Source organism: Toxorhynchites rutilus, chromosome 2, assembly GCF_029784135.1.
Source record: "Toxorhynchites rutilus septentrionalis strain SRP chromosome 2, ASM2978413v1, whole genome shotgun sequence".
Lineage (NCBI taxonomy): Eukaryota > Metazoa > Arthropoda > Insecta > Diptera > Culicidae > Toxorhynchites > Toxorhynchites rutilus.
In genome coordinates, this window is record NC_073745.1 from 251,715,370 (window position 1) to 251,859,548 (window position 144,179).

Below are 144,179 nucleotides of genomic sequence, written 5' to 3' on the forward strand. Positions count from 1 at the left end.
AGTGCTCACAATGAGAAGATTACAAATGGAGCAATTCCATGCCGAATCATCCGAAAAACAACCGATTTTAACGCAACCATCCGATCGTTTAAATAATTTTATTCAAAAATTTTACTTATTATTTAAAATGTTTATAACTCAAAACATGGCCCCTTTGACTGTTTCTAAAATATTTTTATTTAGAAACTTTTTCAGTTTAACAAAGTTTAACGTATAGTCGTGCCATGTCCTACTAACCAAAATGTAGATGTGATTTTTTTTTAATTTTGTGATATTTCAATACTTTGCAAAATCTCAACTGTTTAGGAAATGTAATGAAAAAAAAAATGAATTCAACATTTCAACAACATTTTATTCTAGGACTAACTGTTCACGAGATATAATAGCTATATAACTTTTCGTTACACGACATGGAAAGAACGAAGATTTCGAATGTGTTTTCCTCGTCCATGAGGAAGTTTTTTGTGCTGCGCGTTATAGAAGTTGTGCTGGGCGAGGATTAAGAAATCGTTACCCATCGTTGCTGTGGTTTTTATTGCTGTGAGGATGACTTTTGTCTGCACTGGCTCAGACCAATGTTGTACATGTCGAGGTGGAGCAGAGGGCGAAGTATACTTGTATTGGCAAGCAAAATATCGTGTCGTAATTATTTGCATCCACTATGAAATGTATATTGAAGAAACAAAACAATGTTGAAAGTACTTACGGTTGCATGATAATTTGAGTCAAAATACTCATGAAATCATTCAATTGTTTGTTTTTTAACAGATCACAACTGTATCGTGGCTTATTTCGATTATTCATGTGGTAAAAAGGTCCAGAGAGCAGTCATATGCTTAGTTCTCGAAAGCAGTAACATTTTCGGTGAAATTTTGAATATTTGGCGATTATTCTCTCACATCATACACACCGACACTGAGAGCTTTCGAAACATCGACTTCATAACGTTAAAATAATGAAACTTTGTTTGTTAGTATGAACGTGGGGGAGTGAAAATGACACATGGAAATATCACTTTCATCCGTCTTTTTCGACGTGATTTCACAAATATTCATTGCACGCTATCACATTAGCCTTATATTCAGCGAGAACTCTAAAAAATGTACGTTTTTAATTGATAAATTACTTCCTGAATATAGCATTTTGACATGGATGTGGTGAGCAATCAAAGATAATCACAATATTTGATAAATAGTTATGGCAGCGCATGCTATGTCGCTCGAAACTCTACCATCTTCTTTACCTTTTTTCCAGTACATTGGGCTCTGACCCTTCTCCTTTGTTTTTATCTATCCATTATAAATTCTTATAGAAATAATAAGAAATAATAAGATTTTTTTCCGAATACCGTGGACAAAGTGATGTACGAAAAGACTTTCCAGATTGAAGATGTTTCCAGATTGGAAAATTTCTTTACACGCCTTGGGATGATTTATGGACCTGAAGTATCGACCAGAATTAGGCTGATTGTCTTTTCCCATTCTTTTTCGATGTCCGGAAGTTATGAAAGCATCTGGCTAACAATAAACGCATACAAAATAATTGCTAGTAACGTAATCGAAGTCCTAGAGAAAAAAAAACCTTTGAAACCTTCAATTGTCATCAGTTTTAAGTAACTTGAAAACGACGTTATTTTTCTACAAAAAATCGATTTATTATCGACGGTATCATCCTGTACTTCGCTGAAGATTTGTAAGCACGTATGTATCCCAACAATTATAAACTAAAAATGATGAACCAAAAGTGTTTACCAATGTTTAACGGGAACTTATAAATAAATATTATTCTAGGAAAACTTCGAATGGCTCTTCTCCGTTTACTGTCTTTGACCAACGAAATAAGCCGAAACATATAACTAACTGCCAAATGTGTTCTCATTAACATCTCATATTTACACAATTTGTTTGGCAAATTTCATTCCACTATCAGGTATAATTACTAGCTAGCTTCTTCGGGGAGCTTTTTTGGTTCCCTGCTCCTATTTGATAACATCACAATTGCAATCCCCGTCCAGTTTCTCGTAGCTTTGGTTCATATTTTTCCGCGTCAATCTTCTACTCTGGGCCAGTGGTATCTGACGCTGTGTTTGTTCCTGTCAAATGGTTCCATTGATAATGGCATTGTCGTCGTCGTCATCATCATCATCATCATTATCTCCTTCAAGGCTTCGGCCTGGTTTTGGCATCGAATCATCCACCAAAACGTCGGTTAGATTGTCGTATCTGAAAAAAAAGCAAGGAAAATTGAATTAAAATTTAATTATTGCATAGGAGTAAATTGTTTTTATTTCTTATGCTTCTCAATAATATAATATAATGCATGATTTGATATTGAATATTGAATATTTTTTGATATTGAAGCAATTCCGAATGAAATCGACAAATGACAAAACATGAGTATTTTTGATTCGAATGAAAGCTTGTATTCCGTTTGAGTTGGACAAAATATGAGTTTTCCACAGCATTTGAGAATTTTTTGACTCGAATGTGACTTTTGGTAAGGGCGTATCGATTTTAGTAAGAGGAATCTTTGATAATTGATGTCTCCAAAACTATGAGTCGTACCGAAAGAGTGTCTTAGAAAGAGTTATAGAGTATTGATGTTTAAATGTGAAAAAAGTATACACTGAGAAAAAAAATTACTACTCTTTTTTTATTCATAAAAAAAAACTTTAATTTGCAATATCTAAAATATGTATTTTTTATATAGAATAGAAGTCATGTAGAAATTTTAAAAGATCAGTCCAAGATGGTAAAACTATTTTTGACAAACTTTGTGGAACATCGAATTTTTGTATGTTAACAATAATTTTCAGGCACAAGTTATGAATCCTGATGTTAAAAGCTCATTATCAATCTTCTTCTAATTGCAGCCATTCTCGAGATAATTGAAAAAATATTTCTAATTCATTGTATTTTTTATAGTAAATTGGGCCCTTTTAATATGTTTGTCGTGTTATACCGTCTTGTTGATGAACATTTTTGAATTTGATTATAATTTCCAACAAATTTTCCAAATACATCATTATGGTAAAAATATATGTTTAGGGGTTACGATGAAAAGCATTTGAAGCCATGTAGGTTAATACAAAACGTAGTGATATTAAACCATATTTTTTTTATCTCAATACAAACTTTTAACATATTACTCGTGTTGCAACGTGTTCTTGCCGTTTTTCAGAAACGGTCTACAACACGATACAATTTTGTTGCCGTCCAGTGTGGTATATTGTTATTCACTCTAGCAAAACCCATCCGCAAGCCCATAGCAACAGAGTCAGGATAAACAACATGCGGCCGCTTACCGCTGAATCGCGTACAAAATGAATCGGACCACACGATTGTGGGTCGCAGTAATATCCGACCACAGCAGGAACTGCCAGTCAGCAGAACGCAGTTAATAAAAAAGGAGCTTAGAATAGATTTCCAACAATCAGTCCTTAATTGATGTTCGTAGTACCAAGTAATAAATACTTGTCGTGAAATTAAATAAAGTATTTTTATTGCTACTACCCGACATAATTTACATATACAGAGGTTCACTAAAGATACCTGACTCCAGGTACAATCTAGGCTTAACGAAAACAAGTTAATTATTTTTTTACTCATAACGTCCGGATGAATCAACGGATGAGTATTTGTGTTGTTGGGATCTCAATTCTACTTTAAAAACTGTTTGTGTTTTGTGACACAACTTGAGGTGCAACTTGCATAACCGCAGCAGCGTTGGGAACTGGGAGAGGAATTTTTGAAGTTAAACCATCGGTAATATTCTTCTTCTATCTCTGCTCTCAATTTTGTGTTTTCGACTATAAACTCGGCTGTGTCATCGTAAGTCTCGTATTCGGTTTGCACCTCTTCGAAGGCTTCATCAATTTATCCAATCTCTCAAGTCGTATTTTCACTTCGTTTATCTGCTGGTCAGTGTAATTACGCAAAAACTCTTTGATCCGGTATATAGAATCCACTAAATTATTACGATGTAGTTCCTTTTTCTTCATCTTTTTATCGGCCATCTTGTAATTTTTAATCAATTGGAAACTCGAACCTTATTTCAGCGAACAGCACATAATTTCAGCGATGGCAGCAATCGTGTGGTATCCTAGCAGCAACAACAGTAGTGAAGACTCGATCTGTGGAATTCCAAAGAACACGAGGGAAGCACCTTTCAAAGGAAAATCATTGGATTGGACAGGTACTCACATGTACTTGACCAATTGAAGGCCTTGTATTATATAAAAATTAAATTCCAAATCTCCTCTGGGTTGGGTTGGTACAGGTTAGGGAACAGTCCGAATTCCTATGTCGATTCTAGCACCCGGATCCTGGTCACGGCACCATATGATTCGTCTGGGATAGGTTGTAGGTGTAGAAACGGCTTCTGGCTGGGATTAACCTTCTTTCCAAATGAGGACACGATAATTGGGATGTTGCTGTCTCCAATGCTCTGTACGTGTGCCCGACACGGGATACTTCCTATTGGGATGCAGCTGACCTTTAATCAGCAACGCCCCCCTAGTATGTACCCTATATCTAGCGTGGTGCGTCTTCTCGACTCGAGGAATCCAGGATAGAATGGTCACTAGCCGGCGCAATCATCAGCTCGTGTAGAGTTGTCATGAGCGGTACAACCTTTGGCTCTTGTTGAATCATCAGTGGACTGCACAACCTTTGGCCCGTGTATCTGTAAAGAGTGTGTGTATGTATTGCCGCGACTAAGTAAAAGTTTATAGATCGGATAGGAGGGATATGAAACAGGGACACAACGAAGGAAACATCATTAAACGTTGACATCGGCGTTTCTGAGGAACAGGTATAGATGAAGCAAAAGATCAGGATTACGGCTACCTAACGGCCTTTTGCTCTCAGTGCTCTAGAGAGCTGAGAGCGAGCAGCATGGAACCGGATACACGACCAGACAATATGCTCGATGTCGTGGTAGCCATCGCCACAATCACAAAGATTGTTTGCTGCGAGCCCAATGCGATAGAGATGCGCGTTTAGGTTGTAGTGATTGGACATGAGCCGAGATATCACGCGAATGAAATCACGACCTACATTCAAACCCTTAAACCAAGCACTCGTCGAAACCTTAGAGATAATCGTGTGTAACCAACGACCGAACTCATCTTCACTCCACATGCGCTGCCAACTAACGAGTGTGTCCTGACGAGGAATGTGAAAATATTCATTATAGGCAATTTGCCTTTCAAAAAGTGTGCCTTCTGAAGCGTCCACCTTAGCTAGCGAGTCCGCTTTCTCATTCCCCGGAATCGAGCAATGAGAGGGAACCCATGCTAAGGTAATCTTGATTAATTTTTCGACCAAAACACTCAATAGTTGTCTTATTCTTGTTAGGAAATAAGATGAGCGTTTATCAACTTTCATTGAGCGGATTGCCTCTATTGAGCTGAGACTGTCTGAAAAAATAAAATAATGGTCGATGGGCAATGTTTCAATGATCCCTAGTGCGTAGTATATCGCATCCATTTCTGCGACATACACGGAACAAGGATCTTTGAGTTTGAAAGAGGCATTGGAATTTTCATTGAAGATGCCGAAGCCAGTGGACCCGTTTATGTATGAACAGGTCAGTAAAGAACATTTTATCAGATCCAACTTTCCCATATTTTTCCGAAAATATCGACGTAATAACATTGGAGCGTAGGTGATCTGGTATTCCATGGATTTTTTTGTCGCATGGACAGATCAAAAATGACAGAGGAATTGCAAAAGTATGGGAAGCAAACTTGGTTGGAGATGCCTGGTGAAGGGTGCACGTCGTGGGTAAGGTACTCATGGTATAAAGACATAAAACTTGACTGAGGAGTCAGTTGTAGTAGATTTTCGAAGCTATCAATCACCAATGGATTCATGATCTTGCAACGGATGAGAAATCTGTAGGATAATTCTGTGAACCGAAGAGTAAGCGGGGGTACTCCTGCCAAAACTTTGAGACTCATCGTATGTGTCGAATGCAAACACCCCATGGCTATACGCAAGGAACGATATCGTATCCTCTCCAGCTTGAGAATATGAATCCTGGCAGCTGATCGGAAGCAAAAACAGCCATATTCTAACACTGACAATTTCGTTGTTTTGTACAACTGAATGAGGTCTCCTGGATGGGCACCCCACCATTTCACCAAAATTGATTCTTTGCTGGCATTTCTGTTTCAAATACGCAATGTGTCTCCCCCAGGTACATTTAGAATCAAAATATACACCCAGGTATTTGAAAAACATAGAGTGTTGGATCGTTTTGCCGGATAGGTAAAGCTGGAATTGGGCGGGTTCGTGCTTCCTAGAAAAAACGACCATTTCAGTTTTCTTCGTAGAGAATTCGATAGCCAGCCTGAGGGCCCACGTGAACAGATTGTTCATGGTATCTTGCAACGACTTTTGCAGAGTGACGGGATTAGTACCCGTGATGGAAATAACTCCATCGTCTGCAAGTTGTCTCAGCGTGCAGTCTCTAGTTAGACAATCATCCATATCATTGACGTAAAAACTGTACAAGAGGGGGCTTAGGCAGGAGCCTTGCGGTAGGCCCATAAAATTGTAACGAGAAGATTTTGAGTTGCCATGAGAGAAATTCATGTGCTTTTCTGATAGTAAATTGTACAGGAATTAATTAACATAACATGATTGTTAACATACAAAAATTGGAAGTTTCGAAAATTCATTAAAATTCGATGTTCCACAAAGTTCGTCAAAAAAGTTTTACCATCTTGTACCCATTTTTTAAATTTCCTACATGACTTCTATTTTATATGAAAAAAATACATATTTTAGATATTGCAAATTATAGTTTTTTTGTGAATAAAAACAGAGTACTATTTTTTCTCAGTGTATATTTTTTCACGTTTAAACATCAATATTCTATAACTCTTTTGAAGACACTATTTCGGTACGGCTCATAGTTTTAGAGATATCAATTATCAAAGATTTCTCTTACTAAAATCGATACGCCCCTTTCAAAAGTTATACTTTAGTAAAAAATTGACAATTGCTGTGGAAAACTCATATTTCCTCCAACTCAAACGGAATAAAAGCTTTCATTCGAATCAAAAATACATCTTCTTAAAATCTGCATTTTTAGGACGATTTCATTTGGAATCGTCCATTGATTCATCCAAACAACAATTGTACGCTCACGGAAACGTTTTAGTACATCATACACGGTCGATTTGGCCACTTAAAGCGATTTCGCGATTTTAGTACCTGACCATGCCGGATTTTTAATGTGGGTGTTTAAAGTCATTTTGACGTAGGACTACGTCTTTCATTTCTGTACCGGGGTGTAAGTTCAAAGTTTCGAAAACGAGAGAGTGACGCTGGAGTGCAAGGTTTTGCACGTTAATACCTTTTTGCCGGCAGAATGGCGCGGTATAATAATCACTTCACCCGAAAGATAAAATGTCAATGAGTTATATGATTGTCACTTATTGGTCCAAAAAATCGTTTCAATAGCTTAAAAATTGCTTTGAAAGCAAGCTATTGAAATCATCATTGCTCATTGATGATGATAGGTGATCGCAATGTGTTTTCGAACACGGACGCAAAATCTAGGCACCTGGAGAAACCGTCATAGCGAATACATGCAAGCTGCGACTTCTTTTGCTTGCTTGCATTAGTGTTTGGGAAACCACAGCGGACACATGCAAGGCATGAGTACTTTTACTTGCATCAGTAATCTACGGGATCATTTCTGTTCTACTTTCGCATGGAACAGTCATGAAAAATTGTTTACGAGTGAATGCGTCCAAGCGAACGAACATTCGCATTTACGCATTCGACTTGGTGTTCCCGTGCTGCAATCCAATTGACGAATTTACACAAAGCTGAATCAGCTCATGCGACACCTACATTAGAGTTCTGAACCATAAAAGTTATGATGTTTGCTCATTCTAGGCGCTGAAAAGCAAGATTCGGTCGTGATTATTCATTTTATTTTTATTTAGATTTATTTCAACCATTAAATGTCTTCAGTATATTGTAAGAAAGTTAGGGCTTTGTATATTTACGATGATTTCAACACGCGATTGGACCAAAGTTGTTGGTAATCTTAGAAAATTTTGAGTTTGATAATGCATATGGGTTATGAATACTGTGGATAATGGTGATGAAATCGATATCATATTAAGTTGGATTATATCATTGATAATGTAAGGGACGATACAAAAAGGATTTGCAGTATGTTTAGCGCAACACATGCTGCTCATCGTTTATCTAGTTGAAAAAAATTAAAGTTCTAGCACTTATACCAAGCCATTCCTCAAAATATACATACCACATTGTAAAATGGCGATTTTCTAACCTTTTTAGCGTAGAAAGAATACGTGAAACCGGGAAATTTGAAGATAAGTTCTGATTTTTCTAAAAAAATTGAACGACCAAAAAACAAAACATCATCATTTTATTCGCTGCGCCATCTGGTTGTAAATCTAATTCAAATTCGTCAATAGCATCAGTTTCTGTTCTCCTTTCGTATGGAACAATCATGAAAAATCGCCACATCACAATAAAAAGAAATGAATTTTTTGCAAGTTTATATAGACTTTATTTTGTTTTCAATCTTTCAAAATATTCATTCATTCATTCATTCATTCATTTAGAATTGATTCTGATGCAATTTAAAATAAATGATTACCGAGTCAACGGTAGTCCTACGTCTACCTTGCGGTTATATAACAGATATAACCCACTTCTTGTTTTTTCCCGACTTCCATCCTGCACAACTTTTTCAAAACAATGCGGATCAACGTGAATTTGTTACTGTCTGTTATGAGATACAGGTTTTCCACAAAACAAAACTGTCAAAAGCGTTCAGATACGCCTACTACGATCGATGCTATGAAATGATCAGTAATTCCGGATTCTAACTGAATAAAACCTTTTGACGCGACCGATTTTTTTGTTTTCCATTTTTTACCTTCCATATGTTTCCGAAAGAAGTAATCCTACGTCAAAATGCACTAAAACAAACTCATGCTAACAAGTGAAGCATCATTCGCTATCCAACTCTTGACGAGTAAAGTTCAGTGTCGGTATTGTGCGTTGCCACTTTTGCTATTGTGCTATTGGTACGAGTGAATCGTGTACGAGTGAAGGTCATTGCTGTCCGCTTTCGACCTGATCTTTTGTGAAGTGGAACGAAGGAACAAAGGAAGCAGCGCTCTTGCAGCGAGCCGGATTGCGGCTGTTGAACTGATTCGGCATAACGGGATCGCCATCGCGTGACTGTCGCAAACAGGATTCATCATCACGTGGCTGCGTAAGCTATTCTTGCGCTATTGTGTTGTCTCCGTAGCGCGTAGCCTCTGTCTCTCCCTGATTAGGGAAGTAGAGCGCATTATTGGAACAACTTATATATTAAGGTACACATATTTATTATTAATATTATTATTCAATTCATTTGTTCATTGTTTGATATTATTATCATAATTTTTTTTTTTGCTATTTTTTTTTAAGATTATTGTTAAAATCAAAAATAATTTAGAAATAAGACAGAAATTTTTGTAAAATGGAGAATAGTGGAGGATCTCCAGAGATGGAGATCTCCGATAATGAATCTCATACAAGATCTGGGAAAAAACATAAACGAGTCCCTCATAAGGAAGATAATTCTTCTGGGGACGAATCCGCTCATCCTACCAAGCCCCCCTCTAAGAAAATTGCAAGCCTCCCTTCTCAACCCACTGTTACTTCCACTCCCCCTCTCCCATCATCGATTTCGCTTCCCCCTTCTGATGCTTCCGATCCAACCCAATCCTCGTCCTCGTCCTCATCCTCATCCTCGTCCTCGTCCTCGTCCTCGTCCTCGTCTTCCCCCTCTGTTGTCTCCGCTCCACGTGTCAGAGTTTATCCAGAAGATGCACCTGGAACTGGCCCTTGGGTTGTTTTCCTCCGGCCAAAACCGAAAGGAAAAAACCTTAACGTGATTCAGATCATGAAAGATCTGGCCAGATACACTTCTGTATCTGAAATTCGCAGGGTTAGACCGAACAAATTGCGAGTTGTCGTGAATGAACGGAAACACGCAAACGAGATTGTTGCTGATCAACATTTCACTCTCGAATATCGAACATTTATACCCTCCCATAACGTAGAAATTGAGGGGGTGATAACTGAAACGGGTCTGACGAGGGAACAAATAAAAGCAGAAGGAAAAGGCAAGTTCAAGAAGCTCCCCTCAATGGAAGTGAAAATCTTGGACTGTCGCCAACTCGGGAAACTTTCCCATGATGGGGACCAAACTAAATTTACGCCGTCCGACTCGTTTCGAGTCACCTTTGCTGGTGCCGCCCTCCCTGACTACGTTATGGTGGACAAATTGAGACTACCTGTGCGACTCTTCGTGCCAAAGCCCATGACTTGCCAAAAATGCAAGTCAGTTGGTCACACTTCAGATTATTGTGCCAACAAGGAGCGCTGTGCCACTTGCGGAGAGCAACATGAGGGGAAATCCTGCAGTGCGACTGAGCATAAATGTCCATATTGCGGGGGATCCCCACACGAGCTCTCAGTTTGTGAAAATTACAAGAGTCGCTGGGAGAAACAGAAGCGCTCTTTGAAGGAACGCTCGAAACGCACTTTTGCGGATATTTTAAAGGGCGCTTCTCCACTGGCCCAACAACAACAACCAATCAACACACAAAATGTCTTCGCCACGTTGCCCGTTGACGAAATAGAAGCGGACACAGCTAACGGGGGCACACCGTTCATTTTCCAAGGGAATCCCCGGCGCAAAAATGTGACCACTCCCAAAGTTCAAGGACAAGCCCCTCCGGTGTTAGCATGCCTAAAAAATCGAGTGCAGCGGACAAGCAAAATCAGGTTCCTCCTGGTTTCCGTGGGAATAATTCACCTTCGAATGGCCCAGCACTCGAGGGGACATCAAAAACCCCAACTGTCCCTATTTTTCCGTCCAGTTCAACTTCCCAATCGGGATTTATAAAGTTGTCTGACCTTTTGGACCAAATCTTCAAGTGTTTTAATGTTTCCGACTCCATCAGAACCCTTGTCATCTCAATGCTTCCAGTATTAAAGACAATTTTGCAACAATTGATGCAAACATGGCCCCTCCTTGCAATGATTATCTCTCTTGATGTCTAATTCAAATAGAGAGGTCGGAGATATCACTGTTTTTCAGTGGAATTGTCGTAGTCTTATCCCTAAATTGGATACATTCAAAATTTTAATTCATAACTACAATTGTGATGTTTTTGCTCTGTCCGAAACTTGGCTTTCTTCGCGAGATGATATCTCTTTCCACGATTTTAATATTATACGCTTGGACCGTGATGATAGATACGGAGGGGTGCTTTTGGGGATCAATAAGTGCCACTCATTTTTTAGAATTGACCTTCCACCTATTGGAGGGATCGAAGCTGTTGCTTGTCATGCAAACATCAGAGGCAAAGACCTCTGTATTGTCAGCTTGTATTGGCCTCCGAGAGCTGCGGTTAGCCGCAAACAACTTGATGACATGTGCTCACTCCTTCCTGAGCCACGATTGATCTTGGGAGACTTCAACTCTCACGGAACTGCCTGGGGGGAACAGTACGACGACAATCGTTCATTGTTGATATATGACCTTTGTAACAGCTTCAATATGACCGTTTTGAACACTGGGGAAACAACACGTGTACCTAAACCTCCTGCTAACCCAAGTGCTCTTGACCTCTCGCTTTGCTCGAATTCACTATCGTTAGATTGCAAGTGGAATGTAATCCAGGACCCCAACGGTAGTGATCACTTGCCAATCAAAATTTCCATCACCATTGGGTCGAATTCTTCTGAATCTATAAACATGGCATATGACCTCACAAGACACATTGACTGGAAAAAATATGCGGACGCGATTGCTCTAGCCATCAATTCCAGAGATGGTTTACCTCCATTGGAGGAGTATAACTTCCTTTCTCGTTTGATCTATGACAGCGCGGTTCGCGTATTTAGCCCTTGAAGATCAATTTAAAAACTTAATCAAAGGGAAAAAACGTGCTTATTGGCGAAATTTCGTGGGAGGTTTGTCACGAGAAACGTCAATGAAAAAATTATGGAAAGTGGCTCGAAACATGAGAAATCGCTCTTCAACGAATGAAAGCGAAGAATATTCACATCGATGGATTTTTAATTTTGCACGGAAGGTTTGTCCTGATTCCGCTCCTGTGCAAAAAATTGTTCGAGATATACCACAAGATAGGTGCGATCTTGATTCCGAGTTTTCGATGGTAGAATTCTCTCTTGCTCTGCTCTCATGTAACAATTCTGCTCCGGGATCGGATAGAATTAAGTTCAACTTGCTGAAAAACCTCCCTGATGTGGCGAAACATCGCTTGTTGAATTTATTCAATCGGTTTCTGGAGAATAATATTGTTCCAGATGATTGGAGACAAGTACGAGTTATAGCTATTCAAAAACCCGGAAAACCCGCGTCCGACTTCAATTCGTACCGCCCAATAGCAATGCTGTCTTGTATACGGAAATTGTTGGAGAAAATGATCTTGTTTCGCCTTGATCGATGGGTTGAAACGAATGGCCTACTCTCAGATACACAATATGGGTTCCGCAGGGGCAAGGGGACGAATGATTGTCTTGCGTTGCTTTCTTCAGAAATTCAAATGGCTTACGCCGAAAAAAAACAAATGGCTTCAGTATTCTTGGACATAAAGGGGGCCTTCGATTCTGTTTCAATAGAGGTTTTGTCGGACAAATTACACTCTCGGGGTCTGCCGCCTCTATTGAATAATATGTTATATAACTTGCTTTGTGAGAAACATTTGAACTTTTCTCACGGAGATTCGGCAGTAAGTCGGGTCTCTTACATGGGCCTCCCCCAGGGCTCATGTTTAAGCCCCCTTTTGTACAACTTCTATGTAAGCGACATCGACAATTGCCTTACACAAAATTGCAGCCTAAGACAACTTGCAGATGATGGAGTGGTGTCTGTCGTAGGATCAAACGAATCCGACCTGCAAGGACCCTTACAAGATACTTTGAACAATTTTTCAGCCTGGGCCATTGGTCTAGGGATCGAATTCTCCACGGAGAAAACAGAGATGATGGTTTTTTCTAGGAAGCATAGACCAGCAAAACCAAAGCTTCAACTTTTGGGTAAACCGATCACTCATGCTATGTCATTCAAGTATCTTGGGGTCTGGTTCGACTCCAAATGTACTTGGGGGGCCCATATTAGGTATCTGAGTAAAAAATGCCAACAAAGAATAAACTTTCTCCGTACAATTACCGGCACATGGTGGGGAGCCCACCCAGAAGATCTTATAATGTTGTATCGAACAACTATTCTCTCAGTGATGGAGTATGGCAGTTTCTGTTTTCAATCAGCTGCCAAAACACACCTCATTAAACTCGAGCGAATTCAGTATCTTTGTCTCCGTATTGCGTTGGGATGTATGCCCTCAACGCATACCATGAGTCTCGAGGTTTTGGCAGGCCTACTCCCACTAAAAGATCGCTTCAATTTATTATCTCTTCGGTTCTTCATCCGGTGTAAGGTCATGAACCCATTGGTGATCGGAAATTTTGAGCAGCTGATCGAGCAAAATTTTCACTCCGGATTCATGAGTTCATATCATGAATTCATCTCCATGCAGGTTGATCCTTCTTCGTATATTCCCAACCGTGTTTGTTTCCCTGACTACATCAATTCCTCTGTGCATTTTGATCTGTCCATGAAGCAAGATATCCATGGATATTCAGATTACCAACGATCGAGGATCGCTCCAACGATCTTCGATGAAAAGTATGGGGGTATCAATTGTGATAATATGTACTTTACTGATGGGTCCACTATAAACGAGTCCACAGGATTTGGAGTGTTCAACGAATTTTTTAGCACCTCACACAGTCTTCAGAATCCTTGCTCAGTGTATATTGCTGAATTGGCAGCAATTCATTGGGCGCTGGACAGCGTCGCCTCACGACCTGTTGAACACTATTACATTGTAACGGATAGTCTTAGCTCTGTCGAAGCTATCCGTTCAGTGAGGCCGGAAAAGCACTCGCCGTACTTCCTTGAGAGAATACGAGAAATTTTGAGTGCTTTATCCAGACGCTGTTATGTCAATACCTTTATCTGGGTCCCTTCACATTGCTCCATTCCGGGTAATGAGAGGGCTGACTCATTAGCAAAGGTAGGTGCAATTGAAGGCGATATTTATCAGCGTCAAATCGCCTTCAATGAATTTTATTCTTTAGTCCGCAAAAATACCATCGCTAACTGGCAACGCAAGTGGAATGAAGATGAATTGGGCCGGTGGTTTCACTCGATTATCCCTAAGGTTAGCCTCAAACCGTGGTTCAAAAGTCTGGACTTGAGTCGGGACTTTATTCGCACCTTCTCCCGACTCATGTCCAATCACTGTTCGTTAGATGCACTAATCTTCCGTTTCAATCTTGCCAGCAGCAATCTCTGCGTTTGTGGCCAAGGTTATCACGACATCGAGCACATTGTTTGGTCGTGCGAGGTGTATCTGGTCGCCAGATCGAATTTAAAAAACTCCCTTCGGGCCCGAGGAAGACAGCCCAATGTGCCGGTGAGAGATGTGTTGGCTCGGTTAGACCTTGATTACATGTCCCATATATATGTTTTCCTTAAAGCTATAGATCTTCGTGTGTGATTGCCCCTACATCCTTATACCCTCCTTTCCTTCCTTTGCGGGTAATTCGTCCCCTTGCTATAAATAGTAGAATAAGTTGAAATGTAAATACACTATAGATATACGAATGGATTTATAAATTGATTGTTCATCAACATTGTTACAATTTCCTTATATCCCATCCTTCTCCTAAAAATATGTCACCCTCCTAAACTCGAGTACACCGCGAGTAATCGGTTTTCCACCTTACTAACCATAGATGTAAGAAAATTGTTTATATATATAGTTTTAAAATTATATTTAAGAATTCGGCTCCTTTAAACTTAAGTAACTGAGCCTGTAAAAATAAACGAATTAAAAAAAAAAAAACAAGTGAAGCATGGTCTGATATCATATATACAGTTGTTTATGGTATAGGATATATTGCTGTTCGATGAGTAAATAATAGCACTTTCACACTGAGCAATCGCCCCTGCTTAACCCAAAACATCAAATAGAAAGCACATCTATCAACTGCAAATAATCCTCAATTGTGTACTCACTTATCCACCGGTTCATCGAAGTGATAAAGAAGCTCCTCATCCTTCCGATTCTGTCGGAACTGGCACAGAGTGAGTAGTCGCAGTACTGCCAGGCCGATCAATAGTCCGCCTGCTACATGGCTGAGCCACAACCGGTGGGGCCAAATAATGAGAGCGATGCCTAAGGCCACGTACGGAAGCGAGAGTCGCCAGCTTCCACAAAATCGGCAAACGTTACAGCATTTGTGACATCCCGTTGAGTAATCGTTTCTGCAGAGGAAAAAACAGAGGGAACCAAAAGTTCAAATTGTCTGATTAATGGCGAGAGAAAACGGCCTCTTTCGTACAGATTGGCAATGATTGGATTCTGTTGCGAGCCTCAACGGTGCAGCCACCAGTAGCCACTAGACCTGGTGTTAGCGAAACAAAAGGCATTGTATTGTCGGGGCAAAATCTTTGGGAACGTATATGTGCATTATGGTTTTTTGTCTGGAAACGATAAATTTTCGGGATTCTATTTATTGCGCTCATGGAACTTTGCCAAAAACGAAATATGTGGTGAAAAGAACATATAATGAATTAAGTTTCCATCGTATTGTTCGTGATTATGGCCCCTACCAAGAACCACACAAGGATTCACATATAACTGAAACGAGCTGTCGAACATCATTAAAAATTGCAATTCTTAGGTCATCGTCATCATTCTTTGCTTGGTGGGTTATCTATAATCTTCTTGTTAACAGATGGTCATATCGAATGTTTTTTTTGTTTTTTTTAGCAGATTTTACATTGATTTCAAAGAGAAAGCAGAAAGCAGAAAGTAGAATGCTGCCATACAAATCAAACACAAATTTCTGCATTACTCAAGGTTTGATCATGCATATGAAACAAAATTTGGCATGTGGAGGTTTTAAGGGGGCAAGAAACATTTCTAAAGTGGTTCAACACTCCTCAGCCTTTCTGGGAGGGGAGGGTTCTGTCATAAAAATGAAACACAAACTTCTGCTTAACTCGAGAACTAATCATGCACAGTTTAGGATGTGTGGTTTTTTGGGTATGAGAAATGTTTATATGATGGTATGACACTCCTCCCTCCTCTGGAATGGAGAGGGGTCCGATAAAAATATTACACATATTTCAACCAAAAATATTCCAACCAAACATGACAATTGAAAATTTTCGGATAACTCTGAAGGAAAAAAGAAAAATTCGAAAATTAAATTCCCATATGTTCTACAATTACATAGTGACAAGTGCTGTTAGTCCATTTGATGTTTGCGGTAGCGAAATTGATCTTTGTTCGAAGCTGGAAATGGATTTCAATGTGATGAAACGCACTCCTATATCTTTTTCTATCTATACCAATAAAAAAGTATCACCGAATATGTTGATAAGAGCAGAACTCGAGGAAGGAATTGTCCGATTTAGGGCTGTCTTTATTCTATCATATTTTCTGTATAGAACATTTATTCCATGTAACGGAGAAACATGTTATTTGCAAGTGGTTGAAAAATCTCGAACGAGAATTGTGTCTGGAAATAATCTGATATTATAATGATGAGTTTTGTTAGAAATACTAGGAATTTTATAGTAAAAGGTAAATTCAACGGGGTCGATTAGAAGATCAATCAATGATAAGTTCTGCGATTGGACCCAAGAACATGCTCATAGTAAGAAAACGTGAATGTTTGAAGGTATTGATAACAAAAAACAATTGTTGGGCGGGACGAAGTTTGCCGGGTCAGCTAGTATGTTATATTTGTGAAAGGCAATGACGCTGCTGAGTTCTCTTATTTAAGACTGGTATGACTTTTTGATATGTGGACTATTTTAAACAACTGTCACTTGTTTCGTGCTCAATTTGATTCGCCATTTCATCATGAATAGACTCATACCCAAGCAATCCATTTGTCATGACAATTGTCATGCGTAAATGCGAAAACAGAATAGAAACATACGGTATGAGGCATGATGTCGACGCCAACCTCTCTCAGTTTCTATTCTGTTTTCGCATTTTCACATGACAATTGTCATGACAAATGGTTTGCTTGCTCATAACTAATATAATTTTAAATTTTGCAGATTTTTTACGAGAACATGTTTCAGTTTGAAAAATTGATCACGTCCCACATCCATTATGATTGACATAATCGTCCATCTTTAAAATTAATTCAAGGAATCATGAAAAACCTGCGCTCCACTTTAACTCTTCAGGATATCATGCATCAAAAATGATGTACATAATTTGTTACAAAAATCCGAAAAAATTGTACCTTTCCAGGTAAATTTGTACAGATGGCAACACTAGCTGTGGCTTCAACCAGACTGTGCTGAAAAAAAAAGATACAGAATTATCTTCTGCATAGAGCCGAATTCATGTGAATCAACATCTTCCATTTGTGTTTTATTTCAATTGAATATTCCATGCCTCTAAAAACACCTTGTATTTTCAAAACGCAAAAATTCGCCATCCAATGTAGTGCCATTAGTGCCATCTGATAGTATTCTTCACCGACTCTCAGAAGGTGAGTTTCACGATGGACGTATGCGATAGTGCTGTGAATGGGGGGTTTTTACACTTACCTTGTACATAGCAGGTTTATGAATAGTGAGAAAAGCCACTTGATTTCTAGAATGAATATAACCGCCGATGCAACTCTGAAAGAAGTGAAAGAAAACATTGAAAATGTGGAATGTGGGTAAAAGGATATCATACACTTTTATATCAATATAAGATGCTTCTCTCCAGACTCCCCTATAGCCATTTGCAATATGGAATGATGATGAACTTTGAAGAAAGTTTTTCTTTCTTTTTTTCCTAATATTTTTTCATGTGTTTGCCTATGCAAATTAACACCAGTTCCGGAAGGTGAGCCACCAGAATAGTGCCAGAGGCAGAATGCGATATCACGGAAGAGCTGCCGATTGAGCTATAATTCAAAGGAGTGAATTTTTATACTATCGGGCCACAAAGGTTGAGGCAGAAATGAGGGAAAGAAAACTTTTAAGTGAGAGAGTGAAGTCGCACAAACGTTTGGTAAATGGGGCGTTAAAGAGGGGTAATGACTCGTTGATAATGTCGTCATGGTTTCTCTCTTTTACGGATTTAATGAATGCCTTGGACGCTTGTTGTGATGGTTGGTTTTATGTGGAGATCGATATTGCAATGGTTTTGTGTGAACTAATACCAACGATTAACCATTATCCTGAGACTAAATACTTACATGATATAAATACCGGCATCGTAACCGTGAAACATTATGTCTACTCCAACACCGCTCACTACTGCAAAAAAGAAAGGAAAAGTCGATTATATGACAATACTTTGACAGGAAATACACCTTTCATAAGGTAAATTTCACATCACATTTTTTGTTGTTGTTGTATTGTGAATTAATCAAAAAAATTTACAAAAGAAGGATATGATGGATATCCACTACAGTTAAATCCCGACTGCAGTCTCATTCTCAATCTTATTTCACTGCTCCCTCGGAATACAAGTTTGTGAGGAATGATGAGACTCCTTTCATGGGTAATGAATGGCAGCCAAAACAATACAACGAGTCTCCCGTAAATGAAACAACATCAAATGTTAGATTATTTTTATGACTCGAAGTTTGTATTGTGGATGGCAATTAGTAGTCGTGGAATAAGCAAATCTGTGTTTTCCAAGAAGGTCCCAAGGGTTAAAGAGCAAACCTATGTGAAAAAATGCATGTCTATTCTTGTAAATTACATCCGGATATACTACATAAAAGATAATGTAGTATTTTAAACTGAATCAATCTGATCACATAACGCTAATGCAACCCTGGTGAATTTGCGCCAAAGTGACTCAAATTCAACCAGAAAAAACAGTAAGTGGGTTATATCTGTGGTATAACCGCAAGGGTGACGTAGGACTATCGTTTATTCAGTGATCATTTGTTTTTAGTTGCATCTGATTCAATTCTGAATGAATGAATAAACAAATATTCAGGGGACTTCGAAAACGAGAGCGATACGTTGAAGGCACAATATTTAGCAAAAGAACCAATCACACGAAAGTTGTAAAATACATAATACATTGCTTGTATTACCCACGACGTGCACCCTTCACCAGGCATCTCCAACCAAGTTTGCTTCCCATACTTTTGCAATTCCTCTGTCATTTTTTATCTGTCCATGCGACAAAAAATCCATGGAATACCAGATCACCTACGCTCCAATGTTATTCCGTCGATATTTTCGGAAAAAATATGGGAAAGTTGGATCTGATAAAATGTTCTTTACTGACGGTTCATACATAAACGGGTCCACTGGCTTCGGCATCTTCAATGAAAATTCCAGTGCCTCTTTCAAACTCAAAGATCCTTGTTCCGTGTATGTCGCAGAAATGGGTGCGATATACTATGCTCTAGGGATCATTGAAACACTGCCCATCGACCATTATTTTATTTTTTCAGACAGTCTCAGCTCAATAGAGGCAATCCGCTCAATGAAAGTTGATAAACGCTCATCTTATTTCCTAACAAGAATAAGACAACTATTGAGTGTTTTGGTCGAAAAATTATTCAAGATTACCTTAGCATGGGTTCCCTCTCATTGCTCGATTCCGGGGAATGAGAAAGCGGACTCGCTAGCTAAGGTGGGCGCTTTAGAAGGCACACTTTTTGAAAGGCAAATTGCTTATAATGAATTTTTCCACATTCCTCGTCAGTATACGCTCGTAAGTTGGCAGCGCATGTGGAGTGAAGATGAGTTCGGTCGTTGGTTACACACGATTATCCCTAAGGTCTCGACGAGTGCATGGTTCAAGGGATTGAATGTAGGTCGTGATTTCTTTCGCGTCATATCTCGGCTTATGTCCAATCACTACAACCTAAACGCGCATCTTTATCGCATTGGGCTCGCAGCAAACAATGTTTGTGATTGTGGCGATGGCTACCACGACATCGAGCATGTTGTCTGGTCGTGTATCCGGTTCCATGCTGCTCGCTCTCAGCTCTCTAGAGCACTGAGAGCACAAGGCAGACAATCGGATATTCCCGTCCGGGATATCTTAGGTAGCCGTGATCCTGATCTTCTGCTTCATTTATACCTGTTCCTCAGAAACGCCGATGTCAACGTTTAATGATGTTTCCTTCGTTGTGTCCCCGTTTCATATCCCTCCTATCCGATCGATAAACTTTTACTTAGTCGCGGTAATACATACACACACTCTTTACAGATGCACGGGCCGAAGGTTGTGCAGTCCACTGATCATTCAACAAGAGCCAAAGGTTGTACCGCTCATGACAACTCTACACGAGCTGATGATTGCGCCGGCTAGTGACCATTCTATCCTGGATTCCTCGAGTCGAGAAAGACGCACCACGCTAGATATGGGGTACAGACTAGGGAGCGTTGCTGATTAATGGTCAGCTGCATCCCAATAGGAAGTAGCCCGTGTCGGGCACACGTACAGAGCATCGAAGACTGCAACATACCAATTATGAGAACACTTGTAATACTAACCTCGAGCCAACCGCGAGTAATCGGTTACATATTACTAACATAGTTGTAAGACAAAAATTGTCAAAATATTGGCCCCGTCAGGCTAACGCCACATGTGCCTTAATAAAAAATATATTTTGGGAAAAAAAAAATTGCTTGTATTGTGATATGATTTGTGTTCCATTTCCAATAGACAAAATATCTGTTGCATCAAATCAGTCTACATAATTTTTGCGTTCGCTCATCCTTTCTCACAACACCCATTTCTCATTTGAGAAACTGTTGAGTAAACATCGTTTGTCAATGCGCGTAAAGCGGGAATTCCTTCTTAAGATTTATTGCACCTCTAATAAATTGCCGAAAGACGTGGTCTTACGTTGATCGCATTTGATTAAAAAATCACAAAACCAAATGTATTTGGTAGCAGTATTATATGGATAGAAAACATAATAAACTCTTTCGCTTGAATGTAATTTTCAATTCCAAGGGAACTGGCAGATTATTGTTCAGCAACGAAAACATCTTTCCAGATTCTCCTCGAAGCCCACCAGAGGTTAATGCTAATTCGATAACCTGTTCATTGCACTTGATTGAAAAATTACAAAACCATTTGTTGTATTTTGTTGCAGTGTTATTTGGATAGAAAACATTGAAATAAACTCTTTCGCATGAATGTATTTTTCAATTCCATGGGGAACTGGTAGATTATTTTTCAGCAACGATGACGTCTTTCCGGAATCTTCTCGATGCTGGATGGCAACCAAAGGAAAATAGTTCCGCGCTTGTATGTGTGTGTGTGTGGCGGCTGCTCCGATGTCTCAAGCGGAACCGTTTGTAGCATCACTCTCCTCCTGATGGATTCCCTTCTGGCCTAAGGTGCACAAACAGGCTCTTGGTGACACCGTTCATCAGCGCTTTCATGATGAACGAAGTTAGCTCCACCACAACAGCGACAACATGCTCCATTCGCTGTTCAATTATAACTGAGTGGATTTCCGAGCGGCGCTCGCTTATATACCGATTGGTGATTTCAATAGCCTGTTTTGAAAGCAATTTTAAGGCTATTGAAACAAGTTTTTGGATGAAAAAGTAACAAGTATATAACGCGTAGACATTTTATCTTTCTAATGAAGTGTTTATCATACCATTTCGTTCGGATGTTTAGGAGCTATTAACGCTCAAAATCTCGGTCTCCGGCGTAACGCTTTCGTTTTCGAAACTTTGATATTACACCCCGGTATAGAAATGAAAGACGTAGTCCTACGTCAAAATATAATCCTAAAAATATAATCTGCCAAACAAATGAAACACAAATTTCCGCATAACTCAAAAACTAATCAAGCAAATGAAAGCAAATTTGGTATATGGAAGTTTTAGGAGGCAATAAATGTTTCTATGGAAATTTGCTGATTTTTTACATAACATACCTCGATATCAGAGATGTGATTTTTTTTTGTTTTTGAGTTTTGATATTTTAAAGTTAACAGGGGGTCAATAAAAGGCTAGCTCATTGGCTTTAAATTGATATGTCGATCATTTAAGAACCGATTTAATAGTGGTTCAAAAGCTATGATTTTTTGAGAAAAAAGTCATTTTTGGGAAAAAGTGGAAAAAAATGTTTTTATCCGGACCACCCTAAAATGGAAATGGGCACCCAAATAAAAAAAAATACGGGTCTAATGTTTTGCAATAAAGAACAAAATTACCACTTTTGACGGAAATCACTATATCGGTTTGACATGGAATGGCTGTAAAACACAAATTTCTGCATGACTCGAGAACTAATCAAAAAAATGGAACCAAATTTGACATATGGAAGTTTTGGGAAGCAATAAACCATAGAAATATTTATATTGTATGGGCTGCCATACAAATGAAACAAAATATTTCTCCATAACTCAAGAACTATCAAGCAAATGGAACCAAATTTGATATATGGAGGTTTTAGAGGGCACGAAATGTTTCTATGGTGATTCGACACTCCTCTCCCCTCTCCAAGGGGAAGGGGGCTACCATACAATGAAACACAAACTTCTGCATAACTCTAAAACTAATCGAGCAAATGGAGTCAAATTTGGGATGTGAGGGTTTTTGGGAACGAGAAATGTTTCTATGACTCCCCTGACACCCTTGGACAGAGGGTCCCATAAAAATATGACACATACTTCAACAAAACATATTCCAACCAAACACGACAATTGAAAATTTTCGGAAAACTCTGAAGGAAAATGGGAATATTCGGAAAATTCAAATCTCATATGTTCTACTATTACATAGTGATAAGCGTTGTTAGTCCATTCGATGTTTACGCTAACGCAATTGATCTTTGTTCGAAAGCGGAAATGGATTTTAATGTGATGAAACGCACTACATCTTCTTCTATCTTCTATAAATAAAAATGGAATGAATAAGAGCAAAACTCGAGAAAGGAATTGTCTGATTTAGGGCTGTCTTTATTCTATCATATTTTCTGTATCAAACATTTATTCTATGTAACGGAGAAACATGTTATTTGCAAGTGGTTGGAACATCTTGAACGAGAATTGTATCAGAAAATAATCGGATATCATAATGATGAGTTTTGGTAGAAGTACAGGGTTTTCCAACTTTAAATTCCGAAAGTAAATTGAAATAAAACACACTCAGAATTCGAATTTCGATGAAACTTTTATTTCAAATTAAAGTTTGGTTTATGCCATTATGTGTGAAATACAACATCATTCAAATGTCCACCTAGGGCTTCCTCGCACACCTTGATCCGGAACAGGTAATTTTCGATGACTTTTCGGCACATATGGGGCGGTATCTCGGTCATAACTTCACGAATGTTGTCTTTCAAATGTTCAAGAGTTTGCGGAGAGTTGGCATAGACACGGTCTTTCGCATAACCCTACAAAAAAAAGTTTAGCGGGTTCAAATCGCATGATCTGGACGGCCAATTGGCATCACCAAAACGCGAAATTATGCGTCCCTCAAATTTCGTTCGCAATATGGCCATGTTCGGTCGTGTTGTGTGGCACGTGGCGCCGTTCTGCTGAAACCACAAATCATCCGTATCCATATCTTCAATTTGTGGCAAAAAAAATTGGTTAACATGCGGCCATAGCGCTCACCATTCACAGTTACCGTCTCGCCGTCCTCATTTTCAATGAAATACTGCCCGAAGACTCCACCAGACCACAATGCGCACCAAACAGTGACTTTTGGCGGATGCAATGGCCTCTCAACAATCACGAGTGGATTTTCTGAGCCCCATATACGGAAATTTTGGGTGTTCACATAGCCACCGAGCTCGAAATGTGCCTCATCGCTGAAGAAAACTTGATACGAAAATTCAGCATTTTGCTGCTGTTGTTCGTTCACCCAATCGACGTATGCCCAACGCATTCCATGGTCACCACGCTCTAATTTTTGTACCAGTTGGATTTTATATGGATGTAGGTGCAAGTCCAAATGCAAAATTCGCCACAATGATGTGTTTGACAAGCCCAATTGCTGAGCACGCCGTGGAATCGAAACATTCGGGTCATCCTCCACACTGGCAGCAACAGCAGCAATATTTTCGGCCGAACGCACATTACGATGATGCACAGGTTTCACAATATCCGCTACGGATCCAGTTTGTTCGAATTTACGCACTACATTAGCGATTGTGTGCTCTGTAGGCCGTCCATGACGACCAAAATCCGTCCGTAATGCTCGAAAAACATTTGCCGTCATCATTTTTATAGTATAATTTAACAAAACTAAAAAAAACGATACTAAAACGATCCATATTGTAAAATAGCAGACATTCAACTAACGATATGACGCTTGTAACTGGGCTCTGTTACGCCCTAGCAGCCCCAATGGACTCTCTGATCCTTCCCAGTGTCACAATCACTCAATCACAGCCTATACTAGGTTAACCCGAAAGAGGTTGGTACAATAGGGAAAACACACGTGTTTCTTCTGGTTTACGACGGCGATTTATTATGTGATTCCTGAATTTCCTGATTCCCTAGTTCCCTATTCCTTTTTACATTACTCACGGTGTTGGTGTGTTGAAGTGTCTGGGCCCGCCGTTGGATTTTCGTGCTGTCGTGGTATGGTTCCAGTCCACTGCTTCACTGTAGTTGGCTCTGTTTCAGGTAAACTGGTTCAGTCTGCAGGTGTTGGTTCGTCCTATTTCCGCTCCTTGACCGGTACACAGGAAACGGAAGTTTGGATACGACACGTGTAAATTACGAGTCAGCCTCAGTTGACACATCAATGGTTATTGCCGACGAAGCAGTAAAACTTTCGCTACGCGAACTTCCTCCGGAAACGGTATGGATTGTTCGGAAGGAACGGAAGGGAATCTTCACTTCAATATTCTGGGATTTAATGTTACCCTTTTCCGCGAACTGTATCGACTGTATCGTATAACGTCTTCAAGTTGGTGCGTCTTTGTCCGATGGTTTCGATAAAGTCCGCCTCGAGTATGGCGAAACTCTCTCAAACCCGCCAGGTCACATTCGGGTCGGGTTACACCGCCTCTGATACAATCTTGCCAACTGTTGTGATGTGAATTGTGTTGTGTAGTGTTGTCTTGGCTGTTTATACATTCTGGTTTGTGTGGTGTTAGCCCTGTGCCGTCATTTAAATCTATCTTCCTTCTTTTATTCATTTTAAATGGCTTTATAATCATTTTAAATTTTATTTTCTTTCAGTATATGTTTGTTTTCAAATATTCTAGCTAGCTTTATTCGTAGGAATATCCGTGTGTTCTCCCTCTATGTACCGTTAATATATAGATGTTAAGCACCGTAAAAGGGGACAGAGTTTTGAACCACCCGAACGCACAGTGGGACATGTCACACGCTTTGGTTGACAGCTATGTCAAACGGTTGTCAGCGCAGGGCTGTATACTTTCGGAAGCCCGAAATGGAAAACCCTGTACTAGGAATTTTATAGTAAAAGGTAATTTTAAAGGGTAGATTAGGATATCAATCAATGAACAGTTCTGCGATTGGACCCATGAACGTGGGCTTAGTAAGAAAACGTGAATGTGATAACGAAACATAAAGTTTGGGCTGGACGAAGTTTACAGGGTCAGCTAGTTTTTTATATTTATTTACTATTAATCGTCATTAGATATTAATAAAATACATAGTAGCTTCGCTTACGTTTCGTGGTTTCTCGAATATTCTACTCGGACCGTGAATTTGTATTAATGTTCTAAATTCTACTGAGCCTGTTTGTATTTAATTTATTATCAATTGAATATTTCTTTCAGATTATCTTCAATTATTTTACATTTCTTTCTTATCAAATTTTGTTTATTACTTTTATTTGTCATTTCAGATTCGCGATCCTGAGGCTGGATGTCCGGAACCTGGATAATCGAACTCAACTTCCTAGAACTAGCATTATTTAATAATCTAGTTTAGCTTCATAAACAAATAAATTCGTACCGTATCGTTCAATTCACAAAGTCTTTTTTGTTCAAATTCTTATTTTTGAGAATTGAATAACATTTATGAATATTAATTAATTTCAAACCAACTCTTCCGATCGATTTCTACCAGATTTTCCTTTTCCCCAGCGTTGACATTTCCCTGCCTACTGTAACTCCACTCCGTTAGTGATAGTTCTTTAATTATAGGTTTCCTGTTAATGTCGCGTAACTCTCCCAGATGTGTAGATGTTCAGCCAGATCTAGACAATCAGTGAATGTGAGCAGATGCACATTTGTTCTTCAAAATGTTTCAAAGTTCATTTTTCCACCCAGTGTCACATTCATCTCAATTATTGGGGACATCAAAATTGAATTTCTCTTATGTCAAATGAATATCAGCTGTCATTCGCGTTGACTGCATTGCGCTTCGTGTGTTCGATTTGTGGAGCGAAAATGATATTGGATTGGTGGAATAAACACTTTTTTAAAACCAAATCAGCCAATGAAAATTATTTTTTTCCTATCAAATATGTACTCTATGTATTGGAATAACACATTTTGTGCAAGTGCTAAAAAAACCTGACCGAAAATTGTGTATGATAATGATTTTATACTATAATTGTGTGATTTAGTGAAAATATCAGGAAATTTATATAGAAATGATTAAGTAACGCTCAGTACTATGTGCTTCAGTGAGTAAGTAATCACATAAGCATTAGCAATCCATTATCCTTGCGTTTTGAACATGTTTAAACTTTTGAAGAAAAAAGGTTTTGTTACTACTCAAAGAGCTTTCCGTGAAAAATATACAACAAAACAAACAAATAAAATTGCCAACAAAATATTATTGTCGGTATTGATGGTCTTCCCTTTCAACAAAATGGTACAACATGCCAAAGCTACGATGGATTTATGGCGCTGGCAGATCGGTGTTTCGATTATATCGCGAAACCGGGCATTGAATTATTTCCACTGGATTTATGTTGAGTCAGAGATTTATGCCACCAAAACTCTTGCTGAACTTGAAGTCAACATACATGTTATACATTTATTTCATATCAACGGGTAACAATTATAGCCCTAATTGGGTAAAAAACTAAACTAAATTTGACTAAATTTCACTTATGTTTACATACATTTTTATATTGAGAAGAAAGGAAATAAATAATTAATTGCGGAGGTGTAGCGTTTTTTGAGTAATACGTGAGACAACCCGAAATCGAAGGAACAACTGTAGGTATCGATAAAATTCGCGACACATGCTCAAAAAAGGTTCATTGTAGCCATAATTTGTATGACACTTAAGGTTTCTAATTTGTATGTTTAAATTGATTACCTGTTGAAGGTCTGGACAATCATTGTGACCCAATATCAAATCAGATACAAAAGAAGTTTTAGCAATTTTACGACGACCATCTAATGTATCTAATCTTATAAGTTTGCAGCGGTGTTCATAGCTAGGGAGACTATGGGGAGTAATGTCGCAAGGAAAACCTCAAGAACTTGCGCTGGACAGCCTCCACGCGTAAAATACCATTTTGGTAGCATGGTGCCCAAACTACAGACGCATTCTCGAGTATTGAGTGGACCAGGGCACAGTAAACAGCTTTCATACAGTAAATAATCACCATTGCTGTCATTCTAGCGGAAATGGTGATAGGAATAGAATAATTTCAAAAGAAATCGTCCAAAAAATGCAGATTTTAATAACATGTATTTTTGATTCGAATGAAAGTTTGTATTCCGTTTGGGTTGGAGGAAATATGAGTTTTCCACAGCAAATGGGGATGTTTTGACTCAAGCGTAACTTTTAAAAAGGGTGTGTCGATTTTAGTAAGAGAAATCTTTGATAATTTACATCTCAGAAACTGTAAGTCGTACCGAAATAGTGTCTTAGAAAGAGTTATGGAGTATTGAAGTTAAAATGTGAAAAAATATACACTGACAAAAAAAATTAGTTCTCTTTTTTTACAATTTTTTTTAATTTAAAAAAAATTACAAAAAACACTTTAATTTTCAATATCTAAAATATCTAATATTTAAAAATTTAAAAAAAAATTTCAAATAGAAGTCATGTAGAAATTTCAAAAAATGAGTCCAAAATGGTAAAACTATTTTTGACAAACTTTGTGGAACATCGAATTTTCGAAACTTGCTGATACTGCAACAGTAAAATACGTGCAATTCAATTTATTTTTAAAATAGTTTAATTTTTTTTAATTTTTTTTCTAATTTTTTTATAGTGCATTACACTAAATTCAGATCTTTACTGTCAACAAATGGACCGTTTGAAGCTAGCGATTGACCAGAAACATCCAAAATTGGCCAAAAGAGGAGGTGTTGTGTTCCATCAGGACAAAGCAAGGCCACACAATTCTGAGAGCTTGATTGGGATGTTTTAATGCATCCACCATATAGTCCGGGCCTGGTATCAATCGATTACCACCTTTTTGTCGCATTGTAAAATTTCCAGAGTGATAAGAAATTGGGATTAAGAGAAGACTGTAAAAATCTATTGCTAGAGTTTTTCGCCAATAAGAACTAAGACTTCTGTGATAGAGACATTATGGAGCTACCTTTAGAAAGGCAACAAATTTCGCAACAAAATAGTGCATATTTGACCCAAATCGAACAATCCCAAGCATATTAAAACTAGTCTTGAATTTCACCCAAAAATAATAGATTACTTTTTCCCCAACCTAATATATAAATTAAAAAAAAAAAATTAAAATTAAAAAAGACATTTTTTTAGAGCTTTTTTATTTTCAATCACATCAGGATTGATAATTTGTGGCTATTTTATTGTTAACATACAAAAATTCGGAGGTTCAAAAATTCATAAAAATTCGATGTTCTACAAAATTCGTCAAAAATAGTTTTACCATCATGGACTCTTTTTTCAAAATTTCTACATGACTTCTATTTTATATGAAAAAATAAAAAAAAATGAAAAATACATATTTTAGACATTGCAAATTGAAGTTTTTTTTTGTAAACAAAAAAAAAGAGTACTATTTTTTTCTTAGTGTATATTTTTTCACGTTTTAACATAAATATTCTATCACTGTTTCTAAGACACTATTTTGGTACGACTCATAGTTTTTGACATATAAATTGTCAAAGATTTCTCTTACTGAAATCGATACGCTCTTTTCAAAAGTTACGCTCGAGTCGAAAAATTCTTAATTGCTGTGGAAAACTCATATTACCTCCAACCCAAACGGAATACAAACTTTCAATCGAATTAAAAATTCTCATGTTTTGTCATTTGTCGATTTCATTTGGAGTTGCTCAATAGTAACATCATTTCAGGTCGAATTTTCCATGTTTTATTGGACCTCAAAATTCAGCTGTTGTTTTTGGAAAAATTGACGATTCCTTCGTGATCTGGGGCATCTTCATCGATTTCACTCCAGCTGTAGTTTTTTATTCCATACCAGTACATTGGTTCCCATCCTTTGAGCAAAAAAGAGAGTATTCTTGCAAGCACATTGAATGCGATTAATGTCACTAGAATGATGTACGACCAACTGTCACCGCCGTCATCAGTTCCAACACAATGAGCGACGGTACAATGTAGAATCGTTTTCTGGGCAACAGTGATAAAAAGTATGAATAATGCATGTTGATGACTTCTTTCGCTGCTCTCGCTCTCTGCTTGAAGTATACCGTACATGAAGCACTTAGGTACTAAAGGCGCAAAAAACTATCATTCGTTACAAACAATCTATCCGATCCACATCCTACTCCATCACAACAAGGCAATAAAATTATCGTAAATTATATTGCATTATCCTTTGGAGTGTTATAAAACTTCATACAAACACTTACGTCTTGAAGGAAAGGTAACCATCATTGTGTATTCCTGGCGCGGAACCGAACGGAATGTATGCGTGTCATAGGGGAAATCTGCTTGTTCGATAAACCAGGAACCGGACAGGTTTCACCCAAATTTGGATTGGCTTAGAAACGTGGTTTTCCCTGTCCCAAGACTGGTTGCGTCAATTTTTAACGATCTTCATCAGAAACGTGAAGTATTGGATGTAACTTTCATTTCAATTGTGACATAAACTTTCAATGTATTCATTATTGAATGTTTCGCCACAATGTTTCCACGCTAGAAAATTTTAAATGAGATGCAGATTTATACTGTACTATACGAGTGTTTATCGAGTGATTTTGATCGAATGTTTTCCATTCATTATTATGTTAATTAAATCTGAAACTTTTCACATATGAAATCACAGTTGGTGGAACGAAACTAAACAAGTGGCCTTATGAGTTTTTTTTCCATTTTTATTCTTGTGAAATGATATTTTGAGAATAATGTATTTCTCGTACTCCGAATCGAGGTTTATACTGGATTCCACTTTCATATATGTTTCAAACGCAGGGCGGCGTTGAGGCTTGTTTCATTTTTTTTCATCTCGTTAGCTCATCAATTTTTTCGTGATTTATTCTGCGAAAGTAGAGAAGCAATCGAACTTTACGACAAGTATAAACTAATTGTTGAAGCCCTGAAATCGTGCGATATCTACCCTAGAGTAAACACGCTATTAAAAATTCTTTGTCTCACGCAACAGCTCTTCATTCCTGTTTAGCTTGATTGGATGGATATTCGCAGTAAAGTATCCGTGATAAAAATCAGCATCATCTAGGTACTGCTGAAGGCTACGTTCAGCAAAAGAAGGCAAAGATATTAAATTTTTCCTCTCGCGGCGAAGAGAGTGCTCGTTATGGGGGCAGGTTAGCGGCGGTGAGTAACATTCCTAAACTTTTGCTAATACTCGTATTTTTCTAACATTGGCATAATGGTTTCTCGGAACAATGTGATCCGATATGAAAATTTTCCCAGCTGTGCCCACGTGACCCCGCATCTAATCTTTATGCTATTATTATATTTTTACTGGAATTTTTTGGGCCTCTTGCTTGCATTTTTCTATCGAGCGTGGCACAAAATTGAATAGTATGCATTTTTCAGTGAGAGTACTCTTTCGAATGTTGATACATTTGCATTGCCGACATGTTGTAGTACCACTCTGTTCCTAAAGTGATTTCGTTTCTGGTGAAACTGAAGAAAAAAGTATGTTCCTACAATGAATAATATATTCTTTTCTTTTAGAAATTTATTTAATTAATTTTGGTGTAAAAATACCATCCAAATGCTTGTCGTCGGACGATCCGTGAAAAAAAAACATAGATATGGAGCAGTTGTGAATGTCAATAGCGAAATATTCTCGATATGCCTAGATGTCTACAGTATTTCTCACCATTGAATTATTGTGGAGACGCAATGCATTCATTGATGGGGCTATGGTGGAGACGCATGATAATTATGATTTATGTGAGACATACCCCCTTACTTTGCGCAACGTTATCCAGAAGGTGACTATAGTTGTCGTTAGATGAAAGGGTGTGTCCTCTTCTGATATCGACTCGGCTATAAAATAGGAGTTGAAAATAAAGGTGATTTCCAGAATAGAGTTACTTTTGTTATTTAAAGTCACTCGCGATGCAGAACAAAAGAGATTTTATTGATTTTGTTGGCTCAGGGAAAAGCGAAAATATGTGGGACCATCATTATTTATTTAAAAAAACAAGGAACCTCTCTCTAGCTGAGATTCAGCTTATTAGAGATGGTGTAACATTTACCCGAATACCATTCACTCGAAACATGTTTACCCGTATGACATTCACCCGAATGTATCAAATTCGGACAATACTCACCCAAATGAGAATTTAACCGAATGTGACGAATACCCGAATGAAGAACAAAAAAAAATCCGACAAATCTGGTTGTGAGTTTTGTCGAATCTATTTGGATCTGCCATGAAAATGAAACACAAATTTCTGCATAACTCGAAAATTAATAGAGCGAATTGAACCAAAATTGGAATGTGAGGGTTTAAGAGTACAAGAAATGTAATGTAAATCCCATAAATATATAAATATAGGGTCCCATAAAAATATTGCACATATTTTAACCAACCATATAACCTACCAAACACGACAATTGAAAATTTTCGGAAAACTCTGAAGGAAAATAGGATAATTCGGAAAATTTAATTGTTCTTTAATTACATCTTGACGTTTTCAGACGTTTTTATCATCACTTTTAGTCCATTTGATGTTTGTGGTTTGGGATCTTTACCTTTTTGTACGTTGACAGCAGTCTTCAGAATGCAACCCGGTGCGGATGTGTAACAAGATTTTTGTACCCAGTTCAGTTCCCACTCATTGTGTACACATGCGCTCTGGCGAATGAGCACGCTTCGAAACACAGATGAAATGTTTGGTTGTCAGCGCCGTTTCTGCGCCCTGTTTTACGCTGAGTTTTGCGCTGTGAATTTTGCGCCGTGCTTGCGCCGTATTTCTATACTGCGCGCTTGAGTCTGGATTGCTCTCTCTGTTGAGATATTTTTCTTCACACTAGCGTGAACGGTTCGTATGGAGACGCGCTGTTGTTTTTATGCTTTGCTTAGAACGAGCGAAGACAAAGCGGGCGCTAGAATTTGATGTGTATGTGTGTGTTTGTGTGTGTGTGTGTAGGATGAGACGCATATCACACAAGTGAGAAAAAATGTTTAGTATCTGAATTCTGCGCCGGGTACATCCGGCGCTGTCGTGTTTATGAATTTTGTACACTTCGCACCAAGAGAGAATACGTGTTTGTTTTGAACTCTCGCTGATGAAAATTAAACTCAAGCGCAGTGCTGCGTATGTTTTCTGAAGACTTGTTGACAGCCCAGCTCTTTTCTTGGCGCGTAGTGTGGGACACTCCAACTTTATCTGCCACATCCCGGATCGATAAGTTTGGATTCCTCATGTATGTCCTCTTCACCACTTTGGTTATCTGTTCGACCGTCGGGATGCGGTTTCCTCCACTTCCAGGCTTCCGAGTTGTTTTCAACCTCTCCCCAATCACTCTAATCACTTTAGACACCTCGGTGCGCGTGCAGAATTTTTAAACGTCGTTCCTCTTGTCTTGAGGCCATTTTGACAACTGAAGAGCGTCATGCCATACAAATGAAACACAAATTTCTGCATTACTCGAGAATTAATCAAGCAAACGAAACCAAATTTTGGATATGGAGGTTTTAGGGATCGATAAACGTTTCTATGGTGGTTCAACACTTCTTCCACCTCTACCATACGAATGAACACAAATTTCGTCATAACTCGAGAACTAATCAAACAAATCGAACCAAATCTGACATATGGAGGTTTTAGGGGGGCAATAAATGTTTCTATGGTAGTTAGATACCCATTCCCTCCTCTCTAAGTGGGGGACTGTCATACAAACGAAAAAAAACTGTATAACTCATGAACTAATCAAGCAAATTTGGCACTCAGAATGAATTTCAATTCACGTAAATGTCTTTCGGGTAGCTGTCGTTCTGGCAACTGTTTTCCGGGTAAATGTTACAATCCTATCTAATAGTCCGAACACCATAATGTTGGCCATATGCTTTAGCATTACTGGGTTCTTATCTAATGAATGTTCAGATATGTAAGGAGGTATTCTAGTGTATAGACTCGAATTTCGGACGTTTTTTTGAGCTCCGTAAAAATAAAACGAATAATATCTTTACTATCTATTTATTCACTATATATTTGTTCATCTTTCTTTCAACAATAAAACAAAAAAATGAACGGAGAAAAAACATTCATAACTAGAATAGTTAAGAGCTGATTAAGTGAGAGGGTTAAAAAAAGTTGTGTCACGGCGTACATGACTTCAACCCTTCTGGTTGACTGAAACAAAAAAATCGAACAGGTTCTGAATCAGTAAAGATGCCACTATCGCATGAACCTCGGACAAGTCAAAAACATCTTTTTTGACAAGATGGTGGCCGTTTGAAGAACAAAATGCGGTTTAAAAGGTTTTTTCTTACGTTACCCGATGTTTTAAAAATAGTAAAATTAAAAAAGTATGATTTTTTAGAGGTTCATGCGATAGAGAGATGCCTGCAGATTGTACCCATATAGATTTTAAATGATGTGGAAGGTTCAACCCGATGTAGTATACAATTTCTATCACTTTGGGGCACTTGTGATATTATTCGGAATGAAAGAACTCAGGCACATTCCACTAATATAAATATCACTATATTCTTAGTTCCGTCCTCGCGTGCATTCGACACTTGTTAACTTGATTGGTTGGAAATGTAAAAGACCTCTTGCTTGCATTCGACATGTACTTTTTATAATGCTTAAACTAAAACTCTACACAAGGTAGCTTCTATTCTAGAGGAGGAGGAGCCAGCAAGGAAATATGTGAGCGCGTTCGATTGGTTCGAACGGGTCAATACGGGGAACAAAAGGGTAGTGGTTGTTTCTGTGTGTTGTCATTTCACACTTGGTTGAAGTGGGTTAGTTCTGCATAATGTTACGCTGCAAGGGTGAGTGGTTGTTATTTAATATTATCGTATGCAGCTGTGAGCTAGTGACATAAAAATGCATTTGGCCTACAAACATGTATGACGATAATTTATGGCGTGGGAATGAATTTGTGGGAATAGGATCGTTGGGATTTTATGACAAGTGGGAAAGGATAATGGTAATAGGTTATCCCGCTACACCATCCCTCTTTGGGAGAATGATGTAACCGGGTGGAATCATTTATTATTATTATATTCATTATTATTGGGTGTTATAGCTTCTCCTCTTACATATGGTTATCTAACTATATTTACAGGTTGTGATAAATTCGTAAATTTAATTATATAGTGTATTTAATTTATAATAGTTTTAATTTGTTCTGTGATGCTTATTGTATAATATTTGTATTTAATGATTGTCGATAATTATGATGATAATAACAGTGATGATTTTAATAATAATTATAATTGGGAAATAATTGAGTAAAAATGAACTTAATCTCTGATACGTACCAAATTTCTAATACCCCCTTCCCCCTAACGGAGGAGGGAATTATAAGTAATTAATCTATTTTTATGTACAGTATGAGTGTTTTGGGTTTTCTCATCTAATAATGTCGCGTTTGGGTGATTTATTGATATGACCTTGTATGGTCCTTGATATACCTTGTCTAGTTTTCTTCTGTTTTCGTTAGTCATCATAACTAAATCATTCTCATGTATTTGTATTGGGTTTGTATCTTTCTGCTGATCTTCACGACGCTTTTGTTTGATTCTGTCAATTATTTCTTTTGCTGATTTTGTTGCCGTTTTGAGTTTGAATTGTAATTCTTTATGATATTGCTCGATATTGTATACGGGTTCAATGTGTGATTTTAGGTTGTATGGCAGTGTTGCGTTTCTGCCGAAAACTAATTCAAAAGGTGTGTATGAAAAATCTGTATGCGGAGTGGTGTTGTAACAGAATGCGTAGTAAGGCAACCAATCATCCCAGTCGCTCTGCGATGGGTTGATGAATTGTCTCACGTATTCATTAAGACAACGATGGTTTCTTTCTAAACTTCCGATTGATTGCGGGTGATAGGGGGTAGAAAATTTTTGTTGAATTTGGAGTAATTTTGAAATATTGTCAAATAATTCATTCTTGTATTCGGTTCCTTGATCAGTTTGAACAATTGACGGAGTACCGTATACGAGAATGCAATTTTCTATAAATGCTCTCGCTATTGTGGATGCTTGTTTGTCTGGGGTTGGTTTTATTATTACGTATTTGGAGAGGTTACATTGGATAGTTAATGCATATCTATTTCCTGAATTAGATTTGTTAAAAGGTCCGATAGTGTCAATAGATACACAATCAAAAGGTTTTTCTGGGGTGGGTATTTTTATAAAGTTTTCCTTGGTCGGGGTTTTGTGTTTATTTTGTTTGCATTGTATACAATTTCTAACATATTCATAAATTTCTGATTTCATTTTGCTCCAGGAATAGAGTCTACTGAGCTTTTTATATAATCGATTGGCACCTATATGTCCTCCAATTGGTGCATCATGATAATTTTTCAGGATTTTTAATTTTTCTTCTTGGCTTTCTATCACACGCTTGGGTGTGTAGAGCACTATTTGCAAGTCTTTTAGCGAGTCGTTACAAGTCTTCTTGAAGAATTGAACGCTGCATAATTGGAATATCACGCTTGATAACGCTAGAGCTATCGCGCTTATTCTTAATTTTTTGGCCATATTTTCAACTTTCTGTAATAGATTCCCTAAGGTCTCTTTCGAGTTGCTTGCAATTTTTGTATTTGTCGACATTAATTCTTTGAATCCTGTTTTATTTTTAATTGCGCATTTCATATTATTAAATTCATTCTCGCTAGCGTTTTCATTATCTTCGAGTGCGCGTCCGCATTGAAGTTTGGGTAGTTTTTCCCATTCGGTTGGTTCAACTGCCTCGTATACTTTGAGTTGATCAGGCTCATTGACATCGAGTACAGTGTTATTATTCAAATGTTCGTATTCCGTCTGATTCATATTTTGTTCTTTTCTTGTCATTGCTCTCGTTTGAACGGCTAGGACGTTTATTGTTTTCAAAGTTTCAGAATCAATTGCTATTCGTGATAATGCGTCGGCAGTTACGTTTAGTTTTCCTTGTACATATTGTACGTCAAAATTAAATTCCTCTAAATCTAGTCTCATTCGTGTTAATTTGGAAGATGGATTCTTCATTGAAAAAAGGTAAACAAGCGGTCTGTGGTCTGTTTTTACCGTGAATTTTCTTCCGTATAAGTATGGTCTAAAGAATGTTATTGCCCAATGAATGGCAGTAAGTTCCTGTTCAATTGTTGATTTATTTGCTTCACCTTTGGTGAAGGCTTTACTTGCGTAAGCGATCGGTAATTCGATTCCATCGCAATCTTGGGCCAATACTGCGCCACAGGCAGTCTTTGATGCATCGGTTATTAGTGTGAATTCTTTTTTAAAATCGGGAAATTGTAAAATTGTGGGAGAAATCAGTGCTGATTTTAAAGAATTGAATGCTTGCTGACATTCAGAGCTCCAATCGAAGACTGCATTTTTTCGAAGGAGTTTGTTTAAGGGATGCGCAATTTGGGCAAAATTTTTAATAAATCTTCTATAATAGTTGCAAAAAGCAACGAATCGACGGACTTCATCCGATGTGTTTGGTGTAGGGTAATTTAATATGACTGAAAATTTTGATTTATCTGGTTGGATGCCAGATGCGGATATATTATGACCTAGGTATGTGACATCTGGTCTAAAGAATGAGCATTTTGCGGGGTTAAGTTTCAAATTATATTTTTGGAGTTGTTTAAAAACTTTTTCCAAATTACTTAAATGATGATTTATGGAACATCCGACTACTATAATGTCGTCAATGTAAAGGAAAGCACACTCTGGTGGTAAGCCGCTGAGTGCAATTGTCATCATTCTTTGGAAGCTGTTTGGGGAAATATTTAATCCGAAAGGTAGTCTATTGAATTCGAAATGACCGTTTGAAGTAGAGAATGCTGTTAGTTTTTTGGAATTTTCGTCAAGTTCTATTTGGTGGAAACCTGACATTAGGTCTAGAGTAGTAAAGTATTTGGCTCTTCCTAAATGATCGAGTATTTCATCTATTCTTGGAAGGGGAAATTTATCTGGTGTAATTTTTTTGTTGAGCTGGCGAAAGTCTACCACTAATCGCCACTTTTTATCTTGTGTATTAGATTTTTTTGGCACTAAAAGTATAGGGGAATTATATGGAGAGGTTGATGGTTGGATGATTCTATTTTCTAACATATTTGATATTTGTTTATTTATTTCTGTTATTTGGGCCTCTGGAGTTCGATAATTTTTTATGTAGACGGGGTTTTTGTCGTTGAGTTGAATGTTTTGTTTATAAAAGTTGTTGGTAGTTAAGAAGTCATCTTTTAAAGCGAATATTTCGTTATAGTTTCTGCAGAGATTTATCAGTTTGTGTTGGGCTTCACGGGGAGTGTTAGTTAGATTTAATTCTTCAGTTAATTTTGGTATACGATTAGGGTTGTTAGTTGTGTTGTGGTTGATTGTAAAATGTGTTAACGGTTGGGTTAGTGGCTTGAAATTTTTGGGTAGAAGTATTTCAGACGTATTGGTATTAATGATTTTAACGAATTGTGTTTTAGAGTTAACTATGGAATTTGCGCAAAATACTCCAGGTTTGATTTCTTGAGAAATTATGACAGTGTCTTCTTTTATATGTGGAATTTTTATTTCTTTGATAATCTGGCATCTGGGGGGGATGACTAGATGATCGTCCCATGTGTCATGGATCGGTACTTCTAGATTAGTCTCATTGAAGAAAAAGGATAGTAACCATGTCTTCAAACACAGATTACATTCATATTTTGTTAAAAAGTCTTTTCCTAGAATGCCGTCAGCTGTAATTGGGAATTGTTTATTCACCAAATGGAATTGGTGTGGAATTTTATTATTTTCTATAAGTAGACTAGTGTTGGTACTACCTATTGTTTCAAGTTTGCCTTCGGTCACGCCGTTTATTATGCATGTATTATTTTTGTTAATTTTCTGGGTACGTTTGATCAAATTTTCCTTTAGGATTGATATATCTGCCCCTGTATCAAGAATAAGAACGCATGGTTGTTCGCACATGCTTAATTTAACTATAATAAACATTGAACAAGTAATATTTAGGTTGAAAATATTTGATGTTGATTTCGGTTTTCCTCCTGTTCTTCGTCCGACAACGCGCGGAGGTTCGCAGCCGGGTTTTCGGAGTTTTCCGCAATTCTAATGAAATGTTGCGGTCTGTTGTAATAGTTTTGGCTGCCATTGCCCCTAAAGTTTCTGTTTTGGTTAGGGAAATTCTGTTGATGATATTGGCGATTTTGGTTAAAATTTTGGTTTTGTTGAGGTTGATTATTGAATCTACCACCTCTTCCTCTATAGTTATTAAAATTTCTACCACGATTGTTCTGGTTGAAACGGTTAGGATGCGGGTAGGGCGGTTGTCGCTGCCCGCGATTGTAAATAAGCACATTTGCTGATTTGGTTGTCAGCGATTTATATTTATTGACCTTCTCCACTGCGTCAGCTATGCTGGTGAAGGCTCCCGCACGTAATATAGTTTTTAATTCAGGGTTATCAATGCCTTCAATGAGGGCATCGATTCCTGCTTGGCAAGCGAGTTTTGCTGCTCGTTGCGGTGGTGTCTCTTCCTTGATGTGTAAGTCGATGAGTTGTTCGGTCAGCTCTTCAACTTCCTTACATAATTCGTCTGCTGACTGTTTTTTTTATAGACTTCAACTTCGCTAATATGCTGTCGGCGCTAGTCTTTGATATACATGTAGTTTTTAAATTTGTTAGCAGTGAAGGTATATCCACGCTATTATTAATTGCTCTTCGGGCCTTTTTGTCGAGTCTGGTCAGTAGGAATTGATATACCAACGCTTTGTTTGCGCTGGGGGAGATCTCATTTAGTAGTGTGGCTGCACTGATGAACATATCGAGTCCATCAGGTGAGCCGTCGTAGATTGGCACCATTGCGGCTGCCTCTTTGTAATCGAATTTGGACATTTTCGGTTTTTGTATTCCAACAACGAACAATATCGCAAGAGCTACTTCTTTGAAAGATTTTTGTTTAATGATAATGTTTATTTTATTTCTAATATCTTGATATATTAGATTAGCATTTTCGGCAAGCAATAACAATTCTTCAGCCTCTTTATTGTGTACGAGAGGGTCTACTATTGTTTTAATATCTTCAGCTAATTTTTCAGCTTCTGCGAGCTTGGTTCTCAATGTAGCTTTTCTTAACTTTTTAGTTTGCTCGGATCGCAGTGATTTTGCAATTACTTGTAATTTCTGTATTTTGTTTTCTATTAAACTTGCCATTAAATTAAAGGCGAAATTTTTTTTTTATTTCTGTTTTTGTTGATGTCTACAACAAGTAGTCTTACAGCTTAGCACATATTTTACATGAACATTTTGTGTTTTTTTTTTTTCATTAACAATTTTTACTTCAAAAATTTTTTTTTCATATTTTACATCTTATAATTGACTTACCATCTCTGTCGGCGGTATCCTACTACAGTATCAGTAAGGCTGAGCTTTGTGAAAGGTGTCACATAGATGGTTGCTCCATGGATGTCTTCAATTTTGATATTGAAACCTCTTTTCGGCTGCTTCGGGTGTTGCTTCCTATATTGCCGCCATCCGATTTTTTCCACTAATGCGATGTGTTCCGCTTGGGCCTCCGCCTGGGCCAAGATGTCCTTGATGTTCTCGTTCCACATGTTTAGTTTTTCCAATGGTCACTAGTTCGTGTAATGAGTTTCTATTGGTTCGTTCACATGGGTGGTTAGCACAGTTCCGTTTATTAGTTCACTTTGGTCTAGTTGGCACGTCTTCGTTGATTAGTTCACTTTGTTCAAATTTTGAAAAAAAAAATAGTTCACTTCTGCCCTTTATACCTGGTTGAGCTGTGCCGCTCTCACTGCTCGGGAGGCTACTCTCTCCGAGTGATTCTTATAAAACGTGTGCATTAACCGCACAACACCGTAACCTAACGCAGCACCAGCAAGGATGCATAAAGCAATCGTTTGCGGTGAACTCGACACTGGGGCGCTCGACACTATCTCGTCTGCCGAGAAAAAGCCCATTTTTGAACGTTCACTGTTTCGTCAAAACAAAAAAATTGTTTGGTTTCACTCATAGCCGAAGATTCAGGCTAAAGTCTCGGTCGCCATGTGGAAGGTTCAACCCGATGTAGTATACAATTTCTATCACTTTGGGGCACTTGTGATATTATTCGGAATGAAAGAACTCAGGCACATTCCACTAATATAAATATCACTATATTCTTAGTTCCGTCCTCGCGTGCATTCGACACTTGTTAACTTGATTGGTTGGAAATGTAAAAGACCTCTTGCTTGCATTCGACATGTACTTTTTATAATGCTTAAACTAAAACTCTACACAAGGTAGCTTCTATTCTAGAGGAGGAGGAGCCAGCAAGGAAATATGTGAGCGCGTTCGATTGGTTCGAACGGGTCAATACGGGGAACAAAAGGGTAGTGGTTGTTTCTGTGTGTTGTCATTTCACACTTGGTTGAAGTGGGTTAGTTCTGCATAATGTTACGCTGCAAGGGTGAGTGGTTGTTATTTAATATTATCGTATGCAGCTGTGAGCTAGTGACATAAAAATGCATTTGGCCTACAAACATGTATGACGATAATTTATGGCGTGGGAATGAATTTGTGGGAATAGGATCGTTGGGATTTTATGACAAGTGGGAAAGGATAATGGTAATAGGTTATCCCGCTACAATGAATCGGTTCAGTAGAACTTGAGATATCGTGTACACCAGTTTGAAAAAACTAGTTTCGAGAAAAACGCGTTTGAAGTTTGAAGAAACTACAGAAATATGAAGGAATTTTTTTTTTTGATTTTTTTCTAATTTCTAGACTAGAATACTCCCTTGAGCAAGGAACTCCTGCTTAGGTCGAAAAATAATGAATTTTTGTGTTTTTGTGTTCGGGTATTTTGGTTATTGTTTAAAGTAAATTTGAAGATGCATTTTCCATTTTTTAATTGTACGAATATAATAATTGCTCTGTTGATAGGTGGATGCGCAGATGCTGTCTGAAAATCGGTACATTGCTAGTGGTAGTGGTTCTGAAGCAACGAGGTGCCGCAGAACCAATTCTAATGAATATTTTGAATCTTTAGGGCAATACCTAAAGCGTTACATAGGGGTTTCTAAAAATTCGAAAAATTGCCAAAATGGCGTCCATTTTTGTTAAAAATAAGTTATTTTTCATGGAAACTGAAGCTTCATTATATAAAATTTATTATATTTCGAGAACGGTTAGGACTAGAATAAAACTTCATATATAGTTTTTCATTTAGAATCGCATGTAGATTCTATTATTGAAATTTAATAATTTTTCAAAAATTCATATCACCATATTGGTAAGACCGAAACGGCAACACTATACGTCAAACTTTGTTAAATTGAGTGGGCTTTCCAAATATACAAAAAAATACCGAAGGGTGGGTGTTTTGAGATATAAAACTTTTTAATATTAAATTCAATTTTTGGGCAAGATTTTTCAAAGAGTATTTCAAATTGAAATCAGATATCTAGATTCTGAGTTACATTTTTTTGAAAAAAAAAAGGACATTAAGTTTGAATACGTCCTTTTGAAAAATCAGTCGTAATTTGAATTGGTCATATTATAATGAGGATTGTTATTTTAGGTAGTTTCTATCATAGGTACCTAGTTTTAAAAAAATCGGAGAGGATCGGGTCAGCGGCCGGTCGATTTGGCGAGGAATTGGTCTATATCTCTTGAGGTGAATTCACACGTTTGTGTGTAACTTTCCAACGAAATCAAATATCGAAAAATCCTTTTAGGACCACATTTCCGAGGGAAAAAATATCTCTTGAGGTGAATTCACACTTTTGGCTGTAACTTTCCAACGAAATTAAATATCGAAAAATCCTTTTAGGACCACATTTCCGAGGGAAAAAATCGAAATTTCGAAATATAGCGCCATGAAAACAACAAAAAACAACTTCAATCAATAATCACGAAAATAAAATCCATGGTTTTTGCAAGTTCAATATTTCTAACAAAACTCATTGGCTTCAATTTGATATATCGATCATCTAAATCGGTTCAGTGATTCAAAAGTTATGAATTTTTGAAAAAAGTCATTTTTGGGAAAAAGTTGAAAAAAAATATTTTTCGGACCACTCCAAAATGGAAATGGTCACCCTAACGAAAAAATAAAAAAATACGGATCTAATATTTTACCATAAATATACTACCACTTTTCATGGAAATCTGAGAACCACTATATTGGTTTGACATGGAATGGCTGAAAAATACTCGAGACTAGATTCACAAGTGATATTTGATATGAAATGGGAATAACGTAAAAGGAATTTGGAAGAAAATAATGAGCTTCTTGAACAATGTTGAACAATCGAAGAATTTAAAACAAATCATTACTATCAATAAGATTATCATTTTTATCAATAAAACATGGGAAAGAAAATAGAAAAAAAACTTGAAATGAAGTTTAATGCGAAAAATGGAGTTTTTCTCATTTTTTTCCACAAACTGGTGTAATGTCCACGTAGACAACAGGGAGAGTAGTATAAGGAATGCCCACGCTTGTCCCGGGAGAGAGAGGGGGTGTCAATCATGCTTTTTCTGTTAGCTCCTAACAAAGACTATAGTTACACCAACGGGCCTCCGGGTTAGACTCTTGGTGAAACGATGGGGAGGGAAGAGTCTGTAGATATTGGTAAAGTGGGTCGAGATTGCTTTATTTGTTACTTGTTGGTATGTCTTGCGTTACTCAAGTTACTTGCGTTACTGTAGTTTGTGTACGGCACCTAATTTTGTTTCTGCGATTTCATGGAAACCAAATACCGTTCTAAATCATATTTCGGACAACATCATATTTCAGAAACTTTGTTCAAATATCTTGAAATTTTTAATACACTGATGATATAACTATAAAATTAATATCACAATTGCATCTTGAGAGTAATCCCTTGGTTTCACTATCATTTCATATAAGAACTACATTTGAATTTTAACATAGCCGGCAAAAATCTAACAACACTACTAATTATCGTGTTTGACGTTTCCTTAGCGTGAGCACGTAGAATTTTCCCGTCCATCAATACCGTTCTGAATCATATTTCGGACGCTTAAGGCATATGATGCAGAAAACAGATCTAAACTTTATGCACAGGTATTATTTGGTTGATATTTTTAATAAATTAGTCCAATATGCTTTAAAGCTTTCTTCTTTGGTACCTATTTGATTGAAAACATAAAAAAAAACATCGAATAAAATGCTTTTCAATGAAGCGAAAAAAAATCAAACTTCGGACACTAAATCAAATTTCGGACAGATTGAATTCAAATTTCGGACACTTTATTTTGTAATTTTTTGAACGAAAATTACATTACACTTGATTATATTTTATAGTCAACTGCGAAACACTTACCAAGCAATCACAGTGAACTGTTAACGATGATGAGAACATATATGCCTTAAGCGTTCGAAATATGATTCAGAACGGTATTACCAAGGGTGATATATGAATGATTTTAGATTGTAATATCCATTTTAAAAATTCTATATCCAAAAGTCCTGGACAAGAAATCATATCTTCGACAAAATGGTTAAACTACTAACCAACAACGATATGAAATGCCAATCGTAAACATTTCGTGGGGGTTTAACGATGCATTGATTACACTCATTGTCCATATACATTCCTGATCACAACATGTTCCTATTCGAAGTTGTTGCTAGCCCAGTAATTGGGTGTATTCGAACAACATTACGTCAATGTACGATTTCACGAAACTTATACGAACGAACGTTTTTTATTGCTTCGAATAATGGAGTAATGTTGTTTGCGTAATTTGCCAAAAAAAAGTATCAAGAAGGAGGCAAAACATCATGCATATGGTGCATGTTATTGTACTGGAAATGGAAACGAGAAAATTCGAAGCTCATTCATCGGGGAATCGACCAAATATTGCATTGGTATGAGTTTTGATTGATGGCTGGAACGGAGCCGAGCAAATAACCGATTACCAGAGTCTGGATGTTGGTAGAGTATAGACAAATAAATAATTTCTCGAAACATTAGCTTCTCACTTGAAACATAATGGTCGTTTTTAGTAAGATGGATACCAGCAAAGTTTTAACAAGCGAACGACTTACCAATCGCTGTGATAATTCCCCAGATCCGAATAAGTGGCCGGAGACAATAGCAGGGGCCGCCAAGTTGTCGCCGTCGATTTCTGCCATCCATTCTTACACTTGGAAGCGCGTAAACGCTCAGTTAATCGTGTTTTCAGAAGACAAATCCCAGCAGCCGTGACGGTTGCCAAGGATTTTTGACCGAAAAAGCACCGAAACTTTTTCCTCGCTTTTACAGCATCCACCAAAAGGATTTGTTTGCGTGTTGTACTTTCCACTGTGAATCTCTCCCCACCCCCTTTGGGATTCTCGCCTGTTTGTTCACTCTGTGTCTGCCGTTGAGACTTCTGTTCTATGACGCCGTGTGTAAGCGTTAATTCAATGATTTATATTTACATAACTTTTGTGTGTATTGTTCCTGCTGGGATAATTTATGTCCGTGTATTCGCTCGTCTGTGTGCGTATCGGGATGCTGCCTAGTGTGGCATTATGTTATGGTCGCCGATCGCCGATTCACAGCATCGTAAATCCAATTATGTACGCCTATCACAGCACTGGTTTCGTGATGTAACGTGAGCTAGTAGCGTGAGAAAATTAAGTTCATTTGCCACACGCACACTGTTTTTTTTTGCAAACATTATTACGAAATCAGCTGGAAGGTCCTGCGGGGGAAGCCGAGTTAATCCATTACGTTACTAAGCATGTTCAATTTCGGCTCGATGCTTTGGAGGAATCAATCCTTTCCAAGAATCGTTAACGTATGATCTCCCACCGTTCGGGTTCGTGTTGATACGCTTGAATTGACTAAATTAATTATCGGCACAATGTTAATGTTGTCTTCCTAGAAATAGAAAAAAAGAAAAACAATTGGACCGGTTATAATTGCTCATGTGAGTAATTGATTTGAGTATAATTTTATGCGTGACAAGTGCTTCGATGGATGGTTTGGATATTAATTTGAAATATGGTTCATATTTTTTCTGATGTAACCGACATTTTAAATTGGTTCAATATGTTGCATTCAATCAATGAAAATTACACTATTACACTATTACACTATTACACTACATAATAAAACTTAGCGGTTAGTCCTAGCGTATCGGGTTTGAAATCACCTGCCTATTGCAAGAATTATGCAAGGAAATTTAGTTTTAAATAATTCAACATTCTTGGAATCCAAAATAAATTCGTCTAAAGCTGCCACTGAGAAGGAACTAATTTGAAGAGTTCATTCAGTCAGCCCCTATCAATTGATGCGTTGAAAATCAAAACGAATAATTAGTTTATCAAACAAACGTTGCCCTCAGTACTATTTTTATTGTAAAAATGCAAAAAAAAACTTTCCAATATGCTCAAAATGTTACAACTAATTCCATTACAACCGTGCTAAACTAGCAAAAGCGTCGCCGGGATCTGAACTAATTTTGTTGAATTTATCAAACGCAAACATCCAATCGCTGTGTGGCCAGCAAGCTTATCTCTGGTTGTTTTAGCCCACCACGTGGAACGATTTCAATTACCATTTTCTGTTTTCCTTCATTTCTCCACTGCAGCACAGTCCACTGCTCGGACGGATACGACGAAACGTGTGTTTTCCCACACAATTGAAGTTTATTTCATGATTTTCATGATCGAATTTTCTCTCGTGCAATGAAGGTTAGATACCACAATCGATGGTAATCGATGAAATGTAGTACAAATGATTTGATAAGGAGATATTTTCCACAACATATAGAGTGCAGAACTGAAAAATCATTCACTGGGAGCTGAAAAATACGACTGTTTCAGCCGTTGAGCTTTCGTTAGAAACAAAATAAGGAGATAATAAAACAGTACAAAATGAGGAATAAAACATGGTTTGCTTTCGGATGCTTTGCGATATGTGACTACTTTCTAGTCGAATTTCTGACTATTTTCTCTTTATATAATAAATATCTTTGGGAGCGGAGACCGATTCTGATATTGTGCAAATGCTCCTCATGCGGACTAAGTGGAAAGCGCAGCAAGAAAAATTAGAGATTCAGCGTGTTAATATTTATGTACAATTTTTGAGAAAAATATATTATATAGCGAACACATTTTAAAATTAGAAAAAAAAATTATTAGAATCATTACAACATTTTTGGATTGATATTGTAACACAATATTCAATAAACTTGAGAAAAATTGTTGACGTAGGACTACGAACTTATTTTTCCATTTTTCTTGTTCATTAGAGCGTGGCTTCCGCATACCGTGAGCTCCCCAAAAATGCAATTGATACACACGGGAGCAGATCCACAACAGAACACCGAAAACCGCACTACTGAAAGCATTAGGGCATGATGATGAATGTTCAACAGGAATGATGTGGTGTCAGGGGTAAACAAAAATAAAAATATTTCGTTGTTTTGGTGCCTGATTCCGATGTCAGTATTTGGGGAAAATGGAGTAAAGCTAACAGCTGCATGAGTGAGATAAAAAATGACAATCTCACGAAGATTTGAAAAAAAAACCCGAAGGGTGGTGTCTAAGACACTAATGCATTGTTAACGTATAACTAGCAAGTTATTGCGGGCCAGATCGAACTTTATTGAAATTTAAGAATTAGCCGCACATCGAAATTTCTCATAGCTTGCATCGTCAGTGACGTCAGTTGGTGGCCGATCAATGAAAGAATGTGCAGATTGAGGATGAGAGGCCACTTCTTCAATATCAGCATTATCAACGTCCACAGCCCCCATCTAGCTAGCACCGATGACGATAAAGAAGAATTCTACGCGCAGCTAGAGCGTGAATACGATCGCTGCCCAAAACACGACATCAAAATCGTCATCGGTGATTTGAACGCTCAGGTCGGCCAGGAGGAGGAATTCAGACCGGTAATTGGTAGGTTCAGCGCCCATCAGCGAACCAACGAAAACGGCCTAAGACTTATCGACTTCGCTGCCTCCAAGAACATGGCCATACGTAGCACCTTCTTCCAGAACAGCCTCCAATACCGTTACACCTGGAGATCACCACAGCAAACAGAAACACAAATTGACCACGTTTTGATCGACGGTCGGCACTTCTCGGATATCATCGACGTCAGAACCTATCGTGGCGCTAATATCGATTCAGACCACTACCTGGCGATGGTCAAACAGCGTTCTAAACTGTCAGTCGTCAATAACATAAGACACCAGCGCTCACCACGGTACCACCTACGACGACTACAGGAGCCGAACGTTGCTGCAACAATCTCGCAGCGTCTTGAAGCTGCGTTACCGGGGGTAGACGAACTGGATCCTGTTCCCCTCGATGAATGCTGGAACTCCTTAAAATCAGCAATTAGCAGCACAGCAGAGACCGTCATCGGGTATGAACAACGAGGACAACGGAACGAATGGTTTGATGACGAGTGCCGAGCGTTCCTGAACGAGAAGGATGCAGCACGCGCAGCCATGCTGCAACGAGCGACTCGACAAAACGTGGAACGATACAGACTGAAACGAAGGCAGCAAACACATCTCTTTCGAGAAAAAAAGCGCCGCCTGGAAGAGAAAGAGTGTGAGGAGATGGAGCTGCTTTATCGTTCTCGAGAATCGCGGAAGTTCTTCAAGAAACTAAACGCCTCGCATAAAGGCTTTGTGCCGCGGGCCGAAATGTGCAGAAACAAGGAAGGAGGCATCTTGACGAACGAACGCGAGGTGATCGAAAGGTGGAGGCAGCACTACGATGAACACCTGAACAGCGCGCAGACAGGAGACCTAGACGGCGTTGAGGAGGACTACACCGGTGCAATGAACAACGACGACGTACTCAGCTCAAGAACCACAAAGCAGCTGGTAAGTATGGCCTCGTAGCGGAGCTCTTCAAGGGAGGTCCGAGAAAACTTGTAGAGTGTATGCACCGGTTGATAGTCAGGATCTGGGACACAGAACAGCTACCGGAGGAGTGGAAGGACGGGGTAATCTGCCCCATCTATAAAAAAGGCGACAAGTTGGATTGTGGGAACTATCGTGCCATCACAATCCTGAATGGTGCCTACAAAATTTTGTCTCAGATCCTCTTCCGCCGCCTATCGCCAATAGTAAGTAGATTTGTGGGAAGTTATCAGGCCGGATTCATGCCCGGTTGCTCGACGACGGACCAGATTTTTACACTGCGGCAGATCCTCCAAAAGTGCCGCGAGTATCAGGTCCCTACACACCACATCTTCGTCGACTTCAAGGCCGCATATGATACAATCGACCGACGACAGCTATGGAGGATCATGGACGAATACGGCTTTCCCCGAAAGCTGACAAGACTGATTCAGGCAACGATGAACGGTGTGCGGTGCAGTGTGCGGATCTCAGTTGAGCTGTCGGAATCATTTGAGACTCACAGGGGACTTCGACAAGGCGATGGAATCTCCTGTCTGCTCTTCAACGTGGCGCTGGAAGGTGTTATGCGGAGAGCGGGCTTCAACATGCGGGGCACGATTTTTAACAAGTCTAATCAGTTTATCTGCTTCGCCGACGACGTGGACATAATCGGAAGAACACATGCGACGGTAGCCGACTTGTATACCCGACTGAAACACGAAGCAGGGCTGATTGGGCTTGGGATCAATGCGTCTAAGTCTAAATACATGCTAGCTGGAGGGACTGATCGCAACAGAGTTCTTCTTGGTAGTAGTGTTGTGATCGACGGCGACGAGCTCGAGGTGGTAGAGGAATTTGTTTACCTTGGCTCGTTGATAACAACTGACAACAACAACAGCCGTGAAATTCGAAGACGCATTGTCAATGGAAGTCGTGCCTACTATGGGCTCCGCAAATCCTTGAGGTCCAACAAACTCCGACCCCGTACGAAGTGTACCATGTACAAATCCCTAATTCGACCGGTTGTTCTCTATGGGCACGAAGCATGAACGATGCTTGAAGAGGACTCACAAGCGCTTGGAGTTTTCGAACGCCGAGTGCTCAGAACAATATACGGTGGTGTACAGGAAAGCGGAGTATGGAGAAGGAGAATGAACCACGAACTGGCGCAACTCTACGGCGAACCCAGCATTCAGAAAGTCGCCAAGGCTGGACGAGTGCGATGGGCAGGGCATGTTGCAAGATTGCCGGACAGCAGCCCTGTAAAGATGGTGTTCGCATCGAATCCGGTAGGAACAAGAAGGAGAGGAGCCCAGCGAGCGAGGTGGTTGGACCAGGAGGATCAGGACTTGGCAAGAATCGGTGCAGCCGGGAGTTGAAGAACTGCAGCCATGGATCGGGACTATTGGCGAAAAATTGTGAAGAAGATCTAATCTCTCAATGGGATGTAGTATCATTATAAATAAATAAATAAATGGGTGCCACACACGTTGACGCAAAAAACATCTTTGACCGTATCCACGCATGTGAATCGCTGCTGAATCGCAACAAAATCGACCCGTTTCTGAAGCGGATGGTGACTGGCGATGAAAAGTGGGTCACTTACGACAACGTGAAGCGCAAACGGTCGTGGTCGAAGCCCGCTGAAAGGGCTCAGACGGTGGCCAAGCCATCATTAACGGCCAGGAAGGTTCTGCTGTGTGTTTGGTGGGATTGTCAAGGAATAATCTATTATGAGCTGCTTCCCTATGGCCAAACGCTCAATTCGGACCTGTACTGCCAACAACTGGACCGCTTGAAAATTGGCTATCCGAGTTTTTTGCCAATAAGTAAGCGAGCTTCTATAACAGGGGTATTATGAAGTTGGCATCTCGTCGGGAACAAGTCATCGAACAAAACGGCGCATATTTAACTTAAAACAGATGATTGTAACTAATTTTATGAACAAATGAAAATTCAAAAAAAAATACCGCAGGACTTTTTTGACAGCTTAATATATAAGCACCTTTCGCAGATAAAAGTGATATTCTAACGTGATATCCGAAATAATAAGAAAACTGATTTTTGTTTGCTGGAGGAGAGCTTGTGAGAATTTGGGAGGATCGATCATTAAATTTTCACGAATTCGTGTATTGTTTCCAGATTCCAAGTGGCGTCAATGTAAAACACATTGCATGCCGGATGGGAAGAATACATTTTTCAATAGTAGCGATAATAGCGAAAGGTTCTGCATTATAAAATTTGTGGATTATTTCTTTGGAAATTGCGACGAAATTGGATTTTGTTTTCGTAATTATTGGTTGTATTTGTTTTTTAAAGTTTGACAAAGTGGATAGAAAATTTATGATTTTGAAAAAATAATTTTAAATACACTGTTCAAAATCTTACTCAAAAATTGAATTTAATATTTGAAGCTTATATAGCTCAGAACGGGTGTCGAAATGCGATTTTTATGTATGTTACTATTGGAAAACCCTTTCTATTTAACAAAGCATGAAGTGCAGTGGAGACGTGGCAAACTCAGCAGAATGGAAAAATGAAATTTCAATACTTTGTGGAATCGCAACCATTTAATAAAAATAACATAAAAAAATGGAATCTACATGCGATTCAACATGGAAAGTTATAAAACGTTTTATCCTAGGACCACCGGTCGGATGAGGATCATCTTCCTTCACTTATCTATTTTTGTGTAAAGTGCTGTTTTAGTAGATTTTCCACCCTGGTAAGCAAATTCGAATTTGTTCGATGATCTCCAATTCAAATGAGGGGCTTGGAATGAAAGGGGTGTGAGTGATTTGATCGACTTCTCTTCATCAACTTTCTCTTTAGTTAATAACTCAACTGCAAAAACTTTCCAATTTGAGTTTGCTATAGAATCCGATAGATGAGGTTCTGACCTATCTTTCGCATTGTCAAATACAGCTGGGAATGAGTTTGCAGCTAAGTTATGATTAAAAGAGAGAGTCGATGTAGAGAAATCGATTATGTCACTTACACCCCTTTCATTTTGAGCCCCTCAAATATGATAATTTATATTGAGATCAGTGATTTGTTCCTCCATTTTTGAAAAGACAAAACTGAAACTAATGGGACTTTATGATTTGGAAGTTGTTCTGTTGCATTCTCTAGCCTTGGGAATAAATATAATTCGGACTTCTCGTCATTTACCAAGAATGTAGCCCAGTATCATGCTAGTTCTAAACATCTCTGTTTGAAAGGGAAAAGTGACATCATTGCAATTATGTAACATCACTGGATGAATCCCATATCGTCCTGAAAACTTGAAGGTCATTATGGAATCCACTGTCCTATTTGGAAGCGCGATTCGTATATTTTACCGTGGCCATTTATTCAGCTCTTATCTCTTCTCTGATTGCACAGCATTTTCAGGAGCTACTTTTACTGTTGTTACTCAGTTATTTCTTAATAGATTTACTAGTGATAAAATCCTTGTAACGCACTCGAAGAACTTCTTCGTTAGATTTGACGCTAGAGCCGACCAGACGCAAAAAGACTACTGTGAAGTGTATCAATGAACAGAGGAGATGGAATTCCACCGTACCGTTCAATCTATATTCTGGTAAAGAGGAGAAAAGTTCTCGTGGTATTAAAGAGGTTCTCGCGTTGACCACCGAAGTGTGGGTTCGGGCGGAACAATCCTCTATACAAATTCTGTGCTCTGCTGGACTAAAGGGCGACCACGAAATTATTGCGACACCGAAAATGTCATGCCAATTTTCTTATAATGTTTAGAATCAAACCAAAATTTTAGGGTAGTTTTATACATATATTTACTTCAAAAATCAAAAGAAAAGTTAATCGATGGAGCCTTGAGTGTACAATTGAACGCATTTTCGCTTGATGCCCTCCATCAAACTCTTTACAGTGTCATCCGGTACCAGTTTTTTCCATTTTCTTAACTTCTCGTCTTTGACTGTCTTCTTGCTCTTCCGAAGTTCCCGCCTCATTATTGCCCAGTACTGCTCCACCGGGCGCAGCTCCGGACAATTTGGCGGGTTCATGTCCTTTGGAACAAAATGGACAGAATTGGCCTCATACTCCAGGACACTTTTAGAATAGTGGCATGATGCCAAATTTGACCAAAATAGCGGAACTTCGTCGTGCTGCTGCAAGAACGGCAAAAGGCGCTTCTCGAGGCACTCAGATTTGTAGATCTCGCCATTTACTGTGCCCTTTGTCAAGAAAGGCTCACTCCTCAGTCCGCAAGAGCAGATGGCCTGCCAAACGAGATATTTGGAGGCGAACTTCGACATTTTCTTCTTCTTAAATTTGTCGTCCACATCGAACTTGCTCTTGCCGGTGAAAAACTTCAACCCCGGAATTTGCTTAAAATCGGCTTTTATATACGTTTCGTCGTCCATCACACAGCAGCCATATTTTGTCAGCATCTTCTCGTAGAGCTTCCGTGTCCGAGTTTTAGCCGTCGATTGTTGCCACTCATCGCGGTTTGGGAAGTTCTGTACCTTGTATGTATGTAGTCCAGCTCTCTTCTTTGCATTCTGGACGTAGCTCTGCGACATGCCGATCTTTTTAGCCAAATCACGGCTTGAGACGTTGGGATTTGCTTTAATCATCCGCTTCACCTTTCCCTCCGTCTTTTTGTTCTCCGGTCCCGGTTTTCTTCCAGCTCCTTTGCCGTGGTCCAACGTCAACCGCTCCTAGAACCGCTTCAACACTCTGGAGACGGTTGAATGGTGAATGTTCAACATTTTTCCCAACTGCCGGTGCGACAGGTCAGGAAATTCCAGGTGTTTGGAAAGAATTTGTTCTTTCGACTCGCGTTGGTTGACCTCCATTTTCGTTGAATCGAAAAACACGACTTCGAGTTTGACAGCATGTAGACAATACACATCAATGAGAAAGTGTGCAAAATTTGGTTGATTTTTACCCAATGGTAAAAAAGTTATGCCCTGTTGAATGTGTCGCAATAATTTCGTGTTCGCCTTTTAGAGTGGATTAGGATTGAAAACAATCATGGCATTGGTGGAAGACGACTTCTACAAAAATACCATTTTGTAGAACTGTTTATAAAGACCTAATAAATAGTCCCATTCACAGGCAACCTTCGCTTTAAGGTGCACAACGATGGCATGGAGAGCTTCGCTTTGGTTGTTGTTGGACCCAGCAATCCAAATGGGTCGAACATTCATGTGAGGCATGACATCACGTTCCGCTTGGTAAATCGGGAGGGGTAATTCAACCTTCAATACCAGCATATCGGCTGTTGATTACTAATGTAGGTTGAGAATGGTATGCCCATCTTGCATATAGCCGAGAAGATAACAGAAGATAACATTCTGACACTCCATGAAGTTAATATAAAATTGCTCTAGGGATTCCAATCGTATACTCACATCTATATACATTGCGAATCGCAATAAGTCACTTACGCTGGGTTTAGCGCTCAGTCAAATGATTTCCGGTGTTGCTAACATCGCTGATTTCATATTGACCATCAGCTATCGGTTGTCTCTGTTACTTTACTGAAGTGGTTTGGAATCAAGCTAAGAAGTAGTTTCACGAAAAGTACACTGCACATCATTCAGTTAGATATATCAATTTAGGCTTTAAAAATTACCGCGTATAACCTAAAGACGATTGGAGTTGGGAGATGTTGGAATTTGCATTTGATTGCAAATTTTCTCAAAATATGCGAAAAAATTGTTTTAGAAGAGATTTTAGACGTTTTAGATTTTAGGATTTCAGATGGCCGGAATTTCAACAATTTTTCGGTATTTTGCAGAAACCTTGAACAAACGCCTAGTTAGTGCAATGATGTTTGGATAACAAAGCATCAAAGAAAAATGAGAAGCTCAAACTTTGGAAGATTGTCTAGTACACGTTAATCGAGCTGCAAAAGTTTGGATAATCAATATATCTTCTCCTTTTCTGAACTATGTGGTATAATTAATTAATATTCAATGTGATATACCAGCCTGCGGTGCATAAACCAGTAGCCTGCATGTCATAATACAAACGAAAACATTTGAAAAGTTGAAAACTTCCTTCCGCACTTGTCGGAGAGGAGAGGCTTCTCCCGCATTTTTGGGCAGATTTGAACGCTACTATTAGGCACCTTTGGAGCACTTTTCCCGCCCAAAAGCACTTCAGAAGAGAAACTTCTCCCATAAATTGATATTAAAATTTCTCGTTATCCACCCCACTTAGGCAGACCACGGCACAGACAGCTGAAACCACATTAGCACTGTTTGGGTGCGCGTGGCTTCGAAGCCCCAGTAGTGTAGGTTGTCGAAAACGGAAAAATGAACAAAAACGAGTTTTTAGTGGTTTTTAGAAAATGCGGACCTACGGAAATCGCTTGCACAAATCTCAGTATGTTTCCATCGCACCGTTTGCTACCACCCACGCTTCGTAATTTGCCACCCCGCACCTGGGAAGCTCAACAAGAATTATTCACACAGCAGGGTACGCTTCAATTAACAAGCAATTTTCCCATTCACTGTGGGGACTCCGGGCTGGAGGGATCTCTACGTCTACCTCCCCATTCAGGCGAACCCAGAAAATCGAAGATTAAATTGCTCGCTCCGGTTATTTCTCATGGCGACAATCGGAAGTTTTACTTGTGCGAGAGTATGGAACGCGAAGTCGGAACCGTCTCCGCGTGTGTCGGTAATCGAAAGTGAAAGCACTAATCCATTTTTAAAAGCTGAGGTGTAGTAATTTCACAGTAATCCTACTCAGCAGATGAACCCGGGTAACAACGGGAATTTCTGAGGAACTGTGTGTTACGGTTCATCGTACTTTGTGTCTGAATTTCAGTAAGCAATGCACTAAGCAACGTTGTTCATGGATTAAGCAAACTGTAATTGCGAAAAATTGAATATAGGGAAATTTATATGAAAGCTCTTGGTATGATTTGTGTAATCAAACATCATATGACTATGATGAGCTATGATGAGATTAGTAGGATTTGATCTTCGATAAATTCGTGATTTTACGACAACCGATAAACCTCATTCAGCATTCTCAGTCACAAACATGATGATGAATGTATTGACTAAACACTTAAAATATGCCTTATTTCCGGAGTTAGGTAGCATTGGGGATAGTCGAATGGAAACAAACTGTTAACCAAGAGAAACACAAATAATCACTGGTACAGAGATGAACCAGCCTTCGTCTTAAAATCTCTTTAATAAAGAAAGAAAAATAAATCACTGGTCACGATCTCATAGAGATAAGAAGCTTGGGTTACTGGAAGTTTGGAAACGACTCTAAGGGTGCTATGAGTATTAACTCCCTTTTGTGTCAAGTTATTGTGTCTGTATTCAAAGTTCAATGAGGGGAATGACGTGTTTCTACCAATTATTGAAATGGATCAAACAAAAATGTTTAAAGTCTGATTGAAAGAACAAAAGAAAACATATTTCATCGACAATGTGAGTTGATGTTTGGTAACAGATAAAATTTCACGGTTCATCCCCAATCGAAAACAAAATCTCCGCAAGCAACTGCGCACCGAAGCAGCAGCGGCAGCACCAGATCACAAACATGCTGTTGGCGTTTTATTTCCTCGATGCTTCGAATCAATTTAAACTTCCTCAATTACGCACTTCCTGTGCGAAAGAAGCAGGGCGTAGAATGTAAACATTATACCCGTAAGGTTTCCACCTCAGCCCACGAAATACTTTTTCGTCTTGAAAATGCTTGGAGCTGGCTCAGACCGGTGGAGGTAAAGTTCAATAACAAACCCGAATAGATTGGTGCCTTCCCCGAAGATTTTTATCATTTTACATCGTTCTTCCTTGGTTTGAAGTTTACTTCGGTTATATTTCACCTTGAAGTTTTGAGTGTTCTTTGTTATTTCTATTATTTTCAAAAACGACGACTTTCTATGAAATATTTTACAAGACGTTCCCGAAAGTTTCAAACTATGAGATAATATCTAGAATGAAAAGCGACAAGACACTGTTGATTTTTACTTTGAAAATATGACCTGCTCAACGAACAACATCTAAAAATCCGAACACGAGAATCCTGTTGGTGCTTAAAAATGCGTTTTATTTTCCATAGTTCAATGTGCATCATCTTTTGCACGAGCCCTTCTCCCACTATTTTCGCTTCCTCTTCCAGTCAATTGAGGCATAAATTTCCTTCCCAGGAATTTGAACGAAAACTGCCAGGCAGTATATCTCGTCGTTCATTCTCACCCAATTATATTTTGTGAACAAATTTTCGTACACTCCCATCGTGCGCATCTTCGGCCCCAAATCGTGCTCTGGTACAATCAGGACCTTAAACTGTTTAAGCCAGCCTTCTTCATCGCATTTTGGACAATATGCTTATATGATTTTTCCGACGGTTCTCTCGAGGACAACTTCGTATCACGCCTGAAAAGATTCACTACTTTCCGTGTGTTTTAGGATCCGCTGGCTTTGCCGGTCTGCCACTTCCAGGTGTCCGGGTGATGGTCAGACTTTCTCGAACTATTTCAGAACCGTGGATTTTATATATTCTGAAAACCAAGCGTCTCTGGATGCTTCAACTCGAGAATCCACAGAGGAAACTTCGTTAGAAAATAGTTCTGGAAGGAACTGATTATTTACTACTTGATGAAACGGTAAAAGAAAAAAAAACACGCCGCGACAGGAGCGAAGCACAAACACTTGTGTTGTCCCTCATTTTATGTCGTCACAAGAAATTAAACACCCTTTTGTTGCTGCTGTCGTCGTTGTTTGTGATGTTGATTGCTGCTATTACTGAAGTTGCTACTACCTTGCCAATGCTGTTGCTTTTGCTTCTACTAATTTGGTGGTAACTGCTTCACGATTGGAAAACCAACCATCCACTTCACTTAATAAAGGGGTGGTCTTGCGATGCAGTTTTCGTTTCTTGCAATGCAAAAAGTTCTCCACCAGACGGCACAAAATCCGAATCATTTATTCAAATTCCACCAAATTACATTCCAATTCCATTGATGCTAACTGCTCGCTGGAAGGAGAAAGACTATGTCATGAAATATGAAAACTATCTGCTTTTACACTCCGGCCAGCGTTGCCAATGTTCCAATTTAACCTGGATTCTTCCAGTTTTTCAATTAATGGTGTATTTTTCCATTTTACATTACTACTAGTATTTATACACGAAGTTCCGAAGGACACTCTATTCCTCAAGCCCTGCGAATGGGTTAAAAAAAATCATTTCAGATAAATCAAAGCCGATTTTTTTTAAAAAAAACCGTTCTACAGGATCCACTTTTAATCCATTTTTTTAATAGCAGTTCTTCAATTTTTTTAAAATTATTATTGGCAACCATGACTACGACCGTTCCAATAAGTTCACATTGGGCGGGTATTAAATTGTAATATTTCCTCTCTCACTCAGTGTTCGTTCACATTGGCAGTGTATGTTCTCTGTGTATACATTTTGGGCGAACGATTTACGTGCGTCTGATTCACATTTGCTCATTTCTTCGCGGCACGGCTAGGTGAGCAAACGTCAAAAAAGACTCAATCCTCATTCTTGAAAACATTTCCCGTTGCCCGAGGTCCATCAATCTGTCAGTACACGAATCCCTCGTCTGAAGAACTGCTGATCTTTCGAAGCAATCCACGAATCTAACCTATTTTCTCAATATTCATTGAACAAATAATCATTAAAAACGAAAGGGAAGTTTTTCATTTTTTCATTTTCAGCCCTACAGAAACGTTATAGGAATCAAATGAAAGCTGGTTGATAGGATTGATTGGGTTTACTATGAAACAGTTGGCACAAAATTTTGTTAGTCCACAAAATCTCTGAAAAACCCGAAAGAAATCGTTTTTTATTTCTCATCAATATTTTGATATACATCTACACACACCAAGATAAAAAATTGTGCGTAAAATGTTCCGAAATTTGAGACCTTCAAAAATATGTACATCTCATCTTTATGCGTTCATTTTATGTACAAAAAAAACTTATTCTATTTTTTATGAAAAAAATTGTAGGGGGTTGTATCCAAGACACGACCGCGTAGTACGTAGGACTACGTAATCATTTTATTCAATTTTCCGGATTATCATTTCGGATATTATTTGAGAATACATCGGAATTTCATAAACAACAGTTTAGTCAAAGATTTCGAGGACCCTTAAAGGCTTGCGTGGTTTTGTATAATCATTTCTAGAAACAACGATTCTTTCTTGTTTTTGCGAGAACAATACACAAATTGATCATAGGTCGCAACTTGTAACTTTATATCAATCCACGCCTTGTACTGAGTGTTTATCGCGAACGCTATTCCGACAGTCTTTTTCGCATTTGACACACTGTTGGGAATTTGCCAACTTATAACGCCACGGGGGGTGATTTCCGAATCAATAATATCAAGACGACCAAAGACGTGGGATTTATGTCTCAACTGGGATATTATTATATTCCTGCAAATACATTACAATTCGTGTATGTGTTAGTTTACATGTTTTTATCTTAAATACTACATGAGAATTAATTTGTTCATTTGACTTACGTTTAGTCCCGTTGTGCGATACTTGATGGTGATCAGTATACCAAAGAAAATGTGATGTATTTCGTCGGTCTCCTAGTAGTGTAGATTTTGTTTTAATCAACCCTTTACCGAATACTCTCCGTACTAAAACCTTTTATATAGGCTAGATTTAGACATTTTAATTATATTTTAACTAGTAAGTTTACCTTCGCATGTAGGTTTAGGATGTAGGTAGATTTTAGGTTAGAACAAATTCACTAGGTATTCTAGAGTGAGCACTGCACAGGACTTTTAGTTAGTTATCTGACTTTCAATATTTCATATATTAGTTTTTACCTGATAAATCAATAGATAGCACAATAATATAGCATTAATTAGCACAAATTCAATCAACAAGTTAGCTTGTAAGTTTATAATAATTTTGCCGCACGTTTGCATGGAGCACGCGAAATTGTTCTTTTAACAATAGATTTCGATGGTAACGTTTGATCATCCTCTTCGGTGAAATAGGTGTCATACAATACCTGCATACACTGGTATGAGTGGGGTGGAGATATTGGATGGGAAGGTGCGCAAACACGCCAGGAGCGTACTCAACACTCCCCCCTGGTACGTCGATCAGTTGGTCGGCTTACAGTTCATCGCGCCGTACATCCAATACGGCCAGCTTTGCCACAGGACGCTCGAACATCCCATTTGAGGTTCTGACGGTTGCCGCACGAATCTTGTTGTCCTTCCGGTTGACGTTGATTCCAATAACCTTGCCCTTAGGCCAGCAATTACGGGGCAGCTTCGGATCGACGATAACCACTACGTCTCCAACCGCAATTGGCTTTGTATTGGTGTACCATTTCGTTCTGCGTGTAATCTCCGGCAAGTAGTCGCTCAGCCAGCGCTTCCAAAATTGATTGGCTAGCTGTTGAGACATCCGCCAGGTCCGTCGTAGTGTCGCTCCGGTGTCATCTAGGATACACAGTGGCTTTGTACCATCGGACGAACCTAGGAGGAAGTGGTTAGGGGTGAGAGCAGGAGCCGATTCGTCATCGACCGGGACGTGCGTCAGTGGCCGAGAGTTGACGGTGTTCTCGATCTCTGTAAGCAGATTTCGCAGCACCTCATCACTTGGCTTGTGTGCCGGCCGAATTGCCATCAGATTCCGTTTCACAATACCTATCAGGCGTTCCCAACCACCCATGTGTGGCGAAGCTGGGGGATTGAACTTCCAGGTCGTCTCGGTACCGCTAAACTCCTTCATCAGCTCGTCCTGGTTGAGAGCCGTTGCAACATCTGTCAGTTCCCTATTTGCACCTATAAAGCAGGTGCCACGATCGCTTTAAATTGTCTTTGGCGTACCTCGGCGTGCTACAAAGTTGCGGAGACCCATGATACACGAGTCGGTACTCAGTGTGTGCACCATTTCAATGTGGATAGCACGGGTGGTCAGGCATGTGACCAGCATACCCCATCGTTTCTCCACTCGACGGCCTACAATGACTTCGATTGGTCCAAAGTAGTCGACGCCAACATGGGTGAAGGGTCGGGCAAAGGCATCAAGCCGCTCTGGAGGGAGATCGGCCATTATTGGAGGCTCAGGAACGGCGCGGAGATTCTTGCAGTGTTGGCAGTTGTGACGCACCTTTGCGTAGGCTGCTCTTAGTCGAGGTATGCAGTATCTCTGTCGGAGCTCATTTATAGCGGTTTCATGGTTCTGGTGGTGATACTTATGGTGCCAGTGTGCAATTATAAGCTTGGTGGTGTGGTGGTCACGTGGGAGAATTATCGGATTTTTAGCGTCTTCGGTGGCTTGAGCACAGGCGCTGATTCTGCCTCGCATCCTCATTAATCCATGATCATCTAGCCAGGGTGTCAACTTGAAGAGCGAGCTGTTTTTGGGAATGGACTTCGTTGATTCTTTCGACGATTTCAGGAGAGTAGCTGCTTCGTCTGGATAGGCTTCCCGTTGAGCTTGGCGTATCACGTAGCGTTCAGCAACCTGCATTTCTTCGGTGGAGAGTGGACCACAAATGATGGGTTTATTTTGCTTCTTGAGACGGCAGTTTGTTGGGAAACGGTGGACAAGCGCAGCCACCTTGACCATCCGCTTCCAGCTGGAAACATTGATCGTTTGGTCTGGCACCGTGAAGTGAGTTAGCAGACAAGGACGAAGTTCAGTATCAGTTTTACTCCGTTTCGTCAGTTGACAAGGCCATGCTTCCTCTGGAAGTCGTAGAAATTCTGGCCCGCTGAACCATCTGGATTTTGGAGTCATGTCGGGGAACTTCCCCCACTTCGTGCCATCGTCAGCAATGTTTAGTTTTGTTGGGACCCAGCGCCAATGATTCTGCTCTGTCGATTCTAGTATCTCACTGACTCGGCAGGCAACGAACGGTGTGTAACGACGATGGTCCGAATACAGCCAGCAAATTACATCCCGAGAGTCTGAATGGTAAACACGCTTGGAGATGTTGTAGGACAGAGACTCAAGGACCGTTCGAGACAACCTTGTGCCTATGACCGCTGCCATGAGTTCGAGCCTTGGGATCGAGTGATATCTCAAAGGGGCTACTCTTGTTTTAGAGGCAACTAAACAACTGTGGACTGCTTCGTTCCGCTTGAATCGCAGGTAGCATGCGGCAGCCATACCGTTTTCACTCGCGTCTACGAATGTGTGAAGCTGAATTTCATCGTATTCTAGAAAAAGTTGCGAGCGGAAGCATCGCGGTATTCGAATCTGTTCAACTTGAGGCAAGACTTGTAGCCAACTACACCATTTGGCGAAGGCATTGTCATCGATGTTGTGGTCCCATTGGATGCCACTACGCCAGATTTCTTGTAGCAAAATCTTGAGGAACACTAAGAATGGTGCGATTAGACCAAGAGGGTCGAACACCGTCATGAGGACCCGTAAAACCTCTCGTTTCGTGGGCTGGCGACGGCCTTCCCATAGATCACGATCATAGCGGTTCCAATTGATTTTGAACGTAAAGACGTCTGCAGCGGTACACCACCACATCCCGAGCACCTTTTCAGTCCCTGTTTCTGAGGAGAGGTTCAGGCTCTTCTCTTCGACGTTACTTCCGCGCAGAGCTTCTAGAACGCGCAGCGAATTGCTAGTCCAGTTACGGATTTCAAATCCACCCTGAGAGTGGATAAACCTGGGCGAGTCTGATAGCCTCTTCTTCGGTGTTGACGCTCACCAACATGTCATCCATGTAATGCCGCTTCTCAATCACCTCGACTGCTGCTGGGTAGTCCTGAACAAAGCGAGTAGCGCTCAAGTTCATGACATACTGAGCACTACTAGGGCAGTAGAATCGTTGACACTGCTGGTCTTCTATCCTGATAAGAATTTGGTGAAACATCTCACGTATGTCACCAGTGAGGGCTATGAGATTTTCACGGAACCCGATCAATACGGCGAACAGCGATGCAAGACGATCAGGGCCCTTCAGCAAGGCAGAATTAAGTGATACTCCGAACACTTTAGCTGCTGCGTCCCACACGATTCTCACTTTTCCCGGCTTATTCGGGTTTGTTACCGGGAACACTGGAAGATACCAGACACGCTGGAATGATTGCCGCAATTCTTCATCTGATAACTTTCGTACGTAGCCTTTACTCAGATAATCGATTATTTTTTCTTTCAACGCTATAGCGAGCGTTTCGTCTTTCTTCATGCGCTTTTCAAGACACTGGAACCGTCGTTGAGCCATTGCTTGGCTGTCCGGTAGACGAATGGTGTCGTGACGCCAAAGTAGGGCGGTTTCGTAACGTTCACCCGTGAACCTGGTCATTGACTGGAGGAGAAACTGTGCTCGTTGATCGTCATTGGAAAGGAGCGGTTCATGTGGCCTCATAATCCCCAAACTATCCAGCGCAAAGTAATCTTTGATGGCCCCGCTGTGGACACCAGCTATCTCTAGTTCGATAGCCCTTGACCTCGTCTCCTGGCGCTGCGTTCCACCGGTCCAGTGTAGGCAAAGTGATCTGACTTCTCCCTTGAGCTCTAGTTCGTCGGCTAATTCTTCATCTAACAGCGTAAGATCCGAACCATCGTCCAAGAATGCGTGCGTACGGATGGATCTATCTTTGCCACGCAGCATTACGGGAATGTAGCGAAACAGTGTATCGCTTGACTTGGTCTGGTGCGTGTGACACCCATGCGCTGTTGAACTAGCTCCTGCCCTGGGTGGTTCTGGACTATTAATCATAGGAATTGTTGTTGAAGATAAAGGTGTCACTGACGTTGTTGCTGATTGTTGTTTTTGATCGTTGTGTAGCAACGCGTGGTGCCTGAATTGGCACCCGTTTTTCCCACAAGGTTTAGTTTGGAACCCACCATTGTGACGACAGAGGCAACGGCGGCAGAGAGAAAACTCTCGCACTATGGCCCAGCGCGAATCCCGAGAAAGATCCAGAAAGCGCTTGCATTTTTCAATTACTCTGCAGGATCCTTTACAAACGGGACACTCGCCGTTGACGCTAGATTTGTTTCCGCTTGGAAGATGAGATCCGTGGGATTCTGAGGAGAAATTTTCCGAATGAGCATTTAAGAAGGCATTTCCCTTCTTCGATCTACGACTGTCGTTCCGAACAAATCTTGGATTCATTATGTTCGGAATAGTCACCGAGCTTGCGGCTTCAGCGAGTGAATACATCCAGGCACTAAATGCTACTAAGTTGACTCCCGGCAGTGAAATCTTGTACTGTGCCCAGTTTAGCTTGATCGTTGGAGGTAGCTTGTTCACAAGCTGATGAAGGAGGGTAGTATTGTACAGGTATTCATCTAGGCCGCAGGCATCTACGGTCGCACAGAAATTTTCCACACTTACGGCGAAGTCCACTAGAGCCTCTAGTTTATCTTCTCTGATAGCCGGTAGGGCGTTAATTTTCTCGATGAGTGTATGAATAACGGCTTCGGGTTGTCCAAACATCATCTTCAAAGTCTTCAACACGCCGGGGACGTTGGAAGGATGTACCAATCGGCTTTTCACTGCTTCAAACGCTCGTCCTTTCAAACTTTTTTGCAACCGAAAGATGTTCTCATCGTTGGTGAAACCACACATGGTGGTTGTGTTATTGAACGTCGCAATGAATAGAGGCCAATCCTCGGGGTTGCCGGAAAACTGGGGTAAATCCTTGGAAACAGCGTGCCGAGCAGCTAACTGTTTCTTGGTTAGCGGATACCAATCTTCTTCACGTCTCGGTGGACTTTCACTATGGACACTACGTGGCACATCGATTGAGGTTCTGGATCGATGGCTGACATGCGGGCCAGTAATGGGACACGTTCGTGGTTCAGGAACCGAGCGTTGATCTTCCTTGTGTGAGTTGTGGCTTGATTGCGCACTAGGAAGCCAACTTCTTATGGAGTTCAACTCACTATTCGTATCTGATCCACCGAAGGATCCACTGTCACTAGCCATCTCTTCCAGTAGTTTGTATTTCTCCTTCAAAAAAACTCGTTCTTGTTCTAGCTTCTTCGCATCCAGGGTATGCTCTTCTTCCAGCTTCTGCAATTTCAACTTCGCAAGTGACTGCGAAATTCTACTGGACGCTCGACTTGACACTTTGGATACCACGGAACTCGCCTTTTTCACTATTCTCGGTGGTTTTTTCAGTTGCTGTTGACCTTGGGGAAGTTGCTGTGACAGTTTTGCTTTCGATGACTTCTTTTTCTCGTTTTTCTGAAGCTTCAAGTCTGGTTCGGGTTTGTTCGTGTTCGATGTCTTGAGAGCCAGAGAATCACTTGGCTTAGTATGAACCAAAGGCTCACCATCAACTACAGCTGTTGATTTTTTTGTAACTCCACCTACGGAAGTACCTCCGCTGTTCAGATTCAGCAACGTCTTGGAATCTTCGATCGATTTTGTACAACCTGTACAACTCCAGGGCATGTCCTCAATTGCTTGGGTAACTCCAACACAGGTAAAATGGAACCATTTATGACACTTATCACATCTCACCATTTCGTCAGTATCTTCTGCACGGCAAACTCTACACGAACGACCAGGAAATGAAATTTCCGGCTCAATCGTTTCGTTGGTGAACTCTATACGAACACCTCCAACTGCACCACTATTGCTACCACCGGCATCACTGCCTTTATTCGATCGACCTCGATACGACATGACGGTACTTGAAGCGTTTATCTTTCAATAAACGAATATAATAAAATGTTGTGAATTTGCCAACTTATAACGCCACGGGGGGTGATTTCCGAATCAATAATATCAAGACGACCAACGACGTGGGATTTATGTCTCAACTGGGATATTATTATATTCCTGCAAATACATTACAATTCGTGTATGTGTTAGTTTACATGTTTTTATCTTAAATACTACATGAGAATTAATTTGTTCATTTGACTTACGTTTAGTCCCGTTGTGCGATACTTGATGGTGATCAGTATACCAAAGAAAATGTGATGTATTTCGTCGGTCTCCTAGTAGTGTAGATTTTGTTTTAATCAACCCTTTACCGAATACTCTCCGTACTAAAACCTTTTATATAGGCTAGATTTAGACATTTTAATTATATTTTAACTAGTAAGTTTACCTTCGCATGTAGGTTTAGGATGTAGGTAGATTTTAGGTTAGAACAAATTCACTAGGTATTCTAGAGTGAGCACTGCACAGGACTTTTAGTTAGTTATCTGACTTTCAATATTTCATATATTAGTTTTTACCTGATAAATCAATAGATAGCACAATAATATAGCATTAATTAGCACAAATTCAATCAACAAGTTAGCTTGTAAGTTTATAATAATTTTGCCGCACGTTTGCATGGAGCACGCGAAATTGTTCTTTTAACAATAGATTTCGATGGTAACGTTTGATCATCCTCTTCGGTGAAATAGGTGTCATACAATACCTGCATACACTGGTATGAGTGGGGTGGAGATATTGGATGGGAAGGTGCGCAAACACGCCAGGAGCGTACTCAACACACACATATGATTATATATTTGTTCCACCAGAGCCGTTATTCCATATTCCTCACTTCAATATATCTTTGGCAACTCAAAGATATATACAACAAAAATGGCATCACTTGCAATTATCCAGTATCATGCTTCATTAGGTTTCCTGTTGCCTTAGTGGTATCACACTCCTAGGCATCTTTCGTTCATCGCCATTCAACAAGCACCAAACATGCGTCTAACAGAAAACGCACACAGTTGCAGCGATAAAAATTCAAACATCGCGAGAATGACCATTTACGAGAAATCGTTTCTCGAACTCTCGCTTAATACCACAACAAAGCTAGGAAACTATTGCATCAGAACGAGGCCGATGCACACGAGAGCAAATACGAATGGCAACTAAATGCAGCGAAGATGTGCTATTCATACTTACAGGAAATGAACAAATTCATTGTTTCGTGCACTGAAAACCAGCAACATGCACAAAGCCAAACACTGGGGGCTTAAAACGACTTACACATTTGCACTCGTCTCAGAATAAACTTTTTTGTTACTATTGGCCTCGAGAAGATACGATTGCTTGGTTAGTTGCAGTTGCAGTTGTATTGCGTAGATGTCATCTTTGGAGGAGACAGTTATAGTTTATTAACATTTTTAAATGAAATGCTACCAACTTTAGAAAACTGAAATAAAATATAGTAGTTTTTTGTTTTTCCCTTCCAATCATAATATTCATACTCATTACCCGGGCCCGAAATCTTCGAAGATGAAAAATGAAAATCGACTCTCTCAGTAGCTTAGCTTCAACTAGGACTACTTCGGCATTCGCCGTCAACATGATTTGAATTGACTAGAAATGAATTGATAGCGAGGATGATTGATGAACTATTCTAGTCAATGGTTATTCTAATTGACGTGACTAATGAATACAAATCCACCTCTTCATTCAACCTGACTTCAATCCACTCTTCTACTCCTCCTGACATGAATATATATCCTATATATTAATTTTTTTATTGGAAACATGAAACCTTTGAGAAACCTTATTGCCGGTCGCCAGCATGGATAAATAAAAAGCGTTAAGGTGAGTTGACATCTACGCTATCAAACTGATAAGACCAATGTCAATCTTGTTGTGTTGAAATGAAGCTTTGCGACAGTAGATTTACTACTCCAGCAACTCACGGAATTCTAATGGAAAATCGGAACAAACTTGCTAACAAACAAAAATCTGAGGAACTGAGCGAAAGAAAGCAGGAAGCTAAGCTAAGCTAAGACCGATCCAACGAATGCAAGTGAGTTGACGAATCAGTATCACCTCATACAGCTTTAGTATCTTAAGTGACCTATGAGTCGCTTGTTATGAACTACATATTTTGGTAAAATAGTTGAATATAGATCTAGGAGTTTGGTAGAGGCCTAGACTACCTGAAAACACAATAAGGATGTTTAGCCTATATAACATTGACTTGGTTGATACGGTGAATGGATCCTTGGGTCGGAGGTACGGCCTCACGTAGGCCCTTATATATACGTTGTGAGATTACTGCCAGCCATGCAAGCTCACTAGCTCTGAAATCCGGGAAATTAAAAAAAATGTGCGAATGATGTTTTTCCATATTATTTTGGGGTGTGCAAATTGAAATCCGGCTTCCTTTGTGAAAGTTTTAAATTTAGTGTAGAAAAAATTCGAAGGTTGATGTCCGAGACCGTTTTGTTTCCGTAGGGCTATAAAATTATTTTAAATAATTCGCTCGCTTATCACTTTGGATATTATTTCAGGATGCTTAGGAGTTTTTAAAATAACTCTTTAGTTAAAAGGAAAAGACGTCTCTGGACGCTTCAACTTGAGAATCCACAGAGGAAACTTCGCTAGAAACTAGTTCTAAAAAGAACTGATTATTTACTACTTGATGAAACGGTACAAGAAAAAAACACGCCGCGACAGGAGCGAAGCAATAACATCGTGTTGTCCCTCATTTTATTTCGTTACAAGAAATTAAACACCCTTATGTTGCTGCTGTCGTTGTTGTTTGTGATGTTGATGTTGCTACTATTACTGGAGTTGCTACTACCTTGCTTTTGCTTTTACACATTTGGTGGTAACTGCTTCATGATTGAAAAACCAACCATCCACTACACTTAATAAAGGGGTGGGTCTTGCGATGCAGTTTTCGTTTCTTGGAATGCAAAAATACGCAAGCGTTCTCCACCAGACGGCACAAAAGCCGAATCATTTATTCAAATTCCACCAAATTACATTCCAATTCCATTGATGCTAACTGCTCGCTGGAAGGAGCAAGACTATGTCATGGTATATGAAAACTATCTGTTTTTACTAGGCATCTTTCGTTCATCGCCATTCAACAAGCACCAAACATGCGTCTAACAGAGAACGCACACAGTTGCAGCGATAAAAATTCAAACATCGCGAGAATGACCATTTACGAGAAATCGTTTCTCGAACTCTCGCTTAATACCACAACAAAGCTAGGAAACTATTGCATCAGAACGAGGCCGATGCACACGATAGCAAATACGAATGGCAACTAAATGCAGCGAAGATGTGCTATTCATACTTACAAGAAATGAGCAAATTCATAGTTTCGTGCACTGAAAACCAGCAACATGCACAAAGCCAAACACTGGGGGCTTAAAACGACATACACCTTTGCACTTGCACTTTGCATGGTTGCATAAGATGATCGTTATTGACATCACGGTTAGGTAAGAACACTAATTGTCAGAGCAAATGTATAGGGAAATGGGAATGCTTCCAATTCTCATCAGTTTAAACCATATACAGACTATGGGGTTGTGATGTATAGCATATCAAACAAAACAGAGAATTTTCGATTCGAATGGTATGCAAATTGTTAAGATTCGTTCGCCACAAAAATAGTTATTTATGTTGACTTTATTTCATACAAACGTGACCTGTTTTTTGATTTGGCACGCATAATGAAAGACGTAGTCCTACGTCAAAAATCGACAATTACTTTTCGGATAACCCAATAAGACAAGTGATTAAAACAGAATTCCACAGCGCATGCTTTTCTTATATGGATCAGAACCGGAAGGCATTGATATCTCTATTTCATTGTCACAACTGCCTAAAACCCGAGTAATAATCCATCAAGCCAGATCCTTTATTAAAATATATCCATATTTCCCAATCATAATAAAATTGATACAATATAGTGGAGAGACATCCCAAGGACCACAAGATTTTTTTTTCTGTCGAAAATTTTTGTGATGAAGTAATTTATTCAGAAAAAAATAGGAACCGATAAAGTCTGCGCTACTGCAAAGCGCTTCCATCTTCGAACAAGTAACAAAATATTTCGCAGTGCTTCACCAAATATTTGACTTTCCAGTTTTTTTTATCCTCTTTTCTTCGTTATCAGTAAAGAGTCGGTCTGTATTTGCCGAAGCCACAAAACCGGAGGCCACCCCATAGACGCACAGCTTCTATCCGTTTGGACATTTTGACTCGAGCCCCAGAAGACGATGGGAAGCATTAGAGACGTGGAATGGAAATTTGCAACCAATCGAAGAAAATTGTGCAAATAAGTATTGGGACAATTCGAGCGAACCCAATTTACCGTAAAATGTATTCTAACGACAGCCGAATGGCACCAAATATGTTGGGGATCTGACTTTGTCCGACCGAACAGCAGCAGCAGCAAGCAGCCAAACGGTTTCGAATAATAATAAAGCAGATATTGATTGGAAGATAATTCGGCTGAGTTTTTTTTTTGTTTTTTTCGTCTTGCTGTACTAGCTGATTGTTTTCAAATTTTGCTTGTTTTTCTCGATTCGACTTGGTGATCTCTGATTGAATGGGCCACGATAGGCGTTATTGTGGGAAAATAAGGAGTGTGTGCTCTTGGGAACTCGACTCAGTTGATGTTTTTGCTATTTTCATAATGCAGAGAACAGACGAGTGGAGGAAAATACTTGGAAACTGTCTCCACCGTCTTGGAGGAATTTTCACTTTCCGTCTCTAGAAAAAGTGGGAGTAAGTCCATGAATTATTTGTAAACCAGCGCAATATGGAAATTAACAAATACTGGGTCAATACAAATTTCTGTTCGAATATCTTACGATTGTTGCATTAAAACAGTAACAGATTATGGTTGATTGAAGAATATCCTGCCCGACTGACCTACAATACATTCAATCAAGAGAATTACAACTTAGCTTTTTCTGAGAACTGAAGTCGCTTCATGTCAAGAAAATGCTTCTTCCGTAGTATTTATTACGATCATCATCGTTTTCCGGTTTGTGGAGCATTTAAGAGCAAACCCTCCCAGAATATGGGGTAGTCTTTTTGTAGGTTGATCACGTTCCAATTTTTCGCTCGACATTACATTATATCTTCACTGTTTGCCGCCGCTAACTCTCGGAAAATGGTCCACATGGACAGCACTATAATTTGTGCTCTACGACGACGACACGGACTGGATAACACAACTTTCGCTATGTACTGAAATTGCGTTTGGGTTCGCTGATTTTCACCATCCACAACACATCCACGCCTTTTTCCACGTTCGCTTGATTAAGTGAACACTGCGTTCACTTTTCATTATTAAAGGACATTCGTTCCGTCGCTAATACGGGAAATGATGTGATGTGTATGCTGCATGCGATGTGCAGAGAGGAAATTGTATTTGGCCTCATTTGCTGCAGCTAACGATAGCTGTGAAAAATGAAAACAATATAATACAGGCTCTGGTGCAAAGGATCTCAAAACAAAACGGACAGCAGACACTTTATTTACAACATTCAATGATAAAATATAGAGTCGACCTATTTTAAGTGCTGGTCATTGTTTCACCACACAATCTCACCACCCCCAGCAATGGGGCTTTGGGTGGCAGGGAGACATGGAAGAAAATCTTTCTGTTCTTATCTTTCTCTGCTAGGGCAGCCTCTGACAGTAGCTACGTCCGTTTGCTGTCGGCTGAAAAATAATTATCGAATTTTATGTCATAGACTTTTTATGCAAATGTGCCGAATCGCTTCCTTTAATTAATTATGAATTCATGAAATTTTCCGAACAACAAGCCTTTTGTCTGGCTGTAAAATTTCGCAGAAAAAATGTAAAGCAAGTGTAATTATTATTTTTTGCCGCTTCACCTAGGTTGTTGGTGGGGATGAGCTTGTCGTTGTTGTTTGCACTGTTGTTACGTTACTTCCGAAGTGGTTTTGCGGCGAACTGAAATCGCTTGGAGGTTAACTTGTGTGCTTGGTACTACGGGTTCTATCGGTTTTCGGCTAAGAAAGCATACTGTGCGAACTGTTGAGTTTACTGGAATCTCCAGACCCAGGCGAAACGACAACATCGCTGTCGTTTTTCGTTTATCTTTTTATTCGAATCGCATCGCTACTGATTAGCAGAGCAAATATTCTGCTAGGCTAATCCTGGCATTCGAAATGCTGCTGCTATTGTGTTTATTGGAACTGAAGATTAGGAATAGTTAAAATTCAGTCGGGACATTTGGGAAATCTTATGTACAGGGTCTTTCAGATTAAACGCTCACGCAACAAATTTTAATAACTTCTACAAAAGTGAACCGATTTTAAAAAAACGAAAATTTATCTTAACTAACTAAAAACTTATTTTAGGACATTTTCGATGTGACCACCTTTTTTTCGATAACGCCTTTTAAACGGTGAACAAAATTCTTCATGCTCAACTCTAACATTACGACTCCGATGCTGTTGAAAATCCGAGTTATTTCTTCTTTAAGTTCCTCCAAATTTTGTGACTTATTAACATAGCAACGGTCCTTCACGTACCCCCAAAGGAAGTAATCGATGTTCAAGTGATGCGTGCATCCAAAATAAATATTTAGCACATCTTTTGACATCTTCTTACTAACAATAGAATAAGGTGAAATGTAAATACATATTAGATATAAGATAGGCTTAAGCATTGAGTGTGACGAATGTGAGTGTGAACATTGTCAACATATCCTCATATCCCTTCCTTTTCCTAAAGAAAATATGTCACCCTTCTAAACTCGAATAGACCGCGAGTAATTAGTTTTCTACACCACTAACATTAGAATTAAGGAAAAATGTTTATATATACTTGTAACAATACAGTGAGGAGTTTGGCTCCTTTAAACTTATGTAACTGAGCCTGTAAAAATAAATGATTAAAAAAATGACATCCCCATTCCTAATATTAAATGAGCTCAAAATAAAAAAAAAAAGTGCTATCCATCCATACTGGTGCAGCATTTACTCAATCGACAAGTAATATGAGAGCAATACGAGAGCGCAAAATAAGAAGCACTTTGCAAATAAGCACGCATTAACCCTTTCGCGACGGCAAACCTTTACCATACCTTGCCACATACACGATACCCATTGCGAAAGCTTACACCACAACTGGAAACGGAATTTTCATTTGCAGTTGCTACGAACTTCCCGGAGTGGCGATGGACCAGTTCCACTACATGCTGGATTTCAATGCTTGGACAGTAAAGTGGGAAAGCAGATGCACCAACGCGAGAGGAATTAGTTCACTAGAAGCTCTGGCCAAGTTGGACGTAGCCCTATGCAACGAGGGCACCACTAGTACGCAGATATGGTCGGGAATCCATCATCGATCTGACCTTCTGCAGTCCGTCGTCAGTAACGAAAATGAGGTGGAGGGTATGCTCACAGTGACCATCAAGCCATCCGTTGTACCATTGACCAACGAAACTCCGTAGTAATACGGATAAATAGGACATGCCTGCGCAGGTGGAAGACAAGAACCTATAACAAGGACCTTTTCGTCGAAGCAATATGCGTGGAGAGCGACGTCTTGAACATGAACGCGGATGAACTGACAGAAATGCTAGCAAAAGCGTGTGGTACAACAATGCCAAGAAAAAGGGGAACCAGGTATAAGCGACCACCAGCCTATCAGCCTATAGATAACACTGAACATAGACAAGTGTCGAACGATGAGCTAGTTGCAGCTATAAAACGTCTCAAAACGAAGAAAGCGCCTAACCTAGATGGAATCCCTAATGTATCTTTACAAGCGACAGTCCTAGCATTCCCTGATATGTTTAGGACAGCAATGCAGAAGTGTCTAGACGAATGCTACTCTCCGGATCGATAGAACGTACAAAAACTAGTACTGTTGCCAAAACCAGAAAAGACGCTGAGTATCGTATAGACCCATATGCCTGCTGGACACTCTTGGGAAACTTCTGGAGAGAGTCATCCTCAACAGGCTGACGGAATGCACGGAGAGAGCTCGTCAGTCAGATAGTCAGTTCGGATTTCGGAAATGGAGACGATCGACGTTAAGAATGCGTTCAATAGTACCATCTGGGAGGCCATCGCAACTGCGCTCCACACGATGAGAGTTCCAGACTATCTGTGCAGAATTCTGAGAAGCTACTTCGAGAACCGGATGCTGGTGTACGAGACAAATACGCAGGCGCAGATTAAAACTACGGCGGGAATTCTGCAAGGCTCTATCCTTGGCCCTTCGCTTTGGAAAAGTATGTACGATGACATACTAAAGCTGAATCTGCCTAGAGGTGTGGAGATCATTGGCCTCGCGGATGACATCGTTATCCTCATGGCAAGAGAATCCTTGGAACGAGTCGAAATGTTGGCGACCGAGTCGATAGACATGAGGCCCACCACAAGACGGAAATGCTGATTGTCACTATCTGCAGGACAGTGCAACGGGTAGAAATCACACACAGGTTCATACCGGCACTAATGGGCTGGGTGAACAGGAAAGATGGAGACTTAAATTTCTACCTATCGCAGTTTTTGTCTGGTCACGGTTGCTTGAGGTAGCACCGGATTGGACACGCAAGATCGCCTCTTTGTTCAGAGTGTGGAGATTTGGAGGAAACTTCGGAACACGTCGTTTTTGAAAGTCCCAAATTCACCGCAAGGCGTGAGGGACTGGCTAACCTTCATGCTGGGAATATCGTGGAGGCAATGTGTCGCGACGAGGACACCTGGAATGTACTGAACGGCCTAATCGTACACATCATGTCCGAGCTATAGCGGGAGTGGAGGGCCAACCAGCGTGCAAACTCCGTCTGATGGTGGAAGGTGAACAACTGTGAGGGCTGTTGTAATAGATGGTATCCCATGGGAGTAGCTGTGATGGAGTCGACAGGTAAGAAATCGCGCGAGGGTGGCTGTGACGGATTGCGCGTCAAGTTAGGTGCAATTCCTAATAGGTGCACGACTCGATGGTGCACGAATAGAAGGTGATTCACCGCGAGGGTCGTTTTAACGGAGCGAGCGTCACGGAGAGCACCTTCTAACTGGTGCATACCCCACTAGAGTAGCTGTGACGGGTTGCGTGTCAAGTTAGAGGGCAATTCCTAATCGGTACACGACTCGACGGGTAAACATATAATGACGAGATGGAATGGAAGCGGCGTGAAGAACAACAAAATGCCTGCCTGGCAACGCTTGGTCGAGGCCAGGCGGAGGTCTTTGGGGCTGGACACTAAAATATTCTGGCGCCGGACAGCCCAACGAGAATCTCGATCATGGACATTTTTTCCTTCATCCAAAGGCTAAAGAACAGTGAACACCCAGGAATTGACATTCTTAATAACAGATGCTTAAAAAGTAGACAGGCCCTAGTTTTCTTGACTTTTATCTATTTTCATGTATAAGTCTGAACTGTTTTCCCAAACAAAGATCACTCTCTTTTGAAAAATTACCGTCCAATAGGCTTATTGAGCCAGAACACATAGGAGCCAGAACGATTCGCAAAAAAAAATAAGAAGTCAATTTGAGCAAATTGGCGAATTAACTCTCAACATTGACATGTACTGTTGATTGCTTGCTGTCTAGAGCGACACTGAAATACTAATCTTATTGAATATCTATGAAGTTTTCCGGTATCAATCTACAACTTTCCCAAAAATATAATTTTCCAAAGAAACAATCCACAAATTATACTATGCAGCAACAGAAAATACGACCCGATAATGTAATGTGGTGGCGGAGGCGGCAGCAGCCGTTACGGAACAAACTTCCGTATTCAGTTTTAACCAACGAACAAAACTCTCACCACTGGAAAATATCTGTTATCTAGACATCATTTTCTCCACAATAGATAGACACAAAATAGTGTTATTAAAAATTATTAATACAAATTACAACAATAATACTTTCTACTAAAATATTAGTCATTCTTATTACAAGTTGGCTCACGTAACACAACTTATAGAGTATCTTGAAAGTTTCAAATAAGAACTTGTGATTAAAGGGTGTGTCACATCAAATTGCATCACGGAAAAAACGCTGTAGAAATTCACCCAGTAGACCGATCCTTTTGAAAATTTTAGACAGTAAAATAAAAACTATTAAACAACTTTTGGCATTTTCTTTTTATTCATACTTCGAGCCCAAGCCCGTATGCTCGCACCTTCCTCTTTACCCCGTCCATAAGGTTCTGTACAACGTCAGGTTGCAGTTTTTTTTGAACAGAAATCCATTTTCTCTTGAAGTCCGCCTCCGATTTGACAACTTTTGGGTTCTTCCGGAGGGCCTGCTTCATAATCGCCCAATATTTCTCTATTGGGCGAAGCTCCGGCGCGTTGGGCGGGTTAATTTCCTTTGGCACGAAGGTGACCCCGTTGGCTTCGTACCACTCCAACACGTCCTTTGTAGAGTGGCACGAAGCGAGATCCGGCCAGAAGATGGTCGGGCTCTCGTGCTGCTTCAATAGTGGTAGTAAGCGCTTCTGTAGGCACTCCTTAAGGTAAACCTGCCCGTTTACCGTGCCGGTCATCACGAAGGGGGCGCTCCGCTTTCCGCAAGAGCAGATCGCTTGCCACACCATGTACTTTTTGGCAAACTTGGATAGTTTCTGCTTGCGAATCTCCTCCGGAACGCTGAATTTGTCCTCTGCGGAGAAGAACAACAGGCCCGGCAGCTGACGAAAGTCCGCTTTGACGTAGGTTTCGTCGTCCATTACCAGGCAATGCGGCTTCGTCAGCATTTCGGTGTACAGCTTCCGGGCTCGCGTCTTCCCCACCATGTTTTGCCTTTCGTCGCGGTTAGGAACCTTCTGAATCTTGTATGTACGCAGGCCCTCCCGCTGCTTGGTCCGCTGGACGAATGAACTTGACAAATTCAGCTTATTGGCGACATCCCGGACCGAACTTCTCGGATCACGTCTAAACTGCTTAACTACGCGCTTGTGATTTTTTTCACTGACGGAGCATCCATTTTTGCCGTTCTTCACCTTCCGGTCGATGGTTAGGTTCTCGAAGTATCGTTTTAGTACTATGCTGACCGTGGATTGGACGATGCCCAGCATCTTACCGATGTCCCGATGTGACAACTCCGGATTCTCGAAATGAGTGCACAGGATTAATTCACGACGCTCTTTTTTGTTCGACGACATTTTTCCAAATTTACGAATAATTGACAGTGAAGCATGGCCAACGTGATCTATACACTCTTATCTGATTATAAGCGAAAGCTGAAGATATAATTCCTAAAAATTAAATTTCTACAGCGTTTTTTCCGTGATGCAATTTGATGTGACACACCCTTTAATAGGGGTCGATTTTTAGACCTATTACATATCAATTCAGTATACCACGTATGAACGTTGCGTTATGAAATATCATAAAAGATAATTATTCAATTGAATATACGAGAAATCAAGTGAGAATGAATCTCGCAATAGATCGAACGTTGCATCCCTCACCCAATCATTACATTATATTTACAAAAAAAACTAAAATTCAAAACATATGATGAAACGCCTTGTTGACCTGTTCTAAAATTATTTAGGAAATTATTTACATTCAAATTCAGTAACAAGTTCTGAATCTGAATGATTCAACGACAAACAGGCACGTGAATCTCATATGCTACTGAACCAAATATACAGCTTACAGTCTACGTTCAGGGGACAAGAGAGTATTGCTAAACTCTCTTCGAAATATTCTCACGACTTTCTAATGTTATGAGCATGGCTCGGCAAAGTCACATTAAACTGAGGATAATCGGGGAACTATGAAGACATCCTACTTCGCATTCAATTAGAAGAGAATTTTTGCTTCTTCCAGCAGTTTCTCTACCAACATAAATCAAGAGTCGTTCGGGCCCTATCGTCACTATTTGTTCTACGACGCTCCGTGTTCGTTTAATTTTTTTATCTCATTTGTTTGTTTATTTGGGCTCATTGGCATTTTAGCTGTAACAAAGCCGGGTTCAATCGTGTACATGTTGCATGATTTTATCGTATTCTATAGATTGTAAATTACACAGTAGCCATTTAGGCCTAAGAGCATTCCTTCTGTTCCATTACATATGAGGGGCTCAGAATGAAAGGGGTGTAAGTGATTTAATCGATTTTTCTTTCACAACTTTTTCTTTCGTGAATAACTCAGCTGCAAAAACGTTCCAATTTGATTTTGCTATAGAAACCGATTATTGTGGTACTGACCGATAGTCCACATTGGTAAATAAGCTGGGAATGCGTTTGCAGCTAAGTTATGTCCAAAAGGGAAAGTCGGTGAAGAGAAAATCGAACATGTCACTTACACCTTCATAGTATACAATACATTACACAGTGCACTCTGTCCAACTTCTATAAGACGATCTTGCTGCTTTGTGTCATTGTAAACAAACAATGCTTCAATCTATATTCTAGTGTGTAGGTAGTCACCAGACTACCTCACACTGCATGATTTCAATATGTGTGTGTGCAAGCGCTGAGCGTAAACGAATGTTTTTGTATTTTTCAAGTGTCAAGTTTCTATAAGACCAGTTACATTTTCCGTTATTTTGATCTATAAATCTGGAAAATTCCGAAGGGAAAAGTTCTCACGGAGAGAGAAGAAAAATGTTGGTATCAGAGAAATTGCTCGTCGGATTGGACGATCCCATCAAGTTTTGGAATTTTCGACAAAACACCGACGGATTGAACAAAATGGAAAGAATTACAACCTCGCCAGAGATCGATCCAAGGTCGAATGATAAATGTCAGAAAATAAAATTACATTAGGAATAGGAAGAGGGAGGGACAGATAATATTTATCATTGTAAATTTATTTTATATAAAATGGATAAAACTAGGGCACACATATAAAAAACTGGATAAAACTGGACGATATTCCAGAAAACTGGAAGATTTTAGGGTTCAACTGGATGACTGGATCGAGAAAAAAAAACTGGAAGAACCCAGTTTAAACTGGAACATTGGCAACGCTGTCTCTGACCATAACGAAAAGTTCTTCAATGTATAGGTTATCTTCACTGACGAAAAAAAGTTCAATTTGGATGGTCCTGATGGTTTCAAAGGGCATTGGCGTGTTTTACGGAAGAAGGAACATTATTTTTCAACCAGGAATTTTGGTGGAGGCTCGTGCATGGTTTGAGCGGGATTCTCTGCAACCGGAAAGCTCAAGATAGCTTTCCAGGATTCAAGAATTACATACATGCTCTGGAATCCTCTCCTCTACCGTTTTTGCTTGGATATCGTCCGAAAAAATTCACATTCCAGCAAAACAATGCTACTATTCATACCAGCAAGGAAACTAAGCAATGGATTAAGGACTACAAACTAATTTCTTAGACTGGCCGGCTCGCTCTCCAGGCTTGAATCCTGTTAAAAACCTTAGAGGGATCCTTGTACGCAGAATCTACACTGAAGTAAAGCGTTACACCACGATTGAAGAGCTCAGGGTCGCAATTTCGGAGAAATGGGAAAATATCGAGAAATCCGTTCTGTAGAATTTGGTAAATAGTATGCCAACACGAATTTTCGAGGTTATTAGCCGAAATGGCAAGGTTACCAATTATTGACATGTAAATCAGTCGATCGTTTTAAATTTTTCATTGAATTATGAATTCTTAGATGGTATTATAGAATTCTTAAATGGTATTATAGAAACTGGACAGCTGCCTAATAAATAAACAAACAACACTTTTGAATGAAATTGACGTTAAGTATACTTTATTCTAAGCATTCTACAATGTATGAATGTATCTTGTTGAAATTCTAACTATTTGTGTTGCAACGAAATATAATTAGGGTGGTCTTATAGAAATTGGACAGAGTGCAGCCATTTAAGCCGGATTTAAACGTTGTCAGTTACTCGATTGCGAGTAATCGTCAAACGATCCGAAGAATTCCAAACGCATCCATACCACGAAATTTGACATTTGCCTCAAAAATTTTTTTCGGTTTTTAAAACGGGCGACTAGCCCCATACATGCAAATCAAATGTCAAATTTCCTGGTATGGATGCGCTCGTAATTCTTCGGATCGTTTGACGTTTACTCGCAATCGAGTAACTGACAACGTTTAAACCGTCTAAACGTCTGACTTTCCAATAATTTAGTCGCACACTACATTTTAATCAGATAGCTGGATCTTGAGTGACAATTTTTTGAAAAATACATCCTTATAAAAGTCAGTTGCATTTGACTATATGACAATGAAAATGGTTCTATTGAATAGCTGATATCTTATGTACAAGATTGAACAGAATTTGGAGGGAGTCTGGTTGAAATTGACTGCTTTCGGCTAATTTGGCGTGGAATTTCTATCAATATGTTTTACAGTCGCGATGATGTCCTTAAAAAGTTATAAAACAAACTAACATCATGTTGTACGAAAAGTTTTTTCGACCATTTTCAAAGCCTCTTTCAATAACATCGATATAGTATTCAACCGAGTTTTGAAATAAAATGCCAGCCACTCAACTATATAAATGACATGTCACTGACAAGTCAAAAAGATTAAGTTAACGTACACTTTTCTGTGTCTGTCGTATCAGATAAAAAGTCTAAAGCTCACACATGAGACATCGTCGTTTTCGTTATATATGGTACGTCGATTGTTATTGCACCATCTTTGATCTATTTCTGATACATTGAGGGACAACCACCTACAAAAGAGTGAGACTCATTAAGCTGTGAGCCGGGGCGAAAACGTCTTTACCTTATTTTTGAGAGAAGATGTGTTTTGTCGTTGTAAATATTAAAAATCATTGGTGGCTTAAGGAAGATTGTCCAATTTTGAGTGTTTATTGCTCAGTCGTTTTTTAATGAATTTACGAGTTTTTGTTTGCAATATATAATAAATATGTACTCCTCAATAATATATTGGTGATAACAATATATAGTTATTTATAAAATTTTCAATACCTAATACAATAAAATAGGGTTGAAATGAGAGTCGAGATATGTCTTTTTGAAATACTAACCTTGGTTTCTCAGAATATGTTCGTAAATAACATGGCCAATTCAAAAATTCCCCAGTCACGTTATATCGTGTTATCCAATTTTTGGTGGAAGCTGCCACCTTCGATACATCACTATCATTTGATTGAACTTTTCACTCTCGAAAGGGTATTTCTTCCGAACAGAGAATAATAATCCCGAAAAAATATCAATCTAATCTGAATTCGAATCAGAACACCCCAAAGGTTATCCTCACAATCCTTTCCAGATACGAGACGCTGTCATGTAGAAATCTATCAAATTTCTTCTTCTTATCCTCAAATTAGGAGTAACTTATGTAGAATCTCTCCCCTGTTGACATTTTTCAAAAAATAACGAGCCACTTTCCATCCTTCTACTATCTCACTCCCATTCCGAAATATGTAGTATCACGCGATGCTTCTTCCAAAGGCGCCATATATCCACATAACTACGAGAACTATGCTCCACAAAAGACACCACCGATTACCATCCAATGAATTCAAAGGCAGCAGGCCTAGCGAGGGCGGATGTTGTTATCCCTCCCACCACTCTCGACTGTGACCACCCCCAAATAGGTTTCACACAACGGTTGTCACCAGCTTCACTTTTCCACAATACGGCTGGTCATTTGTGATCATTTACATTCTTTAACCTCCCGAAAACATCGGGATGAATAAGGGCAAAAAAAAACCGTTGCACAACACAATCCTGCGTAGGAAAAAGCGGCTCCGAGCAAGGAAAACTCTTCAAGGACCGCACGTCGTCTTCACGCGTTGACAGCCGGTAATCGACTGAACAAACGAGGATATAGTGAAAACACAGAGAGAGAGAGAGAGCCCGCGCGAGATGCATGATCTGTGTCGTGTGCCGATATTCTAGTACTGCGCAGTGTGACACTGCAAATGTGAGACCAACCGACCGGTAAAACGTGATGTGATTTAGGAATATTGACTAGCGTTTTTTTTTCATTCGGATGATTAGAGCTTCGTTTGGTGAATTGGAAACGTGTTGCTGAAGTAAATTGTGTTATGTTGTATTATCCTGTGGTATGATTATGTTTGTATTTTTTTAAATAACTACAGGGTGGGCCACTTAAAGTGGAAGGATTTGTTTTTGCAATAGCAAAGTAAAGAAGTGGAATTTTAAAATTTTTTCTTTGAAATTCATTTATTTTGGTCCAAGGAGATTTGTTCTAACTACTTTTTGATTATGATATCTCGTAAATGACCGCCTCTGGCCTTGACCGCAAAATGTGCCCTTTTTTCGGCATTTTCCATCACTTTGCCCAATGTTTCGGCCGATATGGCAGCAATTTCTTGTCGGATATTGTCTTTCAGCGCAGCCAGGGTTCTTGGATTTTAAATATCCCCATAAAAAAAACAGGAAGTGGGTTATATCTATGGTATAACCGCAAGGGTGACGTAGCACTATCGTTGATTTAGAGATCATTTGTTTGAAGTTGAATCTAAATCCATTCTGAATGAATGAATAAATAAATATTTGGGAGACTTCGAAAACGAGAGCGTTACGTTGGAGGCACAAGGTTTTATGCATCCAATATAGGATACGAAAAACCTTGTTCTGAAGAATAATCTTCAGAAGCTAACCTGCTAACTGTACTTGATTGACAAATCACAAACCCAAATGTATTATATGGATATTTTATGGATAGAAAACATTCAATTAAACTCTTTCACATGAATATATTTTGAAAATTCCCAGAGATTGGCAGATTATTTTCAGTAACGATTAGTTATTTCCACATTTTCCTCGATACTGGAAGCCCACCAGTGGTTAATACCAACTCGATAACCACCTGTTAATAGCACTTGATTGAAACATATTTGGTCACAGTGTTACATGGATAGAAAACATTCAATTAAACTCTTTCACATGAATATATTTTGAAAATTCCCAAAGGAACTGGCAGATTATTTTCCAGCAATGATTAGATCTTTCCGGAACTTTCTCGATGCTGAATGGCATCCTAACGGAAAGAGTTCTGCGCGTGTATGTGTCGATCCTTCGTCGTCCACCTCCTCCAGCACGTTAGGCAACGATGTTGTCTTGTCGATGTCCTCACGAAAAATGAATGTGTCTCACCACCAGAATATCGCTTAAGTATGCTTTTTGTGTGTGATTGAATCGAGAGAAGGTGTGGTTTACGATGGCAATTTGGAAGGCAAACTAGAGGGGAATGAACTCTCTGAGCTCGGAACTTTCGGCGACTGAGCAATAATCGATTGCGGACGCATACAATATTGGATACGGAAATATCCTACTGATGGGGAAGAATAATCTTCTGAAGCTATCCTGTTAATTGCGATTGATTGAAAAACCACAAAACCAAATGTATTTGGTCACAGTGTTACATGGATAGAAAACATTCAATTAAACTCTTTCACATGAATATATTTTGAAAATTCCCAGAGGAACTGGCAGATTATTTTCAGTAACGATTAGATATTTCCACATTTTCCTCGATACTGGAAGCCCACCAGTGGTTAATGCCAACTCGATAACCACCTGTTAATAGCACTTGATTGAAACATATTTGGTCACAGTGTTACATGGATAGAAAACATTCAATTAAACTCTTTCACATGAATATATTTTGAAAATTCCCAAAGGAACTGGCAGATTATTTTCCAGCAATGATTAGATCTTTCCGGAACTTTCTCGATGCTGAATGGCATCCTAACGGAAAGAGTTCTGCGCGTGTATGTGTCGATCCTTCGCCGTCCACCTCCTCCAGCACGTTAGGCAACGATGTTGTCTTGTCGATGTCCTCACGAAAAATGAATGTGTCTCACCACCAGAATATCGCTTAAGTATGCTTTTTGTGTGTGATTGAATCGAGAGAAGGTGTGGTTTACGATGGCAATTTGGAAGGCAAACTAGAGGGGAATGAACTCTCTGAGCTCGGAACTTTCGGCGACTGAGCAATAATCGATTGCGGGCGCATACAATATTGGATACGGAAATATCCTACTGATGGGGAAGAATAATCTTCCGAAGCTATCCTGTTAATTGCGATTGATTGAAAAACCACAAAACCAAATGTATTTGATCACAGTGTTACATGGAAAGAAAACATTCAAATAAACTCTTTAACATGAATATATTTTGAAAATTCCCAGAGGAACTGGCAGATTATTTTCAGCAACGATTAGATATTTCCACATTTTCCTCGATACTGGAAGCCCACCAGTGGTTAATGCCAACTCGATAACCACCTGTTAATAGCACTTGATTGAAACATATTTGGTCACAGTGTAACATGGATAGAAAACATTCAATTAAACTCTTTCACATGATTATATTTTGAAAATTCCCAAAGGAACTGGCAGATTATTTTCAGTAACGATTAGATATTTCCACATTTTCCTCGATACTGGAAGCCCACCAGTGGTTAATGCCAACTCGATAACCACCTGTTAATAGCACTTGATTGAAACATATTTGGTCACAGTGTTACATGGATAGAAAACATTCAATTAAACTCTTTCACATGAATATATTTTGAAAATTCCCAAAGGAACTGGCAGATTATTTTCCAGCAATGATTACATCTTTCCGGAACTTTCTCGATGCTGAATGGCATCCTAACGGAAAGAGTTCTGCGCGTGTATGTGTCGATCCTTCGCCGTCCACCTCCTCCAGCACGTTAGGCAACGATGTTGTCTTGTCGATGTCCTCACGAAAAATGAATGTGTCTCACCACCAGAATATCGCTTAAGTATGCTTTTTGTGTGTGATTGAATCGAGAGAAGGTGTGGTTTACGACGGCAATTTGGAAGGCAAACTAGAGGGGAATGAACTCTCTGAGCTCGGAACTTTCGGCGACTGAGCAATAATCGATTGCGGGTGCATACAATATTGGATACGGAAATATCCTACTGATGGGGAAGAATAATCTTCTGAAGCTATCCTGTTAATTGCGATTGATTGAAAAACCACAAAACCAAATGTATTTGATCACAGTGTTACATGGAAAGAAAACATTCAAATAAACTCTTTAACATGAATATATTTTGAAAATTCCCAGAGGAACTGGCAGATTATTTTCAGCAACGATTAGATATTTCCACATTTTCCTCGATACTGGAAGCCCACCAGTGGTTAATGCCAACTCGATAACCACCTGTTAATAGCACTTGATTGAAACATATTTGGTCACAGTGTAACATGGATAGAAAACATTCAATTAAACTCTTTCACATGAATATATTTTGAAAATTCCCAGAGGAACTGGCAGATTATTTTCAGTAACGATTAGATATTTCCACATTTTCCTCGATACTGGAAGCCCACCAGTGGTTAATGCCAACTCGATAACCACCTGTTAATAGCACTTGATTGAAACATATTTGGTCACAGTGTTACATGGATAGAAAACATTCAATTAAACTCTTTCACATGAATATATTTTGAAAATTCCCAAAGGAACTGGCAGATTATTTTCCAGCAATGATTACATCTTTCCGGAACTTTCTCGATGCTGAATGGCATCCTAACGGAAAGAGTTCTGCGCGTGTATGTGTCGATCCTTCGCCGTCCACCTCCTCCAGCACGTTAGGCAACGATGTTGTCTTGTCGATGTCCTCACGAAAAATGAATGTGTCTCACCACCAGAATATCGCTTAAGTATGCTTTTTGTGTGTGATTGAATCGAGAGAAGGTGTGGTTTACGATGGCAATTTGGAAGGCAAACTAGAGGGGAATGAACTCTCTGAGCTCGGAACTTTCGGCGACTGAGCAATAATCGATTGCGGGCGCATACAATATTGGATACGGAAATATCCTACTGATGGGGAAGAATAATCTTCTGAAGCTATCCTGTTAATTGCGATTGATTGAAAAACCACAAAACCAAATGTATTTGATCACAGTGTTACATGGATAGAAAACATTCAATTAAACTCTTTCACATGATTATATTTTGAAAATTCCCAGAGGAACTGGCAAATTATTTTCCGGATCTTTCTCGATGCTGAATGGCATCCAAACGGAAAGAATTCCGCGCGTGTATGTGTGTGTGTGTGTGTGTGTGTAGCGGCTGCTTCGAGATCCTCCCGGGGAAGAGTTTGTGGCATCACTCTCCTCCTGATGGATTCCCTTCTGGCCTAAGGTGCACAAACAGGCTCTTGGTGACACCGTTCATTCGCGCTTTCATGATAAACGAAGAGCTTCACCACAACAGCGACAACATGCTCCAATCGCTGTTCAATTAGAACTGAGTGGATTTCCGAGCGGCGCTCGCTTATATACCGATTGGTGATTTCAATAGCCTGTTTTGAAAGCAATTTTAAGACTATTGAAACAAGTTTTTGGATCAGAAAGTAACATGTATAGAACGCGTAGACATTTTATCTATCGAATGAAGTGTTTATCATACCATTTCGTTCAGTTGTTTAGGAGCTATTAACGCTCAAAATCTCGGTCTCCGGCGTAACGCTTTCGTTTTCGAAACTTTGATTTTACACCCCGGTATAGAAATGAAAGACGTAGTCCTACGTCAAAAAAAGTCAGGAGGCGTCAAATCAGGTGATCTCGGTGGCCAGTCATAATCGCCGTTTTTCGATATTAATCTTCCGGGGAACATTTCGCGCAATAATTTGGTCGTGGCAGCCGCTGTATGGCATGTAGCGCCGTCCTGTTGGAACCAGTAATTGTCCAATTCATTTTCACGAACAAATGGCAATAAAAAAAAAGCCTAACTCTTGCGAACGATGGCGACCTGATGTCGATGGAGTCTCTGCAACACTGGCTCGAACGGCATCAATATTCTCGTCGAAACGTCTTGGTCGTTGTCTGGACAGATGACTGGCATTACCAACACTACCAGACGATATAAATTTGGCATATAATCGACGTATAGTGTTGTCTCCAGGCGATGTTTTAACTTTATTTTTATTTTTCCACGCACGTTTAGTTAACACAATTGAGAAGTTATTTTGAATGTACAGCTGAACAATTTCAGCGCGTTGTTTAGGTGTGTATTGTTCCATGGTTAAAATTGTACTGAAATGACGCTTCCAACGCGGTATGACATTTGTTAATCTGACATCTCTGTCAAAAGTTATGGGGTTGCCAGATGCTTCCACTTTAAATGGCCCACCCTGTATAACGTCAATGTCCTGGAAAAAAGGTAATGAAGATGGCAGAGTTTCGAGCGACATTGCATGCACTACCATAGCTATTTTTCAAATCGTGTCGTTAGTATTTGTATTTATCTTTGATTGCCTACCGTATCCATTTGAAAATGCTATTTTCAGGAAGTGTTTTATCAATGAAAAATTACAGGAGGTTGTGACCAAGACACGACCACATTGTTGACGTAGTTCTACGTTGTTATTTCGTTCAACGTTCAACCGTTCAACCGTTTCGACCCTGTTATTAACTTCGGCTATTATTTCAGAATGCTGCGAAATTTTAGAAATCACTGTTTAGTAGAATTGTTTGGTCACCCTGAGATGGTTTTTATTGTAGAATCAGTTGACGTTAATAGATTGATGATTCATTCTTACCCTCGTAGCTGATCACATTCGCACTTTTTTTCATGTCAATGCATTGAAAATTTACTTCGAACGCTATTCCGGTAGCCTTTTTCTAAATTGACATACCTTCGGCTACAGGCGATTATATACTTGCTGCAACAACACCTTTATTCAACATCTCATAACTACATCAATCTTTCTTTGGCACCGAATGGAAACAACAACAATGGCAATACATCTTCTTCTTCTTCTTTAATGGCACTAACGTTCCTAGAGGAACTTCGCCGTCTCAACGTAGTATTACTTGCGTCATTTTTATTAGTACTTAGTTGAGATTTCTATGCCAAATAACACGCCTTGAATGCATTCTGAGTGGCAAGCTCTAGAATACGCGTGATCACAGTGCAAGTCGGAGGAAATTTCTTTGACGAAAAATTCCCCCGACCAGAACGGGAATCGAACCCGAACACCCGGCATGTTAGTTATGACGCTAACCACTCGGCCAAGGGAGCACTAATGGCAATACATGCATGTATCAAATATCATGCTACATGTTATTCAGTATTTTCTCAGTGGAATCGCACCTCTAGACATCGTTCGTACAAGGAAAACCAATCAGCACCAAACAAGTGTTCAACATAGCATACATACAGAGCCATACATTGGTGGCTTGAAGTGATTAAGAATATAAACACGCTTCTGTTAATATTACTCGAGAAAAGCGCAGCTGTTATCCTTAGTGGAGAAAGTTTTGCTACTGGCAAGCGAAACCCAATCACATACGAAATTCCCCAACGACATTTACTTTCTTTGTGACTAAATAAACGAAATAAATTATGTTCCTCAAATAATTATGTGGCGCACAACCTTAATACCTGCTTCGCCATAGCGTCAGTTCGATGTATTGATGCAATGTCAAATGCACTAATGGAGCCCGTATGATGACGGAAAACAAGCGACTGCTTCGAACGTCGGAATGTCGGAGTATTTGACTCGGCAATGATCCATTATTCATGCCCTAGCGCAAATATTCCCCTTCCGCTATCTCCCCTCCTTCTTCATATTTATTATCACTGCTTCATAATTGGCACCACCAAACAATCGCCCATCATAGCATCATAAAATTAGGCGTTAGTTGCGATGCACACGGGAGCAGATACTAGAAGGAGCAGGCATGAAGCAACTGAATATACACACACCTATCTCCGCTTTGCACTCTTCTTAACAGAAGCCCTTTCTATCAATATTTCCGGTCTCGATTAGCTTAACTGTCATCTTTGGCGTAGATAGTTTTGCTACTGTCATGCGAAACCAAATCACACACAATATTCCTGAACAATTATTTTCTTGGTGAGCCGCTGATAGCCTAGTTAGATGATTCTTCACACAATTGTGTAGTTCAGAACCTAAATGGAATGGTGTCAGTTTGATTTAATGATAGCAATGAAAGAGACATCAGCGAGTAAATAATTTGGTCACGTCCACAACTCAATCCGAAACGAATACATGTGATGACGCAAAACAAGGAAGAACAAGCGATGTTCATTGTTTCGTATCTAGAACGATACTGAAAGTTTGTCGGTTCGGTTTGGTTTTTAATTAAAGAGACTTTAAACTTTTTAGTTGATTCGTCTCTAGCCTTGAAAAAGGCCCTTGGAAAATTTTACTCTACACCTCAACCCTAATTGCCTTGAGAAAGGCACTCGATCGCTCGTTGTTCAGCTCGTCCAGCAACGATGTTTTTCAGTCGGTGTCCATACAAGGAATGATGAAGTTTGTCTCAGCAAGATTCAATATTTATGCTCTAAGAAAATATTCCCCTTCATTCTTCTTTTTCTTTTTTTCTTTGTTCACGGAGACTTTAAATCATTCTTCTTCGTTGATCGCCGATAAGTTGCTCGTTATTGACGGCATGGGTAGGGAAGCTCCCAAATGAGCAGAACAAACGTATGGGAATATAGGAATGCTTCTAGTTTTCATCAATTTAAACCGTTTACACACCAGGGGATTGTAATATATAGCATAGAAAACAAATCTTAGTGAATTTAGAATTCGTTTGGTAATTAAATCGTCAAAATCCGTTCGGGACAAAAATAGTTATTAACAGTCTTCCGACAAACACTTACACATGTCCACCCGATGTGAAAATTACATGTCTTTGTTTGAATTCAAACATGATTTTCGCTAGTGTTGAATGTCTATCCCAAACGCGAACAATGATACACAAACATAAACATTGTAAACAAACACGATGTTCATAATTCACGAACATCATGTACAAACATATCACCCGATGTCGCAGTATTCATTGCTTTCGTTTCGTTTCTTTTCACGCACGGAAAGAAATTATTCATCCTAAAATATTTCTTCGTAGAATACTTTTTCACAGAAACGAACTTGAAATTTAGTTCGCATTACAAAAATTGCATGAACTAAGAGGCTATGAGTTCATGCACATTTTGCAAGTCTGATTATATAATCCTTGGTTTCGTGCAAAGAAAACATTCTCTGAATAGAAAGAAGTTTCTATGAGATTTTTTTGCGTGCATGTTGCCAATTGAAGTCTGGGGAAGCTACTGCACAGCGGGCGACGTCGTACAAATGCTGGCCAAATAAATAAATAATTATCCAAAAAATAGTTTTAGATGCATGTTGATATTTTTATGAAAGTTTGATTAGGGCGTTCAAAAAACCAATTCCAAAAAAATCATTTTGCAGGGTAATGTTTCTGAAAAATTTATGCATCAAACGCATAAAATCAGTTGAAACCAATTGCAAACTCCAAAATATTATTTCATTATGAAACTAGTTTTGGTATTTTTCATATTTTCTGAACAAAATGTGATTTATCATGCACATTTAAATTTGCGTTTAACCCTCATTTTCAGGGGGAACGAATTTTCTGGGGATGCATTTTTCTAAAATGGTTTGGAAGCGTTTGCTTGGAATGAATGCAGGATGGAAAAATGGATGCAAAGAGAACTCATTTTTGGTAAAATGTAAATGGGACTGTTATGCCTTTTTGTGCAGTATAGTAAGAAGCTTTTTTTCAGTTTAGCGCAGCATAATTGATTTTATCTTAACAGTATTAATTTGAAATCACTGATTTGGGTAATTTAAATTTATTATATTATATTATTATTATTATATATATATATATATATATATATATATATATATATATATATATATATATATATATATATATATATATATATATATATATTCTGAAACCTCCTTCAAGTTTGTTGATATAGTAAAAAAGTAAAACGAGAGTCGTTCAACAAGTTGTTTTTTTAATTTATTACAAGGGAATAGAAATATGTATATAGTGTATGTTGCCAATTGAAGTCTACGGAACCGAGTGCGCAGCGGAGCGACGTCATACAAATACTGGCTAAATAGTTAAATACCCAAAAATATGTTTTAGATGCAGTTTCAGGAAAGTTCACACCAATTCTTGGTATTTTGATGTGAGTAACTAAACATCTCCGCCACGCTTTATTCAATTTTAGTACTTGTTCAAAAAGCTGATAATAGCCGATGTTACATAAATTCAATTTATAAATTGATGCGTGGACTGAATAATGATATCAATTGTGAAGAACTCTGATATCAATTGACACTTATGTTGTTTAGAACAGTTAAAGAGGTGTATTTTATTTGCCCAAAATTTTAGATGAAGCACCCATTGTCATGATAAATGTTTCCCTTCCCTTTTCATATCAACGCACCAACACACCGTGTGTTGAGTGGTGGTGGTGTGCTGTCTAATTCGCTTCTTTTACTCTACACACTGCTGTTGCTTGGGATGAAAATGCGAGAGAAACTGAACATCATGTTTGAACATCATGGGAAACAAACATGACACATTCTTAAACAACGGGTACAAAAAATAATGTTTGTCTGCAAACATAAAACTGCGAGAGTAGGGAGAACACTGTTCGTCTCGTACCCAGTGTTCAATGTGAATCACGGAAGACTGGTTAATAGTGTACGTGATGCAGGTGATGACCTTTGGAGCATGCTGCTCTCCAAGCACAGTTCAATTCGTGAAGAACACCAATGCAGAAAGATTTGCGGATAAGTACCCAGATGCCTGTGAAGCTGTTATCAAGTCACATTATGTCGATGACATGCTCATTAGTGTAGACACAGAAGAGCAGGCCATTGAATTAGCGAAGGACGTTAAGTATGTGCATAAACAGGGTGGCTTTGAAATCCGAAAGTGGGTTAGCAACTCGAGGAAGGTACTAGCAGCGTTACAGGGAGTCGACAGAGAAATCCCTGGATATATCTCCAGAGTTGGCCACAGAGAAAGTGTTAGGCATGTGGTGGAACACGATTGATGACGTTTTCACATACAAGGTGTTATGGGGCCGCTACGATTCGGCTCTGCTAGGAGGGCAGCGAAGACCCACAAAGCGGGAAGTGTTGCATGTCCTGATGACCATCTTCGATCCGCTTGGTTTAATCTCCCACGTTCTGTCGTTCCTGAAAATTCTGCTACAACAAATCTGACGGTCCGGTGTGCAGTGGGACGACGAAATCGACGACGATGCTTACGGAAAATGGCAACTGTGGTAGCAAGTTCTACCTCGGGTCGAACAACTTCGAGTACCTCGATGCTACAACTCCGAATATCCTGCGGAGAAGGCCGACGATATACAGCTACATACGATGGTAGATGCCAGTGAGAATGGAATGGCCGCCGTCTGCTATTTGCGGTCCATTAAATCCGGAACCATCATCTGCTCTATCGTCGCTGCTAAATCAAGAGTCGCACCACTAAAGTTCACGTCAATCCCAAGAATGGAACTGGCTGCTGCAGTCCTTGGCGCTCGCTTAGCTCGCACCATCGAAGAGTCACTGTCCATCCAAATCTGCAAGAAGATGTACTGGTCGGATTCCAGAGACGTCCTATGCTGGATCAATTCTGATCATCGCCGCTACAGCCAATACGTGGGCCATCGAATCAGAGAGATCATCGACATTTCGGAACCAGGCCAATGGAGGTGGGTGCCAAGCAAGCTAAACTGTGCCGATGATGCCACTAAGAGGAGCAACTTGCCAGATATGTCTTCCAACCATTGGTGGTTCAAAGGAGCTGACTTCCTCTGGCGAACCGAAGAAGATTGGCCTCCAATGCCAACCCTCAGTGGTCCAACTAAAAACGAACTGCGTCCGTCCTTTCTGACTGTTCACACGGCGTCGGATCCCGCCATCGATGTCAATAACTACTCAAGCTGGCGGAGACTCGTCAAAATTACCGCACTTATTCATCGCTTCGCGACTAACTGTCGCCTGAAACACGCTAAGACGTCAATCCAGACGGGGCCACTCACAGTAAATGACCTTCACAACGCCGAGTGTTCGCTAATACGGATCGCACAATTGGAAATGTATCTCGAAGAAATTGCGGTTCTCCTGAAGACCTGTGATTCGGCTCCAATCACAAGAACTGTTGCGAAAACAAGTTCGCTCTACCAATTAACACCATGGCTGGACGAACACGGGGTCATGCGCATGCGCACGCGTATTGCCGCTTGCCATTACGCCACTGAAGACGCGAAACAACCGATTATATTACACCGCAACCACCACACCACCACCTTGATTGTAGCACACTATCATCACAAATATCACCACCAAAACCACGAAACCGTTATCAATGAAATACGGCAGAAGTACCGTATCGCTCATTTACGCGCTTGTTACGAGAAAGTGAGGAAAACTTGCCAGCAGTGCAAGAACCAGCATGCAATGCCTAGCCCACCGTACATGGCGGACCTTCCACCCGCCCGCCTCGCCGCCTTTTCACAACCGTTCACGCATGTGGGATTGGACTATTTTGGGCCGATTGAGGTCATCGTCGGGAGGAGAATTGAAAAGCGATGGGGAATGTTAGCTACCTGCCTGACTGTCCGAGCGATCCACATCGAGGTTGTGTATTCGCTAAGCACAAGCTCGTGCATAATGGCGATCCGCAATTTCATTGCCCGTCGTGGAACTCCTCTGAATATATACAGCGACCGTGGCACGAATTTCGTGGGTGCAAATCGAGAACTGAAGCAGATTGAAGATGCTATTAATCAACATGAACTGATGAAGGAGTTCGCTAGTAGTGGCATCGAATGGGTGTTTAATCCACCATTGTCTCCGCACATGGGCGGTTGCTGGGAGCGGCTTATCCGCACCGTAAAAAGTAACTTAATGGTAGTTTGCTCCTCGAAAAGGTCATCCGACGAAGTTCTCCGCAACCTATTAGCAGAAGTAGAGAACATCGTGAACTCGCGTCCATTGACACACGTTCCAATAGATGAAGATTCGGCTCCGGCACTGACACCGAATCACTTCTTGCTCGGTTCGTCCAACGGTTCAAAACCGCTTACTATCCTCGACGACAGTAGTGAAATCCAGACTATCTGTCAGATATCACTCGGCGAACCAAGTGGTTCCGTCGGGTAACGCCGATTGCCGTGGGTGACATAGTTGTCATCGCTGACTCTAGCATGCCACGGAACAGCTGGCCGAAAGGGAATGTTATCAACACTAAGGTCAGTTATCAACACTAAGGATGGACAAGTCCGGTCCGCAACAGTGAGGACAGCGAGTGGTGTATACGACCGTCCAGCGACGAAGCTGGCAGTGTTGGACGTCCGGTGCGACGGAGAGTAAACCAACGAGGAGTTGGTGTACCCTGGGGGGAGTGTTGGCAACACTTGCCTGAACGCACCTTCCAATTAGATCAGACTTTGGCCAACACGTACTTTCAGTGACGGGTAGACCAATACGTCACTGGGTGAGTAGAAGGAAACGTAAAAAAAACAATAACACAGATCAACAATTGAATTCATCGCTTATGCATTGCTCATGGAAATCTTATGAATTGTAAAGTGCTTATAGTCTATTAATCTTCAAACTAAATCTTAAATTTAACTATCTAAAGTGTCCAATAGGTAAGAGATGAGATTTGTACTAAAAGGTATCTAAACCTAAACTTAAACTAACTAGGACTAGGACTTATTACATAATTACAAACTACGACTACGGCTACGATTACGGACTACGACTAGAAACTACGATTAGAGACTACGACTAGGGCATACGACTCAACCTACTGAAGAGTTAACGCTCGGGAACTCATTAAATTGGGAAAAGGGAATACTAAACGTAAGTCTAAATCTATCCTTTTGTACCTACCTGATGAACAAAATAGTTAATAATTAAAATTGTAACAGGAAATTATATTCTCGCAAAATTGGATCACACGACTTTCATTCACTTCCAAGAATTCGAGAATTATAAATTCGGAAACTTCCCGTTGAAATTCATTTCAACATTTAATATTTTTGCTTTTTGCTAAAGATTAAAACATCATTATAATTATTGAAAATCACTTTATTAGATGTTCAGCATTGTTAACCCAGAACGTATGTAGGAAGACTATTTGTTCATAAAAAATAACGATAACAATTTGCATTACTTCAACAGAAAAATTGTACTACATAACCTCAATCTCTGGAGGCCCGTAAATCGGATAAGGCCCACTGCTTTGTAAGACAGATTTAAAAACTAACTGTATGACATAAATATAGAAATACTTTGTTCCAGCTTTAATAGCAAATAAACAGCTATCAAAACGCAGTGGCTGACTTTTCTTCCTGACCTCCGGCGACAGGCTGGTTGCGAAGGAATAGAAGAAAACATAGATGATGAAGTCACTTTGGCAATTGAGCAAATTCAGATAAGACCCTAGGGCCCGACAGCGCCCAATATAGGTCAGTGAAGAAGGTGATAAGGAACATATGCATGGAGTGTATTTATTTGTTCAGGTCTTCTCTCTTACATCGCGAGTGTACTCAACGCGGAGGGCTAAACAAGAACAGGGCCGCAAACAGATGGAGAAAATTCCCATGCGGCAATTAGGCTTACGGATAACCGATGTGTTTGGTTATCTGACTAGTAAAGATAAGTTCTTTCCGTTTTCAGATACATTCCGTTCCGTTTCAGATACATTCCGGAGTACCTCAGGGCAGTATTTTGGGGCCGTTGCTCTTTGCTCATTTTATCCGTTATGCTCTTAGGAATCTTAACTGGAGAGCAGTCTTCCGACAAACACTTACACATGTCCACCCGATGTGAAAATTACATGTCTTTGTTTGAATTCAAACATGATTTTCGCTAGTGTTGAATGTCTATCCCAAACGCGAACAATGATACACAAACATAAACATTGTAAACAAACACGATGTTCATAATTCACGAACATCATGTACAAACATATCACCCGATGTCGCAGTATTCATTGCTTTCGTTTCGTTTCTTTTCACGCACGGAAAGAAATTATTCATCCTAAAATATTTCTTCGTAGAATACTTTTTCACAGAAACGAACTTGAAATTTAGTTCGCATTACAAAAATTGCATGAACTAAGAGGCTATGAGTTCATGCACATTTTGCAAGTCTGATTATATAATCCTTGGTTTCGTGCAAAGAAAACATTCTCTGAATAGAAAGAAGTTTCTATGAGATTTTTTTGCGTGCATGTTGCCAATTGAAGTCTGGGGAAGCTACTGCACAGCGGGCGACGTCGTACAAATGCTGGCCAAATAAATAAATAATTATCCAAAAAATAGTTTTAGATGCATGTTGATATTTTTATGAAAGTTTGATTAGGGCGTTCAAAAAACCAATTCCAAAAAAATCATTTTGCAGGGTAATGTTTCTGAAAAATTTATGCATCAAACGCATAAAATCAGTTGAAACCAATTGCAAACTCCAAAATATTATTTCATTATGAAACTAGTTTTGGTATTTTTCATATTTTCTGAACAAAATGTGATTTATCATGCACATTTAAATTTGCGTTTAACCCTCATTTTCAGGGGGAACGAATTTTCTGGGGATGCATTTTTCTAAAATGGTTTGGAAGCGTTTGCTTGGAATGAATGCAGGATGGAAAAATGGATGCAAAGAGAACTCATTTTTGGTAAAATGTAAATGGGACTGTTATGCCTTTTTGTGCAGTATAGTAAGAAGCTTTTTTTCAGTTTAGCGCAGCATAATTGATTTTATCTTAACACTATTAATTTGAAATCACTGATTTGGGTAATTTAAATTTATTATATTATATTATTATTATATATATATATATATATATATATATATATATATATATATATATATATATATATATATATATATATATATATATATATATATATATATATATATATATATATATATATATATATATATATATATATATATATATATATATATTCTGAAACCTCCTTCAAGTTTGTTGATAAAAAAAAAAAGTAAAACGAGAGTCGTTCAACAAGTTGTTTTTTTTAATTTATTACAAGGGAATAGAAATATGTATATAGTGTATGTTGCCAATTGAAGTCTACGGAACCGAGTGCGCAGCGGAGCGACGTCATACAAATACTGGCTAAATAGTTAAATACCCAAAAATATGGTTTAGATGCAGTTTCAGGAAAGTTCACACCAATTCTTGGTATTTTGATGTGAGTAACTAAACATCTCCGCCACGCTTTATTCAATTTTAGTACTTGTTCAAAAAGCTGATAATAGCCGATGTTACATAAATTCAATTTATAAATTGATGCGTGGACTGAATAATGATATCAATTGTGAAGAACTCTGATATCAATTGACACTTATGTTGTATAGAACATTTAAAGAGGTGTATTTTATTTGCCCAAAATTTTAGATGAAGCACCCATTGTCATGATAAATGTTTCCCTTCCCTTTTCATATCAACGCACCAACACACCGTGTGTTGAGTGGTGGTGGTGTGCTGTCTAATTCGCTTCATTTACTCTACACACTGCTGTTGCTTGGGATGAAAATGCGAGAGAAACTGAACATCATGTTTGAACATCATGGGAAACAAACATGACACATTCTTAAACAACGGGTACAAAAAATAATGTTTGTCTGCAAACATAAAACTGCGAGAGTAGGGAGAACACTGTTCATCTCGTACCCAGTGCTCAATGTGAAACACAGAAGACTGGTTATTAACGTCAACTTTATTTCATAAAAATGTGACTTGCTTTCTGATCTGGCACCCTTAGTGGAAGACGTAGTTCTACGTCAAAACTTACATTTTATTAGAGTTCCCGCTGAATATTTGTGAAATCACGTCGAAAAAGACGGATAAAAGTGATATTTTCATGTGCCATTTTCACTCCCCCACGTTCATAGAAACTTTCACTATTTCATCGTCACGAAGTTGATGTTTTGAAGGTTCTCGGTGTTGGTGTGTATGTTGTGAGAAACTCATCGCCAATTAATAAAAATTTCACAGAAAATGTTACTGAACTAAGCTTACGACAGCTCTCTGGACCTTTTCATCACATAATTAATCGAAATAAGCCACAATACAATTGCCATCTGCTAAAAAAACAAACAGTTGAATGATTTCATGTGAATTTTGGCTCAAATTATCATGCAACCGTTGCTACTTTGTATAATATAATAACGAATAACGAATAATTACCTTTTTTACGTAGGACTACGTTTTCCAGTTATGGTTCAAAGCAGAAAAACAGAACAGGATTTTAAGAAATAGAAATAGCAGTGTTCGTTTTACGGTGTTTTCTCTAATATAGAAATTTCGGCTTCGCTCGTTTTTCAATTTATTGACTATATCCGCAATATTGGGGACAAGTTATCCGCAATTCCACAGCATTCACGATTCATCAGTCATCCAGCTGGCAAAAGAACAGCAGCGAGATTTTCCAAATGGTTTTTCTCAAGGCTGATAGTTTAGTTTAGTTTTCGAATTGGCTTTTTTCAAGACTAGAGACGAATGAATTGAGAAATTCTAACATATCTATGATAAAAACCATGATCATCATTGGTATTGAAGATCACGATCAGGTCATATTCACGTCACAGTCTTGCTCCAGCCAACAAACAGCAGATGCTGATGTCAAACTTAGGTGTCCGTATTTCTTGACTTTCTCTTACAATTTATTCATGAAGTTAATTTTATAAAGCCATATATTTTTTTGGAATAACGTTTTTTACTTCTGTGAGTTTTACTATTTTTTTTTATGGATATATTAAAAGTTTTGAGAGAAAAATAGGGAATAAACTGATGTGTCTATAAACAATAGCTCATGAATCACTCTTTCCAGCCTTATGTATTGGTAATAATTTAAAAACGTTTCAACTTTCTGGTAGGTCAGTGTTATTTAGAACTGAACTGACTATAACCATTATTTTTTAAATTAAAGGGTGTGTCACATCAAATTGCATCACGGAAAAAACGCTGTAGAAATTTAATTTTTAGGAATTATATCTTCAGCTTTCGCTTATAATCAGATAAGAGTGTATAGATCACGTTGGCCATGCTTCACTGTCAATTTTTCGTAAATTTGGAAAAATGTCGTCGAACGAAAAAGAGCGTCGTGAATTAATCTTGTACACTCATTTCGAGAATCCGGAGTTGTCACATCGGGACATCGGTAAGATGCTGGGAATCGTCCAATCCACGGTCAGCAGAGTACTAAAACGATACTTCGAGAACCTAACCATCGACCGGAAGGTGAAGAACGGCAAAAATGGATGCTCCGTCAGTGAAAAAGATCACAAGCGCGTAGTTAAGCAGTTTAGACGTGATCCGAGAAGTTCGGTCCGGGATGTCGCCAATAAGCTGAATTTGTCAAGTTCATTCGTCCAGCGGATCAAGCAGCGGGAGGGCCTGCGTACATACAAGGTTCAGAAGGCTCTTAACCGCGACGAAGCTGTACACCGAAATGCTGACGAAGCCGCATTGCCTGATAATGGACGACGAAACCTACGTCAAAGCGGACTTTCGTCAGCTGCCGGGCCTGTTGTTCTTCTCCGCAGAGGACAAATTCAGCGTTCCGGAGAAGATTCGCAAGCAGAAACTATCCAAGTTTGCCAAAAAGTACATGGTGTGGCAAGCGATCTGCTCTTACAGAAAGCGGAGCGCCCCCTTCGTGATGTCCGGCACGGTCAACGGGCAGGTTTACCTTAAGGAGTGCCTACAGAAGCGCTTACCTCCACTATTGAAGCAGCACGAGCGCCCGACCATCTTCTGGCCGGATCTCGCTTCGTGCCACTATTCAAAGGACGTGTTGGAGTGGTACGAAGCCAACGGGGTCACCTTCGTGCCAAAGGAAATTAACCTGCCCAACGCGCCGGAGCTTCGCCCAATAGAGAAATATTGGGCGATTATGAAGCAGGCCCTCCGGAAGAACCCAAAAGTTCTCAAATCGGAGGCGGACTTCAAGAGAAAATGGATTTCTGTTCAAAAAAAACTACAACCTGACGTTGTACAGAACCTTATGGACGGGGTAAAGAGGAAGGTGCGAGCATACGGGCTTGGGCTCGAAGTATGAATAAAAAGAAAATGCCAAAAGTTGTTTAATAGTTTTTATTTTACTGTCTAAAATTTTCAAAAGGATCGGTCTACTGGGCGAATTTCTACAGCGTTTTTTCCGTGATGCAATTTGATGTGACACACCCTTTATTTCTTTTGAGAAAACAATAGGATATTACGTTATAACCTGGTTCTAATGAATCCAGTTTTGTTAACTATTGCTGTATATAGATCTAGGTAAGAGTGATGAAGGTTGTAAACTGTAGTTATTTTTTGAAAATTAATGTTCAAGACATCTTGGGCTATTATTCATTATATTTAGAGCAAGATGGCCTTGACAAGAACCGCTAAAACTATTGTTTTTTTGACGACTTCGGCATTGAAATGTATAGTAGAACTCTTTAAATATGTTTTATACTGGTCGGTGTGGTTAATGAGTGTTAAAAAAGGCGAAACGAAGGTCAAATCGGAAGTCTTTTTCTTTGACACTTTCAGAAATGGTGATCCTAAACCGACATAACCCTCAATTATATAGGTAACTAGCTGACCCGGCAAACTTCCTCCCGCCCAAAATTTATTTTTCGTTATCACATTCACGTTTTCTTACTAAGCGCACGTTCATGGGCCCAATCGCGGAAATGTTCATTGATTGATATTCTAATCTACCTTTTAAAATAAAATTCGTAGTACTTCTACCAAAACTCGTCATTATAATATTATATTATTATTATGGGATTCTTTTCAGACACAATTCTCGTGCAAGATTTTCCAACCACTAGCAAATAACATGTTTCTCCGTTACATGGAATAAATGTTTGATACAGAAAATATGATAGAATAAAGACACTCCTAAATCGGACAATTCCTTCCTCGAGTTTTGCTCTTATCAACACATTCGGTGATCTATTTTTTAATTATATAGATAGAAGAAGCTATAGGAGTGAGTTTTATCACATTAAAATCAGTTTACACTTTTGCACAAAGATCAATATCGTTAGCGCAAACATCGAATAGACTAACAACGCTTGTCACCATACAATTGTAGAACATATGGGAATTGAATTTTCGCAAATTTTCCCATTTTCTTCAGAGTTTCCCGAAAATTTTCAATTGTCATGTTTGGTTGGAATATGTTTGATTGAAATATGTGTTTTAATTTTTGGACTCCCCCCCCCCCTCTATTCCGGAGGATGGAGGGGTGTCATACCATCATAGAAACATTTCTCGTACCCAAAAACCCTCACATATTCAAATTTGGTTCCGTTTGCGTAATTGATTCTCGAGTAATGCAAAACATCCCTCCCCCTTAGGAAGGGGAAGGAGTGTTAAACCACCATAGAAACGTGTATTGCCCCCTACAACCTCCATATACCGAAATTTGTTCCATTTGCTTGATTAGTTCTTGAGTTATGCAGAAACTTATGCTTCATCTCTCTTAGAAAGGGGGGAGTGTCTAATCACCACAGAAATGTTTCTCGCCCCCCAATACCTTCACATGCCAAATTTAACTTCATTTGCTTGTTTGGTTTTCGAGGTTTGCAAAAATGTGTGTTTCATTCGTGTGACAAAAAACCCTCCCTAGAGAAGGGGAGGATTGTTTAACACCATACGAACATTTATTGCCCCCTAAAACCTTCACATGCCAAATTTGGCTCCATATGCTTGATAGTTTTCGAGTTATGCAGAAAATTGTATTTCATGTGTGTGGCAGCCTCGGATAATGATTCTTTTGAGGGGAATAATGAAATTTAAGGATCATGTATACATGCAATGATGTCCGTGAAAATTTATTGTTCGTCTATTTAAAAGGATGAAAGAATCATATGTGTACCGCAAGCTTGATGTATGCTATTAGATTACCGGGAATAACAACAACGAAACGAAACTCCTGTTGGAAACTTCAAATCTCTGCGGAATCGGAACCTATGTGAAGGAGGAGAAAAACGTCGTCTTTTTTATCAGCAATCGTATTCTTCCGCAGAGTGGAGATAAAACTTAATTCAGTCAAAGGGAGAAGGCGTCACACTAGACAAGCTGGAGCTGGTATTGAAAGAAGATGCGGAGAATCACACACAAAAAAGCATGCAAAATGATTTATGCACTTAATCCGAACGATGATGCTTTTTCGTGCTGATTTATGCGAGCGAAAGTGAATTTATCGTTTCGTCTTTTCGTTCCGCTCGAGAGTTCTTTCGCCCAGCATCCGAGGAAGCGAGCATCAAGTGGTCGTTTGCCATGGCATGATGTTTCTACTCGAATGCATAAAAACATGATGCCACTGCACTCAGCGCTGCACTACGTTCTTTGATGAATGGAAGGCGAGCTTTTTTGTCCACGCAGGCTTGCGATCAGTTGCAGATTGAGATTAAATTTCACTGCTGTTAATACAATTTTAATTTCCTTCGTATTTAAAAAAAAACTAGCAACAGTTTACTTATTCATGAAACTCGGTGCCACGAATCCGTGTTTGTTTCGAGATTTTATATTGGATTACTAATTATATATGAGAGGTTCCGAGCCGTCTCGTCTATGATATGAGGGAACATTATAACCAGCAATTCTTCTTGGATGGCACTAACGTTCCATCGAAACTTTTGCCTTCTTGACGTAGGTATTACTTGCTTCATTTTTATTGCTAGTACTTATTTGAGATTTCTATGCCGAATAACATGTCTTGAATGTATTCTGGATTGCCAAGCTCTGGAATACGCGTGACCACAGTGCAAATCGGAGGAAATTTTTTTGAAGAAAAATTCCCCCGGCATGATAATATGGGACGCTAACCACTCGGCCACGGGAGCACCACCTACCAGCAATAACAATCTTGAATTCATTTGTCGAATAAAAAAAACTTCGATCTTAGTTTATCGCCTTTGGGATTAATCTTTAATAATAACCACCACAAATACAGATTTCCTTTGACAATCAACGAAAACAAGGTAATATAATTTATTCATTAGGAACAGCTATATTTCCCTTTCCATTGGTCTTCATCCCAGAAACTTTAATAAATCATTATTTACAATGCCGCTGAAATGTTATTGCCGTTAAGGTAGCGTGGATCGATTACGATGTCACTCTTCTCGAACAAACAAGATATACTACGAGAAAGGGAGAAGTTTATTTAATATCATCTGCGGAGACGAATAATCGCTAACTCGGCTACAGTTTTGGTTTAACAACAAGACGGGAAGGAAGATTATCTTGCGAAGCAGCAATCTTGCAGCGGTATATTTTCAGGGTCGGTAGAGACTAATAATTCACTGCCACACTCACCTAGGTGGAGACACAAAATGCTTGTAAATATTCACAACTAATATCAGCTTTTCTTCACGAGGTGTAAGTCACATACGGAGGTCTTGAATCCCGTTGTAGTACTGAATGTTTTAAAATTCACATTGTAAAGCGAATTTACTTCAAATCAGAAACATCGATCGATGTCTTTACCTACTAAGAATTATAGCCAAAGTACGCTTCCTTATAATGCGATGAAAAATAATTCCGGCAAAATAAAGCACTCATGCTAGAGGAATACAATTGAGACTAGCTCCAACGCAGCAAAGAGAAACACTTGGGGCGACACTATTAATCATGTGTCGCTAGGCTTCACAATTGTACTTCCGGTTGGATTGAATTCGCTGCAAGCTGCAAAGTGCTGTTTTTTAATCGTCTGTAGAAATGGTTTCCTGCTGTTTTAACGAAATAAACGACCAAGATACATCGATTGGCAATGGTCCAAATTGTGGAAAACTGTTCATTTTGAATTACAACCAGACCTATTCGGCCCATTGGCATTGCAGACTCAGTGCAAGCGAAGGCTCAAATGTTTATATCCCGATGTACCCTTATTGAAATCCCGCACACATCGGGAAAAAGATTTCTGTATCGAGCGGAACGGCTAAGCCAATTTTAATTGCATCGTTTTTGCACTTATTCCACCACTAATGTGATTATACCGAGCGGATGAAATTTGTTTGCTGTTTGCAATTATTTTATATCTATTTTGGTATCCGAATTTAGTGAGATTCATGTCGGAGTATGGTTTGATGGTTGCATGAAGACGATTGCTATGACACCTGAATTTAATTCTAGCTAAAATCAATCCAACAAAAACGTTGGCCAATCTCAATGAATTTCAACGAACGACCTGCCGCAATCAATCATCTTGAAACACAACGAAACAAACGCTCTTTTTGTGCGTCATGTACGATACCAAAAGTTGAATGACACGTGGCTAAAATCTCAAATCTCAACTGAATTGCGATGGAACAAATGATATTGTCATACATTGGCATGTCTTTTTTGCCTTCCTGTTTGCATGAATTCAACACCTGTCTTCAGATCGTCTATACAGAACGAAAATGTAGACGCCAACGTCAGCGAAAGGACTAAATCTCATCGGCACTCGTGTAAATTGTGCTGTGCTCAGCTCAAGATATCCCTTCCATGAATTGGCCTTTAGCAGACACTTTGGTGTAATCGAAATACATACAAGAAGTCCACGTGAAATGTCCCAAACACTCAGCTTCCGCTTTCCAAGCGTCTTTTGCATACGACCATAACGGGGGATAACAAGACACACGAAAATTCCATTTGGGGCTGTTCGCTTCTACTCTATAGACAATGGCATATTGAGGTACTGATTGTACTGATTGGGAAAAGCAACTGCTACAATAAGAGAAAGCAATCGTTTCATCCCTGGGATAATCAACAAATTACGCTTCATAAAAGGTAATATGCTTGTACATCTGTTAGTGAAGCTTTCGATGATTGACTGTTCTATTTTGCAGTAATACCTCCAGTAAAGAAACGACCTAAAACTATCATAACGTTTTGATTCGCATGCTTGTGTATTATGAATTTTTGTCATGATTCATAGCATGTAACAACAAACGGATGTCACTGAGTGAAATGATTTATACAAGATCATGTTTGAACGAACAATGTGAGTTATTTAACTTGTTGCAATTGTCGAGATTTGTCGACTTCAACTCACATGGTGTGGTCTGTAGGAGCCCTACGGTAATAATCGTCCCACAATTAATTACGTTCTTAAATCACTTAAATCACACTTGAATATGTCAGACACAGATGAAGCAGCATGAGTACCTAAACCCCCATCCAGAGAATATAGGCTTGAATTGTTTCTCTGTTCAATTATTTGTCAGTCCAATTGACAATAGAAACAATTCAATATGAGGAACCTGTCATACAAATGAAACTCAAATTTTTACGTAACACGATAACTAATCAAGCTGATGGGGTCTAATTCAGAACGTGGAAGTTTTAGGGGACAAGAAATGTTTTATGGTGGTTCGACATTCCTTCTCCCCCTCTAAGGGGGTGCTACTACACAAATAAAACACAAATTTCTACATAACTCGAGAACTAATCAAGTAAATGGAACCAAATTTGGCACGTGGAGGTTTTAGAGGGCAATAAATATTTCTACTCCTCTCCCTCCAAGGCCTAACTCAAGGAAGGGATCGTCTGATTTGAGCTGTCTTTATTTTATTATACTGTCTGTATCAAACATGTATTTCATGTAACGGAGAAACATGTTAATTTAATATATATGAGTCATATAAAATAAAGGAAAACTCAGTAATGCAGGTGCAAAACCGAAACCCTCAACTGCAGAAATAATGACAATTCAAAAGAGGTAAAGCCAAAATCGAACTATCAAAAAAGATACAGGAAAATAAAAACAAAAAGAGGGAAAATTCCTTGGGCACAATTCAAAGAAGAACATAACCTAACTGAAGAAAAATAGTATTGTTTTGAGATGTACCTGAGTTTAAACCTTGTTTTAGCTTGTTACAGCATCATTATGACTCACATTATAAAATCAAGGCCAATGGATTTTTTATTGGTGTCTCCTCCACAACAAGCAGAATTCGCTTTAACAAAAACATATGTGAGTTACTTATTTGGCTTTACAACAATTCATATATTTATCTGAGCACTGCCCTGGTAACAACAAGCAACAAGCTTCCCGAGTAATCACATAAAGAAAAATTGCTCGACCGCTGTGATGGGTTTGGATTCATCCTGGTCGACCCCAAAACCCATTACCGGGCGTAAAGCTGATCGAGGGTTCAAACGAAGTTGTGTGACTGCGAGAGTTCATTATTCGGCACTATCCGGCACCATCGTGTGGAAAGGACAAGCTGTGAAAATGATTATTCAATTTGTCGCAATTGATCCCTCTTAACGGGTGTCCGAACCGTTTGAACGGTTGAATGAATTGAGTGGAAGACGAATTGGGGGTTGGAAAAAAACTAGTACCAGAATATTACTGAAAGCCAACGGACCAGGTAATAGAATGAAACTATCCGAATTAAGGTTCATATCGAATGAAGCTAGGAAACGGCAGAGGATAAAACATTTTCCACTGCAAACAAAATAAATTAGATTAGTGGTTGTGGTTTAACTTTTACTCTTCCGACATCCATCCTACTAAGCCTGGGCCCCACAGCCCTGCGGATGATACCCGTAGTACCAGCACATACCATATTTCACTAATGACATACAACAGCGTTCCGTGAATTGAACATGCAATCGAAGAGATGTATGCGACAATGTTACTGCGGACAATGCTGTATCCTTGTGTGCCGATGGAATCAGAGCAGCGCTGTTGCAATAGCGCTGTGAGCTTTTGGGTTGTAGTAGGTAATATTAATCACGCAATGAACAACGGAAACAGGAAGAATTTCCGGGGAATGTTTTGTGATTAGCATGAAACTTTTCGGTGCCAGCATCCCAACTAAAATATTAAAAGCGGATGGAGCGAATATTTTATGCTAGGTTTTTCTGTAACTCTAAACTATCTAGTTGGAGCGGAAATGTAAGCAAACAGTAAACTTGTCCATCGAGAACGTACGATTTCTCAACGCGTTTAGTATTTCAATGGATGTGTTTATGGTTAATTAAAAGCTACTGCAGAGGGCCCCAGGGTTCGTACACTACAGCAACCTCTGCATAGGTCCCCATAGGCCAATGCAAATTTACTGCAACTAAATGTATATTCTGGGGAAATTTTCTCGTACGTAATAGTGATAAATATGATAAACAAAGTGTTGGGTCGAAAATCACTCAGGTTTCAGTGTGAACCTAATCCTATAGCCATAAGTTCTATCAGTCGTTTGAAAATTCATAACTCGAGAACAGAATGAGATAAAAAAGCTAACATTTATTTTCAAATTTTTTTTTTTTTGAAGGTATGAAAGTAGCTAAAATTCATATTTTTTGGCAACATTATTCGAAACGGCTCTTCTTCACACTGAGTCGTATACGCTTAGGTTCGCGGGCTAGCTTCTCGATAGAGTTCTTCAACGATTGCAAATTCGATGACAACGTGCTTGTCATTATAAAATCTGTGCAGGACAGCAGCCTGGTGTGTTCTTACACTTAAGCTTAGATCATTTTGAATTTGAAACATTTGATTGTGTTCTGTTACTTGTGAACAGATCAGCATTATAATTTTTCATCATAATTTTGAAATAACGTAATGTCGATTTTTACTGCATACCATACGAATGGACAAAAATCAAAGTACATACATACAAAATGCTGAAAAAGTTTAGCCACCCTCTACCAATCTCCATTTTTTTTCTCTGTTGAAAATCAGGTTAATTTGATGAGTTCCTCCATGCTTTATCAATTTATGTTTATTTATTACATTGCCATTGAAAATCATATCTTTTTTCATATCTTTTATTCATATCTTTTCTTAGGATTTTGTGCGATGAATTATGAAAAAGGGTAAAAAATTACGCAAAAAAAGTTTAACCATTCCTAAACGGATACTACGATTCAAGTGTGTTTTACAGAGTTTTATGGCGGGTTTACATTAGGGAGATCTATAGCTATAGATGGATTTATTCACGCGAAAATAGATGTAAACAGGTAAGAATATATATGATACATTTCTTCGAGGTATATATAACCACTATGAATAGAATAAATTCAGGCATATGTAAACGCTGTTGAATTTCTCACTGATGAGAAATCACTAAAGTTGGATGCAGTTCTACTTCAGGGAATAAATTCACCGAAATATGAATATATTCGTTATCGGGAATCGGGATCGGGGATTATCAGCTCCGAAAATCGCGAAACAGATTGCGAGTTTTCCATTCAACTGACATCACCATCCGTACGAAACCGTCTTTATAAAAAAAAGGTCTTAAGGGCAGAGTAGCACTTAAGAAGCCATATCAAAATATAAAAAAAAAATTAAAGTGAGCCCAATACCACATTTCATGGACCAGTGATGGCTGGAATAAGGTGATTTGGACAAACGAGACGAAAGTAACGCTATTTGGGTCTGATGGTATCACAAGAAATTGGAGGTGATTTGGTGAAAGTTTGAAAAAGAATTGTTTGCGGCCTACAGTCATGGCGGTGGTAAGTTACTTCACCAACATTGATTTTTCAACCAGCTGAGCATGACTTTGAATTTTTGCTGCAGGTATAGTCATGGTGTGGGGGATCTATGGCTACATCCAGATTTTCAGCCTCCTGGGCTTATTTGTCTGTGCGTAGTAGGCGTTGTTATCACATACAGACTCTTTGTCACAAGGTAACGGTCGCCATGTCACGTTTGTTTTTTTCGGATTTTTCTTTTATTCATAACGCACTTGGATGCTGGTTAAAACGGTAATAATCTTTGTTATTTTCGTTTAGATCCAATATACAGGTCGGACTCGAGTATATATGATTCGATTATATACAATTTTAGATTCCATTCTATACAGTTAAAAAATTGTTTTACATTTCAAATATGACTTGTTTCTAGCGGAAATGATATATTTCAACGTTAAAGTGAATGTTAATTGGCTATTATGAGTACAGTGAAGTAAAAATCGTAATTTTGTTAAATTCTAGTTGAAGAATCACCAGGAATTGTTTAAAATGATATTGCATCGAAATTAAAAAGATAGAAGTTGAGTGTCGAAGAACGAATTGTAGAGCGATTAGAGAGCTTTAATTCCGTTAATAGAAACGTTCAAGTTTATTATGTGTTTTTCGATAAAATTAAGAATGACATCTTGGAAACCACTAAATATGAAGTTTTTCACTTAAAGTAACTTTTTTTTTTTTCAAGTGGAAGCAACATAATTGTTACGTAGCGTAATTTGTGAATTAGAACCCGTTTTAGGCAAACGAAGCCGAAACAGAGAAAAAGTTTTTACTATAAAAAAATTAAATAGTACATTTTTCGTCATTAGAAAAAAAAGTTAGAAAAAACGTAGTATGAAACACATACCGTTCCGCATAATTATAATGCTCGGTGTAGTTGGGGTGGCATATTTTTCCAGAGTCAGAGCCACGAAAGGGACCCCTTTAAGAGCAGAATGTGATTAGCTATATCAGCCTCAGAAAACTACGGCCGAATGGCTATCGAGAGAGCGATTCCTGTTTTTTATTCATTGACTTCGACAGCTCTACTGGAGTGGCTCAAAATTCATGAAACTCATCGAGCATAAGATGACTATCAATACGGCAGCTACAGCCAATAGTTACTGTCAAACAAACAGGTGACCACTTTGCCTCAGTGGCCAATTTGCCCCCACTACCCCTAGTAATGCATCATTTTTGCAGAATAAAGCATTAATTTTGAAAAAAAAACGAAGAAACTTACCGGTACTCCTATTACATTTTTCATAAATAACTGTGTTCTACTAGTCAAGCTCGTTCATTTGATATCCATATTGATAAGGTTTTTAAAAATATATATTTCTCCATTTTGGTGTAGCTGCCATTTTGGATTTGCATTTTTTATCAATAACTGTGTTCCACTAGTCAAGTCATTTTTCATAAATAATTGTATTCTACTAATCAAGCTCTTCAAGCTCATATTGATATGGTTTGGAAAAAAAATATAGCGCCATTTTGTGCTAGCGGCCATTTTGGATTTGCGTTTTTCATAAATAACTGTATTCTACTAGTCAAGCCCTTTCGTTTAGAGAAAATATATAATCCGCCATTTTGTACCAGCCTCCATCTTGGATCTTCAAGATCATGAAATACGCAGTTTTATAGTGACTGTAGAGATAAAGGTATGTTCCAAATTTCAGATCAATCGGTCAACAGGAAAAAAAATCACAAAATACGCACATACATGCAAACGGGTATAATCGATCCCGTCCTGTATACCGAAGTGTTTCGCGGTTTCCCGGTTTCCTCACTTTACGGCCTAGATACGTTCCACGAAATTCGGCCGCAAAGCGAAAAGCCGTATAAGGAATCTATTATTCTAATACAAATTCATACAAATTTAATCAGATCGGTTCCAAATTTGTTAAATATGTAACATGGTTTATCATTCAGACTATATTTTATCTTTTTATTTTTATTTCATTCGAATCAAAAATTAAATTCATTTAAATTTGTTTCATTTGAATCAAAAATACATATATAACAAAAACATAAAACATACAATACATACAACATACATTCATAAAAATCAGCAGTAATCTATAAACAAAAATGAAACAACTTCAACTTCTTCACAATTTTAAGTTATTGCAAATCGCAAATATTTTTCACTCCTGTACAAAAGTGATTTTTGGACCAATCCTTAAATTTTTTTGCCGTTATAACGAAACATTTTAGGCCGTAAATCGAAAGCGTGCCTGAATTAAATAGAGCCGTTACAATATTAATTTTTTGATTCATTCCCTTAAAGCCATAAATATTTTTCTCACATAAAAATTCGAATTCTTTCAGGAGGTAATAGATGATTATATTTGATGAAAAAATCCTTCTGCGCATATGTTTGAATTTCAACAATTTCATTGTTTCGGACTCTGTTGGCCATAAACTGACTCTACTTCTGACTCTACTCTACGCTACGTAGGACAATTCTGTGGCTTGCATTTGGAAGATGAGATAATTTAATACAGAATACGGTTATGAAACTTCCAAAATAGAGGATAAAATTATCTTTTTGAAAGTTAAAATCCTAAAAGCTAGTGGTTTTTAAGATGTTTTTCTTAATTTTATCCAAAAAGTAAATAATAAACTTGAATGCTTCTAACATCCAAATTGAAGCTCTCTTTTTTAATGTCGCTGCAATATCATTTAAAACAATTCCTAGTAAATATTCGACTAGAATCTACTAAAATCACGATTTTTGCTCCATTGTACTCATAATAGCCAAATATTTCATTGTCGCTAGAAATAAGTCATATTTGAAATATAACAAAAAATATATTTCTGGACTGTAAACATTCATTTAAATATAATAATTTAAATATTACATTTTTCGTCATTAGAAAAAAAAAGTTAGAAATACCGAACATTTTTTGGACCGGGAGGTAAAGTGGTCACCTTGTAAGGGCAAAGTGGTCACTCGCATATATCATTCTAAATGAGATAGATTTAGTCGTATTTTTCGTCCAAATTTGTTTAAATCATTATTGAAATAGTATGTACATTAGGGTGCCAATGAATGTATGGGAAAAATGGACCCTAAAATTTCTAAAAATTACCCAAATCCAAATTTGCCAAAATGCCAAATTTCAGCTCAATCGGACTCAAGTGGCGCAAAACGGTCAAAGTTTGAGTTTTTTAAAAATCGAAAAATCACACAACGGAAATAAAGGAAATCGGGGTTTTAGAAAAAAAATTTGGATGCCAAATGTCTTAAAATGGCATGAAACGTCAAGATCTAGTGTCATCTCGAAAAAAAATTTCACTCTGGGACCTAGTTTTTTTTTCGGAATACGAAACGAAAAGTATGATTTTGGGTGCCAATAACAATAGTTATCTCGATTTTTCATTTGGAACTTGCTACGAAATGTTGATTTGCAATAATGTACCCTATGAAAAATATTAGCCCTTAAAATTTGAGTTTTTTGAAAACCGAAAAATCACCGGAAATCGGGGTTTTTAAAAAATTGGTGCCAAATGTCTTAAAACTGCATGACACGTTAAGATTTACAGTTATCACAAATTTTTTTTTTCAAAAATCGATTTTTCAGGCGAAAAACCCATCAAGTGCCAAAAAAAACTTTTTGTTTGACAAAAAAAAATGAGATAACTGTAAATCTCAACGAGTAATGCAATTTTAAGGCATTTGGCATCAATTTTTTTTTAAAAAACCTCGATTTTCGGTGATTTTTCGTTTTTCAAAAAAACTCAAATTTTAACGTTTGTGACACCAGTAAATGAAGTCCGAAAGAGCTAATATTTTGCATAGGATATATTATCGTGCAAATCAACATTTCGTAGCAAGTTCCGAATGAAAAATCAAGATAACTATTCTTATTGGCACCCAAAACCATACTTTTCGTTTCGTATTCCGAAAAAAACTAAGTCCCAGATTTTTGACAAAATTAAATTTTTCGAGATGACACTAGATGTCGACGTTTCATGCCATTTTAAGACATTTGGCATCGAAAAAAGCCAGATCAAATGTTTGTATTTGGGGCAAAAACCCATAATGAGCGACCGCTAGCGGGTTCAATTGATAGAAGCGAGGCGACCACCTTCATATTTCAAATAAAAAAGACCAACAATCAATGATTATGTGAGACTGCTATAGAACATTTAAAATTTGTTTCGGTGAATTTTCCTGATGTTTACCACATTATCATGCGTACACGTAAACCTCTGCCATTTGAAACCGATGAGTTATATGCTCTGATGCACGAAAGTCTGTCTGTGTCGTTCCACTTTTTGTGCAACAATTTTTTTTCTGGAGGTAGAATAAACTCGATTAACTTGCATCCTGGCCAGTGCCTTGCTCAGTATAGACATGGTTGTGGAAGCACATAGAAAAGATATGTGCAATGTTATCTGGGGTGTTATGTTGAAGCACAGCCTCAACACGTTGACTCCCATAGGGTTCACTGGATGGGCACGTTATTCGGAAAAAAAACATTAGCAAGTCTATCGGTGACTGTTTCGAACGATAACTAAGACAGACCAGTTGAAACTGTGGTACTACTGGCAGGAAATTTGTTACAACGTAACAAAAGCAGTATAAGAATGCCATACAGAAAAAAGGAGACGGTGGATCCCAACGCGTTAAGGGTAAATTTGCATACCGAATTGCATCGATATATTTGTGATTCCCTGAGCTGAGAATGAAATATTCGATCTCAAACGTTTCGATTTTGTCCTTGTGCGTCTGCTGCAAGCCTGATTTTTGCACTGCCGCATCCATCGCATCGTTTCACCTACATTGTCAATACAAGTGAGGTCGTGTGTCCAATTTTTTGCTTTGTTTAGGAAAGAAGATAAAAACTATTTTTCTTCCACCATAAAAGCTTTGAACTTTCACGTTTCATCAACTTTAACCTTGACAGAGAAATCAAAAACATACAATAAAAACACTAATATGTATCATCAAGGACAAACTCCAAGCACCGATGGTCTAATGGAGAGGATTGAAACAAACACTGAGAAAATGTGGACACAGTATTCCGCACTCAATAAAATTTATACTCCCACTGAAACGTGATTCGAATTAGGTGAGAACTTTCGGTTGTCTCATAATTAGGGAAATCACAATTGCTTAAGCGTTTCAATTAAAAGTTTAAATTCATAAACAGTGCTCTGTCTGCAAGATGATTCGCACTCGGCTATTAAATTGGCGGTACGTGGTAGATGCTATCCGCTAAAATTGCCAATTTGTGAGAAGAACTTCTTCAATTTCCGAATGAGCGTTGGAGAGGGCACTCTTCAAATGTTCAGGGAGGTAAATAGTTGGAACAGACACCGAATGCTATTCACGAACTTTTGATTTGTAAAATTGTGAGGATCAAAAAATATATAATGAAGACGCATCGTTTACCAATACGTGAAAACATAAAGAAAGCATCACCAAGCCCCCACTTGAATTGATTTTTTTTTCTTAAAATATGTTCGTATTCGACTCTATAGTATATCCCCCCCCCGGCAAGATGTACTCAGTTCTTCGCTAGAACGCCTTTGAGTACGATGAAGAGTTCCCTTATGAAAACATTTTCCTCCTTTTCAGGCTTCATGCTCGTTTATTTCCTCGGGCGAAGAAGTTAGCGGGTGCAAAGCTATTGAAGACATGAAAAGTAATGTTCGTCGATGTGCGGGATAGTTATGTTTCACTGTACTACCGGTTGTTACCGAGTGTTTTAATTAGTAAGGTTTTGATTGGTTTCTTGCTAGAGTTATTCGCTGACTGCCGTTTCAGCAAACTTTTTGTTAACATACGCAGAGCATAAAAGAAGGAATGGGAGAATTTACAAACCCAATGGCGAATTAATTTAGGAAGTTTTCTTTGCACAAATATTTATCAAATGATCAATTTTGAAGAAGTTATACTCTATATTCTCCTACCAAACTCGAAGATTCTTTGGTTTCGGTCCTTGTAGTTCTTTGTCTACCTCTTCCTACATGATCCTTCAATTCATCAGACTAATGATACTGTTTCATAGTCACTCGAATTGTTGGTGTTTTCGCTGTTCAAGCGATGAGATTTTCAAAATTATTACATTCAATTATCAAAAGCTTTAATGCAATGTATTTAATTGTAGCACTATTATTTTAAAAATTGTAGAATATAAATTTATAAACCAAGATCTAAACTGGTACAGGTGTGTTCCATTTAGCATCTGTCAAAGAAGTAAACTACACATATCATATTCCATAATGCTGTATTTATACCGTTGGACTGTCAATCAGAAGAAGAGTTCTCTTGAAGACTGAGACTGTTTATTGTCACCGGTTGTTACATTTATTAACTTTTTCTATACAGTGATGTTTTCGCAATATAACATTTTGACTGCGATTATGAATTTGTCTTTTCATGCTAAAATCTTAATGACATTCATCACAATCAATCCATTTCAATAGTAACAACTAAAAAAACAAAGAAAAACGAATAACCAAAGTACAGAAACAACAAACGAAAAAAAACTCAACACCGATAAACTATGATCTCAAGTATGTGATTATTTTCGTCCCCCCCCCCTGATAAATTCGCCACCCTAATAGGCCAACTTTTTTTTATGATACCCATTAGATGAAAGAACTTCGCGAACTTCACAAATGTCCCTATCCGTCAAAGGTGGCGCCCTGCTGTCCATGGTATCGCTCCGAACAAAACATGTCCTTGATGATTTATGAGTGTTCGTTGTCATCTCTAGTCTGTTTAGCATAGAATTTTCTACTGCAGCAGAATATCGAAGTGGTAAATTGGGGCGAAAAAAAATGACACTTGGGAATTCAGAATGAAACAGTTGGAATGGTATTAAAGTAAATTCTGTGAAATATATACCGGGAATTTGTGTTTAAAAAATCCATTATTTAGCATCTAAATTTAAATTATAGCCTTCAAAATAGACTCCTTCTGAAGCAATACACTTTATCCAACGAACAATCCAGTCATCGAAACACTTCTTACAGCTGTATCTAGGAACTGCCTTCAATTACGCAGCAAAAGCGTTTTTTTGTCTTCAATACTGTCAAAACGGGTCACCCGAAGCGGTAATTTGAGTTTCGGAATTAGGAAAAAGTCACACCCATGTCTAGGAATACTATCTGGTTGGAGTTAAAAATTAGGACACGATTATGACCAAGCCATTGTAATTTTTTGAGATATAAATACTGAGACGAACCAGCCCAGGAGGCTGAAAGTCTCAAAAATAAAGAAAAAAAAATGAGATATAAATAAATAAAATACGTTGTATGAGATCCGCACTTCAAGAGATCAAAATTCTATTTTGTTTACGTATTTCGCAGACTTGGATTTTATACCAACTCATAACACATCGGTATTAAAGTTTTATTTCAAAAACAATACGCACTGAAAAAATCACGATTCGTTAACAAAATGGAATTTCTTATGAAAATCAGGACAAATGCTAGAATATGAAAAATAAATCAGGAAGCCCCAAAAAGATCTAAAAAAAGGATATGCCCTGCTAATTCAAAACGGATGGTATCCCATGTTTCGTCTCCTGTAATTATGCGTTGGATGAACATGGGATCAGAATTTAATCGTCCAAGCATGTCTTCAGCCATTTTATTGCAATTAAATTTTTGAAGAAATTGAGCTCTTTTGGTACTAGTCGTGGTGCGATTTTTTTTCATGCCCAAAGCATCAACCAAAATATGACTAACCGTCTGGTGAGAGATATTTAATTCACGGGTTAGCTCTCACAAATTTAAATGACGATTTCCGAGCACTATTTCTCTTATTCTGACGATGTTTTCATCATTTGAAAAAGTGGATAGTCGTCCATGACGTGGCAAATTGTTCAACTCTTCTCGGCCGTTTTTGAATGCGTTATACCATTCATACACCCATGTTTTCGCAATAGTTGAGTCACCAAATGTGAAATTTCACACAGCATCATTGACCAAATCGTCGAGAAAAAAAGGTAAATTTTCTTAATGACTTTTTTTTTTTTATTAATTCGTTTATTTTTACAGGCTCAGTTACTTAAGTTTAAAGGAGCCGAATTCTTAAATATATTTTTAAAACTATATATATATATATAAACAATTTTCTTACATCTATGGTAGGGACAATCACACACGAAGATCTATAGCTTTAAGGAAAACATATATATGGGACATGTAATCAAGGTCTAACCGAGCCAACACATCTCTCACCGGCACATTGGGCTGTCTTCCTCGGGCCCGAAGGGAGTTTTTTAAATTAGATCTGGCGACCAGATACACCTCGCACGACCAAACAATGTGCTCGATGTCGTGATAACCTTGGCCACAAACGCAGAGATTGCTGCTGGCAAGATTGAAACGGAAGAGTAGTGCATCTAACGAACAGTGATTGGACATGAGTCGGGAGAAGGTGCGAATAAAGTCCCGTCTCAAATCCAGACTTTTGAACCACGGTTTGAGGCTAACCTTTGGGATAATCGAGTGAAACCACCGGCCCAATTCATCTTCATTCCACTTGCGTTGCCAGTTAGCGATGGTATTTTTGCGAACTAAAGAATAAAATTCATTGAAGGCGATTTGACGCTGATATATATCGCCTTCAATTGCACCTACCTTTGCCAATGAGTCAGCCCTCTCATTATCCGGAATTGAGCAATGTGAAGGGACCCAGACAAAGGTAATGACATAACAGCGTCTGGATAAAGCACTCAAAATTTCTCGTATTCTCTCAAGGAAGTACGGCGAGTGCTTTTCCGGCCTCACTGAACGGATAGCTTCGACAGAGCTAAGACTATCCGTTACAATGTAATAGTGTTCAACAGGTCGTGAGGCGACGCTGTCCAGCGCCCAGTATATCGCTGCCAATTCAGCAATATATACCGAGCAAGGATTCTGAAGACTGTGTGAGGTGCTAAAAAATACGTTGAACACTCCAAATCCTGTGGACTCATTCATAGTGGACCCATCAGTAAAGTATATATTATCACAATTGATACGCCCATACTTTGCATTGAAGATTGTAGGAACGAACCCCAATCTAAGATAATCTGGATTTTCATGGATTTTCTCCTTCATGAACAGATCGAAATGTACAGAGGAATTGATGTAGTCAGGAAAACAAACACGGTTGGGAATATACGAAGAAGGAACAACCTGCATAGAGGTGAATTCATGATATGAACTCATGAATCTAGAATGAAAATTTAGCTCGATCAATTGCTCAAAATTTCCGATCACCAATGGATTCATGACCTTACACCGGATGAGGAACCGAAGAGATAATAAATTGAAGCGATCTTTTAGTGGGAGTACGCCTGCCAAAACCTCGAGACTCATGGTATGCGTTGAGGGCATACATCCCAACGCAATACGGAGACAAAGATACTGAATTCGCTCGAGTTTAATGAGGTGTGTTTTGGCAGCTGATTGAAAACAGAAACTGCCATACTCCATCACTGAGAGAATAGTTGTTCGATACAACATAATAAGATCTTCGGGATGGGCTCCCCACCAGGTGCCGGTAATTGTACGGAGAAAGTTTATTCTTTGTTGACATTTTTTACTCAGATACCTAATATGGGCCCCCCAAGTACATTTGGAGTCGAACCAGACCCCAAGATACTTGAATGACATAGCATGAGTGATCGGTTTACCCAAAAGTTGAAGCTTTGGTTTTGCTGGTCTATGCTTCCTAGAAAAAACCATCATCTCTGTTTTCTCCGTGGAGAATTCGATCCCTAGCCCAATGGCCCAGGTTGAAAAATTGTTCAAAGTATCTTGTAAGGGTCCTTGCAGGTCGGATTCGTTTGATCCTACGACAGACACCACTCCATCATCTGCAAGTTGTCTTAGGCTGGAATTTTGTGTAAGGCAATTGTCGATGTCGCTTACATAGAAGTTGTACAAAAGGGGGCTTAAACATGAGCCCTGGGGGAGGCCCATGTAAGAGACCCGACTTACTGCCGAATCTCCGTGAGAAAAGTTCAAATGTTTCTCACAAAGCAAATTATATAACATATTATTCAATAGAGGCGGCAGACCCCGAGAGTGTAATTTGTCTGACAGGACCTCTATTGAAACTGAATCAAAGGCCCCCTTTATGTCCAAGAATACTGAAGCCATTTGTTTTTTTCCGGTGTAAGCCATTTGAATTTCTGAAGAAAGCAACGCAAGACAATCATTCGTCCCCTTGCCCCTGCGGAACCCATATTGTGTATCTGAGAGTAGGCCATTCGTTTCAACCCATCGATCAAGGCGAAACAAGATCATTTTCTCCAACAATTTCCGTATACAAGACAGCATTGCTATTGGGCGGTACGAATTGAAGTCGGACGCGGGTTTTCCGGGTTTTTGAACAGCTATAACTCGTACTTGTCTCCAATCATCTGGAACAATATTATGCTCCAGAAACCGATTGAATAAATTCAACAAGCGATGTTTCGCCACATCAGGGAGGTTTTTCAGCAAGTTGAACTTAATTCTATCCGATCCCGGAGCAGAATTGTTACATAAAAGCAGAGCAAGAGAGAATTCTACCATCGAAAACTCGGAATCAAGATCGCACCTACCTTGTGGTATATCTCGAACAATTTTTTGCACAGGAGCGGAATCAGGACAAACCTTCCGTGCAAAATTCAAAATCCATCGATGTGAATATTCTTCGCTTTCATTCGTTGAAATTGACGTTTCTCGTGACAAACCTCCCACGAAATTTCGCCAATAAGCACGTTTTTTCCCTTTGATCAAGTTTTTAAATTGATTTTCAAGGTCCAAATACGTCTGAAAATTTTCAGGGGTACCACGTTTCCGAAAAGCTTTAAATGCATTCGATTTTTCTACATAAAGCTTGGAACATATGCTATCCCACCATAGATTGGGAGGCCTTCGACGAATAGTGGAGCCTGGGATGTGTTTCGTCAAACTGTCATAGATCATAGCGCTGTCATAGATCAAACGAGAAAGGAAGTTATACTCCTCCAATGGAGGTAAACCATCTCTGGAATTGATGGCTAGAGCAATCGCGTCCGCATATTTTTTCCAGTCAATGTGTCTTGTGAGGTCATATGCCATGTTTATAGATTCAGAAGAATTCGACCCAATGGTGATGGAAATTTTGATTGGCAAGTGATCACTACCGTTGGGGTCCTGGATTACATTCCACTTGCAATCTAACGATAGTGAATTCGAGCAAAGCGAGAGGTCAAGAGCACTTGGGTTAGCAGGAGGTTTAGGCACACGTGTTGTTTCCCCAGTGTTCAAAACGGTCATATTGAAGTTGTTACAAAGGTCATATATCAACAATGAACGATTGTCGTCGTACTGTTCCCCCCAAGCAGTTCCGTGAGAGTTGAAGTCTCCCAAGATCAATCGTGGCTCAGGAAGGAGTGAGCACATGTCATCAAGTTGTTTGCGGCTAACCGCAGCTCTCGGAGGCCAATACAAGCTGACAATACAGAGGTCTTTGCCTCTGATGTTTGCATGACAAGCAACAGCTTCGATCCCTCCAATAGATGGAAGGTCAATTCGAAAAAATGAGTGGCACTTATTGATCCCCAATAGTACCCCTCCGTATCTGTCATCACGGTCCAAGCGTATAATATTAAAATCGTGGAAAGAGATATCATCTCGCGAAGAAAGCCAAGTTTCGGACAGAGCAAAAACATCACAATTGAAGTTATGAGTTAAAAATTTGAATGTATCCAATTTAGGGATAAGACTACGACAATTCCACTGAAAAACAGTGATATCTCCGACCTCTCTATCTAAATTAGACATCAAGAGAGATAATCATTGCAAGGAGGGGCCATGTTTGCATCAATTGCTGTAAAATTGTCTTGATTACTGGAAGCATTGAGAAGACAAGGGTTCTGATGGAGTCGGAAACATTAAAACACTTGAAGATTTGATCCAAAAGGTCAGACAACTTTATAAATCCCGATTGGGAAGTTGAGCTGGACGGAAAAACAGGGACAGTTGGGGTTTTTGATGTCCCCTCGAGTGCTGGGTCGTTCGAAGGTGAACTATTCCCACGGAAGCCAGGAGGAACCTGATTTTGCTTGTCCGCTGCACTCGATTTTTTAGGCAAGCTAACTGGGGGTATCACCGGGGGGACTTGTTCTTGAACTTTGGGAGTGGTCACATTTTTGCGCCGGGGATTCCCTTTGAAAATAAACGGTGTGCCCCCGCTAGCTGTGTCCGCTTCCATTTCATCAACTGGCAACGTGGAAAAGGTATTGTGTGTTGAGATTGGTTGTTGTTGTTGTTGGGCCAGTGGAGAAGCGCCCTTTAAAATTTCCGCAAAAGTGCGCTTCGAGCGTTCGTTTAAAGAGCGCTTCTGTTTCTCCCAGCGACTCTTGTAAGTTTCACAAGCTGAGAGCGCGTGTGGGGATCCTCCGCAATATGGACACTTATGCTCAGTCGCACTGCAGGATTTCCCCTCATGTTGCTCTCCGCAAGTGGCACAGCGCTCCTTGTTGGCACAATAATCTGAAGTGTGACCAACTGACTTGCATTTGTTGCAAGTCATGGGCTTTGGCACGAAGAGTCGCACAGGTAATCTCAATTTGTCCACCATAACGTAGTCAGGGAGGGCGGCACCAGCAAAGGTGACTCGAAACGAGTCGGACGGCGTAAATTTCGTTTGGTCCCCATCATGGGAGAGTTTCCCGAGTTGGCGACAGTCCAAGATCTTTACTTCCATTGAGGGAAGCTTCTTGAACTTGCCTTTTCCTTCTTTTTTTATTTGTTCGCTCGTCAGACCCGTTTCAGTTATCACCCCCTCAATTTCTACGTTATGGGAGGGTATAAATGTTCTATATTCGAGAGTGAAGTGTTGGTCAGCAACAATCTCGTTTGCGTGTTTCCGTTCATTCACGACAACCCGCAATTTGTTCGGTCTAACCCTGCGAATTTCAGATACAGAAGTGTATCTGGCCAGATCTTTCATGATCTGAATCACGTTAAGGCTTTTTCCTTTTGGTTTTGGCCGGAGGAAAACAACCCACGGGCCAGTTCCAGGTGCATCTTCTGGATAAACTCTGACACGTGGAGCGGAAACAACAGAGGGAGAAGACGAGGACGAGGACGAGGACGAGGATTGGGTTGGATCGGAAACATCAGAAGAGGGAAGCGAAATCGATGATGGGAGAGGGGGAGTGGAAGTAACAGTGGGTTCAGAAGGGAGGCTTGCTATTTTCTTAGAGGGGGGCTTGGAAGGATGAGCAGATTCGTCCCCAGAAGGTCTTAATGACTTGACTTAAATAGATTGAGCTCAAAATTGACATTGACACCACTGAGGGTAGTACCAACTTAAAAAAAAAAATTCATCGAGAAGATTTTAAATAAAACATCCCGGTTATATTTCACAGAATGAATAAAATTTGTTTACAAACAACAACAAGCAACGAAATTGAAAACTGCAAAACACATGAAATATTATTTAAAAACTTATAATGGTTATGCATAGGCGACGAAATTGGGAAAGGTAATCCTAATCCGATCGGTGGTCCTGAATCGACATCCCTTTGAATCTCGGGAATCGCGCTACCTACCAAATTTTAGTAGTGTCAAAAGTATGGTGTCACAACACTGACCAATTGGTTGTATGATGACCTTTTTTCCTGCTCCTCTCATTCTAGCGGTTTTGACGCCATTTTTTGTTCTTAGTGTTTTAAAAAAGGAAAAGATGGATTTTTGACCTGTACTAGGCTATTTCGATTGCTTATTGTCTGCTCATCAAAACAAGCGATATAAATTGAATCTTCATGTTACCTGTAGTACACGAAAGGCTGTTATTTGATAGAAGGCGGGGTGATCCTGAGTCGACCTAAATAAGGTGGTTCTAAACCGACCCTCGTTTATTGCTTCACAGATATTTAATACATTCAATCAGGCGCTCGCCACGAATGGCGAATGGTTTTTTTTCAAAAAAATTTAATGATTTTTATTAACACGTTGAGTACCATGTCAGTCATCGGTGACTAACATCGAGCTTTCCGTTCAGGTCGTGACTGACATGACACTCAACGTGTTCAATAAACATTTCCATCGAGTAAATTCTAATTTGCCAATATTGCACTTCGCATTTGTTGTACACGATACCGGCGCACGCGTGGCCTGGCGGGAAAGTCGCTATAAAACCGCGTGGCACTCAACGTGTTAAACGCCTTTGAACATCCTTCCGCAACGCAACGTTGAGTGTTGAGCGTTGAGGGCAGAAATGTTAAAAGTCCATTTTTTCGGTGACGTTCACGCATACCACAAATGACAACAAAAATGTCATACGAACTAGAGAAGGAAAAAACGGTAGTATGATATGTTTTCGTCATGTCATGTTTTTTAATCAACTTGAGGAACTTCAGGAGGTTGTATTTTGACGTAAAACTACGACTTTGATTTCTATATAGGGTGGTCACTCTACGAAATTGAAAATAAGGCACGATTCATTAAGAGATTTCAATCGCATATTACGCAATATCGTTATTGCGATATATGTTATGTTGTAAACCATAGACAGAAAATTTATTCAGTATTTTTTTTTGCTTAAAACATGTACAGTGAATATCGTAAAAAAGTGAACATTTTGATGATTAAAAAGGGTTGTTATTGCGATTTTACTAGCCATTAATTTTCCACCACAACACAATGAGCAATCTTGATGCCTACATACGGGCGTTAGCTCACAATGTGAGTCGATGTTGATTTTGAATTATACTCCATTTGCCGATAATAGGAATTTATCAGTTGACAGAATCAATGATCTTGGAATGATCTCAGAGATAATCTTGGATGATTTTCCTCTATTCTCCCCAAAGATTTGACGGGAGCCTGTCTCAAAAGATTGAATGTTGATAGATATTTTATTAGATTAATGCTCAGGTTGTTGTTCAATCAATTCGTGCTCACGTTCCATTGTGTGGGTCTTGCTACTAACAATTTAGGTAATTGTGCTCCAGAATATCATGATATCGAGCATGTTGTTTGGTAATGTAAAAAATGCAATTAAAATGGTTGCTGATTTTGCTGCTGATTCAGATGTTCGAAAAGGTGTGTCAGATTATGGTAGCTTAAGTAGTCACGATCTTAATATTATGTTATCCATATATATATATATATATATATATATATATATATATATATATATATATATATATATATATATATATATATATATATATATATATATATATATATATATATATACATATATATATATATATATGTTTTCCTTATGTTAATTATGTTATTATTTTGCCCGCTTAACTTCCCTGATTGCATCTGTCCGTTCTCCATTCCTTCCCCTATAAATGAGCAGAAGTTAGCACCCGATGAGATCAATTTACTACAGTAGCTACACCATAGGATATATAGGATACACCATAGTATACATCACGTGGCCATAAAGTCATTAAACCCTTCTACAAACAATGTTCCGGACAACGTGGCAACGTAGTAGAAAATAATATTTTTATCCATAATATATTTCCGTAGTTATAGATTCATAAGACTTCATTAGATTGTGTTCAAAAGTTCACTGATAGGTGATGACTCCTTGTATGAATCTGTTTTTCCAGGACTTCCAATTGAGGTATCGAAAGAGTAAAAATTACAGATTTCTGAACTCTTGAGCTCTTTTACTTCCGCTCTAGCACGACCTTCGTCTCTATGACGGTAGAGTCAAATGAATTTCAAATACAAGTATTGTGTGTCATGTGAAATTTTTGACTAGAATGTCGAATGAACTCATATTTAAGAACGTGAGTGACAAAAAGTGTCGAATGTCATAAAAATTGTGTCAATGATCGTGACTTTATACACTCCTGGTTGAGTGTTAAGCTTTGACGTTTGAACTCTGACCTAACACTTTGTTTGTCTAACTGTACTACATTAACTCCATTTCCGGTCTTTTAGGATCGTTTTCCATGAACCAAAACCCATGATCTTCATTAACAAAATGACATCTGAATACGATATTCAACTTCCGCTGTTGAAGTCATTTCATCAATACCCAAATCGTAGAGGTTATCCATCGTTGCTGGTCATTCAGAGCCAGTATCAGCAAACCGGAAGTCAAAACAAGTTTATATTCGTCATCCGTTCGTCAGTTGTTTTTATCCATAACCTATATAATTGGGGGTGCATGTTATTTCTGGTCAATTGGGAATAAATCCGCTGTTGAAAATAGAGGGTCGGTTCAGGACCATGGGGAGATGGTCGATTTTGGACCATCATCTTTAAGGTTGTCGAAAAAAGTAAAGACTTCAAATTCGGTCTCTGTTTTTCCTTTTTGATGAAACATACCGAACGGTGGAAATCATAGTTGAAGAGTTACACTATACATTCCAATATCGAAGTATTTGAAAAACTGGAATTTTATGTGATGAACTGCCGTTTTACGCAAAATTGTCTCATGTTTTATTTTGGCAATTTTCATTTTCATTCATGAAACGATGTTTTTATGCATAATCTTTCGGAAAAGCTCTAAAAAACTTATTGTTTTTTCCAACCTTTAAAAAAACAACATGAAACTCAATTGTCCCATGTTTATATTCTAGGCATAACTGTCCCTTCATGCATTTTTTTATAAATTCGTAATAAATGAACGGTTCAAGAACAAGAATTTTATGTCACGCTTTCAGCAGAACTAATGCACTCATTTCTGGTTTGGAAAAGCGAACTAATTCTCAAACAAATAAAAAAAAGTTTCCCAAAACACGTGTACACCTTGTTAGGTAATGCCTAATAACAATGAGATTTATATTCTGCGAAGGTGCTGCAGATCACTCTCTGTGCTGATGTTTGATGTTTTATGTTTAGGAGTTACGTTGAAATACATTATCGCTACGTTTTGTATCAACACACATTTTTTTTATCCCATTTATTTATTTAAGGCTCATTAGCATTTTAAATGTAACAGAGCCGAATTTTAATCGTGTACATGTCACATGGTTATCATATCTATAATTAGCACATTACACAGTTGTCATTCGCCAGTATCCCTTCTATACCATTACATATGGTACATTCACACAGTAGCCATTTAGGCGTAAGGGTATTCTTTCTGTTCTTCCATTGTTCAGCAGACCGGACAGCGGAGACAGTTGATATTGATCATTGTTGGGTTATTTATAGAACAGCATCCCGATGTTTCTTGCAGAGCAGAGCAGTTGTATGGATGAATCGATCTTATTTCGACCGTGGATCGATCTCCATCGCTGATGATTGTTGCGTGGACGTAGCTATTCTGTAACAACACAAAGATGGTCAATGAGGGCCCTGAGTTTTGAACTCACGATCGATCGCTTACTAAGCGAACGCGCAACCAATGTGGCTACGGAGCTTCAAATGTTTTTCAACGTAACTCCTAAACATATATTTTTACCACAATGACGTATTTGGAAAAGTTTAAAATTATAAGCAAATTGATAAAATTTTATGAACATGGCGATGTAACACGACAAACATATTCAAAAGGATTTCTGTCTGTCTGTCTGTCTGATTCTTATGGACTCGGAAACTACTGAACCGATCGTCATGAAAATTGGTATGTAGGGGTTTTTGGGGCCGGGGAAGGTTTTCATGATAGATTGAGACACCACCCCCCCCCCCCATGCTGCTATACAAATGAAACACAAATTTCTACATTACTCGAGAATTAATCAAACAAACGAAACCGAATTAGGTATATGGAGGTTTTAGGGCGCAATGAACGTTTTCACGGTGGTTAGACACTAGGGGATGGAGTGTCTAACCACCTCTATGGGGGAGCTGCCATACAAATGAAAGACAAATTTCTGCATAACTTGAAAACTAATCGAGAAAATACCAAATTTGGCATGCGAAGGTTCTAGGGGGCACAAAACGTTTCTATGGCGAATAGACACTCCTCCCGTCTCTCTGAGGGGAGAGGGAGGTTGCCATACAATTGAAGCATACATTTCCGCATAATTCAAGAACCAATCAAGCAAGCGGAACTAAATTTGGCATGTGGAGGTTTAATGGGGAAGAAACATTTCTAAGGTGGTTCGACACTCCTCCCCCCTCTCTAAGGGGGTTTCCCTTACAAATGAAACACAAATATTTGCATAACTCGAGAACTAATCAATAACCAAGCAAACGAAACCAAATTTGGCATGTGGAGGTTTTAGGATGCAATAAATGTTTCTATGGTGGAACGACACTCCTCCCCCCTCTTTAAGGGTGGGCTGTCATACGAATGAAAAACAAATTTCGGCATAACTCATATTTTTTGTATCAAACATTTATTCCATGTAACGGAGAAACATGTTATTTGCAAGAGGTTGAAAAATCTTGAACGAGAATTGTGTCTGAAAATAATCTGATATTATAATGATGAGTTTAGGTAGAAGTACTAGGATTTGTTTTAGTAAAAGGTAAATTCAACGGGGTCGATTGGAAGATCAATCAATGGACAGTTCTGCGATTGCACTCATGAACTTGCGCTTAGTAAAAAATCGTGAATGTTTGGTGGTATTGATAACAAAAAACCAATTTTGGGCGAGACGAAGTTTGCCGGGTCCGCTAGTTTACTATAAAAAAGACAACAAATTAGAAATATTAGAAGGAGAAGGAGATTGATAAAGAAGGGGATTGATAAAGAGCTTTTTTGTTTTAAATCACATCAGAATTCATAATTTGTGGCTAAAAATGATTTTTTACATACAAAAATTCGAAGCTTCGAAAATTCATAAAAAATCGATGTTCCACAAAGTTCGTCAAAAATAGTTTTACCATCTTGTACTCATTTTCTTAAATTTTCTACATGACTTCTTTTTTATATGAAAAAACTAAAAAAAAAAAATAATACATGTATAAATAAAAAAATAAATAAACAGAAGGAGATTAATACAGAGCTTTTTTTGTTTTAAATCACATCAGGATTCATAATTTTTGGCTAAAAATGATTTTTTTTCCTTTATTTATTTAATTAGGTTCAAGTGGATAAAGAGCCATCATGAAGCAGTACATTTTCAAAACTATTTGAATATATTATAACTACATAATCATTAACTTAAGTCTAATTAGTTAAAACTACAGAACAATATAAAAAATATAATTTATTCCTTCGTTGCCTCGTCGGCATTATCCTTGTCTGGAACAGTGTCTGTGGTGGGTCGTAACAACTACATCGCCAGTTGATGTTGCAACGGTATCCTAGTGAGTGCCTCCTTAATGATCTTATCCTGTAATGATCTTATCTCAACGGGTACTAAGTTCTGCTTATGTGATAGGAAAGGAAGGGAGAATGGACAAGTGGGAGTAGGAGATGCGACCTAAATGATAATATTAGCGTTTCTTAGGAAGACATATATGGGGTACATAAAATTAGGGTCGCGAGTAGCTAAAATATCGCGAACTGGCATGCGTGAGTGTACTCCTTGAGCCTCTAAATCGGCAACCAGTTTGATTCTTTCATTGCAAAATTCAGTACATGACCAAACGACGTGCTCGATGTCATGATATTTTTAACCACAATTGCATAAATTGTTAGTAGCAAGACCTATGCGGAAGAGATGCGCATTTAGCGTGGAATGATTGGACATCAATCTGGACATAGTTTTAATACAATTTCTGTCAAATTCTAACCCTTTAAACCAGGCCTTCGTTGAAACTTTGGGAATAAAAGATATTTCCTCCAACTCAAACGGAATACGAACTTTCTTTCGAATCAAAAATACAAGTTTTTGAAATCTGCATTTTTAGTTCGATTTTATTCTTACACAAAAATAATTTCAAAGAGGCTTTCAGAGGAAAAGTTTAATGGGTTAACGACCAAGCTGTACAATTTTTTTTACGAAAGCCATTGGTGTAATTTTTGGATTATTCATGGTAAAGCAACCCCAATGTTCAAGAATTATTTTTTCCCATTTTCCATTTTCTGGGAAATGACTGAACATTGGCCGAAACCCGCACATTTTTTTTTTGCAAGCACAAACATACCGCGAACTGAAAATCAGTTCAAATAGCAAATATACGGTATTCACAAATACATCAATTTTATATTCACGAACGAACAAGCACATGAGGATAGAGGTCTCTTAGTATAAACCTAAGTTAATCCACCTAAGATGAGATGTGACATTTCTTATTTAATGTAATTTCAACTTATTACTGGCAGGCATATGCTGTTGTTTTTATTGTTGGCCGTGGACAAATGTCTATGCTTAAGAATTATTTCTTTCTAAGTATCCATTTCCCGAAAAAAAAAGTACCAAAATAATACGAAACAACAATGGAATCGAGGATTGAGTGGTTATTATTCAGTCCGGCGAAAGAATATTCACACCAGCAATCTCATTAAAATCCTCGTTTTTACTTACTGATCATTTCCTCCAGCTCCTCTACACACGAAATTCTACGGGCCACCATTACTTAAGGTTATTACGGACAAAAAATCATACAGATTTTCAATAATGATTAATGAATTAATTGATATTTGCAAACATTCACAAATGAGAATGCAAAATAAATGAAAAAACTTCCGTCTTCCAAAGTAAATGAACCAAAACGCGCTGCAGAGGTTAAATGTGTTGGTATTAATTAATCAGAAAAAATGTTCGTTATGGCCAACGTTCGATTTTTCGAACACTCAATTTTCCCGGTTGTTATTTTCCTGTATGAGGCTCAATCGAACGATTTTTGCCCCATATTGCAATGTATGTTCTTTTATAAAAGTAATACATTAGAAAAGTTCACATAATTTTGTATTTTATTGGGTTTTTTAGTTGGAATTAAACACACGTTCCAAACATACTTGCTCTAAATCGAATTTATTGCCCAATAAAGTTATACAAAACTGAGTGAATTTGATAGTAAGTGGTAGCTAATATATTAAGCTATCTTTTGATGCAAAAACATTACCATATGGTAGCTTTGCAAAGACATGAAAAATTATCAAAGTTGCTGTTCGATTTTTCGAACGCTTGGCCTACAATGGGTTAACGAGTTCCTCAAAAACTTATCGCTCAAAAGACAGATATAGCACCAATTGTAGACTTTGAAGAATAGCAATTTTTTTCTTACAAAACAAATTATTTTCTTACATGTTTTCATATTTTCTATGTTGATTCTCAGAATTCAAAGTCCCAATTGGCTCTACATTAAACTGACCAGACGTCCCCCATTTCAACAAAATGTCCCGCGTAAGATAGGGTACCGCGAAACGTCCCGCATTTGGCAAAAGAAACGAAAATTTCCCGCGATATCAATATATTTCAATATTACAATTTGATCATGTTGATTTTATTAAATGCATGAACCTCAAAAAAACTCTTATTTGGCTGTTCAAGAGATGTTCCAATGCATCCAAAGATTAATACGTTGAACTGGTTTCATTGCACCGACAGTGGATTTTTTGTTTAGAGAGTGTCAAATGGAAACGACAGCAACAAAATAAGAAAATGATTTTTGTAAAAGTCCCCTATTGATCCGCAGGGAACAACGTGAGTCAGACGAAAAGTTCATTTTTGGTCCCCTAGCTCGGTCAGGGCCTAACGTGTTGAATAAGAACTAGTGTATACGGGACAAAAAGAGGCAGGGTTGTTTGATGAAGTATCGTAAATGAAGCACTTGGCGGCCTTACGGAAGTTGGCCGGAACCTCAACCATGGCCGATGAAAAGATGTATGTTGGCGTGTTCTTTTACCTTTTCGTGGCTTTGGTGGTCGACTGTCTCTCCATTTTGGCCATTCGCCCAAAAGTTTTCTATCGGTCGCAGCTGAGGGATGTTGGGAAGGTTGGTGGTCTTCGCGACAATGTTTATCTCCAGCCGATCCATCCTCCAGTGATATTTTGGCATAATGGGCAGATCCCAGGTTCGGTATGAAGACCACATCACTTTTGCAACTTCCGATTAGCACTTCGTACTGTATATCTCCCAGTTCACCATATGACTCGAAAGAAGAGCGGCTTGGACATTCCCTTCTCGTTTGTCAGAGAATGACCTTCTTCGAGAACTTGATGTGGGTGATATATTCGTCGCCATCGCTTACCTGGAGAACGTAAAGTATCCGGTCCCCTGCCATTCGTTGAATTCAAGCATCAAGTACGACTTGTCTTTCATTGTAAGTACGAAAAGAAGTTTTTCGCCAGTGAAAAAGAAGTTTTTCACTTTTTCACCGAAAAGAAGTTCTTCACCAGTACCTTAAGCTACTCCCTCTGAGTGATTGCCTGCTGCGCGTCTCGTCCGACGCTTTCGCATAAATATGTTCATTTTGGCCAGATTCTCCTTCACCATTTGGCTTCACCAGGGAGAGGATGTTATATTCACCAGATTGGATATATCTGACGGACAGAAAGTGCCTCAGGATGTCCAACTCCTTCGCTGTGAGGTGGAGCTGGCAGTATTAAAAATATCATGAAATTGCTTGACAGTGCTGCTGCTGCTGCGAATCAACAACCTTGAATCATTTTTGTTGTAGGCTTAATATACGTTACATTTAATGAAAATTTGTTCCATTGAATTATCTTTTGTAGTTTTTTTTCATCGCCATCCGAAACTAGTCCATATTTTTTAATGTATACATTAACGCTAACATCGATGAAAATGGATTGAAATTTTCGAGCATTCCATTCGATAGTTGGAAGAAAATTGTAGAATTTGAATCGAGCTTGCCACACTTAAATGCTCTGACTGAGTGAGTGATTTTCAGGCGTAAACAAAATCTAAACCACCGCAAAATCACTACTGAGTGCAGATACTTATAAAGAAATAATACAGATCAGGTTTAATTGCAAGGACACATGTTGAGAGTTTCACGAATAAATGAGACTCTCTAAACTATGGTTTATGTTCACATAACGTATATACATAAAGTTTTGTTTTTTGTGTTCCGCGTTAGACCTCTGACCATCTGGTCACTTTACTCTACATATACAAGGGTAACATAATGCCGTTAAAATTCACACAATTCTTTGAACTGCATCCACATCCAATGGTGTAACAAAATTGAATCTGTTTAAATTTTTCACCAGAACCACTTATTGCAGATATACGATTTCCTTGCCAGACGCAGCGACTCGAAATTGGCATCCACATCCTCTCCCTTATTTCGCGTCGAATGCGGATTGTGTATGCAAACAAACATATCCCATCTATCTATGGGAATGCAATCAGTGGGAAATACGCGCCATACGTCGTGGACATTCAGCGGGATCCAGATATACGATCAATAGGATTTTTTTTTTCTCTATTTCGATTGGACATATTTCCAACAGGCCTCAGATGCAAAATCTATAGCGTCCCGTTCTCAATATTCTGCAGTTTTGTGTTTCGGCGCTAGCATTGTCGCTTTTTATCAATATTTTTTCCACTCTCAAGAATGTTGTTGCACGTTTGATTCAATCACATTCGCGATGAAAATCGACTATAAGATACCTATCGCAACAGTGACATAAGTAGTTTTAATCTATGCATCTATGAGATTAGTTGTACGAAAAAATAATTCGCTTGCACTGAGAATTTCAATTAAACATTGTTGATGGTATGAACATGACATTCAAATAAAATGTCACAACTCTGTAAGTTAATTGATTCTCATTGAGAAAATAAAAACGTTTTAGAGAATGATAGTGACAATGATAGTGGCAACATTGGTCAACAGAAATAATAAATTCATTAGCGAATAAATCGTTGTTAATTGATTTGTTCGATTCTATTTGATTGGCAGCCGTCGAAGTGATAAAAAAAGTTTTATCTATCTCTACGCGTGAACGACGGACCACGGACCACAACTACAACGAAAAACGTGCGCCTCTCATACATTGTCCTGTCAACAGCCCGTTAAAAATTTAGAAGTTCGAGCCACTATTTAATTGGGGATTCCTCATTTCCCAGGAGTGGACTAACGACCCGATAGTTTTTCATCAGCCACACAGGAGGATATGAGGGTTTCGGTTCGTGCCTAACGTACACAATTTGAGCTTCCTTTTTATTGTTGCCATTCCCAGCGACAAAGGCTGGATGCTGCGCCGAGAGACAAAACCGAAAACCAAAAATAATAGAATGAATAAAACATACGCCAAAACGGATTGCCGAACGCTGTTGTACAGATTCAAGATGATTGGAATTATTGATATAGCTGTATGAATAATTCATCGAATTGTGTGTAGTTTACGGGGACATAATCAGATGACATAGTGTTCAAAGTGTTCAGTTTGTTTTCATTGGTCAATTGCGCCACAAATGATGAGGCCAATGCGGTTCATTTAATTTGTGAATTTTCCGAACGATGCTCGGATAATAGAACGAATTATGCGCTAGGATGAGCGGTAATGTGCAATCTATAAAGATAATATTGATAATTTAGATAATTATACAGTGCGAGAAATTTCAATATGCACTCATACATTGTTTGATCATATGTTTAGTCAATAAATTCACTATTTACTAACTGGAATGGAACGTGATTGACAATGGAACAAGAAATTCATTTCATCACTAGCATTCTTATTCCATTTTGAATAGGTTAATTTTCGTTAATTTTTTTCAAACTTTTTTTTCCAAAATATATATTTATATCAAGCTCATATGGCGTTAGCCTGACGGGGCTGGGAGTTCAATGTTTTGACAGTTTTTCTTATTATCTATGTTAGTAATTGGGATGATGCTGTCTCCAATGCTCTGTACGTGTGCCCGACACGGGATACTTCCCATTGGGATGCAGCTGACCGTTAATCAGCAACGCTCCTCTAGTCTGTACCCCATATCTAGCGTGGTGCGTATGTCTCGACTCGAGGAATCCAGGATAGAATGGTCACTAGCCGGAGCAAACATCAGCTCGTGTAGAGTTGTCATGAGCGGTACAACCTTTGGCTCTTGTTGAATGATCAGTGGACTGCACAACCTTCGGCCCGTGTATCTGTAAAGAGTGTGTGTATGTATTGCCGCGACTAAGTAAAAGTTTATAGATCGGATAGGAGGGATATGACACAGGGACACAACGAAGGAAACATCATTAAACGTTGACATCGGCGTTTCTGAGGAACAGGTATAGATGAAGCAGAAGATCAGGATATGATTCGAGAATTATAATTGAAGAATATAACTCACCAAGCATTCAACAATTATCTAACAGCAACTAACTGAGACATAGTCGCATCAGAAAGTAGATATGCTTTTTGTGCATTAGTATTTTTCTCTCAATATATGCTGGGATAACTGAAAATCGAATTATATCGAATTCTGTCTATATTGCTTTACCTATAGTGAAATATGGTTTATATCAATTATTATTTTGGTGGATTGTGGAAGAAATGTGTGAATTTATCAACAGTGGATGGATATGTGGGTGAATCATTTTTTTTTTTTTCAAATTCTGTAGAAGCTTCAAATGTTGTGATGTGGATGAATGTGTTCCAGTGCTAAACTCAGTTTTCCAAATAAAATAAACAATTGTTCACGTATGGAGCGTTCAAAGCAAATGCACATTTCTGGTCAAAATTGTTAGATGCTGAAAGGAATCTTTCATTCTCCGCATTGCGAAAGCGAAGAGCACAAAACTCGAAACAAAATCACCCTCAAGAAGCTGCTTGACGATTCCGTGCGAATAGAGACGAGTTTCACATTACACCTATTAATCACCCGTTGCTTGTACCAATTCATAAGAAGCGATGGTTGCGGGGAACTATATACAAGATGCTCGTATTAACTGAGCTGAATTATGACTTGTGTTGGTCGAGTGATTACTGTCTATTCATCGTACGTTGGTACAATTATTATGGTAAGCTCAGAGTAGAAAATATAGACAAAGGACATAATATTTATATGGTTGTTTTTGCGGTTCTTATGCATCATGAAATCAATCATCACAATCACAAGAGACAAGATTATTTATTTATTTTGAACCATTTTTCTCTCATTTCCGACATATAGGGTAGTGGTACCTATCATCGCAATCGTACCAATTATGGTAATACGACTGAGTTTTTTTGTTAGTTTAGAAAGCATATCTTATTTTTGAAGGCTCTAATACGACTTTTAAACATCAAAAATCTTTTCTTTGTCGATTCTGATACTTGATTCCATGCGAAACATTGTTCTTTCGTTGGAAAATTTAGTTTGAAAATAATCTGTCTCATTGATGTTTGCTTCTTAGCATTTTGCTAAGGAAAATGCGATCAAAATAATGAGATTTTTATGCTGTGAAGTGGCTGTTTTGATGCAAACACATTGTTAACGCATACATTACAACCTTCTTGATGTTGTTATTCGGCCAATTTATACGATTTTATCGAAATAAACATGTATTTTTGTATTCCCATAATTGGTACAATTTCACATCATCAATTCACAATTTCACATTAGTGCCAATTATCGCAATATCGAAAAATGCCTATTATGGTTGTAAGAAATCACTGCAAAACTGAAAAGCAGAGCTGCTATATGTTCCTATTATGGTTGTTATGCTCACGTAACTCACGTTTTCACGCTGTGCAATTGCATATCATAGGGCGCTTTTGAACGCTCAGTAGTGTTCTGTTGAAAATTAAATCTTAGGTGAATGTGTTAATATCCTTTGTTCAGTTACTGAAGAGAAGCGTAAACTGCATCACAACCCTCACGCTTTTGTGATTCTCTTGTCAGCTAGCAGAGAGATCGAGCAATGAGGAGCAGGCAGTTGTTTTACAAACGAGAAGCACTAACAACAGTCTAATCTAGAGACGAAACGGATATTCGGTATCCTGCCTATCCGGCTATTGGTATCCGGCCGGATACCGGATATTAGGAAAAAAACAATAATTTCTCATAACCGGAACTTGTAATGCTTGTTAATTCTTTTTTTATTTGTAGTAAATTAAGTGTACCCTCTCTCAGATTATCATCCCGAAAGTTCTTAGTTTTTTTTTATTTTGAATACGAATAATTGGTTGATGTTCTTTGCATATTGAAATTATGTGGCACAAAATCTGTCTGGAAAGCCAAGGTTATCATAAGAGAAAGTCAAAAGGGGAAATTTTTCATTCTATCAAAACTTTTTCCTGTAGTAAAATAACCTACAGGAGAGTTCTTGGAATGAAATGAATGTTGATGGATAATGCTAATTGGGTTTTCTATTGACTTGGTTAATAAAACACTGCGTAAATCTACAAAATTTATAAAAAAAAAAGAAAAAATCGATTTTTTTCATTCCAGTATTGTTATCCGCTACACCTACAAAAAAAAGAAGCATTCAAGTATCACACTTCAAAACTTGAAGATTTAAATAAAGCTTTAAAATGATGTATATCCCATCTTCATGCGTTGGGTTTTCACAGTTACAGTGTTTCTAGAATCACTTAAAAACTCCGACTTCGCGCTCCGTTTCCATAATTTTTGTCGAGTATAGAATCAACGACATAGTATTGCATACTAAGAATAAGATTTGGTGTTATAGTTTTATTTAAAAATTATTATCGAAGTATTATTTGAATCCTATTAAAACTTTTTCCATGTGACACCGACTATTACCATAATAGGTACACTTATTATGAAACTTCAGGTACACTATTACCATAATGGGTACATGGAAGCAGCATTTTCAAACCTGTGTTTTATACAATTTAGTCAATTAATCATCAAAATATCAGTGAGAATCTTCAATAACAGAGTTCAAACTGCTAGAAAAAATATACTTTTGTATATTTTGAACTAAAATAGAGTATTAATTCGCAAATTTCTGCAAGTTGGTGACATATCTCCTCCATAATTGGGTCACTTACCCTACTATGTTTTCACGTAGTGGAGACGATCTGGCGTAGTGGTAACATCCATACCTCGCATGCTAAGGGTCATGAGTTCAATTCTCACTGCCGACATTCTTCCAAAAATTGGAAGTAACAATGATGAACCAGCCGAATGTGTTGAAAGTCACTATAACACAGAAAAAAGAAGAAGAAAGAAAAAAAAGTATGTTTTTACCTTTTCTTCCTGTCGTAATTTTGCTAAAGCAACTAACGATTTTGAGACATTTACAGGTTGACCCATAATCGCCGTTAGATTATTGTTTGTTGTTTGTAGCTTTCAGTGTGTGATATGGCCAAAAGTAAATTAAGAAATGCACTCATCATTGATTTTGGTTTTCTATATTATTCGATGGAGCTGCGGAATGATTTGAAACGAGACAAGATCTATATTGTATACGGAAACAACACAAACAAATGAGGTATAATCAGCTAGTAACTAACAACATACTTTTTGCAAAAATATCGAAGTATAAGTAGGGTGATCAAACGTACCGTTTTTAACGGGAGAGTACCGTTTTTTCGACCATTTTTCATTGTCCCGTCTTGTTATCAATTTGTATCGTATTTTGATTATATAGAAACACAATATCTTTTTGACATTATTTTCAATATTTTTTAGAATGAACGTATAATCGAGTGTTTGACCATCTGTAATGGTTGACCCATGTTTCAAACTATAATTGATTTACCAAAGATTAGTTATCGACCTTTCAAATATAATTGGCATTGGTAAAAGAGACGATTATCTGCTACTGAAGATGCTGAAGATTTTGATAATTTTATTAGAACTCTTCATCATAAAAGGGAAGGAGTATTTTTGACTAGTGAGGCGCAAATTATTTTTAAAAACCTAGTTTATTTAGGGTAAATACCGGAGACTAAATTTCTTAAATCTAAGGTTAATCTAGGAGAAACATAACATTATAACAAATGGACTGTATGAAAGTCGTTTCTCGAAGTGATACAAAGTAACATTAGTATAAAATTTCCTGTTCAGATGGATGCAAAGGGTTTTGGATGATGAGTGGACAATGATGAAAGGATTTATAATTGATGGGACAAAAAATGGAACAAAGATTCCGTGTAATATTCGAATGGCTGGGTGCAAATGCCTTCAGAAATGGAAAACAAGTTTAATTACTGGGAGGCGATCTGGCGTAGTGGTAACATCCAGGCCTCTCACGCTGAAGGTCACGAGTTCAATTCTCACTCCCGACATTCTTCCAAAAATGGAAGTACAAGTGATGAACCAACCAAATGAGTTGAAAATCACTATAATACAGATAAAAAAAAAGTTTAATTACTTGTTTGGGGACTACGGCTATCTTGGAATTTGATCTTCCATTATCTGCTATGTTCTACTAGTCGAGAACTTTCTTTTGATACCCATATCGATGAGGTTTTGAAAAAAATATACATATGGCGCCATTTTGTGAAGGCGGCAATTTTAGATTTGCATTTTTCATAAATTACTGTGTTCTACTAGTAAATCCCTTTCATCAATATGTGGTTCTTCTTTGATTTACATTTTCCATAAATAATTGTGTTCTACTGGTCAAGCTCTTTCATTCGATACCCATATTGATGGGGCTTTGGGGAAACCCATATTGAAGGGATTTTGGGAAAATATGTACATAATCCGCCATTTTGTAGCAGCCGTCATCTTGGATTTTCAAGATCATGGAATACGCAGTTTTATAATGACACTAGAGATAAAGATGTGTTCCATCTTTCAGATCAATCGGTCAACAAGAAGAGGGTTAAATTTCTATTAATGTGGTACAGCGCTACAGAAAAAGTTACAAAGTCACAAACATACAAACGGGTCAACCTAGATAAAACCGTTTAATAAATAAGTGCATATTATGCACTGCATATTATGTTTACCGAGAGAAAATTCGTTTTTTTATTACTTAATTATCCGGAGTGAAAAAGAAATCAATACTCCGGATAATCGAGTCCGACCTGTATTACTTTCTATTAAAAATTGTGTTTAGAAATCAATTTCTCAATAATTTCAAGATAATTGTTGTTAAATTATAAGTGTCTTGTATAAATATTTAAATTACGAAAATAATGTCAATTCACCTAGAAGTGCGATTGAAATGTTTATATACAGCCATTCCATGTCAAACCGATATAATGGTTCTCAGATTTTCGTGAAAAGTGGTTGTGGTTGCCCAAAAATCAATTTTTCCCATTTTTTCCAAAATGACTTTTTTTAAATTTATAACTTTTGAATTACTGTGCCGATTCCGATGATCGACAAATCAAATTAAATCCAATTAGCTAGTCTCCTTTCGAAAAATATTATACTTACAGAAATTTTGGATTTTGGATTTTGGTCTTGTAATTATTGAATGTTTTTTTTATAGTTCACATTGTCTCGAGACCATGGGCGCCATATTTTTTCATATTTTTTCTTGAAAGCTAAGATTTTTTTAGATAAAATATCTAAAATTCTGAGATGCGTTATTTTGTGTCATTGAGTTATTCATTTATTTATTTATTTAACTTTTATTCTTGTAACTTAAGGAAACAAGCTGTCGAAATATGATTTTTCAAAATTAACCGATGGTCCGAAAAATCATTTTTTTTCAAAAATGACTTTTTTTTAATTCATAACTTTTAAACTACCGGGTCGGTTCAGACGATCAATATACCAATTTGAAGTCACATGGAATACTACACATGCATTAAAATTGGATTCTAGTCGCATAGATGTTGTCCAGTCACACATGAATATTGAACGAAAACTAAAAACATGTATACTTTTCAAAATCACTCGAAAACGAAAAAAACACCTCTCGGATATTCGGATATGTTATGTAAAAAAAAAGACGGGTAGGTAATGTCGGGGACATAACCGGAGTGACGTAGGACTATACAAAGGGGACAGCTTTTGTTAAATATATATTTTTTATATATTGTTTTATTTTCTTCTCCTACGTGAATACCTACCTATCTACCTGAAAAATGGATTAGTTTACTGTTTACTCTTTATGAACATGTTGATGGTTCTGAAAAGAACCTTTGGTGTTGTGTTTTTGTTATCACTCGATATCCCCATCTTGTTCGGTTAAACCTTCCTGTTTAGCTATTGCGTTTGCCACTCGCCACAGCTTTCACAGTTGGAAAATTTCTTCCCATCCAGCTTGTGACATGTTGTTCAGTAAATTACATTTATGCGACGTGCCGGAGAAACACTTAGTGTCGCATTGGAGGCGATTTTAACCTGTAATTGAACATTTCCGATGACAGTGGTACAGTGTCGACTTTCAATGTGGGGTCATAATTTGGACCCCGAACTCTATGTTTACAAAAATGTCGCATTCCAGATCCATCCAATTAGCTAAATGTCGAGCTGAATATGAATTACTATACTTTCAATCTAGAAGCAAATTAAGAATTGGTGAAAATTGAATAATCGGGAAAGTCCCCAACCATCAATAAGCTCAGCACAACTGCCAAATTCTCATACTCATCATATCTTGGCAAACAAATTATGAAAAAATCAATTTGTGTTTTATTATTATTTTGGATATTGTTTTAGAAAGCATTAAACTGTATTTCGTAAACTCTTTTTTGTAAGGTTTAATGACCCTGAATAGCGCCGTGGTTTATGGTGGCTGCTTTTGTCACCAAAGCAGTCTGTATAGACAAACTTTTTCCTTCTTCTACCTGCTGCCGTTTTGCGATTGCGTTTGCTACTCGCTGAAACTAATTGTTGCCTTGATGAGCGCCGAACCGAAGCTGCTCTGTTCTTGATGCGGGTTTTCTGATTGTCGTGAGCAGCTTTGCAAGCCAACTCGAGCACTCCGATGGCCGAAACTCTATAATCGCTGTTAGGTATACTGGTGCTCCGGCACCAATCCGTTCGGCCTAGTTACCCTTGCGGAGCAATCAGTGAATGCGACCAACAGGGAACTGGAGATCTGCAAGGTTCGAGTGAGACTTTGCCTTTCCCTTAACTTGTTCTCCTTTGTTAGGGTGGGTTTAGACGAGTGATATATTCATGTGAAGAAATATGATGAGATTTATAGAAATCGCATCAACCGTTTACACTAGCGTGAACTTCTATAATGAATACATTCATATTTTCGGTGAATTTATTCACCTAAAGTAGAACTGCATCCAACTTTAGTGATTTCTCACCAGTGAGAAATTCACAAGCGTTTACATATGCTGAATTTATTCAAGTTATATATACCTCGAATAAGTGTATCATATTTATTCTCACCCGTTTACACCTATTTTCACGTGAATAAATCCATCTATAGATATAGATCTCCCTAATGTAAACCCGCCATTACGTCCACACGTCCACGTTGCTGCTTGTTTTCTTTTAATGATGTGATGCAATGCGATGTTAAACGATGCAGTTGGAAAATTTCTTCCCATGCAGCTTGTGACATATTGTACAGTAAATTACATTTAATGGCACGTCGCATTACCACCACTCAATGTCGGATTGGAGGTAATTTTAACCTGTAATTGAACATTTGCGATGACAGTGGTACAGTGTTAACTTTCAATGTGGGGTCATAATTTGGACCCCGAAATCTATGTATACAAAAAATGTCCAACTAAATATGTCGCATTACAGGTCCATCCAATTAGCTAAATGTCGAGCTAAATGTACATTACTGTACTTTCAATCTGGAAACAATTTAAGAATTGGTGAAAATTGAATAATCGGAAAAGTCCCCAACTATCAATAAGCTCAGAACAACTGCCAAATTCACATACTCATCAGATCCTGGCAAACAAATTATGAAAAAATCAATTTGTGTTTTATTATAATTTTGGATATTATTTTAAAATGCATTGAACTGTATTTCGTAAACTCTTTTTTGAAAGATTTAATGGCCCTGATAAGCGCCGTGTTTTATGGAATGGTTCCAATTTAGAAAACTTAGTACTCTTGGTTTTAAAAAAAATCATTTCGAACGCCCTCGATGCCGCCTTGTTCTGGTTTTGCCACCGAAGCAGATTGTATAAAGAACAAACTTTTTTCTTCCGCTACCTAGAGACGAATGAACTCTCAGAGTTTAAAGTCTCTCTAATTCAATACCTTCCTTCCTTCCTTCCGCTACCTGCTGTCGTTTTGCGATTGCGTTTGCCACTCGCTGCAACTGCCTGTTGTTGTCTTGATGTCCACCGAACCGAATGTGGTCTGTTCTGAATGCGGGTTTTCTTATCGCGAGCAGCTTTTCCACTTCGGCGGCCGAAACTATATAACGCCGGCTAGGTGGACTGATGCACTGGTACTAACGCGCTCGGCCTAGCTATCCTTGCGGGGAACTCCAGACTAACACGGTTCGAGCGAGATTTTGCCTTTCCCTTCACTTTTCCTCCTTTGCCATATCCAACCATAGCTGCTTGTGTTGGTTTGTTGATGTGATGTGATGTGAAACGATGTGGTGTACGGTTTCGATGAGAATGATCGTTACGGCAGCAGAGCGGGGATTTTCAGGCTGACTGGCTGGCTCGAGAATTACGCATGTGTGAGACTGCGACCAATGTTTCGTTCATATTTTTTTCTTTTTCCTTTCCAATCGTGCTTCATTGTATTTCGCTGCTGCTCTGGTTGACCGTTTTGGTCGGTACGATTTGAGGAGCACAAAATGGACCAATCAAAAATGGGCACATAGTGCATTTGGACAATACTTGATATTTCACAATTATTCAATTAATTATCTCAAGAAAAATGAAATGTTATTCGTTATGATAGATGCGTAGATATATTTCCTATCAATTGATGCAAAAACCTTTGCAATCTATTGAGAAATGCTCGAGTTATAAGCGTTCCAAATCTTGCATTTTTCCTACCTGTTCAGTGCCTAGATTTTCATTTCACCCCCTATATCTTCCGGTTAGACGTAGTCCTACGTCAAAAACCTCAGCTTTCGAGAAAAAATATAAAAAATATGGTGACCTTAGTTCCGATACCATGTAAGCTGTGAAAAACAATTACAATCAAGATTTACGAAAACAAAATCTGTTTTTTTTTTCAAGTGCTATATTTTTCAATCAAAACTAGCTCATTGGTTTTAATTTAATATATAGACCATCTAAATCGGTCCAGTAGTTCTAAAGTTATGAATTTTTGAAAAAGTTAATTTTTCGGACCACCATAAAATAGAAATGGCCACCCTGATGAAAAAAATAAAAAATACGAGTCTAATATTTTACGAAATCTGACAATCACTATATCGGTTTGGCATTGTTCTTGACCCATTCTCATCCCCACTCAGTGTAAATAAGAGATTATTTCGAAGCTGTGAAAAACAATTACAATTAAGATTTACGAAAACAAAATCTGTTTTTTTTCAAGTGCAATATATTTCAATCAAAACTAGTCCATTTTCTTTAATTTAATATATCGATCATCTAAATCGGTCCAGTAGTTCAAAAGTTATGAATTTTTGAAAAAGTTAATTTTTCGGACCACCATAAAATAGAAATGGCCACCCTGATGAAAAAAATAAAAAATACGGGTCTAATATTTAACGAATTCTGACAATCACTATATCGGTTTGGCATGAAATTCAATTTTGTTCTTGACCCATTCTAACCCTGACTCAGTGTAAATAAGAGATTATTTCGAAAATATTGAAATCTGAATGGAAAAATTTTGTTGATGTTCAAAATCAGTGACTCATCTGGCAAGACTTTGAAGAATAATTCCATCGAATATTTACAATTTTAGTAGTTCTGTATAACGCTGGACTGACACTTTTTCTGAGGTGTTATTTGATGGGTATTTTCACATCAAACTTTGATGAATTATTAAGTAATAACTATTGGTACTACAGTTAAGTATTATGTATTGGAGTTGTGGAAATATGTCTCTTATCAAACGGCTCACAGTTTTCAATATTCGCAATATTTGTGAAGATATTACTAACAGTAACTTTCTCCAATTTCACCCCATTTTCACCCCCATCGACGGTATAGAAGATATATAAGATAATAAATCCATCCTAAACAATAAATAAATAAACAACAATAAATAACGTGTGTTCATTTCGCATACAAAGAGAGAGGGCACTTATGGGACAACCTAATTTTTTTCTTTTGGCCCGTTTATAAGCCTAAACTATTTGGTCAGCCTAAGCATAATGGATTATCCCGATGATTTACATTTTGGTCTCAACAAATTTCATTTCTGATAGAATTTAGCACGGCGAGTTGCATTTATAATCAAACAGCCTGGAAACATCTAAAATGAAAAATATACGCTTGGATTACTATGTATTACAGTTTGAGAATAATGTCGCTACCTGCCACGGCAAACCTCTACCATAAGCCCTGAACGATCGAACAGGTCATGATTGTGATAAATCTTTTCTCTAATTCGTATCTACTCGTATACACTTGTAGAACAAAATGCTTTTTGTTCAATTCTATCCATGTAATTATAATTTTCCCATGATTTGTTGCACACATCTCGAACACGATGAAAGATGGTTAGCAATTAAATATCACTTACTCTCAACGCACGTCATGCCAGCAGAATACAAAAGAGACATAGTTCCTAGTGTTCAGCCCAGTTCCGTCTATGCGCTAGGAGATCGTGAACTGTTGTGCCGTTGTGTTAGCTACCTTCTTCGTTTAGGTACAAGATGAATTGCTTCGTAGAACGTGTGGAATTACAGTCAACTTGACATCAGTTGCCTACGGCACGACGACACAACGACGAACCATCGAGGGGGAAGCTAAGCACTTCATGGAAATTCATTCATAGAGTGCGACAGTGCGACATTGCTTTTGTGTAACTTTCGCAGAGTGCAGTGTTATCCGGGGATACGCTTTTCAAAAGCTAGTTGCTCCCCCGAAAGGCGCTTGGTACAATTAAAATGCACTTGTGCTTATTTTCAGCGTATGCTCATGAAAAGGTGTCAGACGAAAATATTATTCGGTGAAAAAAAATGCTGCAAATGAATGGATGCTCGAAGGGAAGCTGTCATGCGAATTAAAAAATGCTGCTCGCATTTGGTATGTGTGATTATGAATTGTGATAGGGATGGTGTCAAATCATTTTCATTCGTTGAAACGGATTCTTAAGAAAAATCAGTTCAGTATTCCCAAAATTTCAGATTGATAGTTACAATCAATCATTCTTGGTATCCAACGCGAAATGATAAAATTCATGGAATCACTACTGCTGAGGAAGCAGGTTAATTGTTGAGCGATGGCATTATGATTTTAACTCGGTGCAATTTATAAGCATCTCGTTACATTCTTTGCATGCTTTTTCAGGCATTGTTTTTTTTCTCTCTCTCTTTTATAGTGACTTTCAACACATTTCGGCTGGTTCGTCACTTTTACTTCCATTTTTGGAAGAATGTTGGGAGTGAGAATTGAACTCGTGATCTCTGCGTGAGAGGTATGGTTGTTACCACTACGCCAGATCGCCTCCACTTCAGGCATTGTAAATGGATGGATTATTGAGCGCTCAAGCGTGTATACAAGGTAATAAATAATCAAGAAGGAGAATATTTGAAATATGCGTTAAACATTTGTACATTGTTGAAAATATGACATAATTTACGTTCCAAATCATGATCTATCAAGCATGGGCTTGGAGAGCCTAGCACAAGATGCTACTGTTGCTAACTTCATTATTAAAATCTAGAGGAAATGCACGAAAACCACACTGAATAACAATATACAATATTAACCCTTTGCGGTCAGAATTAATTTTCCTTCAAAGAGATTTTCTTATCTTTCACGCTAATCATATTTTGTTCATTCCGAGTACCGTTACAAATTATTCATAGAAAATCCGTATACATTCGTAATAAAGTTCACTAGACATAAAAATTCGTTTAGAAAAAATGTAAACTATTACATCGTTGAATAAAGTATAACACTACCGTAATCTCGAGAAGTGACGCAAGCGCCAGAGGGAGGAATTTTCAGTACGAGACTTTTCGCAAAATTGCATGTATAATCAGCACACGCGTACATTACGAAAATCTGATCTGTACAAATTGTGTACAATTGATGGAAAAACATTGCCATCGGCTCGATT

At 38.6% G+C, this 144,179-nt stretch overlaps 2 protein-coding genes across 2 annotated transcripts; one reads left to right on the plus strand and one right to left on the minus strand.

Annotated features, from left to right (window-relative positions):
• Positions 1-1,641: 1,641 nt before the first annotated feature.
• Positions 1,642-80,895, minus strand: LOC129765493 (uncharacterized). Its single transcript, XM_055765865.1, has 6 exons — positions 80,120-80,895; positions 44,681-45,500; positions 18,372-18,432; positions 17,731-17,805; positions 15,169-15,417; positions 1,642-2,222 (listed from the first exon to the last, which is right to left on the minus strand). The coding sequence occupies exons 2-6, from the start codon at positions 44,769-44,771 to the stop codon at positions 2,096-2,098; spliced, it is 603 nt and encodes a 200-aa protein (XP_055621840.1). The 5' UTR covers positions 44,772-45,500; positions 80,120-80,895; the 3' UTR covers positions 1,642-2,095.
• A 10,402-nt stretch (positions 80,896-91,297) lies between these two features.
• LOC129766811 (uncharacterized) lies at positions 91,298-93,085 on the plus strand. The gene has a single exon (XM_055767408.1). The coding sequence runs from the start codon at positions 91,298-91,300 to the stop codon at positions 93,083-93,085; it is 1,788 nt and encodes a 595-aa protein (XP_055623383.1).
• Positions 93,086-144,179: the final 51,094 nt, after the last annotated feature.

Bases quoted from the DNA above. Each gene is read 5' to 3' on its own strand.
- LOC129766811 (XM_055767408.1), top strand. From the start codon at position 91,298: ATGGTAGATGCCAGTGAGAATGGAATGGCCGCCGTCTGCTATTTGCGG.
- LOC129765493 (XM_055765865.1), bottom strand. From the start codon at position 44,771: ATGGATGGCAGAAATCGACGGCGACAACTTGGCGGCCCCTGCTATTGT. The intron at 18,433-44,680 runs GTAAGTCGTTCG...TCTTTTTTGCAG, and splicing joins GGGAATTATCACAGCGATTG to TAGTGAGCGGTGTTGGAGTA. The intron at 15,418-17,730 runs GTAAGTGTAAAA...TTTCCTCTGCAG, and splicing joins ATAAACCTGCTATGTACAAG to AAACGATTACTCAACGGGAT.